Source organism: Aquarana catesbeiana, linkage group LG02 (assembly GCF_042186555.1).
Source record: "Aquarana catesbeiana isolate 2022-GZ linkage group LG02, ASM4218655v1, whole genome shotgun sequence".
NCBI classification, from domain to species: Eukaryota; Metazoa; Chordata; class Amphibia; order Anura; family Ranidae; genus Aquarana; species Aquarana catesbeiana.
The window spans coordinates 161,571,691-161,687,975 of NC_133325.1; the positions used below are offsets into that span (position 1 = coordinate 161,571,691).

Consider the following 116,285-nt stretch of genomic DNA (forward strand, 5'->3'; position numbering starts at 1 on the left):
GACAGGGCGGTCAGCGGTAAGGTGCATATTACCGCTGACTCATGGTCCAGCAGGCATGGACAGGGACGTTACCTAAGTTTCACGGCGCATTGGGTGACTCTGCTGGCAGCTGGGAAGGATGCAGGACAAGGTGCAGTAGTGTTGGAGGTTGTTCCGCCACCACGCCTCCAAAATGCTGATTGTGACACACCTCTCTCCTCCACCCCCTCCTCTTCTTCTTCCTCCATGGCCTCTTCCTCGGAACCAGCGGTGCTCCGTAGTCGTTCAAGGGGCTACGCAAGTACGCAGGCCAAAAGATGCCATGCGGTGCTTGAGCTGGTGTGCTTGGGGGACAGGAGCCACACTGGGCCAGAGGTTTTGTCAGCTCTGCAGGGGCAGGTTCAGAGGTGGTTGACGCCACGCCAACTTAAGGCAGGAATGGTGGTTTGCGACAATGGCACCAACCTCCTCTCTGCCCTCCGACAGGGACAAATGACCCATGTGCCCTGTTTGGCTCACGTCCTTAACTTGGTGGTGCAGCGGTTCTTGGGCAGGTACCCGGGCTTACAGGATGTCCTGAGGCAGGCCAGGAAAGTCTGTGTGCATTTCCGCCGGTCATATAATGCCAGTGCTCGGCTGACGGACCTCCAAAAGGAGTTTAACCTGCCCAAGAACCGCCTAATCTGTGACATGCCCAACAGGTGGAACTCAACGTTGGCCATGCTGCAGCGGCTGCACACGCAGCAGAGGGCCATCAATGAGTACCTGTGCGACTATGGCACCAGGACAGGGTCAGGGGAGCTTGGTTTTTTTTCCCCACGCCAGTGGGCCATGATCAGGGATGCATGCACTGTCCTGTCACCATTCGAGGAGGCCACGAGGATGGTGAGCAGTGACAGTGCATGCATCAGTGACACTGTCCCCCTTGTCCACCTGTTGGAGCACACGCTGCGTGGAATAATGGACAGGGCACTTGAGGCAGAACAGAGGCAGGAAGAGGAGGACTTCCTTAGCTCTCAAGGCCCCCTTTATCCAGACAGTGTTCCTGCGTGCCCGCCGATCACACAGGAAGAGGACGAGGAGGAAGAGGAGGAGGAGGAAGATTGTGTCAGTATGGAGGTGGAGCCTGGCACTCAGCATCAGCAGCAGTCTTTAAGGGATCAGTCCCAAGAAACACATGGACTTGTACGTGGCTGGGAGGAGGTGGCTGCGGACCATGTCGTTCTTAGTGACCCAGAGGACTCCGGACCGAATGCCTCAGCAAACCTACGCTGCATGGCCTCCCTGATCCTGCAAAGCCTGCGTAAGGATCCTCGTATTCGTGGTATCAAGGAGAAGGACCAATACTGGCTGGCAACCCTCCTTGATCCACGTTACAAGGGTAAGGTTGCGGACCTTATCTTGCCATCGCAGAGGGAGCAGAGGATGAAACATCTTCGGGAGGCCTTGCAGAAAGGTCTGTGCAACGCGTTCCCAGAGACTGGGAGGTTACAAACTCCTGTTTCTGGACAACGTGTTGCTGAGGCTTCGGTCAGTCAAAGAAGGAGCGGTGGAGAAGGTGGCCGTCTGACCGATGCGTTCAGACAATTTTTTGGTCCGCAGCCCCAAGGTATGATCGGTTCCAGCAACCATCGCCAGCGTCTGTTTTACATGGTGCAGGAATACCTAGGGGCAAGATCAGACTTGGACACCTTTCCCACCGAAAATCCTCTGGGTTACTGGGTCTTGAGGATGGATCACTGGCCAGAGCTTGCACAGTATGCAATTGAGCTACTGGCCTGTCCTGCATCCAGCGTTCTTTCGGAACGCACATTCAGTGCTGCTGGAGGCGTGGTAACCGATCACAGGGTGCGTCTGTCCACCGACTCGGTCGATCGGCTGACCTTCATAAAAATGAATGAGTCTTGGATCACCACCAGCTACCAAGCACCTGATGCTGATGTAACCGAATAATTTTTTTTGAAATCTCAGATCCCTTCAAAGACTGCCTATGCTGATGCTGAGTGACTATCCCTGAGTAATTATCCTCTTCCTCCTCAATCATCACGCTGATAGCTTGTAAGAACATTTTTGGTTCTGGGCGCCATCACCAGTGCCTAAGGCACAATTTTTCAGCCCCTGTTTAACAGGGGCGTGTAATTACAATTTTTGATGTAATACTTTGCAGCAGGGCTCGTTCCTGCGTTCCAACTAGAGTGTCTGTGAGGGGTTGCAGTGTTGTGGCACCAGCACCAGTGCCTAAGGCCCAATTTTTCTGCCCCTGTCTAACAGGGGCGTGTAATTACAATTTTTGATGCAATACTTTGCAGCAGGGCTCATTCCTGCGTTCCAACTAGAGTGTCTGTGAGGGGTTGCAGTGTTGTGGCACCAGCACCAGTGCCTAAGGCCTAATTTTTCAGCTCCTGTTCAACAGGGGCATGTAATTACAATTCTTGATCTAATATTTCACAGCAGGGCCCTGTGAGGGCTTACAGTGTTGTGGCCACAGCAATACCTAAGGCCCAAATTTCTGCTGAGTATATAGGGCAGGACCCTACTTTCAAACATCTAACTTACAAATGACTCCTACTTGCAAACGGAAGGAGACAACAGGAAGTGAGATGAAATCTACCCCTAGGAAGGGAAATTCTCTCCTGTAAGAGTTAATATGGGAAAACAATTTCTCCTTTCCACTGATGCTTTCCAATCCTTGTTCCACAAAAAAACCCAAATTTTCAAAAAACATTTTTCATTGGGACAAAAAAGTGAGGTGAAATCTTCTGAAGAGGAGGAAAGACAGCAAAACAAATGTCACAGGGGTGATAACCCTTCCCTATGTTTTCCAAAAAGCTTAGAAAAAATTTTGGCTGGAGCTAAACACGTTAAAAATGTTCAAAATTACAAACAGATTCTACTTAACAACAAACCTACAGTCCCTGTCTTGTTTGCACTGCTGTTCAGAGTATATAGGGCCTGGTGGCCCCACTCCTTTCCTTATTTTAATTTGGGTGCGGGGTTCCCCTTAATATCCATACAAGACCCAAAGGGCCTGGTAATGGACTGGGGGGTACCCATGCCGTTTGTCTCACTGATTTTCATCCATATTGCCATGACCCGACATGACATTAAACCCGCAAGCAGTTTTAAATGAGATTTTTTCCTTTAAAAATGACATTTGGTGCAGGGACTGTTCTAAACATGGGAAACACGCGTCACTTTACAGGCATACTATAGACACCCCCCAGGTACGATATTTAAAGGAATATTTCACTTTTTTTTTTTTTACTTTAAGCATCATTAAAATCACTGCTCCCGAAAAAACGTCCGTTTTTAAAAGTTTTTTTTGCATTGATACATGTCCCCTGGGGTAGGACCCGGGTCCCCAAACCCTTTTTAGGACAATACCATGCAAATTAGCCTTTAAAATGAGCACTTTTGATTTCGAACGTTCGAGTCCCATAGACGTCAATGGGGTTCTAACGTTCGTGCGAACTTTCGGTCCGTTCGCGGGTTCTGGTGCGAACCGAACCGGGGGGTGTTCGGCTCATCCCTAATGCCCACATTCAACTGTACCTCCTCTATCTTGGAAGCTAAGGTGGTCTGGCAGGAGGTAACAGCTGACTGGCAGGAGTTAATAGTCGCCATGAGGTCCGGTAGTCCCGGCGGAGCCAAAGCAGGGTCTGCCTCGTGGTCTGTCTGCGACGCCATGTTGCTACGGCGCGCAGGGGAATCCGTGGAGCGAGGTATCGGGCCTTCCTCCTTTGGGATATTCGGGGGGAACTTCAGTTTCTTACCCCTCTTTTGGTAGCCCGGAGTCCTGGAAGGCATCCAGATAGCCCAGGGACCCTCTAGTCAGTGCAATAGAGCAGTTCGGATATATTTAGCAGATTACACTCCAGGAGAGCTCAGAATACACGTCTGCTCAGTCCGCCATCTTGGCCACGCCCCCCTTATTGGGTTTACTTGCCCTTGCTACTCGTGTTATTCCTATTAGCCATGTTTTTTGAAAAGATTATACAAAGCACTTTCTGGTTTTAAATCTCAAAATCATTTTGTTCGTATAACATCCTCTTTAGTTTCTGATTTGTTGGTTTGAAATGAATTCTTGACCTCATTTAATGGTTGTTCCTTTTGGCAAACCCCTTTCCAGGATGCTTCGGTCATTTCTTTGCTCACGGATGCCGCTGGAAATTTGGGCTATGGTGCCTTTTATCAGGGCCATTGGTCAGCTGCATCTTGGCCACATTGTTGGTTTTCCATGGGTTATACGAAGAACATAGTTCTCCTTGAGCTATTTCGGATATTGCTTTCTTTAGAACTTTGGGGAACTCACCTCCGCAATTCACGTTTGTTATTTCATTCCAATAACGAAGGGGTTGCATATGTGATAGTTTGTCATCCAAGTCCTTGCCTGTTTTACGTCGTATTGTTTTTAAATGTTAAGAACTTAATTTGTGGATTAAGGTTAAATTTATCCCGGGTTATAGAGAAAATTGAGTACTGTCCGTGATACTTTTTTTATTTGCACTAACATACAATTTTTCAGGACAAGCTTTCGGGGTATGTCCCCTTCTTCAAGGTCCAAGCAGTACTGATTCACAAATTTTTAAGCAGAATGTTAAAGAAAAAGAAGAAAAAAAAAAAAAGAAGAGAAAACCAAACACATACAAATCAATGGTAATAAAGATAGCAGCAGAGTTAGTGAGATAAGACAGAGGGAGAGCTAGGGGGGAATGCAAGGGGGGGGGATACTAATCACAGAGCGGTTGTAAAACTTTAGCATGTGTTTGGTTTTCTCTTTTTTTTTTTTCTTCTTTTTCTTTAACATTCTGCTTAAAAATTTGTGAATCAGTACTGCTTGGACCTTGAAGAAGGGGACATACCCCGAAAGCTTGTCCTGAAAAATTGTATGTTAGTGCAAATAAAAAAAGTATCACGGACAGTACTCAATTTTCTCTGTCACAATTGCACTAATACGGCTACAACAAATCAAGTGTCCCGGGTTATACTAATGTTATTGCTGATTCTCTGTCTCCATTTTTAGCTAGATCGATTTTTCAAATTGGCCATGGAAGTGGATCTCCTTGGTTTACCTTGCCCGGAGCACTTGTGGTCCGTAGTTTGCACTCTGTGAATGCTGCAGTAGCCAATTCTATAGCACCTTGCACATGGGCAAATTACAACGCTACATTGTCCTTGTGGTGTGTTTTTCTGAGCTCTATGGGTATTCCTACCAATTGTTTCTCTGAAAGTTTGGTGCTTCGATTTTTGGACGATTTAATGCAACGCTCTTATTACCATTCCCAACTAGTAACAATTTTAGCCGGGATTTCATCCTTTTCCAAATTACGAGGTCTTCTTCCCTGTTCCTCTTTTTTTCTTGGTTAAACAGGCCCTCAAAGGTTGCCGCAAGTGTTATTTCCGCAGTGATACTCGAGTTCCAGTAACTTTAAATCTTTTGCAACATTTGATGTCGGCCTCTTCTTTTGTTTGTTATTCACCTAAAGAAGCATTACATTTAAGGTTTCTTTTAGTTTATTCTTTTTCAGGGCTTTCCGCATTTCAGAACTACTGCCTAAATCTTCATCCTCATTAGATGGTTTGTTGTTTTCTGATGTTTCGTTGGGTTCTGATTTTATTAAGATTTTTTTAAGTTTCAGCAAGACTGATCAATTAGGTAAGGGAAGGTGGACTGTAATACAACATTCTCCTGGTTCATTTGTCTGTGCCTTTTCCTGGTTATCTAAATATTTAATGTCACGACCCCTTGGTTCAAAACATTTGTTGCTTCAGAGCTCTGCTATTCCTCTTACTCAACACCAATTTTCAGCTGTGCTTAAGAAATGTCTTACTCATTTGGGTTTAGGCCATTTACATGTTACTAGTCACTCTTTTCGAATTGGCGCAGTGACTGAGGTGGCCAAGCTGGGTTTCCCAGAGCCTGATATAAAAAAATTGGGAGGTTGGAAATCCGATTGTTTTCAATCTTACATTAGGCCTGATTTTAGGTTCTCCACGTGTTATATGGCTTATTGGATATTCGTTCATTTACTGGGTTAACGTTCAGGCCTCTAAAAGAATTTTTGGACCTAATTTGAATTTGGACAGTGCCTCTTTTTCTATTAATTGGCATGGCCGCTGAGGCATGTCATGGTTTGATTTACGTTCTATGTTAACTACTTTACTTTCTTTATGGTCACATCCTGATGTTATTGTTCACTTGGGGGGGTAATGATTTAGGGGTACATAAGACATTAGACTTGGTTTCACACATTAAAATTGACTTCTTGCATTTACATTCTATCCTGCCTACCTCAGTTCTGATCTCATGTATCTTGAAAAGATCAGAAAAAGGGTAAACAGGGTTATAGCTAAATTTATGTCTTCTGTTCAAGGGTTTTCCTACAGACATTTGGATTTAGAAGGAGGTTTGTATGGTTTTTATCGCCCTGATATGGTCCATCTTTCTGACATTGGGCTTGATATTCTAAACTTGGATTTACAATGTTGTGTAGAGTTGGCCGTGGCCCGGGTGGGGTACCAGGCTATGTAAGTTTAGCCTGGCATTTGGGGATAGTTGGTGTATTGGTGTTAAATATAGTTCGAGCTTTAATGGCTGAGCTATTGGTATGTTAAAGGTTTAAATATAGTTCGAGCTTTGATGGCTGAACTATTGATATTTAAAAGATGTTGTAAGTTAATGGTGTCATTTTAGTAATATGGTTATAAATAAACTATTGGTAAATAGTATTTATTATGCCAATAATAAAGGGCCATGGCCATTTTTATCCATGTGTACAGTTTGATTGTATTTATTTATTTACTAAAGTTTATTATGAGTTTTCAGCCTCTGGTCCCATAGCATATCCCCTCAGCTATACTGCCTTCTTTGTTCTGCTAAGGAACTATGGGGTCTCAGTTAAAACCATAATATATTGTGGCATGGGTAAACAAATGACAATAACCTCTGACAATAACATTAGCCCTACGCAGTAAACCCCTTCTAGAGCATTCTGTCTTCATCTAGTGTCAGAACCAATGGCACCAAGGAGAACAGTCCCAGAAAGAAATCATAAATTTGCAGCAAAATTCACAGCAAAAGAGAAGTGCCACTATGGGAAATCACTTGATCCATCATCTCAGATAAGCAAATGTTTCATGTCCGATCTTATTTTCGACTGTAATATTGGATGTTTTCTGAAAACAACAAATATCACAAAAAATCTAAGCAAATTTGAAAGGGGTGACTATATATATATATCTATATATATATATATATAGATATATATATATATATAGATATATATATATAGATATATATATATATCTATATATATAGATATATATATATAGCTATATATATATCTATATAGATATATATAGCTATATATATCTATATAGATATATATATATATATTAGCAAGGCAAACATTATAAAGAGACTCCAAAGCTATTAAGTCCCTTAAATTCCATAGCGCCCTGGCCCAGATGGCTTCACGGCCACCTACTCTAAAAAACTTGCTGAATGACTAGCACCTTTTTTTTTGTCTAACAATTTTAATGACCTTTTAAAACAACACTCATTTGGTCCGAACACATTGGGGTTAATTTACTAAAAGGAAATTAACTGTAAACTTTGCAAAGTGCAGTTGCACTCTGTAAGAGCAGTTGCTCCAGAGCTCAGTAAATGAGTAGAAGCTCTGTTGATTTCCATCATCCAATCATATGCAAGCAAAAAAGCTGTTTTCTTTTAAATTTTCTATGCACGTGATTGGGTATTCTTTGCAAAGTGAAGCTTTACCTCATTTAATAAGTTTTGGAGCAACTGCACTTGCAGAGTGCAACTGCACTTTGCAAAGTACACAGTCTGTTTTCCTTTAGTAAATCAACCCCTTTGACTGCTATTGTCTCGATGCTGCCTAAACCAAGCACCAATAGCACCATTTGGACCAATTTCAGGCCTATTTCTTTGCTAAATCCTGACATAAAAATCTTGGTGAAAATGCTTGCCTTGCTGCTAAACTCTATAATAGCCCAATTGGTCCACAAGGATCAAGTAGGCTTTATCCTTCAATGACAAGCAAGTGATAACATTAGCAGAGTGATTCTGTTACAGCATTTGGAGAACAAAAGGCAGATCCCCTTGCACCCATTGTCTTCAGACATACGCAAAGCCCTTGATACTGTTTTGTGGGCATACTTACAATATGTTTTACAGAAATGGGGTTTTGGTCCCAATTTTCGCCGATTTCCTTATATGACCACACCCCCAAGCCTATATTTAGCTTATATAGTAGAACTATAGGCAACACTTTTCTTTCCATCCCATTGCAGAGATTTCCCTTCTCTTCCTGTCCCATAGCCAAACAGGAAGTGAGAGAAATCGCCATCAAGCCGATAGCACTCTTGCTCCCTGCCAGCCCCGATATCAAAGGTATCAAAGTCGCCACCTGTCTTCATAAGTTGTGTCTCTTTAGTGATGATGTTGTCATGTATATTACCTCCCCTTATTCCACACTACCCAACTTTTTAAAAATGTTAGATTGCTTTGCCTTGGTTTTGGGTTTGGAAGTCAATCAGAATAAATCAAAGGCCCTCAATATGTTCCTAATGATAGCAGAATTAACCTTTGGGAAGCCTTTACATTTTAATAGGCTACCTTACTCCCCTATTTAGAGATTAAATTGACTAGTTGCTCTTCTTTAATATATCAAGCTAACTATCTACCAATGCCATCTCAGTTGACTACCCTAATGACCAGTTGGCAAACCTTTACACAGTATGTTCCCTGGCTGAGACGCATCACGGATGTCAAGATGTCATTGCTACCTAAAATTAATAAATTTTTTCAAAGTCCTCCCCATAACAGTTCCTTATTATTTCCACATCCTTCAATTCCGTACACACAAGTATATATGGGGCTCTGTAAAGCATTTCTCTAGTCTTGCTCGCATGTAATAGGTTGTCTGGGGGTCTAGGGGGCCCGTTTTTTTTTTTGGTGTCCCCCCATTATTCTCTAGTATCCTTTTAGAAACACCCATCTTTTTTATCCTGCCTACTTCGCCCCAGCCTTGTTTCACCAATGGAAGACGCTAGGTCTGATGCGTCTATGTAACTTAGTGTCCGCCACCGCCATTAAAACCTTTCCTACCCTCCAGGAGCAAGCAGATCTCCCAGGAAGAGAGCTTTTTCATTATTTACAAATATCTAATTTTTTTGCCCCTTACATTCAGGCCCAATCAGATCTCATGAACATGTCCCTCTTTGAGGGCATGTGTAACTCAAACCCGCATGATCCAGGCATTATCTCTACATTATATGCCCATCTTACTTCAGTGGCTTCAAATTTACCCTCCTATGCCAGAAAATGGGCTTCTTGGAGTTCAGTTGGAGCAAAAAGACTGGGATGTAATTTGGGCAACAACTAAATCTTCTTCACAGAATATCCTTTCTGTAGAAACCAATTACAAGGTTTTAATCCGGTGATACCTGGTCCCAGAAAGAATTTCTAAAATCCACCTATTCTATGCAGTGTGCAGTATGCAGTGCATACTAGTACAGTACATTAAGGTTAAAACCTGCAAGTGGCATTTTTTTAAACTTTTACCCAAGACTTTACTGCCACTTTAACAAGCAGGCGAATGGTTGCTAGGATGCAGGGCATCCAATCACCAGCTTGCAGCTCCTGCCCTCCATTCAGTTCTGCTGTGCCTCCCGCCCTCTGATCTGCCCGTGTAAGGTGCAGGGGCAATGTAAAAGGGGGGCTGAGGACACCAGTGTGAAGGGGCTGAGGATTATAATGTGGGGGCTGAGGAAACCAGTGTGTGGGGGGGTGCGGATTGTAATGAGGGGGTCCTGAGGACTGCAGTTTGGGGGGGCTGAGGGCTTTAATGTGGAGGTGAATATTCTAATGTGTGGGTAATGTGGGGGGTGAGGACTGCAGTGTGGGGGGATAGGGCTGAGGGGTGTAATCTGGGGGTTTAGGGTTGTAATGTGGGGGCTGAGGGATGCAATGTGGGGGGGTTGCGGATTGTAATCTGGGGATTAGGATTGTAATGTGGGGGCTGAGGACTGCAATGTGGGGGTGAAGATTCTAATGTGTGGGTGCTGATGAGGACAGTAAAGTGGGGGGCTGAGAGCTGCAATGTGGGGGTCTGGAGACTGTAATCTGGGGGGGGGGTTAGGATTGTAAAGAAGGGGACACTGTAATCTTGTAATCTGGAGGGGGCTTAGGATTGTAATGTGCGGGGCTGAGGACTGCAATCTGTGGGCTGAGGACTGAAATGTGGGGTCTGAGAACTGCAGTATGGGGGCTGAAGACTGTAATCTGGGGGGGGTTAGAATTGTAATGCGGGGGGTCTGAGGACTAGAGTGTGGGGGGGGCTGAGGACTGTAATCTAGGAAGGTTTAGGATTGTACTGTGGGGGGCTGAGGAATGCAATGTGGGGGGCTGAGGATTCTAATCTGGTGGTTTAGAATTGTAATGTGGGGGGGGCTGAGGACTGCGATGTGGGGCATATCTTGATGTGCAGTGGAGTGAACTGTTATGTGAAAAAAATACCTGACCTTTTTTTTAAATTGCACTGCACCAAGTCAGATGGTACTGTGGCAGTGGCAACTTGCAGTTTGGCCTGTGCAAAAATGCACCAATGTGTGGGAATGCTATTAAAAATGAATGGCACCCCTGTGTCTCTGCTAAAGTGCAGCGTGTTCCTCTGTGGGTTGGGAATACGTGTGAGTGTGTTCCCCAGCTGCAGAGATGGGAACCTAGCCTAAGAAGAGAGGGTGGCTGTAAAGGGAAGGCTCTTAGTCATTGCGCAAAAATGCTAATCGGACCTCTGCTAGAAGAAAATGTTGTTGATCGGACTTCTGTCAATTTTAATGCAATACCTCTTGTGTACAATATATTACTATTAGCATTAGTAAAATGTATTTACATCACAACACATGCGTTAACATATGCGTTTTTTGTAGAGCGTTGTAATGCGTTGGTGTGGGTTTTAAACATGTTGTGTATTTGTTTTTTGTACTTTATTTAAAGCAGTCTTTGAAGTAGAAGTGCATTGCTGTTGTATTCAGCGCAGGGCAAACGCAAAGAGCTGATATGAACTGCATTTATAGGGAACCATTCTTTTTTAATTCAATGTGTTGGGAATGTGTTCCTAAACGCACCCCAACATATCTGGTGTGAATGTACCCTAGCTATATGAAAGATGTTAATATATATATTAGGGATGTTGTACATCATCTTATGTACCAGGTCAAATTTTGATATTTAGAATACTGTATATTTGTGTTAGCTGCTAGAATAAACCCTGCTGATTCTCCTGCAGGAATTCATAGTATGCCCCTAATTGTACTTTGTGAATGAGGCCCTAATTTGGAAGGAACCCAGCCAGCGACAGGTTGGCTAATGTGACATGGTCCTTAAAACAGGCAGATATGTCGCGCAATAATGCAACATGTTTTAGAATGGAATAAATCTGAGTTGTGGAATGATCATTAATAAGGACATAGTAACGCCACAACAACATAATTCAACATTCATTCATCAGAATATAGTGACATCGCTGTGACATAATGAAACCTATTACTTTGTAAGGACATTGTGACAACACAGCAACATAGTACTGTACTATCCATCTATTAGAACATAGTGGCATCATAAAGCCTATTCCTTTATAAGGACATACACTCATATTTAATTCCTCTGGTCATTGCTTGGTAAAATGAAGCCAAAAAGGGCCAAAACAAAAAAGAAAAACAATTTTGAGGGCAGTGCCCCTTTTAATTTTCATACTTCTGAAAAAAGACTCAGAGATGCAGGTAAGGTGTCGAAATTGGTCTGAAAGTCCCTAAAACGGACACAACAATGCTTAAAATGCAAAAAAAGTCATTGCTTTTGGAAGATTCACTTCTGGTTTCAGGAAACTGAAGTTTCCCAGCCAATTTCTTGGCCTTTTAGGACTGGAATAAACTGATAATAAATTCCTCTGTTTATTCTGTAGTAAAATTAAGCAAAAAAAAACTTCTGAATGAAGGCTCAGAAGTACAGGAAAAGTGTCAAAATGGGCTTAAAAGTCCCCAAAATGGATGCAACAATGCTTAATACAAAAAATAGGCATGGAAGAAGGGGTTTAAAGTGTTACCCCAACATTTCATATTCCTGATATGTACCATATACTTGTATGAAAAACTATCCTGTCCTCTTTGTATTGCTTTCTTTGTGTGAAATCCCTGGTGTTTCTGCCATTACCTCTGCTTTCGTATTAAAAACTGACCACACTAAGCAGAAGAACACACTGTGGTCAGTTCTCTAGCCGTGCTGGGAACACTGCCTGCTTTCCTCCAATGATTAGACTTGTCCTGACACGCCACCCCTGCACAGCCTCTTACTGGCAAGCTCAGTGTGCTGTTGCTTCTCCTCCCCCAGCTCTTATACAGCTGAGAACAGAAGAAATGTGATCACTTATAAAAAAGGGGAAAAAGGGCATTTAAATTTTTTTTTATAACTATACACAGATGTTTTGGCTTGCATTTCTATTTTAAACTGAATAGGTTGTTTTACAAGGTGATCGTTTACAATCACTTTAACCACTTGCCGTCAGTATAATGTAGTTATACTACTACTACTACTACTACTACTACTACTACTACTACTACTACTACTATTACTACCCTAGAGAATCTACCAGCTCTTACTCATGGGGTTCCAGTGTAAAAGCTCTGCAGGAATTTTTCTCTTAAAGAGATAGTAGCTGTTATATACTGTATCCATATGCATGGGGTCAATAATGCAATGTTTTACAGAGTACAAACATTCATTTACACCAGTTCCTGTGTCACAGAAGACTAGTTTCTTATCTTTACCACGGCCATACAGTCACACTAGTTTGGTCAGAGACCACTATGATTGTGGGTATAAACCACAGCATTCAAAGGAAATAAATGCAAGGGAAACCCGCAATGTTCCTGAAATGTCCTCTGTAGAGTCTGTCCCCATAATCCCCGGTACAGTATAACTACCTAACAACAATTCTTTGTAAGTGTACCGTATATGTCAAATGCATTTTATGTGAAAATATATATTTGGTGATGGACTACAAAAAGATTTTCCCAGGATATTTGTGGGTGTCTTAGCATCCATATGAATGTGTGTGCGTGCATCTCTATAAGAATGTGTTTGAATCCTATGTGTCTAAATTAATAAAATGCTTAATTGGTTTCAAGTGAGAATTTAACATTTAGATGTGTCACAGTGGGTTTACAACGCTTGTGCAATGACATGGTCCCTGACTGTATGGTTTTCTAGTTCAAGAAGTGTGAATGCAAATTATACACACTATGCTTCTACAAATAATAAAGTTTAATTCCAGGCTCAGGAACACCACATAGAAATTGTTGTCTCTTTCAATATATTTAATGGACAAATAATAGATTTCCACTCAAACAATACCTACAGAAAAAGGTGATATACTTGAGTTATGACTTTTTTTATATAATTCCTAATATTCGATAAAAAACTCAATGGATATAATGCTGTACTGTGGAAAAAGTAAGTAGACACGACTTCAGAAGCTGGTATTTACTCTTTAGCAGAAATGTGTTTGCATAACTGTCCACTAGTCACTGACATTAACTGGGTGAATTTCCTGACCGCAATCCCATACACAATTCCTTCAATTGCAAGATGTTGGTTGGTTCCTTGCATGAGGGCAGGGGCACTGCTAGGTCTGCAAAAGATCTGGGGCTAGAGTCCATAGCAGCGGTCACCAACCTTTTTGCAGGCCCAGGGAGGGAGGGGGGGCACGCCGGTGGTAAGCAATTTTTTGCGGTCAAAGGCTAGTGTTGGCGTTTCAATCATCATGGTTTCAGGGTAATGGAAGCGCATTGTTTCTATTGTTACATTCTAATGTATAATGAAGTGATTCAACTCACCATAATGCAGAACCAGTGGGAGCCTTGGGCGTATCACTTGCCACATCTCCTGCCACCAGATGCATTATGTCACTTGCCACCGTCACCTGTCACCAGATGCAGCTTCTTAACTTGCCACCGTCACCTGCCACTAGATGTGGATTGTCACTTGCCACATCACCTGCCACCATTTGCAGATTGCCACATCACCTGCCACCATTTGCAGATTGCCATGTCACCTCCCACCCTTTGCAGATTGTCACTTGCCACGTCACCTGCCACCATTTGCAGATTGTCACTTGCCACCCTTTGCAGATTATCACTTGCCACGTCACCTGCCACCATTTGCAGATTGTCACTTGCCACCATTTGCAGATTGTCACTTGCCACGTCACTTGCCACCATTTGCAGATTTTCACTTGCCACGTCACTTGTCATGTCAACTGCCACCATTTGCAGATAGTCACTTGCCATGTCACCTGCCACCATTTGCAGATTGTCACTTGCCACGTCACTTGCCACCATTTGCAGATTGTCACTTGCCACCATTTGCATATTGTCACTTGCCGTGTCACCTGCCACCATTTGCAGATTGTCACTTGCCACGTCATTTGCCACCATTTGCAGATTGTCACTTGCCACGTGACTTGTCACGTCACCTGCCACTATTTGCAGGCTGTCACTTGCCATGTCACCTGCCACCATTTGCAGATTGTCACTTGCCACGTCACTTGCCTCATCATTTACCACCATTTGCAGATTGTCACTTGCCACGTCACCTGCCACCATTTGCAAATTGTGACTTGCCACGTCACCTGCCACTAGATGTGGGTTGTCACTTGCCATGCCAGCCAGTGCCACCAAATGTGCATTGTCGCTGCATTGGTGGCAGGCTGGCAGCACTGGTCCATGGAGAGCAGAGATGTGGGGCGGGCAGTGAGAGATGATGTAATCTCTCGGCTCCCCAACGCACCTCTGACATTTAAGAGGCACGCTGTGAGGGCAGAAGAGTGTGTGTGTGGCGGGCAGTGAGAGTTTATGTCATCTCCATGCTCCCCACCACACATCCCTCCCACATTGAAGTGGGACGGCTGTGAGGGCAGAAGAGTGATGACGTGCGGGCGGAGAGAGATGTTGTCATCTCTGCCCGCTCGTCTCTCTCCTCCACAGCCGCGACCCGCTGGTTAGGCAGGGACGCAAGAGACTTGGGAACGTGGGCTCCAGATTCGGGGATCCAGCCTTGATAGCCACCCCCTGGCGACACCTATACATGAGCAGTTCATTTCTAATACCCCTACCACAAATCAATGGCATTTAAATCAGGGCTTTCACTAGACAGGTTCATAGCCTTCCATTTTTATTGAGCCATTTCTTGACAGATTTGCTATTGTGCTTCAAAACATTGTAATATGTAAAGATCCATTTTCAGTTCAACTTATAAGCAAATGATAATACATTTCTCATCAAGCACACATTGATATGATGCAGAATTCATGGTTGACTCAAGATGCAAGATTCCTAGGCCCTAAAGCAGGAAAGCAACCAAAAACTATAACTTTTTTCACCACCATGCTTCACGGTTATTATTAGGTTCTTCTATTTTCTATAAATGTTGTATTTGGTTTATGCCAAGTATGTATACCTTTACTATGGCTAAACAACTTTATCTTTGTTTCATCAGATTACAGCACATCTTTCAAGAAGGCCCGGTCTTTGTCTAAAGTGTCAAACTAATGTCTTCCTCCTCCATTTGGTGTAAACTGTTTCTGATTATAGATGCATTCACTTTGACACCCTGAATGTTTGGAGACTTTTTTAGCATCAGTCAGATTTCCTGGGCCAGCCAGTCCTTTACAATGTATCATTCATTTAAAATACTTGCAAATAACTGTCCTTATAGTTGAATGATTGGTTTCAAAAAAATTAGAAAACTTTTTACATTTTTGCCAGACTCATATGCATCTGCGGTTTCTTTCTAAGGGCTTGTTTACACCATGTGTGGTGACTTAATCTAAACAGATCAATGCAGTCGACCATGCAGTTCATTTTGTTCAAGTATCATCATATTGTGCTCCTTCAGGCTGCATTCAAACCTGAGCGTATTGTTTTCAGGCGGAAAGTCGCGGAAAATGGGGTGTACTCACTTTAGTTGCCAACGGTTTAGACATTAATGGCTGTGTGTTGAGTTATTTTGAGGGGACAGCAAATTTACACTGTTATACAAGATGTACACTCACTACTTTACATTGTAGCAAAGTGTAATTTCTTCAGTGTTGTCACATGAAAAAATAGAATAAAATATTTACAAAAATGTGAGGGGTGTACTCACTTTTGTCAAATATTATATATACGATTTACAACAGTGACACATCTTTTTACCTATCCATCATCAATATTAGCCATATTAGCAACCACATATATGTCCCAGTATACATGATGAAGAACTGCTCAGTCCCAAATCTAAATGATCCATAATTTCAAACAGTTGTTGATTGAAAAGTTTACAGCTACTGGGCAATGTAATAGTGCTTCATCGCCAATTACTGGGTATGCCCAATCGCAGAACAGCTCAACCTGTAAGATGTTGCAACATGGTATATAGATTCAGTCATGGATATGTCCTTTCACAACACAGTTCCAGAACATAAGCAATCTCCTTGGTGCATTACACGTCATATCCAGTCATTGGGGAACTGTTTTGATCAGACACTTTAAATGACAGTTGATGTCAGTAACAGGCTCAGAGTAAGTAAAGCTAAATAAAGAAGCAAATATTCTGTCAAGTCAGCAGTTATAATAATGTCCTGCATAATGCCACTTGTGTCGGGTTCTCTTTAAAACCACTGCTATCTAGGCTTTATAATTATGGTCTTTCCTTGCTCTTTTAGCTAAAATTCATAATCCATTTGATTAAAGGAAGTTTCTTCTTTGAGAATATCTATTTGCTTTACTAAGTCTTCATTTGTAAAATGCATTTACAAAGATATATACAGTATTAGGTGCAAGCAGACAAGCGTCTAAAAAAGTGAAGTGGTTTTAGAACTCTTACAGCGGAAAAAGCATAGCTTGGGAGGAGCTGACGTTTCTCCTCTGCTGCAGAAGTTCTCATACGTACATTAGAAAACCACATCTGCTAGCAAACAAGAATGGCAGAGGCCAAGCAAGGAGGTGCAGGGATCTTTGCCAAAAATGTCCAGAAAAGATTTTCTCGGGCACAAGAAAAGGTACAGTATTGTGAACAATTGTGGTTTCTAGATCTAGGATATGATTGTGTAAATTATGTGCCAGAGAATACATTAAGTAGTTATAAGTGATAAGGTTAAAGTTCTTGTTAGTTTTTGTTTTTTTGGTCAAAAATTGTTTATTTTTTAAACTGTCATTGAACTGTACAATTATGCAAAAACTCTGGAAAGACTGAGTGGAAAGCAATCAATCAGATACTGCCATTTTACAAGTGCACTTTAGAAAGGACATTTGTAAAATATCTATAATGTTTCTGCAAATTTCTTGCACATTCCCTAGGATTGGCTGCATATCTATCAACATTGTGCAGCAATATTCACACTATATATAGCGGTAATTGTAATGCTAGGGAAAAGTCAATCAATGTGTAGTTAATTTTAAAAAAATGTAGAATGTAGAGGGTCCTAATTAGTATACAGGGGGATTTACTAAAACTGGAGCACTGATAATCTGGAGCGCTGTGCATTGTAGCCAATCAGCTTCTAACTTCAGCTTGTTTAATTAAGTTTTGACAAAAAAAAAAAACTGGAAGCTAATTGGTTTCTATGCAGAGTTGCACCAGATTTTGCATTCTCCAGTTTTAGTAAATATCCAACACAGACTGTTTGTTAGTCTTTGAAAATTGTCTTTGAAAATTGTGTTTGATCTTTTCATCTAAATATATATTAAAGAATAATAAAGGTACATACAGGTTTTCTAAAACTATGAAGCAATATTGACTTTAATCAGCCAATCGTGTGCAAGTTCCTCTAAAAAGGATTCAAAGTGAATACAGCTTCACTTTCATATTCTCTAATGCCTTAGATTTGCTAGTAACCTAGTGTTTTTCTAATGTTTTTTTTTTTTAATAAAATACATTTTATGTTAGTATTATAGAGAAATTTGTTATGCTATTGGAATGTCTTTGCATTGATGCTTCCTTTGACATGAAGTGTTTTGTAGATCAGTGGTCATCAACCCTGTCCTCAGGACCCACTAACAGGCCAGGTTTGCAAGATAACTGAAATACATCACAGGTGATATAATTTGCTGCTCAGTGATTGCAGTATTCTAGTCTGCATCTCCCCAAGGTAATACATAAAACCTGGCCTGTTAGTGGGCCCTGAGGACAGGGTTGATGACCACTGTTGTATATAACATGTGGCAATCAAGAAGTTCTAGTTACCTGGGCCTGTTCACTAAGAATGGGGGGATTTGTACACATAGGAATCATAAAAGTGTTTTTCTTTTCTATTTGGAGTAAGTGCAGTATGAGTGCAATCTATGGCAGTGTTTTTCAACTCCAGTCCTCAAGGCGCCCCAACAGGTCAGGTTTTCAGGCTCTCCATTATTTTGCACAGGTTATTTGATCAGTTTCACTGCCTTAGTAATTACCACAGCTGTTTCATCTGAGGGAAATCCTGAAAACATGACCTGTTGGGGCGCCTTGAGGACTGGAGTTGAGAAACACTGATCTATGGCACCAGCTGATTAGACATGCCTCCAGAATGAATAAGGCCAGCCACCAAATTGGCCGGGAAAGGGATGAAAGTGCCCTTGTGTTCAATAAATGCCTTCAGTTAGAAACTTTGGGGAGCTGGTCTGGCTTATTACAATAAAGTGTACAGCGATAGTCTGTAAAGCAGAATATTGGCCGAAGTGCAAAATGCCTCACATACAAAGGGGCAGTCTAGCAAAATGCTTATGGAATCAATGAGATATTAGTGTAACACCACTAAACAACACCACATTTACATAGATATTGCACATAAATACCCTTAAAGCACACTAGAGAACGCAGAATAAGGCCTGCCATACACAGAGTGCATTTAGTTTCTGCAACCATGGGTTACAGGAAAGAAATTTGCTCGATTCCCCCATCGACACAGATAGTGTTGATGTGGGAATGCCTCCTGCTGGACCACTGTCTTCTCCCGCTGGGGGGAACCAATCTCCGCTGGGAGAAGATAGTGATTATCGCTAGAGGCTATAGCAGCCGCTTGCGATAATCACAAGCAAATCCGGCAGGCTGGTTGTACCCAAGTTCATCGATCGATCAACTTGGTACATTCAGCCTGCCCATTAATGGTTTAAATCTTGGCCGGCACCTGCAGAACCGGCCGAGATTCAAACAGTTTATGGCCTGCCTAAGGGCTCTTTCACACTATGTGTGGTGACCTGCGTTATTCTGCACCTGATCAACGCAGGTTCACCACTAAGGGAAAAAGAAGGAAATGCTGTGTGACTAGCTGTGCAGTAGTGGGGAACCCTGACTTCAGCAGCTATTAGAGGGGTAGTGCTACATAACTATTCCTTGTACACAGAGATGAGCCCTAAGGGACTGTTATGGACAACAGTTCTAAAGCTCAGGGTTTCCTCTATCTATGTTTTCATACAGCAGCCTCAACATGTTCATGGTGCAATATACAAATATGGAAGCAATGCAAAGAAAGTTAATTTGAAAAATGAATAGACATGATAGAATGTGAAAAAAATAATTGAAAATGTAAGTCATAAAAGATTTAATCCACTTACAGATGGGAAAACACACATGCAATATCTAAAGTAAGAGCCCATTTACACTACTACAGTATTTGCATTTCATGAAAAACTTGGTAAAGCACACTGCACTTGTTAGTGTGCTGCAGTGCCATTCATTTGAATAGTACCATGCCATACCTGCAGAATGAAGCTAAGAAACAATGTACTACAATGTTTAATGCAATGTACTGCTAAAAAAATGTAGCGGGACCTATACTTTCATGCATTGAGGAGCGTTACAGACCATTTATTTTGAATGGGCTGACTAATGCAATACACCATTGTGCATTGTGAAGCACTACACGCTTGTGTGAATGGGCCCCAAAGAATGAGATCACCCAGACCGTATATACATTTTTTAATATGTTAAATTGTTAAAACACCTACATGTGGGCAGTGTCCAGATTGAGGATGGGAAGGAGTGCTCGCTGGTGCTCCTGGAGGTTAATTGAGGCCCGTACCTAAACATGGGTATGGTATTAAGGCAATTTGCCACACAGGCAGTGGTTAACTCCTTGTAATCGGTGGCACAGTTCTTTGACTCTTTATACTCTGTACACTATGGAAAACAGTTCCTATTACATTTCTCTCTTTCGTGATGCTTTTCTGAGCTAGTGTGGTAGAGCATGCACTGGACTCCACTAGTTAGCCATCACCTCATCCCTGTGACACATATGTTAAACTTGAATCTTAGGCAGCTTAACTCTGTTCATAACCCGTGCTTATTCTTCTTGAGGCCTCAACCCATCTTTCCTAAAATGCAGACGGGCCCCTAGAATGCCCTTACCATGAATTGGACCCAAGACTGGGGTATTGATCATTAGGTAAGGAGCCTAAACACACAAGCTCCTTCACTACTGGAACCTTTTGTCATCTATTCCAAGCCACCTCAACTTCCCAACTGACTAGCTGCATTATGCACCTAGATGCCAGTACTGTAGTCATTCACAATGGCAATGTAGTCTTTCCTAATTAGCTCCACTGCACATACAGTAAGACATATGTACTGCATCTTCTATTGTAGCAACCTGTCCCCTGGTATGAACCATATACAGTATATGAGATGCCATGCATGCATTCACTTCTAACTAATATCTTTTAAGTAGGGTTGCACCGATACTAGTATCGGTATTGGTGTCGATACCGAGTATTTTCAAGTATCAGTACTCGTGCAAATGCACCGATAACTGAAACTGATACTTTCAGGCTCGGTTCTTTGAGCTGTCAGTGGGTCTCCCCAGTGGTAAAGAAGTCCGGTAATTGGAGCTGTCAAAAAAAAAAACAGCCAGCAATGTTTATTAACAACATTGCTCAGCTCTGAAACACTAAAATAAAAAGAAACGTTGTTTCTTTTTGTATATTTCTGTTTCTTCATCTGCAGATCAAAGGGATAAACAAATGTTCCTCTGTTTAACCCATTAATAACCCTTAATTTACTCTAATCAGCCTTAATTACCTCCCTATTCTCCTCCATTTAATTATTATTTTCCTGCTTTTTTTCTTTTGTTCACGTCTATTTTATAAACGATAAAAAAATTAAAACTTTTTTTTGTTAGTGAATATTTTTACACATATATATTAACATATATTTACACGTTTCACAATGAAAAAGTGCTAAGTTAAAAAAAAATCTATTTATTTCATTTGTAAATAACTTTTCAATGCTTTGTACCATTGCTGACAGCTCAAGTTAAAACAGTTGCAGTAGGTATCGGTAACTGGTATCAGCGAGTACTAAAAAAAAAGTATCGGTACTTGTACTCATTGTAAAAAAAAAACTTCAGACCAGGCAGAAATGTATAAGGTCAAAGTTTCTTTACTTAAGTTGTTGAAGTATAAATAAGCAATTACAGCTTCTTCACATCCATTCTTAACACAAAGTGCCTTCTGAGTGCCCCATTGGCGCCCCTGCCTAATGAGGTAGTCATACCTTGTAAATAGTAGAAAGTCCATAGAATCCTTTAAGTTCTTAATTGAAAGCATAAGTCCATGTCCCTGTAACACCGACTGGGTTCCCATGAAGGGGTGATATCAAGCAAGATGGCATTCGTATACTTAGCACAACTCCTATTCCCTTCCCATACATGGAGCTAACTCCGGCTTAAGGCATTTCCCTCTAGTATACAGTTGCCCCAGCAGAGGGTAGTACCACCCAAAAAGCCTGGGAAAACCTGACCAGCAATGTTAACCCTTAACTCTAAGGAGGCACCAGCTCTGCAGGGCAACATAACCAACAATACAGCAGGCAAAAGAAACAATAGGAAGAAAAGAACAAGAACACATAATACAGTGATCCCCTATAAAGCACCTGCTTGCATACGTTCCTACTGTCTACTCCTTACCTCAATCCTTCAGTCTCCTCTAGCATTACTAACTTACTAACTGACATATCAGCATGGATGTTGCACCACTTCCTTAACCTCCCTGGCGGTATGATTCTGTCTGGAATTTTGTGCTGAAAGCGGTACAATTATTTTGCATGGAAATTTGATGCTATGTATTATAGGCCTGCAATTCTTAGTAATTACTTACTTAAACCTGACCAAACAAGACTCTAGTAGACATCCCAGATGTGATAAAGTTTGAAACACAAAATCATGATTTTAAATTTTTAAATAATATAATTTTATTCAATAATGTAATACAAACTAAAGAAATTTGTCAGACAAAGAAAATTCAGTAAACATCCTGAGTGTGATAAATTTTAAAGCAAGGTACAGCACACAGTCCCACGTCACAATCCGGACAAAAGAACCTGCTTTCTTTTCGGATTTTTTTTCCCTTGTCATCTCTGTGTGAACAGCAAACCACACACATCCTGGTAGGTGCTGCCTTTTTTGCGGTTGGCGGTATGTAGTCCATAAAGTGCCGACCTGTTAGGCGTTCTGGGTTGGCAACACCAACAGCACGTCGTCCAGGTCTGTTCGCATCAACTGATGGCATCTGGTGTTTGGCAAAAATCTGCTCAGCCACCTTCCAGATAAAATCTGAATGAACAAGAGGCCTGTCACTCCCTGCTCGGTACAAGATGTAAGCGTTCCAAAGGCATTGTTCCAGAAGATGCCTGAAAATCTTTTTATAATATTTTTTCTGTTGTTTCCGCATAGTCGGGTAAAAGGTCATTGCCTGATCGGCTCGGTCGACACCTCCCATAGTGCAATTATAGTCTATGACGACTTGCGGCTTCAGCACATCTTTCCCACTTTTTGTGTGGACCGTGGCAGTGGAGGTATTGTGCACAGTGCTCATGAGACACACGTCCTTCTTGTCTCGCCAACGTATTGCCATCATCTTACCCTTCTGCCAGGCAACCATTTCTCCGGGTTTTAGTTTTTTTTTTCCAAACATTGATGGCATGTCACGTCTGTTAGGCCTAACTGTACCATAGGCATCCGTCTTGTTTTGGATCAAAACCTCAAACAGTTCCGGCGACGTATAGAAATTGTCCATGGTGACACAATATCCCTGGTTCAGTAATGGCTCCAGCAGTGTAAGGACAGATGATGTGGCCATCCCATAATTGCTGTACCTGGGGTTGAACTTCGTGCCTTTACCGGTGTAAATGACCGAGTTCCATATGTACCCAGTGGATGACTCGCAGAGCATGTATGATTTGATGCCAAACCGCGCTCTTTTGGATGCAATATACTGGATCCAGCTTAGGCGTCCTTTGTAAGCCATCAAACTCTCATCCACGCTGACGTCCCTTTCTGGCACGTAGGCCCGCTGGAAATTGTTCCCAATAATTTGGCATACCTCCCAGATTTTTTTTAGCTTGGGCGCAGGATGCGTGCCCTCATCAAACTCTTCATTGTTAGTGAAGTGAAAATATTTCATGATGAGGGAAAAACGGTATTCGGACATCACAGTACCAAAAAACGGAGTGGCCAATAACTTGTTGGTGGTCCAGTACCATTTCTGGCGTGGTTTCCCCACCACCCCCTGAAGAATAATGAGTCCGAGAAACAGCCAGATGTCCTCTTTAGTCACCGGTTCCCACCTTCTGCTTCGGGAAAACCTGGCATGCAGCGTAGCGGATTGCTGCTGTTGGTATCGATTTGTCTCTATGACAATTTTTTCAATTACCTCCTCTGTGAGAAATAATTGCAGGTATGCCAGAGGGTTGCCACGCTCAACTTCGACCTTCATCCCAGGTGATCCAGTGAAGGGAAATCTTGGGGGCGCTACCTGGTCCGTATCGCACTCAATAGGGCACCAAGTGCGCACATCGCTGATGTCAGGTGCAGGATCATCACCGCTGTCATCGCTGTCACTTGTCAGCTCAGTGTCAGACGACAAATCTCCCCACGACTCGCTATCGCTGAGTTCTGGGAGCAACTCCATGTCGCTGTCGCTGTCGCTGTCATTCAACTGCTCCAAAGGTGATTTTGTAGCGAAATGGCGCTTTTTGGATTCCATCTTCTCAATATTTTATTGGCAATGGGCACTGGGGCAAGGGGCACTGTATCAGTGAGATCTGAGATGATACAATGTAATCCTCTCAGATTACACTGTATCACCTCTTTTTATATGTGTGTTTTGTGTTTGAACTTTTGAACTTTTGAATTTCCCGCCTAGTTCCGCTCCCGTGTGCCGCTGCTGCTCGCAGGGTACGGAACTAGGAAGTGAGATGCTGTGATCGCGCTGGCGATCACAGCGGAGACAAGCCGAGGACACTGGAGGGCATCGCTGGAACCCAGGAGAAGGTAAGGGCTCCGCTGGATGCTCTGCAATGTTACCCCGAGCGTGACTCGGGGTTACCGCTCCTGACAGAAAAAGTCAGACCCGAGTCACGCTCTGGATTACCGCCAAGGAGGTTAAATGTAATCTCTCTAAAACCAAGCTGATATTGTTCCCTCCTGCCCGTGCCCCCCTCCATGACTTTTCAATCAAAATCAAAAACAATAATGCAACCATTAATCCCTCCTCTCACGCTAGGGTACTAGGTGTAATACTAGACTCTGACCTGTCCTTTCAGCCACAAATCCAATCGTTGTCAAAAGCTTGTAGAATTCACCTCTGTAACATCTCTAAAAATCACCCCTTTTTTACTAATGAAACCACCAAGCTACTCATTCACTCCCTTGTTATCTCTCACCTTGACTATTGCAACTCTCTCCTCATAGGCTTACCTCTCCATAGGCTATCCCCTCTTTTGTCTATCATGAATGCTGCTGCTAGACTCATCTACTTTACCAACTGCTCAGTGTCTGCCACCCCTCTCTGCCAATCCGTACACTGGCTTCCGATCACCCAGCGAATTAATTTCAAAATACTAAATACAACATACAAAGCCATTCACAACTCTGCCCCGAGCTACATCACTAATCTTGTCTCCAAATATCACCCAAACCTTCTCCCAAGACCTCCTGCTCTCAAGCTCCCTTGTCTTCTCCTCCCATGCTTGTCTCCAGCACTTCTCCAGAGCCTCTCCCATCCTCTATAACTCTCTACCTCAATCTGTCTGGCTATCACTATCTCTAGCTGCCTTTAGGTGATCCCTGAAAACTCATCTCTTCAGGGAAGCCCATCACACCTCCAACTAATCTTTTATCACTTCCATCAGCTCATTCCCTACAGTTACAACCTTTTGTACCACTTGTCCCACCCTATTAGATTGTAAGCTCTTTTGAGTTGCCCCTCTTAACCCTTTATTGTATTGTAACTGTATTGTCTCCCTTTTGTATTGCAAAGCACTGTGTAAACTGTTGGCGCTATATAAATACTGTATAATAATAATAATAATACAGCTCTTCAGGAGTTCCCTGGAGAGATCTCCATACTTGAGTGTACAGGGCCACACATTCATCACTGCACTCACAAAAGAGTCCACCCCTGCTGGAATTTTAGAAATATATTGTTTAACCAGTGCAATACTGGGCAGTTATAAACCCTTTCTGCCCAGGCCAATTTTCAGCTTTCAGCGCTCTCACACTTTGAATGACAGCTACTCAGCCATGTAACACTGTAGCGAAACAAAATCTTTTAATTTATTTTCACACAAATATAAATATAAATATAAATTTCTTTTGGTGGTATTTAATCATCACTGGGTTTTTTATTTTTGCGAAATACCGTAAGTAAAACAAGAGCTAAAATTTGAAAAGGTAAAAAAACTTTTTTTAGTTTCTATTATAACATTTTGCAAAAAAGTAATTTTTGTTAATAAATTTGGGGCAAAATTTATACTGCTACATATCTTTGGTAAAAATAACCCAAATTAGTATATATTATTTGGTCTGTGTAAAAGTTATAAAGTCTACAAGCTATGGTGCAAATCATTAAAAATTGATCACACCTGATGTTCAAGTTGTAAAGCGCTACGTAAACTGTTGGCGCTATATAAATACTGTATAATAATAATAATAATGTACTGATGACCTATCTCATTTCTTGAGGCCCTGAAATGTCAAAAGTACAAATACCTCCCAAATGACCCCTTTTTGGAAAGTAGACAGTCCAAGGTATTTAGTAAGAGGCATGGTGAGTTTTTTGAAGTTGTATTTTTCTCCCACAATTCTTTGGAAAATTAAGAAATACATTTTTATTTCTTGTTTTTTACACAAAATTGTCATAATAACAAGTTATTTCTCACACACAGCATATGCACACTTCCAATTATACTCCAAAAAACATTCTGCCACTCCTCCTGAGTATGGCAATACCACATGTCTTTTTCACAGCCTGGCCACATACAGAGGCTCAACATGTAGGGAACACCATCAGGTGTTCTAAGAGCATAAATTACATATCTAATTTCATTCCTACCTATCACACTTTTGAAGGTCCTGGAGCACCGGGACAGTGGAATTACCCACAAAATGATCCCATTGTGGAAAGCAAACACCACAATGTATAATCCATGAGGCATTATGAGTCTTTTGAACATGTCATTTTTTTGGAAAATGTGGAAAGAAAATGAAAATGAATTTTTTCTTACACAAAGTTGTCAATTTATAAGATATTTCCAACACATGGCACGTACATAGCAAAAATTACACCACAAAATACATTCTGCTACTTTTCCTGAGTATGGCGATACCACATGTGTGAGACTTTTACACAGCCTGGCCACATAGAGAGGCCCAACATGCAGGGAGCACCATCAGGCGTTCTAGGAGCATTAATTACACATTTAGTTTCCTGACTACCTATTACACTTTTGAAGGTCCTGGAGCACCAGGACAATGGAAACACCCCAACATATATTCTATGAGCCATGAGCTAGTGACAGGTACTCGGGTACTCTGATGTGCTGCTGATAGGTAATTGGTTACTCTGATGGGCTGGTGAGAGGTACTCGGGTACTCTGATGGGCTGGTGACAGGTACTTGGGTACTCTGATGGGCTGGTGACAGGTACTCGGGTACTCTGATGGGCTGGTGACAGGTACTCGGTTACTCTGATGGGCTGGTGACAGGTACTTGGGTACTCTGATGGGCTGGTGACAGGTACTTGGGTACTCTGATGGGCTGGTGACAGGTACTCGGGTACTCTGATGGGCTGGTGACAGGTACTCGGTTACTCTGATGGGCTGGTGACAGGTACTCGGTTACTCTGATGGGCTGGTGACAGGTACTCGGGTACTCTGATGGGCTGGTGACAGGTACTTGGGTACTCTGATGGGCTGGTGACAGGTACTCGGGTACTCTGATGGGCTGGTGACAGGTACTCAGTTACTCTGATGGGGCTGGTGACAGGTACTCAGGTACTTTGATGGGCTGGTGACAGGTACTCTGATGGGCTGGTAAATGGTACTCAGGTACTCTGATGGGCTGGTGATAGGTACTCAGGTACTTTGATGGGCTGATGACAGGTATTCAGGTACTTTGATGGGCTGGTAACAGGTACTCTGATGGGCTGGTAAAAGGTAATCGGGTACTCTGATGGGCTGGTGACAGGTACTCGGAGGGAGATGTTCCTGCTGCAGTCATTTGTCAATGGCCCGGTATGGAAGTAGTTAATATGGGAAAAACACAATAGGATTTATTTACTAAAGTTAAATAGACTGTTCACTTTGCAGGGGAAGTTGCATTTTGAAAGAGATTTTCCCCCCGTTTTTAGTGAATGTGGTGAAATTTCATTTTGCAAAGAATACTCAATCAAGTGCAAGGAAAATTAAAAAAAACACTAGTTTTGCTTGCACATGACTAGAAGATTGAAGTCAGCAGAGCTTCACCTCATTGTTCACCTTATTCTATAAGCGCTGGGTAAAGTTTGTTTGCAAAGTGCAAATAGTGCACAGTCTATTTGCCTTTAGTAAATGATCCCCATTGTGTTTTTCACATAATAAACAATTCATTTTTCTATTTATTTTATTAATTTCATATTGGCAGGGAGTTTTCACTGCTGGAGTTCCCAAAAGACAAAATAAGTCAGCATGTGACATAGGTTTTTATGATGCAATACATAAGAGGGTTAAGGCAGTGCTTTAAAAATAATGATGACCACAAAAAATCTTGACACTTTGGGCTCAATTTGGACATTTTCACTTAGGGGTGTACTCACTTTTGTTGCCAGCGGTTTAGACATTAATGGCTGTGTGTTGAGTTATTTTGAGGAGACAGCAAATTTACACTGTTATACAAGCTGTACACTCACTGCTTTACATTGTAGCAAAGTGTCATTTCTTCAGTGTTGTCACAAGCTATAAAAAAATTTTTTTACAAAAATGTGAGGGGTGTACTCACTTTTGTGAGATACTGTATATGTTAGTCTTTGGACGCTTACACACACACACATCAATTTGAAAAGTGCTATTATACATATGGTGGTTTTATTTAATCTCATATCTGTTCTATAATTAAAGTTCTGCACTTCTTTTCATGATCAGACCTGATAAACAGAGAGCTTGCATCTGCCTGCTATTATTACATGGTGGTTAGAACTTCCTGTTCATTATATCAGATACAAGCGCAACGAAGCAGGAAGTTTTCATTGTAGCAACATTCTGTAAATGTTGCAACCTGACCTTTATTCTAACCCCGTGCATTCAACAGAACATCAGAAATGACTAAGAATCATTCTGTGCCAGATTGACAATATTTACAGGGTAAAATTTCCAGTTCATGCTCTAGGCACAACTAATTGATTAAGACTTGTTTCACATGGGTGCAAACTAAGGCCTATAGAGCATGAATGAGAGGTTTGTTTACACACTCCACCTGCATTCAGGGCTACACACCTGTGTAAACAGGTGCAGTTAGCTAATCTGCCACTAGGTGGCTCTGTTCCAGAATAGTGTGTGGGAACAGAATAGTGTAATCAGGTGCTAGGCTTCTTTTAGCTACCGCCCTCCCTTAGTAATGTAATGGGTGAGTCAGTGCCCACATAAAAGCCAGGTTGGGAGGAGCATACTGCAGTTGGGGCATGGGAGGCAGAGACCCCACCAGCATGAAGATGTAGTCGGCTAAGTGGAGGCCCTGGATAAGGCTGGAGGACAGTGAGAAGTAGACCTGCACCCAGAAGAGTCAGCTGTTATTATCCTGTATCTTATGGTGATGGAGGCTAGGGCAGAAGAAGAGAAAGAGCACCTGGTTCTAGAAAGCCGGGTAAGGGGTTACTTTAGCAACAAATTTTAATCATGTCAAAAGACTGGAGGCTGGGGCAGGTTGCAAGTGTTCCCTGAAGTGAGGCTAACCTCTGAGGGTATGGAAGAAGAATACTCAAGCCAGAGGTGACTGCAGTGATCCTGTCTCAGGAGATCGCCTGTAAGGCGCAGTGAGCTGAATACAGTCAGTCTAAAGCAAGTCAGAGCCCTCTGAGTGAGTACTAATGACTCCAGAATGGAGAGAGACTGAGTCAGGGAATATGGCTTACTAAGAATATACTGTGTGCTGCATTCACAGATGACTGCTGTGGATCGTCCACTATACAGTATGTGATTGACAAAATTCTGTCAAGTGACCCTGGATAACATGTCTATTTGATGTGACTGTAAATACCATCTTAAATTAACATCGGTAAAGTGCAGCAATTCTATCTTTTTGTGTGGACATTCCTTCCTTGGGAAGGTTAAAAGCCAGGCATGTTGTGAGAAGGCCTCGGGCATGGAGATCGGCAAAAGATGGCAGAGGGTTAAAGCCTCAAGCAGGGGGGTTGTGGTTCTGGTAGAAGCATGAGAGGGTCTTGTGCTCTTGGTGCCAATACACAGCCATTCACAAGCCCCTCTACACCCGCCCCCGGCATTTCTGTCAACTAGGCTGTGTGGGTGAGTCCATACATCCATTGTGTTTGCATTATTTACATATGTTGCCTGCCTGCAGCTCCAGGCTGCACTAGGCACATACATAAATACCTCATCGGTACTGTATGGGCCTCTGTGCTCATGTGAAGAGGCCATAAAGATTTCACCTGGTTAAATAACAACCATGTTATGTTTCTGTAATACCAAAAAAACTGAAAATAAAACAAGAATCAGGTACTGGAGACAGAATAATGATAAGTCCACCATTTGAGGCTTTCCGAGAAAGATGAAATGACTGTACACTGCAGAGTCTTTCCGGTTATTGCAGTCCCTCCCCTCTGAATTTGTATTAAGCAACGTGTCTAGAAATGTTCAGACAAAGCAAACCAAAAACATTCAAAAATAAACTACTAATTTAAGGTTTTGGAGCTGTACCCTCTCAGCATTTTACCCTAAGCACTTGCTCACACTGACTTTATATGAAACATGCCCTGGTTTACTGTTATCTAGGTACAGAAAAAAGAAAACTAGAGCCACTTTAGTCAAAATTGTCTAAATGGTTACATTGAGCCGGACTTACTAAAGTAGTTGAGACTTTTGTTGCCAGTGGTTTAGACATTAATGGCTGTATGTTGAGTTATTTTGAGGGGACAGCAAATTTACACTGTTATACAAGCTGTACACTCACTACTTTACATTGTAGCAAAGTGACATTTCTTCAGTGTTGTCACATGAAAAGATATATTATAATATTTACAAAAATGTGAGGGGTGTACACACTTTTGTGAGATACTATATATATATATATATATATATATATATATGTAGCTGTGTAGTTGCCACTAGTAACAAACATCCACCATATAACCCCGCTGCCAGACCCCATATATATCTTGCAGACACAATGAACAGACTTTTGCTTTGTTTTGTTTTGTTTATTGGGGGGTACAACTTGGTTGGGGGAAAGGGGTATATGGGAGGCCCATAGAATAGTTCACTTTGCCATCATATTTAGAGATTTTTTACAGATTAGCACATAGTTTGAGTCTGAAGGATTGATGTACATGTTTCAACAACTACAGTCTATTCCCTGCATCACCATGCAGACTATTGCTCCTCCTCTGCTTAACTCCTGCAGACTTTTGCTTCCAGAACTTTCACACCCATGACCGTGTAAGGATTAGGACATCACTCTTGACCGTGTAAGGGTGATGTTCCCAGAAATCCTCTCATCCTGCATAAACTTATCCTGTAGTTATTAGTGTAGTGTCACATCTTCTTCTTTAAACAAAAAGGACCCACTCTGAATAGTTGCTTATGCAGACTCTGGTTGCTCACTGTTACTAGGCTAGAGGTCTGCAGTACCTCTCCCCGGAGGCTTAGTAGTTTAAAAGCACATACTGAGTGGTGGACTACTGTTCCCAGCTAGTCCTTCTTGCAAATCCTGTGCCCTCAGGGCACATCGATTTGACACAACTCCTTGCAGTCTCTCCTCTGATCCAGGACTCCTCATCATTGACCGTGTAAGGATAAGGACTTCACTAATGACCGTGTAGAAGTGAAGTTCCCTCACAGACTTTCTGGCACATCCAGCCCTCCACTGTGGTACACTTGCCGACCTTTCTCTGCCCCGAGTCCTTGATGGAGAACTTAACTGGACCATACAATCCGACAGCTTCACCTGCCCCTCTGCTCCAGGAGTTCCTCATCAATGACCGTGTAATGATGAAGACATTGCCAATGACCGTGTAAAGGCAAAGTTCCTTCACAGTTCTCCCCGGGCCTCCTCCTGCGATCGGCGCACCCCCCCTCCCAGGTGGGGGTGCCCTCCTGCTGCTGTCTAGTATTCCATTCTCCACTTCACCCGGCCGACAACTCCCCCCAGTGGTAGGTTACCTCAGCTTATATAGAAGACCCGCCCCCTGCCAATACCAGTTGGGGATTGTTCAGGGCTCCCACATAAGCTGCCTGCCACTCCAGTTCTAGGCCCTGCCCCTCTTCCAGAACATTCTCCCTGGAAGCACGGGAGGCACCTCAGAACTAGAGCACCTGTGCTGACAGACTAACAAGTAAAAATCCTATACTAGCACCTACCTACCTATTGGTAGTGGTATATATATCTATACAGCCCAGGAAGAAGCTGCAGGCTGATAGAGTACCTAAATGCTGCTAGCCACAGCAGACGGCAAAGAAGGCAAAGAAAGTTGTGCTGCACTGGGCCCAGCGGACAAAGTCAAAGGCAGCTCTTGCCGCCAACGAACCGATGGAGCCCTTTCTGGTAGCAGATGACTACATATAGCCTATGGGCTGCCCTGGTCTCAAACAGGGCACTAGCAATATTTTTGGGATGCTATTGCACCCATTTGGTGCCGTCCTGCTTTTCAGTGCTTTATATTACAAAAATTTTGAAAAAATATCCAGCAAAATGTGTTGTGGTGCATTTGCAACATTTTATTGCCAATTAAGAATGTCTAATCATCATATTTTTTTGGCACTATTTTACTTTTAGGTCCTTCAAAAACTTGGACGAACCATAGAAACCAAAGATGAGATGTTTGAGCAATGTTCTTATGAGTTTAACAAGCAGCAGGTAAGGGGTCAAATGCAAAAAGACATAAAAAGCCGACTGTTAATAACACTGAGCGCTGTTTATCATAAAAGGTTGCTTAACCACATGCTGACCAGCCGCCGCGGTTGTACTGCGGCAGAATGGCATGGGCAAAACTACGTTATGTACCGTCGTTTCGTCCTGTGGCCACTAGGGGGCAGGTGCGCGCCGCCGGAGGCGCGCATGCCCCCCGCTCGCCCCCCGAGCAGATGCGAGTGCCCGGCGGTCTCGATCACCACCGGGCTCCCGCGTTCACTCAGGGCACATGGAGAACACACAGTTTCCGGTTCTCTGAGGGGATGAACAGAGTATGAACAGGCGATCTGTTATCTTCCCTGCACAGTCCACATCCCCCTTCAGTTAGAACACAAACTAGGACACACATTAATCCCTTCACTGCCCCCTAGTGTTAACCCCTTCACTGCCAGTAACATTTTTACAGTAATCAATGCATTTTTAATCGCACTGATCGCTGTATTAATGCCAGTGGTCCCAAAAATGTGTCAAAATTGTCCAACGTGTCCGCCATAATGTCGCAGTCATGATAAAATCGCTGATCACCGCCATTACTAGTAAAAAAAATGATTACTAAAAATGCCATAAAACTATCCCCTATTTTGTAGACGCTATAACTTTTGCGCAAACCAATCAATATATATATATGCTTATTGCAATTTTTTTACCAAAAATATGTAGAAGAATACATATTGGCCCAAACTGAGGGAAAAAAATGTTTTTTTATATATTTTTTGGGGATATTTATTATAGCAAAAAGTAAAAATAATGCGTTTTTTTTTTTCAAAATTGTCCAATTTTTTTGTTTATAGCGCAAAAAATAAAAACTGCAGAGGTGATCAAATACCACCAAAAGAAAGCTCTATTTGTGGGGAAAAAAAGACGTTGATTTTGTTTGGGAGCCACGTCGTACAACCGCGCAATTGTCAGTTAAAGCGATGCAGTGCCGAATCGCAAAAAGTGCTCTGGTTTTTGGCCAGCCAAATGGTCCGGGGCTTAAGTGGTTAACTTCAATTTCCAATTTTGAATATAAGTTTAAAAGATCAATACACTCAAAATAGATATTTTAATAATAGGTGGACCCACTAGCGTCATAGGTTTATTAGGGGTTTATTTTTTATTGAATGTGGAAACCAATCAGAATACTTGGAGTTGATTTACTAGGGGCAAATAGACTGTTCACCTTGCACATGCAATTGCAATAATTTTCCCCAGAGTTTAGTGAATGTGGTAAGGATTCACTTTGTAAAGAATAACCAATCAGGTGAAAGGACAATAAAAAAAAACAGCATTTTTGCTTGGATGTGACTGGATGATGGAAATCAGCAGAGCTTCACCACATTCATGAATCTCTGGGTCTGTACTAAATCAACTCCATTGTTTCATTTTCACCTCTGCACAGCTAAAATCATAGTTGGAACGTGACTGGTTGTTACACAAAGCAATACTGTATTTTTCCTTGTTAGGAGACTTGTTATACATAAGCCTCTTAAATGATCTGGTGACTAGCTATCTGTACTTGAGTTGCCAACATCTTACTGCCATAACTATTGTCAGGCATCACTCTCTGTGCTGAAACATTTATTTTACTTACAAAGAATACATTAGCGAGAATAGTGCCTATTACACACAATGAGAAAATCGGACGAAAAATAACGCTTTTGAAGCTATCATCCAATAATCTGATTGTTTGATGCCGGCGGGTGTCAGTAGACACATGTCTGCTGACATCTGCCGCTCCATAGAGAGCAATGGATGGTCCAATCGGGTCCGCCTGAAAAACTGACAGGCAGACCTGATCGCTCCGTCAGTGTAAAAGGGGCCTAATACCAATATGCAAAGATGTGTAACACAATGTTATCTCCAGTATTATTAAGCAATACATAAAGTGTATGGTTGGTTTTGTTTTGTAAAATTTTTATTACACTGCTTTCAAGAGCCGATCAAGACAGTTCATGCAAAATTATCCGAAGGAACAAACATGAAAAATGTTCTAGTATGATACCAGAACGAACTATTTTAGTTTAATCAGTAGAGTATTTGTCCGAAAAAAATCAGAAGACCAAGACCACACATGCTCAGAAAGAAAGAATACATTACAATAGAATACAACACATTACATCACTTCCGAAGTTGTATTGTGTTGTGCAAAAATTTTCCTAACTTTGGTAACCTATTGGTTTGCAATATGAGAATAGCATGCAAAAAAAAAAAAACGGATCGTCGGATTTTCTCACCCTGTGTACGTGGCTTAAGACTTCCTATGTTGCAGTAGGAGAAATGAGACTCCAGGTTTACAGAAAGCAACTGGGTATTTTAGCTTTATGTGGGCTGGTCTGCAGGGCACACATACAGTAGTGGTATTACTAATGCCATGTACACACGACTGGACTTTTCAACGTACTGAACTCCGAAGGACTTTTCGACGGAGTTCCGACGGAGTTCCAACGAAACGGGCTTGCCTACACACGATCACACCAAAGACCGACTGATTTGAATGTGATGACGTACGACCGGACTAGAATAAGGAAGTTCAAAGCCAGTAGCCAATAGCTGCCCTAGCGTCGTTTTTGGTCCGTCGGACTAGCATACAGAGGAACTGATTTTTCGATAGGACTCGAGTCTGTCGGAAAGATTTGAAACATGTTCTATTTCTAAAGTTCGCCAGATTTTTCGACAGAAAAGGTCCGATGAAGCCCCCACACGATCGAATTGTCTGACGGATTCGTTCTGTCAGACCTTTGCTGTTGAAAAGTCTGGTCGTGTGTACGCGCCATTAGTGATGTATCCAGTGCTGTCTGTTCTCTGTAGTACATCTTTTTAGTAGTTCTTTAAATTAAGAAAAGTAACAACAATTCTTATTTCAGAATGAAGGTAACCGATTATACAGAGATTTAAGGGCTGTTTTCAGTGCTGTAAAAGGTAAGACATATTGTAACAAATTTTAAGGTCCTTTTCAGACGGGGTGGACTCTGTTAAGTGGATCCACCTGCTCAGTGAAGAATCTACTGATCCCCGCTGAATAGGCGGTTGACAGGTCCGTGTACGCTCCTCTATGCAGAGCAGACACGGACACAGCCCGCTCTTCTCTATGGGAAGGTCGGATGGAAACGGACCGCCTGTCTGCCCATTCGACTGTCATCTGATCTTTTGGACAAATAGGGAATGGATCCCCATCCATCTGTTTTTAGTGGACAGGATCGGATGCCGGCGGGTGTCAGTGGACACATGTCTGCTGACATCTGCTGCTCCATAGAGAGCAATGGATGGTCCAATCGGGTCCGCCTGAAAAACTGAAAGGCAGACCTGATCGCTTCATCAGTGTAAAAGGGGCCTAATGACAATATGCAGAGATCTGTAACACAATGTTATCTCCAATATTATTAAGAAATACATAGAGTGTATGGTTGATTTTGTTTGGTAAAATTTTATACCACTTAACCCAGGACACACTGGGACTGTGCCAGAAATGTAAGCGGAGCTATGCATGCACAACTATATGTACATTTTGCAGAGGATTGTGAACAGGTAGGTAGGTATATTTTATTGCAGAAGAGAAGTTGTATATTTCTCTTCTGCAATGAAGAGCCAGCCTGTTCTTTTTTAGCCCTTAGTTCCGCTTTTAGGCTGGATTCACATATATGAGAATTGGATGTGTTTTTAACCGTAAATGTGACCAACTTTCAATGGAACTGGTTCACATATGTGTGGGGCGAGCCGCGGTGTGGTTTTGAAACAGGTCCGGTGCATTTTTGGGTCCCATTCAGGTGCGATTTCAGGTAAACATTTGCACCTGAATTGCACCTAATTTGGTGAACAGAAACGCACCAGACTGCCACACTGAAACCGTGGCCACATATATGTGAACTCAGCCTAAGTGGTCATAAACATGGAATTATTCTCTGTTAAGACTTAATGAATACTGTATGTCAGTGTGATAAACTTGAGCAAGTGAGCAATACGTGTTTTCTGTTCTCCTCTTGATGCAGATACTGCAGACTGCACCTTTGTCATTCCTCGCACTTAGATCACCAATAATCCTGTATCATCAGCTCTATTTAAATGAGCCAAAAAAAGTGAAAATGTAGTTGTCAGATCATTTAGATAAGAGGAAACACTATTACAGAGTTGCATTTCTTCTTTGTAATTAATTTATCATTTTTTAGATACTGAAAGCCCATTCATGTCTGTAAAACCAATATTCTCATTTTAAACCACAATGAATAATTGTTGACCTTTAGGATTTATTATCAAACTGATGTAAAAAAAACTGCACACATAGAAACAGATTACACACATATTACAAGTACTCCTGCAAACGTTTGTGAAAGTGGCTGTCTTCCAAACCAGACTTTCCGTACACAGGGTTCTTGTAGAGTGTTAAGCACCATATCTGACCTCTCTACCTCTGCATCAACACTTTACTGGCACCAGGGCAGGACAAAGCAAACGTCCACTCAGCACATATGACATGATGGGTGATATTGGATGAATGTGACAAGTTACAAAGCTCCAGCCCCTTTACTCAAAGTATCTCTCTCCCAGCAGTCTTGTCATGAGGTAGAATGCTGTCCTGTCCTGATATGTATAAGTGGAGAGTAAATGCACTGGTATTCCTACAGGGGGGCAGAAATGCCAATAATGAGCTTCAGTCTTTTTGTCAACTGTACAGCTTATAAAAGGGCCAACAAATAAATCCATTCTTATCAGGGACATTTTTGGAATGCAGTGGGCTTGTGTGCAAGAAAACAAGTTGTACACTACTGTGGACCTGCAACAGGAGAGACATGCCACACAGCAGCCACCTATACATGTACATTTTAAATACCGCCCCCCTCCCACCCCCGCCTGCCCCGCCATTAAAAAAAACAGTATGAAGGTTTTGTGCTCAGTGAGTGGGTCTTAGAGGGGTGTGGTTAAATAAAAATTGAGTCTAACAGAAATGTACAACACTCAAGACAATGCAACTCTTTCCTTACATATGCTTTTCAGCCTGCCTTACAGAAAAACTCTACAGAATAGGCAGTAACTACTTAGCAACAAGGCAGTGAAAACTTACATCAGAATTCCCCTATTCACATCAGGAATCCTCTCTTACATTAGAGTACACCTTCACATCAGAGTCTCCTCTTACATTAGAGATATTCTGAATGAACTGTCTGTACACAGGTTGGACTTGATGGACTTGTGTCTTTTTTCAACTTCACCTACTATGTAACTATATGTAACTATGTACACTGCTATATACTCTTGTTAGCAAACGCTGCAAAAAAAAAAAGAGGGAATTTAGTTCATACATACTGCAATACATGTTTAGGCTGGCCAACTGCGTAAGTAATTCCCCTATGGGCAGTCCCCAACCTGCTCTGCAAAATGCAAATGCTACAGTGGATATAGAGCCAATATGGGGCAAATCGACACAAGTTAGAAGACACAGGTCTGGCCACTGACTTGCAATGCAATAGAAACATTCTCTATAAACATGTATGCAATCCAAATTCTACAGTGGATATAGTGCCAATATGGGGCAAACAGACACAAGCTGTGTGAACTTAAAATCCCCATATTGGCACTATATCCACTGTAACTTTTGAATTTTGCAGAGAAGGCCAACCCAGGTGCACCTTGACTGACAAAGGGGCACTGTGAAACAAGTGGGCTTGTTATTTACACCCCTTATCATGATTCCAGCCAGTCTGGCAACAGTGCCTGAGCAGGGCCCAATCCGAAGCACAGCACGACAGTCACATTCCAGGTGTCTGGGCAAGCCTGGACAAGTTTTAAACAGCCATGGTCTCTTTAGTGGTGATCTTCAGCTGCATGTGGTGGGCATATGCTGCTGACTATGCCAAGTTGTGGAGGTGCAGCGTGGTGCCGTGGCAGTAAACTCTCAGAATCCCATTGCAGGGAACAAAACTTGTACTAATATAGAACCCAATCATTCACAGCAAACCTGGTGGGAAGACACCTGACTGGGAAAACTCACAGAATATATCAGCAGTGTGTAGCGGAGCAGGTCTCATATTTGTCAAAAGCGTCTGTCTTGGGAGGTGGAATGCGGCCTGGTTGGTCCATACCCAAATGGGGAGGTTTCCAGGAAGAATGGCGTGTCCCTATCCTTTCCCTACTCAGGTTAGGGACTGGTCATAGAGGGATTACTTTGATGCAATTGGCCATCCTAAACATGTATTGCAGTATGTGTGAACTAAAAATCGCAGTTGTTTTTAAGTTACTAGGAAGGATATATAGCAGTGTACAGAGGGTTTATCCAGAATTCCTAAAGGTAACATGCTAACATGTGGTCACACCCCTTTAGCACCTGATGGATTGTATACACGTACAAGCTATTGAGATTTGAGCACAGGTATATCTTATTTCTCTTACATCAGAGTACACCTGTATATCAAAGTCTCTTTTTTCAACAGAGTACATCTATACATCAGAGTCTCCTCTTACATCAGAGTGCACCTATACATCAGAGTCACCTCTTTTATCAGAACCCCTTACCTTACAGAATGGCAGCAGGGTGGGAGTCAAGAGACAGAGAAGGTCTAAACAGAGGAAGTTATGTCCTACTATGAATGCTGGGAAAGTGTGAAATTGGTTGCTAGGAAGCTGGCAGTCCTAGCAACCAACAACAGTAATGATGACAGTGGGAATCTGGGCTGGAGGCTCCCTGAAGTGAAATGGAGACCACAGTTTGTGCCATATGTGAATGCACAGTGGGTACCATTCCATGCTGAGGATACGTGACTAATTTCACTTTTTTTTCGCATCTCATTGTCATTTTGTTTTTTGTTTTTTAAAGCAATGCATGACAGCTCTAAGAGATTGGCAGAAACACTTCAAGTCATTTACAGAGCAGACTGGGATGGATACAATGACCTGAAAGCCATTGTAGAGGTAAATACTGTACATAACTGTTTTTGCTCATAGCTATTTACAGAAAGTGAAAGCCAGGTGAACAGACAATTGCCAGGATGAACAATAGAAGTGGTCAGGCAGATGCAAGGGAGCTGTGAGTTTGTTTACATGCCGCTGCAGCTGCTGCTGTAGTAGTTACTGCCATAAAAGAGGCAATTTCATGGTACAGACATACTCCATTCTACTATAGTAAAGCAAATGACATCATGTCAAATAGTTTTGTAGCAACTGCCAAGATTGGCTGAACTACATTAGCATGTTTATATCTGTCTATAAATGCATTAGTTATCCTATCCTGATGTAGCATTCTGCCCTAGGCTGGATAAATGTAGTTTGTGGCTCCGCTGTACTCAGCTGAGTAACACTTTATTTTCTAGGTCTGGTCAGCTATATCCTCAAAACTGAGGCTTAACTGCTCCTGCTTGCCTCTGGAAGAAGCATTCAGAAATAGAATAGGAGTATCAAAGCAGCCATTTTGGGGCCCCTTACACAGCTTTATGCCTGGGCCCCCTGGGCCTGATCACCAACATTCCCAAGGGCCCGCTGGCCATTCCAACGAATCCGCCCACTGGCCATTCCACTGAGTCCCTCTCCACAATGTATCCCCATCCACGCCCAGCATCATCCATCCCTCTCCACAATGTATCCCCCATCCACGCCCAGTGTCTCCTATCCCTCTCCACAATGTATCCCCATCCACGCCCGGCATCACCCATCCCTCCAGTCTCTATCGTTTCCACGCCCAGCTTCCAGGAGAGGGATGTGTGATGCTGGGCGTGGATGGGGATACATTGTGGAGAGGGATTGATGGTGCTGGGTGTGGATGGTGATGCATTGTGGAGACTGGAGGGATAGATGGTGCTGGGCGTGGATGGGGATGCATTGTGGAGACTGGAGCGATGGATGGTGCTGGGCGTGGATGGGGATGCATTGTGGAGACTGGAGACTGGAGGGATGGAGTAGATGCTGGTTGGGGATGAAGATGATTGAGTTACATTGTGAAACGAATATAGATGCACAGCAGCACACACAAAAATGTTGTGACTTACTCTCCACGCTGCTCTCTGGTATCTATCTGCATGCATGCACCCGATAGGGCTGGGTCACCACTGATGAGCTGACCACACCCCCTGCCCGTGTCCCAGCCAATCATGGTGTAAATGAACCTAGCAGCAGCCAGCCAGTTCCACCTCAGCAGGGAAGGAAGAGGAGCTAGCTAGTGCTGGCCACGATCACCTGCTGAGGGGGGTTCCTAGTCAGAAAGGCGGCGGCTGGTGGAGGCTCAAGCTTGATCTATTGCCTTTCTCCCCTTCTGTACAGGCAGCAGGGTGGAGAGTAGTGAAAGGAAGCGAAGGCTTCTTTCTCTATAGCGGCCAGGCGCCACGTAGGCTAGCGGCGGCGCAGGTGATAGATTTTATGTGCTGCTGTAGGTGGAGCGGGCCCTGGCCGGCTAGGCCCCTTGGGACTATCGGGCCCCTTACTTGAGTACTGCCTGTACCCCCCTGATGGCCCTGAGGAGTATCAATCTTTGGGCTAACCCAACCACTGGGAGGGAGGCCCATAAGGTGTGGTTTGAGAATGTTTGGAAAGGCCTGTTCAGGGGCCTCTGGCCTGGAAGGCAGCCTATGTTACTGAAGAACTGTTGCTGTTAGGCTTCAGCATGTACTTGGCTGAGGGCCTTGGAAGGAATCTGGACTCAAGTAAGATGCTGGAAGAAACTGGCCTGTGGCTGGAGAGGTGGGTGCCTTTTGCCTGAAGCTAGGGTTGCCACCTCATCCCTTTAAAACCAAACATATATTAATTACACAGGTTCTGTGGCTGATTAAGGTAATTAAACTCGCTTGGTGCATTAAATGCATTAAATTAGCATCAGCACCTGTGTAATTCATATGTATTCGGGTTTAAAGGGATGAGGTGGCAACCTTACCTGAAGCTCCAGGTGCGGAACTTGTGCTTTGAACATAGGTGCCAGAGGACATCACTCATCCCCCTCATCCCTCATCTAGGGATCCCAAAGACATCCCTAGACCTGAGTTTGTCAGTGTGCTCGGGAACTGGCACCTGGGCTGGCAGCTTCTGAACAGTTAAGGGAGACCTGGGTTATTTCCAGCAGCCCCTTCAGGGGTGAGTGCTAAACTAAATCAATCCAGCAGGCATAGAGCTATAATCTCTTCTCTCTGTGTATTTCTCTCTGTCATTGTAGGTACCATATTAGATGTAGTTGCAACCTTGGCCAGTGTTTCAAAATCTGCACCAGTATCAGCATGACAAGGTGGGGGAATAAAAACTAACTATGTTATAGGGGGGACTGATAAAAACAAACACTGTTGTGTTAATGCTAGTGATAGTTTGTATTTTATAAGACATTTGAAATTTTTGAGTGTGTCTATAGATCCACTTTAATTCCTTTAGTAGATCACTAATTTGTCTACAGCCATAGAGACATTTAGGTAATAATAAACATTTGTTTTGTTGTTATTTGAAGAGTTGTATGCTAAGCAGCCAAGTAAACACTAGATGACTACTGACACACCAAAAACACTTTAATGTTCTCCTAATCACTGCCACCAGCTCCAGGACTATCAGACACATTCACTGAGTCTCATTGTTGCAAGGTAAAGTGCCGCCAATTAGCTTACAGGAAGGATGAGAAGGGGAGTGGCATGCACAGGATCTGTGTTTCTATCAAGGCACATCTATTCAGCTCTAGTCCTGGCTAGAGGTTTGCCTGAAAGCATGGTCTATAAAACCCAGCAAGGGAAAGGAGTACAATTAGCAGGCAATTAAACAAAATTGTAATACCATGTTACAGGACACAGCCTTGTGCAATGGCGTCCCTAGGGTGGGGCAGAGGGGGCAACATTATGCTGTGCCCCACCATGTGCCCCCCCCCAATAAAAAAAATTTATTTTTTTTTTTTACAAAAAATCAATGTCTAAGAGGGAGAGAGTCCCCAGTCAGCTCCTGCGGGTGATTCCTCCCCCCTCCCTCTGCTTGCTGACACTGCATAATGCGAGCGCTCACACAACCACGGCCGCCCGATCTGCTCCTTCCCCTGCACCCTCATTGGCAGGGAGAAGAGCAAGTTGCAGGAAGGACTCCACCAGGACTCTCAGTTACTGAAAAACCAGACTGATTTCTCCCATCCTTAGGACAGGAGAACCAGCCTGTAAGTTCCAAGAGATGCCAGACCAGAGCAGTCAATAGCAGAGGCAGAACAGCAAGAGGAGGCTGGGGAACCCCACAGTGGCAGAACATCAGGGCCCGGAGGCAAGACAACCTTTGCAACCCTGATAGTTCTCCCACTGCTTTGGATCCTTATATTTTCTTGGTATGCTGGTGACATATATCTCTTGTTTTCTGCCACCCTGGGGGACCCCAATACAGTAGGAAGGGAGCTCACTGCAGAACATGTGAAAGGGTCATTGTGGGGTCGTAGTAAAGGGCCCCAGGATATATATATATATATATATATATACGTTTTATAGTTGCCCCCTACTTTTGTCCCTGTCCCCCCATGTGCCCCCCCTAAATATGAAAGCTGGAGACGCCACTGGCCTTGTGTAGAGTTCTAATATTTTTAAAGTAAATATAACAAAGCCTCACAAATAGAAAATCCATTCCTTAGTTTAAGTCTAGAGGTGGTGTAGCATTAACGTATGTTAACAGAAGTATTTTAATACATAAAACTTGCCTATAATTTAAATCTGATTGGGACTAGAAGTAGACTAAAAGCAGAAGTGTACATATAGTGCTGGGAAGGATAAGCAGTTGGTTGGGTGGAAGTGACAGTTTAAATGGGAATTTGGTTATTGTATTGGAATTTTTCGGAAGAAAATACTGTATTGGTACAATGTTAGATAAAGAACTCTGCTGTTTGCATCTTAAATTGCTAATATATAATTATTTTATTTTTTTAGAAGAACAATTTGTAAGACCAATCTAGTTTCTTGGTGCCTCCTTGCCCTTTTAGGTACCTGGGTACAAATGTGAGTCTCTATTCCCTTGTATGGCCACTGCTGAGAATACAATGTTTCCAAAGCTCAAAGACAAATGTGTTAATGAAGATAAGACAGATTTCCACTGTATACCGACCCCTGCTTTAAAAATAGTCAGGGTCAGGTTTCATTGAGCCACAATTGTGACTTTGAAGCAGCCAAAAGAGAAATTTATGACACAGGCTGTAACCATGTAATAAATCTGTCTCCTAACGGAAGCATTGAGATGCATCATGAGACAGATTTATTACAAGGTTACAGCCTGAGTCATAAATTGCGCCTTTGGCTACTCCAAAGTCACAATTGTGACTGGATGAAATCTGACCCTGACCACTTTTTAATTATGAATGTGTATGTAAGGGGGCTTCTAATTAGCTGATGGCTGGTGACAAATCCCTTAAGCTATCGCCCCTTCTTCTTGGATAGGTCAACCGCCATTAAGCCGGCCATAGATTGATCGAAATTTGGCAGGTTCAGATCGGCCGAATTTCAATCCATCTATGAGCATGCTGGTTGTACAGAAGTCAATGGAGAGAGGCTGTACAGAAGGGGCAGTTAACAATGGGGAACAGACAGTAGAGAAGAGAAGGCAGTACACAAAAGCTCCATCACCCCCTCCCCCCAAGTCTCAGTTGTGCCTCATCATTGCTCACCCCCAATCTCCCCTCTCCTGGGCTGAGCTGTAAAATCAAGTAGTGCAAAGAAGAGGAAGGGAGGAGGAGAGCTTTATAGCCTCTTATCAACTATGACCAATCTGGCCAGCAAGGACTGTCCAGTCACCGGTCACCCTACATTAAGATCACTGAGCAGACAGCTTTATCTGCTATATTTCCTAAATTGTAATTCAAATGTTTTTGTATTTTACTGTAGTATACCTTTTATATACTGCATTGCTGTTTAAAAAAGTGTTTGATGTGATCATGATTACTTGCTCCAAGGACTTCTATAAAGACAGTAATAAAGAATGTTATTATGAATTGGTATTATTCAACCTAGTATTTTTCTCTGAGTGTTTATATTACACAGAAATCCTTCAATACACAGAAACAACATTATACAAGTCAGCTGTTTATGTTCCCATGTTATTTTATTATCTGTAAACTCCAAAATAGAACACGTCACCCGTGAATGGTTAATTGTCCTTGGAACAACTGCAAGTTTTACTGTTTTATTCCAGCTGGATAATTTGAATCTGCTGTGTTAGACTTCATTCTACAGAATCATATTATTTTATGTTAAATACCCTACATATGAGAAAAATATTGCTTGTTCTGTATAGTATTAATCAGACAGCTCCCCTAGTGGCTGGCACAATAAACCAAAATGTTAATGCTCCTTGCAGCAGGTTGTTAAACCAGATCCTGCTGGAGGGCTAACTTCATTATCAGGCATTTAAGGGAGGTCAGAAATCAAGTCACTTAACTCGGGGCTCACTTGTACACAGCTTCAGCACTGTTAGAGAGACATTTACTTCGCAAGGCCCCACTTTACACAGGTATCTCTCTCCAGGGTCCTGATGCAAGATCAAGGCCCTTGAGAAATCAGGGCACAAGGTTTATGATATCTTTTAGGAGAAGGGAAACCCATGTAACCAATGCAATGGTGGTGAATCCACTGGCAAGCCAACTACCCCACTCCAAACCAGAGCCCATTATGGTGCCATCTTTTCTCTACCCTGCTTGTTCTCGCTCTTCCCCTCTCAGGTCAGAAAATGAGGAAAAGCTCTCTAAAAGAGCCCACTAAAACCCGTCAGGGGTTCTTCCCCCTTCTACATGCTATACAAAACGAAAAAAAAAGTTTTGATTATAGATATACTTTAACAATCCCCTGGCGGTACTCTTAAAAGTATCCTTTAATTCCTAATACTTAACCTTAACGTTGTCCTTTGAATCCTAAACTTAACCATTGACTCTAATCTAACCTAAAATCTTATCAGCACCACAAATTTAAGACTAAATAAAGTGGAACTACACTGTATCTGAGCACCACAAACCAATTCATTTTTATTTTTTCAAAGCAAACTCCCCTATCCATCCATGTCTCCATACTTTATTTTGCTGAGAAATCACTTTGGAAAACACCCCCTAGCATTACTGGCTATGGCCATCTTGAGTATGGTTCATGTAGTATTTACTTCGTGGGATCCATCTGCCTTTAGCTCAGGCATGCAGACAGGAGGGTGTGCTTAGCTGAAGCCCTTCTACCCTGCTGAAGACTCATGGGGTGTATGTCATCATTTGCCTAGGCCAGGAAATCAGGAAGTAACTGAAGAAATTGAAATAAAAAGTTTAAAACAAGTAAATAGGAAATACTTTCCTATCTATTTACTAATGCTAGCAGCATAAGGATTAAAAATAGTTATGGTTTAAGTTATGAATCTGGCACCTAAAGTATCTGCTTCAAAATAAATTACTTGTGTGCTAAGTTCATGGCAACAAAAACAGTGGGGTTGATTTACTAAAACTGGAGAATGCAAAATTTGGTGCAACTCTGCATAGAAACCAATCAGCTTCCAGTTTTGTTTTGTTTTTTTGTTTTTTGTTAAAGCATAATTGAACAAGCTGAAGTTAGAAGCTAATTGGCTACCTTGTACAGCTGCACCAGATTTTACACTCACACTTTACATTCTCTTTTTGCTAAATGCAATCCCCATTATTAGTAAGGAACAGCTATTTTATTTTTAGGTTATGACTACCTTAGAGAGTTTAATTATAAAGATATACGATACCTAAAAACGTATTGACATTTATGGCACTTCTTTTCATAGAAAATTTACAGTAAAACGCAAAAACACTATTTGCTTAGGCCCCCATACACACTATTAGATTTTCTGCAGATTTTTGTCTTCAAATTTACCAAAACTATGTAGGTTTGATCTCATATTATATGGTTTTGGTAAATCTGAAGACAAAAATCTGCAGAAAATCTAATAGTGTGTATGGGGCTTTCATTTCACAAGGACCAGGCAGAGCTGTCAGGCAGGACTACTTGATGATCACTAGAATGAATGAGCAATATTACTAATCCTTGAAAACTTGTCACAGGTAGGCTGCTATATTGTAGCTGTGCATTTAGCTGTTTGCGTGGAGTTTAGCATCTTTTCAATTGTTATTAGATGGCTATAAAATACATTATCTGCTGGGATACTTATCAGTTGCGGTAAATTATCATTTGTTGTAGCAAATATTTTTATCTAGCTTGTTTCCTTTGCTGCTATCATTTGATTCTTGCAGAGTAATGATCTTCTGTGGAGTGATTATGAGGAGAAGTTATTTGACCAGGCAGTGCATACAATGGAGAATTACATGGCACAGTTCCCTGAAGCGAAGGTATCATAATAATAGTTTATTTTTTTCATTTATTTTTTCAACATATTCCAATTTACCATCTATGCATAATATATAACTCTATTTTGAAAACATTATAGATGTATACCTATATGAAGATGGGATTACAAGGCTTTTTCTTTACTAAACAACCATCACATTTACTAAACCAACAATCCGCAGAAAAGCATGTCTGATACCTGTGCTTATTAAATGCAGTGGTACATGCTATACCTTGCTGCTTCTGTGCAGTTATTTTTCTTTGCAAAATCTAGGCAAATAGTGGAAATGTACCTTAAAGCGGAACTACACTACATCTGAGCACCTCAAACCAAAAATGCTGTTGAATTTGTTTTTATTTTAAAGCAAACTCATCCATCCATCCATGTCTCCATACCTTTTTTTTGCTGAGAAACCACTTTGAAAAACACCCCTAGCATTTTTGGCCGTGGCCATCTTGCATAAGAGCAGATGATTCATGTAGCATTTACCTCCTGCAACCCATCTGCCCTTAGCTCAGGCATGCATGCAGGAGGGTGTGCCTAGCCCAGAGCTTCCCTCCCATGAAGTAACTGAACCAGGAAGTAACTGAAGAAATGTTAAAAAAAAAATAAATAAATAAAAAGTAAATATTATATACTTTCCTATCTACAGTATTTATTATTGCTAGCAGTTTACGGATTAAAATAGTCAATGTTTATTGAGAAGTTCCACTTCCACATTAAGGTGGCCATACATATGTTATTACTATTATTATTTGTTGAAATTAATATTATATATAGAAATGATCATTCATCTTACAAATATCAAGAAGTGTGCAATCTTTCAATCTTATTTTAGCTATCAATTAAATAGTTGCAATTGGAAGAGTTAGGCCTCTTTCACACGGACTGTCCGTTCAGGTCCGCCTGTCAGTTTTTTAGGCGGACCTGAACGGACACTCCATGGAGGTCTATGGAGCGTCGGATGTCAGCGGTGACATGTCCACTGACATCTGACCCGCTCTGATCCGAAAAAGTGTAACGGAGGAAAAACCTACTTTTCCATCCGTTTTCGGATCAGATCGGGTGACGACGGACTCTACGGTCCATCATCACCCAATCCCCCATAGGGGAGAGCGGCGCTCTGAGAGGTCCGTCGCTGCACACTGTGTCATTTTCCTGCTCAGCGGGGAAAGAGCCCTTAAACAGTTTTAGCTATTTTTTTAACCGGTTCTTATTTCTGAAAAATAAAAATAGATTGTTTAATGTTTAGCACTTTAGACTATTGCAAATAAGATCATTCTATTGTATTATTGCAAACATACAGACAATGGTGCACATATCTTTCAAAGAGCAAAAAAAATGGAGATATATGGTGTGCAGCCACCTCACATTGCATTCTTTTTGTGTTAACCGCAGTATTATTATTGCATCAAATTAGTTTTAACTGAGGCACCATACATAGCCAACCTTTGTGGGGACAGAAACATAGACTGGCCTGCGAGTGAAGTAGATGTGAAGTGTATAATGAATAAGCATACCTCAAATATATTATCTGTGGTTATACATACAATAATATGTCTTTTCTCTTTTCTCACTGTGGTCACACTACTAGGGTAACATGTTTGCCTACCTTCCCAAGTGAAGATTAAAGTATATGTGAACCCTTATATGTTAAAACAACGCATTCCGTTTAAAATAGAACTGAAAGGCAAAACATTTGTGTATGTACTGTATATATGTAGATATAGATATATATTTTAAATACCTCGTGTCTCTTTTAAGTGATCACATGACCTATATTCTCAGCTGCATAAGGGGCTTGGAGAAGTGTGGGTGGAGACTACAGGGGGCATGTCAGTAGAGGAAGAGAAACAGCAGTACACTGATCTTCCCATCTAAGAGCTGTGTAGGGGGGGTGTCAGCACAGGTCTTACCATTGAAAAAACAGGCAGGCTAAATTCCCAGCAGAGTTAGAAAACCAACCACACTGGGAAGGATGTGCCTCCATGCCTGGTGTGGTCAGTTTGAAATAGGAAAGCAGAGGGACTGGCAAGATCACCAGAAATTTCACACAAAAGAAGCAATACAAAGAAAACAAAATACTTTTTTTAACACAAGTACATGGTACAGCAGACACATATCAAGAATATGAAGTGTTGATGTAACTGATTCTCTTTAAACTAGGGTTAAATAGGAACTGCAGTCTGCTCACATAATTTGTAATAAAAACATCTTTGTCATTCTGAAGCTTCCCTCCAACCACTTTGCATATTATTTTATATATATTGCGATTCTGTACTTGCCAAATATACTACAGAAATCTCCCTCCACTGAGTCTGGCTGCAACCATTTTAACTGTGGGCAGCTGAAGCCTTCACTTCCTGGATTTACACGGACACACAGAGGAACACCCTTAGCTCTGCAGCCCTGCAGCTCTCATTAGCCCTCTTATGACTCACCCTCCCTGCCTTCCTGGCAAGCTCTCACAAGATGAGAGAGAGAGCTGTGCACGATGTCATAAGCCTAGGCTAATGACCAGACAAGAAACAGGAAGTGGGCTGTATAAGGTATTTACTGGCAGAAAAAAAATGTTTTACTATCCAAAGGTAAAACAACAAGGGCAGAAGATTTAAAAGATGGAAAGTTGAAAAAATGACTGAAGGTCCGCTTTAATATGCTATAGATTCAACATCTATGTTAAAATCATGTGAAGAAAACTTTTTTTTAAGTTCCTCTTCATATTATTGGGTACTTGAAACACACACAGGTTCACTTTTTGCACTTCAGGGACAGTTTAACTTAACTTCACCTAAATTCACACTTTAGTAAATCAGGCATACAGTATGTAGTATTTAAAATATGTATTACCAAAAATGACCCCAATGTTAAAGGGCAAAGTTGGTCTGCCTTTACCTTAAGGCATAGTAGACCCCTGTCTATACGTGTAGTAGAGGCAAAAAACTGACTTTGCTTTGTGCAGATATCAGACACATTTTTTTTTTTTCATCATTAGTAGAAATGCTAAGCCAAGAAACAAAAGCCAAGTAGAACCAGTAAAACAAGAATGTTCTGTGTAAAAGAGATGGCCCTAGTAGAGGGGTGCTGCTTTGGGATTAAACAAAGTATGCCTACAGATTGCTGACCTACAGGTTCCAGAGATAAATATCCAGCTCCTGCTCGCTCAGACCCCATACACACTATTAGATTTTCTGCAGATTTTTGTTTTCAGATTTACGAAAACCATATAATATGAGGTCAAACCTTAATGCCCTGTACACACGATCGGACATTGATCGGACATTCCAACAACAAAATGTTGATGTTGGCTCAAACTTGTCTTGCATACACACGGTCGCACAAAGTTGTCGGAATTTCTGAACATCAAAAACGTGGTGACGTACAACACGTACGATGGGACTATAAAAGGGCAGTTTAATACCAAGCGCGCCACCCTTTGGGCTCCTTTTGCTAATCTTGTGTTAGTAAAAGTTTGGTGAGAGACGATTCGCGCTTTTCAGACTCGTGGTTTTCAGAGCGTTTTTCTGCTGTTCAGTTTGTGCTTGTGGGTCTGTATCTGGTCTTCAGTGCGTGTAGTGAGTTTGCATTGATTTATCATTGTGTTCTTGTCCTCTCGTTGCTGATTTTCAGGTCGCTCTTCACAGGTCTTTGCTGTTCTTCAGTGCGTTCTGTTACTTCGTTCTGACCAGCCGACCGTTTTGAAGCCATGTTGCATGTACATACTCATCGTAGAGTTCGTGCTGTGCGGGGGCTTGGTGTTGGGGTTCTTACTTTGACACAAACCCAGTCCATGAACAGGGTGGGGAGGAGTTCATGGACCAAGAATTGGTTACTCCAGCGTGACCAATTCTGTCACATGCCTTTGCTCCGTGAGATCCGTGAGAATAATCCTGAGGATTTCAGGAACTTTCTCAGGATGACGGACCCCGTTTTTCACCGTTTGTTGGCTTTGCTGACCCCTTATATCAGCAGGTAAGACACCTGCATGCGGCAAGCCATCACTCCGGAGCAGAGGCTAGTTGCCACGTTGCGGTACTTGGCGACGGGGAGAAGCCTGCAGGACCTCAAGTTCTCGACAGGCATCTCCCCTCAGGCTCTGTGGATTATTATCCCAAGACCTGTTCTGCCATCATCCAGGTCCTGCAGAAGGACTATATTAAGGTAAGATTTTTATCCTTTAACATCACATTTTATTGTATTTAATGTTTGATAATATATTGTATTTCTTTCATCATTCCCTAATTACCATGATTGTAATATGCTGTGAATGTCCCCTTTGTCCTCATGCATGCTGGAGTTTTTTAACTTGTTTTTGTCCTTCATACATATTAACCTTCACTTACCTCCCCAGCATGCTCTCTTGGGCCTATATCCACCTCGCCTAGTCACTTAACAATGTATTTTGTCAGGTCCATAGTAGTGCTTTACCCTAAACACCCCCTAAAATGTATACAAATGTTATTTGTGTCCTTAAATTCTGGCAGAGTGCCAGAGGCTTTTTTTTGGGTCATTTGGAACCCTCCTTCCCCCCAACCGCTAAGTCAACCCATAACAATCCTCTATCTGCTGACATTGCCAAACCCATACACACTATACCTACCTCTTTTGTGGTCAGATTTCTGTATGAATTCCCCAAAGCATGTAGTGCAAGGGCCTGCCTGAATACTTTCAAATGGTACTGTTTAAAGTTTTTGTATCCTATTATTATCTTGATAGGCAATTGCAGAATGTTAAAATTGTGCTCCAATTTGGACAGTGTGTATTTATATTTTTGTATTATGACACTTCTTACCTGTCCAGTGGGCTGTCAGTAGTGTAAGTAAGGAGGGGCTGGCCAAAGTAACACACATTATGTATGCATTCATCTCCCAATGAAGTGGAGAGGGTTACCTGTCCAAAACATCTCCCCCCTAAAATTTTAACAATGGGCCATCAGAGGGGGTGAGGAATCTAATAGGTGGACCTCATACTTTTGTCTTTAAATACTCCCTAAAATAAATGTTACACTGATGTTGGCCAAGAATGTTTGTGTTTAATCTGCTTTCAATGTTTATGTGCAAAATGACTAATTTTTATTTTCTGGTTTGACTCCACAGCTTCCTTCCAACCCACAGGAATGGCAGACTGTGCCTCCCACTTTGCCCAGCGTGGGACTTTCCCAATTGCGTAGGGGCAATTGATGGGAAACACATCCACATTTGTCCAACCCCCCCAACTCAGGGTCATACTATTATAATTACAAGGGCTTCAATAGTATTGTGATGTTGGCGGTGGTGTCGGCTACTTATGAGTTCCTATATGTGGACGTGGGGAAGAATGGCCGGATGTCGGATGGTGGAGTCATCGCCCAGACCAAGTTCTACAGGCATCTCCAGAATGGCAGCTTGGGCTTGCCACCTCCAGAAGACAATGTGGAAGGACTCCCATTTGTCTTCGTTTCGGATGAAGCGTTTGTGCTGGGGGACCATCTTATGCGGTCATTCCCTATGAGGACTCTCACCCCGGACCAGAGGGTTTTTAATTGTCGCTGGCCAGAGCCAGAAGAGTGGTGGAGAATATGTTTGGAATAATGGCCAGCCGGTTCCGCCTATTTCTTACATCCATACACATGGCGGAATATAAACTCAATCACATCATTCTGTGTTGCTGTGTTCTCCACAACTTTTTAAGGAGAAATTCTTTAACCTATGGTGCTTCAGTTGGGCCTGAGGTCGGAATTCATATTAATGAACCAACCTTGACGGCGCTTGAAACTGGCCATCCTGGCTTGCCCCTCCAGAGTGCCCGCGAGGTCCGTATAAGATACATGGAATCCTTTGCGGGTAGGGGGACCATTGATATGCCAGACAATGTCTGAGACATTTTTAAAATAAAAATATATTTGAAACTGAAAAAATATTTGCTTTGATTTAATGCTTGGCTTTCTTTTAGCTGTCTCCTTGGTTATCTTTAATTAATGTTATAATTTTTTGGCCTTTTTCTTCAACAGTGCAAATGAAATTTCGTTCACACATGAGTTGACAATCTCTTCTTCGGCTAACTATTATTATTATGTTGTTGGTCTGCTACACAGACACCTTGTTTTTTTTGTTAATGTATGTGATGCATTCCTGACAAAAATATTAATAATTTTCAACACCATGACCGAAATTTGGGGAGTTATGAAAATGGCGTGATTGTGTAAAATTAGAAAGCACTGTTGGGTGTTATTTACTAAAGGAAAATACACTTTGCACTACAAGTGCACTTGAGACTGCACTGAAAATGCACTTGTAGTGCAAAGTGGATTTGCCTTTAGTAAATAACCCACATTGTCACTGAAAACAACAACTTTACTACAAAAAATGCTTTTGAGCATTGAAAGAAGAAGCCACACATTGTTGATTATCAATCTTTTTAATCAAAGCACAACCACAAGTGCGTTTCTAAAAGGGTTTTTGAACAAACCAACATGTTTGTTGTATAACAAGTCACATTAAGTAGAAATTGCCTTTTAAGGTAAAATAGGCATGTTTAAAACCATAAAACAATATACAACTCTGGAACTTACAAAGTTCAACTTTTATAAAGTGAAGGCAATATCAGACATGAGTATGTACAAACTGTGTTTGATATTGCATTCAGCAGATGGGGTGATGTCACCCCTGTAAAAGCCAAATTTAGAAGATGCACACAAATTGACTAATGTCAACCGTGATGGCAGACAGCACATGTTTACACACTGTGTGCATCTTCGAAATTTGGTTTTTAACATACGTAAAAAATTTTGGTCACAAAAAAGAGAAAAAATTTAGGAATTTCTGGGTGTTTTAGATTCTCCCTTCTTCATTTTGTTTTGAACATCATTGATGTTTTGCTTTAGGTTTTATAAATCTCTATTACACGCCATTATCTCCCCGATGAGGATCTGGGCACTTTCACTGGTGAAATGACATTCCTCTTCCACAACATCCCGATCACCTACAAAAAAAAGAAAAAAACACACCATGTATTATAAATATGCAGGCATCCATCTCTTACCTGAGGCTGTGGTCGCAGACACTCACCTGTTGTGGTGACAATTTCTACAACGTCTCCCTCCTCCTCCTCTGGTTGGGTTTGGGGGATTTCCCCTTCTTCCTGAGGTGTGGGGTCCGTGGTCTCCTCTGATGAGTGGTGTCCTCCGAGTCTTTTCTCCCCTATGTGAACAAAAATAGGTATACTTAGCACACAGATATTTGATGGCAGAAATAGGAATATAAAACATTGCTTGGAAGTGGGGTACAATTGTCTGTTTTGGCAGAGTTCCAAGCTGAAGAAATTTTTTTGTCCTTTGTAAAGTTTGAATACTTACCTGTTTTGTGCAGGCTGCACAGATCGAGACACCCCTATAGTATTCACTGGAGCACCTGTGTGGGCCCCCTAATAAAAAGGGTGTTCTTTTGTCCCACGCTAGTGCTCCAGCATCCAGATGTCTAAACAGCTGCTGAGTGTCCTCTCCTTACACAGAATCTAGTAAGCATTTCATTCTAAAACCCATCTAGACAACAAACTTTTATTAATAGAAGTAGGCCCGAAAAACCGTATTGAACTGCATCTGGCCAAAACATCGTATTTTAGTGGCCGAACGAACAATGTTTCCCACGAATGATTAATGTGCCCATGAACATGAAAGTTGCCATTTTAAAATGTACAACAGTAAAGAAAAGCACATAGAGCAGCACGAACGTCATAAAAAGAAAGAATAGGAACACAGCACAACTACTTAATTTTTTGCAGCACTTTCCTGATCCTTCTATACTGATCGTGCTCCCTTAATTTGAGGTCCAGCCACTGTTTCCTCAGTTGATCCTTTGATCGCCATACCCCAAAATTCCTTTGCAGACTCTTCACAACTTTCGCCACGATGTTGGCCTTTCTCACATTTGGGTTTGGGTAAGGTCCATACATCCCGTCATAGTCGGCCCTCTTCAATATGTCCACCATCTCCACCATCTCAACAAAGGCCATATTTGAGGCCTTAAATGTCCTCAGGGATCTTGATGTTTCTGGCTCCGGGCTTTCCTCCTCCTCCTCGTTGCTGCTATTATCATGCACCTGCTGTCTCTCCGCCATGTGCTCTCCCCCACTGTGCCGAAAGAGGAGGAGTGGGGAATAGACTAGAAAAATGTCAGGGGCGGGCGGAACTTCACGCATGCACAGTGTATATAAAGTGTAACACGCGTGCGCCGTATGTACGATCTGTGAGCAGAGAAAAGGGTATTGGAAGCGCCGATCGCAATAACGAAGGTACAAGTTTAACTTGGGCCTATACTGCTTATAGATTGAGGCCTATGTTGGGACAAGATTAGGAGAGTTTAGCCTGACATTAGGGTTTGTCTTGTGTTGTGTCTTGCAGAGAAAATGGATGGCTTCAATGATCACAACTTCCTCCCCCTGTTCATAGACAAGTACAGGGAGCTGCCCTGTCTGTGGCAGGTCAAACACCCGCATTATAATCATAAACAAAAGAGGCAGGCAGCGCTGGAGAAACTGCTGGAGTTGGTGAAGCCGGAGGTCCATCCCCTATTTAAAAGCCAAATTGGTGGCCTGAGGAACACATATCTTAGGGAGCCTAGAGAATGTCCAGGATTCCCAGAGATCAGGAGCTGCAGCAGATGAAGTTTATGTATCCAGGCTGTGGTACTATGAGAGACTGTGATTTCTGTCATACCAGACTGAAGTCGGGGAATCCCTCTCAACCCTTCCTTCCACTCTTCCTTCCACCCTATCTTCCACCTCAGCTGAGGCTTCCGATGTCCAACCTGGGACTTCCAGCCAGGAAGAAGTGGAGGAGCCCAGCTTGAGCCAGGTATAGCATTGTTCTACAGATTTCTTGGCAAAACATAAATGATGTTTACTAGATGTTATTATTGATCACTAATTGCTGATTTAATAAAGGCGTTTACATATCAATAGACAGTAGTGGGCAAAAATCATTGGGACAAGAATGAAAAATGCTGGGCTCAGAATGATAGTCTTTTCTATTTATTAACATTCAATTTGCAACAGTCATGAGATGAAAATTGTGTGTGATTGATGAAGAAAAAAATAAAACTATGTCCCTTTTTCATACACAGGAAGACCTCAGCCAGGAGGAGGCTGTGGAATGTGACCCACAGGAGGAGGCTGTGGAATGTGGCAGCCAGGAGGAGGCAGGGGTTAGTTGCAACCAGGAGGAAGAAGGGGTAAGTGGCAGCCAGGAGGTGGCCGGGCCCAGTAGGACCCTCACACAATCACAGGTTCCTCCCCTCCGCCTTCCAAACAAAAGATCCAGGAAGGGGGAGACATGGAGGAGTCAGCGCTCAGGCTGATTCCAGAGGCTTCTGCGTCCCTCGGAGCCACCCCCACTCGTGAAGAGGCCTTTGCCTCCATTGCTGCCACAAAACTGCAGGACATGCAGGAGGGGCAATGCCTCATGTGTGAGAAAATCATTTATAAAACATTAAATAAAGGGTTGAGGGGCAAAATCACACCCAATACCCACCTGTGTGAGTTGCATCATCCTCCTCCCCTTGCCACACCTCCAACACCACAGCCACAGCCTGGAAGGAAGAGTGGAAGGAAGACAAGAAAGTGATGGCTTGGGTTCAGTCTGGTCTGTCAAAAGATGCAGGCTCTTGTATGACCACAGCCTGGGGACATACATGTCATCGCTGCTGTTCATGATCTCTTGGACTTCTGGACCAGATTGTACTCCCTTAGATAAGACTCCTCAGGCCACCAATTTTGCCTGAAAATAGTTGATGTGTGCCCTGGGGGTCAAAGGCTTCGCCAATTTCTGCTGTTTCTCCAGCGTTGCCTCCCTCTTTATTTGGTTAGGACCCCTTAATAAAGTTTTTTTTTTTTTTTAAGTAATACTTGCCTATGTGTGTTTTCCTTCAAAAAGGACAATTTGTTTGCGAGGAGGCAGGTGCATTTCCAAAATACAATGTTAAATTAACAAGGGACACCAACACCAAACAACCTCCTTCAGATTAAAAAAGACAAGATAATACAACAAATTATACCAAAAAAAATTTTTTTTAAATAATGAAATTTTCGGTAGATGCGACAAATAAAAATATTATATTCATGAAATCACGAGAAATAATAAAGAAATCAGTTTGTGAGAACTCTGTGTGGATATGAGCAGCAAAACAACTTGATTCTTCAAGCATTATAAAGAAGATGAGAGTGCGCTGCATTAAACAATTTAAAACACTGCAGCGTGATGAAAGTGCTATATCCATTACGAACGCTAATTTTACCAGACCGAGCAGTTCCGTCTCGGAATTTATTCTGAGCATGCGTGGCACTTTGTGTGTCAGAATTGTCCACACACGGTCGGAATTTACGCAAACGCATTTTGTTGTCGGAAAATTTTATAGCCTGCTCTCAAACTTTGTATGTCGGAAAGTCCGATGGAGCCCACACATGGTCGGAATTTCCGACAACAAGCTCCAATCGCACATATTCCGTCGGAAAGTCCGACCGTGTGTACAGGGCATAAGAGTTTCAATTTGTATGTGTGACGGACCTGGCCGGGACAGAGGCTGTTGGAGAGGACTGGGTGCGGGCCTGTTGCCTTTTGATTATGGGCCCTAGCATTTGGGGGAATGGTGCTCTCTGTGAGCTGCATGCCTGGGGACCCTGGGGTTGGTGTTACTTTGGATTCAGCTCCATGTCCCCCCAAAAACACACAGACTCTGGGAACCCTTTATATGCCATATTAGAATGGTGACTGATTTATACCGTTGGGACTCGTACTGTTAAATGCTAATGTCATCAATTCTGCTATAATGTGTTTATTGTAAATAAGTCTAGTGTGGCTCTAAGAGTCTTTTCACCCATTGTTGTTTGTGTTAATTAACTGTGTTAAGCTCGGTGACCACAAGTCTGGGCGAAAGGTCATGTCTCAGTCACCTAGGCTGTATAAAGGATTAGATAATTAGCTCATGTTAATTAAGTTACAGTTGTATTGTTAGAGTTAGACTTTGATTCATAATAAACAGTCCATGTTAGCAGTGAAGCAAGTGTCGCCTTGTTTTCTGCTCAGAGAGGTTGGAATATCTGATATCTGTATACAGACTGGCAGGAAGTGGTATATGACGGAAGCACTCAAGCGGAGTGTGGGACGTTCAGTGACAGTATGTAATCAGGCAGGAAAAAAAAATCTGCAGAACATCTAATAGTGTGTATGGGGTCTCCTCGCCCCTCCACCTGTACCGCTGCAATCTCCGGTTCTAAGCCCCGGTATATCTGCGGCAGGAGCCCAGGGCTTAGATATCCTCTCTCCATCCTCACGTCTTCTGCTTAGCTGACAGGACGGACTATGCGGCTGCTGATTGGTCGGCGCCGCCTATGTGACGGCGCTGACCAATTAGAATGCTCCAACACGTCCCCCTGATGAGGGACATTTTGGACATTCAGCTCAGGAGGATTTCTAAGCCCCGGACACCTGGCGTGGATATACCAGTTCAGCGGGACCGGGGGGGGGGGGGGCGAGGAGGGGGACCTGTGTAAGTTCACCTTACAGAGTTTTCTGTAAAGTTGAACTTACCCTTTAAGAATTTCAATTTGTATGCAACCAGGCAGGCCCTTAACTACATGGTTTTGGTAAATCTGAAGACAAAAATCTGCAGAAAATCTAATAGTGCGTATGGGGTCTAAGACTGGGACAACAAGCCCATTGATAAGTCAAAATTAAACAGTGGATAATTCTGTATACATTAGATTCTAACTATATGATGTCACATTCTAGGAGAGAATAGCAAAGAGAGGGAGAAAACTGGTGGATTATGACAGTGCAAGACACCACTTAGAAGCTCTACAAAATGCAAAGAAGAAAGATGAGGCAAAAATTGCAAAGGTAAATGTAAATCCTTCATATATTTTAAAGAAAACCAACATTCTTAGCCAATGCTCACATCTGTGTGATGTGCCAGTGCATGTGCATTGTGGTACATTTTTATGCTTGGTACTATGCATTGCAATAGGGCAGCCTATTCATTTTAAAGGGCTGCCTACCACATCTAAATCACACTAAATAAGTGCATGACCCACGTGTTCTTTATCATGGTCCCTTGGGTGCCATAAACAATTAATGGCACTGCAGCATGCCTGCAAAGAAAAAAAACAATTTTTATGCGTTATGGGAACATTAGCAATTTTGAGTTCCTGCATCTCACAGGTTTGAATGGAGCCTTAGACTCTTCTCTGCTGGCAATAAGTATTTAATCAGCTCAACACATATTAAAATATGTATATGCTTATGTAACCTTCAAGCTACAATTGCAGCTAGTATTTTTTTTCTTATTCTGACAATTTACTACAATTTATTAAAATATTCAAAGAAAAAATAAGGGGTGACTACTTACTACTTGATTTAAATGCGTTGAGTGATATTGCACTAAAGCCAGAAGTGTTAAAACATAAGAAAATCAATTAAAATTATAATACATCATTGAACATTATAATACAAAATGTACACAATATAAACAGATTTACAGCCTGACTACACACTAAAATGTAACAATACTAAATGAAGTACTCTCAGTCAATTAACCACTTCAAGACCAAGAATATTTTTTGAGACTTGTTGCTTACAAGTTAAAATCAGTATTTTTTGCTAGAAAATTACTTAGAACCTCCAAACATTATATATATATATATATATATATATATATATATATATATATATATATACATATATATATAGCAAAGACCCTAGAGCAGTGATGGCGAACCTTGGCACTCCAGATGTTTTGGAACTACATTTCCCATGATGCTCAACTACACTGAAGAGAGCATGAGCATCATGGGAAATGTAGTTCCAAAACATCTGGAGTGCCAAGGTTCGCCATCACTGCCCTAGAGAATAACAAGGCGGTCGTTACAATATTTTATGTCACACAGTGGTCTTTCAAATGCAGTTTTTTGGGAAAAAATAAATTTTTCTTTTAGTAAAGTTAGCCCAATTTTTTTGCATATTGCGAAAGATGATATTATGCTGAGCAAATAGATACCTAAAATGTTACGCTTTAAAATTGCACGCACTTGTGGAATGGCGACAAACTACGGTACTTAAAAATCTCCATAGGCGACTTTAAAAAAATTTTAACGGTTACCTGTTTAAAGTTACAGAGGAGTTCTTTTGCTAGAATTATTGCTCTCACTCTAAAAATCGTGGTGATGCCTCACATTTGTGATTTGAACACCGTTTACATTTGCGGGCATTACATACGTATGCTTTTCTTTGGTGCGTGAGCTCGCGGGGACTGGGGCACTTTAAATTTTATTTTTTTTTATTTAACACTGTCCCTTTATAAAAAAAATCTGATCACTTTTATTGTTGTCACAAGGAATGTAAACATCCCTTGTGACAGTAATAGGGAGTGACAGGTACTCTTTATGGAGGGATCGAGGGTCCCTCCTTTGCACTTCAAAGTATTCAAAACCAAAAATACCAAAATTGGCGTTTTGGGATACTGACATTTTTTTAAAATCTGCACCATTGGCAGCCGAGTAAATCGGAAGTGGCGTTGTGTTTTTACATCAGAGACCCGATCTAAGCCGTTTCCGGCTTCGTTCGGGACTCCACACATCTGGCAGATGTGGCAGATGGTCGCTTCCATCTCCTGGTGGGAAGGGAGACCCAGGCAGAGTGGTGGAAGGCGGAGGGAGAGGGGGGATGTCCCCTCCCGTTCCTTATGATACCAGCCAAGTAGCTCATTAGCCGCATCGTTTGTCACCACGAGAGAGCCGACCGCTAGCTCTAAAGAACTGTACCAGGGTGCAGCTGCAGGCATCATCCCGGTACAAACACTTCAAGCAAATGAAGTACAGATATGTGATTTAGCGTGAAGTGGCTGAAAGAAATTCTAGCTGTAGTTGTGGGTCTGGCTGCAGTGTATCCTTCATTTCTCTTGGACTTTTCTCTTAAATGATTCAATACAGTTACATATATATATAGCAAAAATTCAAAAGCTCAGGGCAATTAAAGGGATTTAAAGTCTCCAGGTTTTTCACCTTAATGCATTCTATGCATTAAAGCAGAGTTCTAACCAAAAAATTGAACTTCCGCTTTAGGTGACGGTGACCCCCCCGACATGCCACATTTGGCATGTCATTTTTTGGGGGGGTGGCGGATACCCTCTTTTTAGAGGCATCCAGCTCCCACTTCCTCCCGTAGCGCTACGGCAATGGACGAAAGTTAACCTCTCCCCCCTCCCTCCCTGCAATCTTCTGGGACACATCACAGCTCCCAGAAGATTGCCCGGCCAATCACAGAGTGCAGTGTGGCTCGTGCATGAGCAGTGCGTGCCCAGCTGTGAAGCCACAACTAGGCACCCACAGTAGTGATACCGGCGCCGTGGAGAGGAGGGGGAGAGGAGCGAGGCTTCGTACGCCCGCATTGCTGGACTGTAGGACAGGTGAGTGTCCTATTATTAATAGATTATTAAAAGTTTATTAAAAAGTTTTTTTTCTTTAAGGTGAAAAACCTTCTGTGCTGCAGCTGCCCCCAGAGGCCCCTTTTTTCTTACCTGAGCCCATCCGTTCCAGTGATGTGCACGAGCACAGTAGCTCCAGCCCCTGTCTCTGTCCTCATTGGATAGATTGATAGCAGCAAGAGCCATTGGCTCCCGCTGCTGTCAATCAAATCCAGTGACACGGGAAAGGGGGGCAGGGCCGAGTCCCGCTGTCTGTGTCAATGGATGCAGCAATGGGACTCCGTGAGGGCACTCCGTGGGGGCACCCGATAAAGGGGAGGAGCCAAGAGTGCTGCCGGTGCCCCCCCAGAAAAGGAGGATCAGGACTGCTCTGTGCAAAACCCTTGCACAAAACAGGTAAGTATAACAGGTTTGTTATTTAAAAAAAAAATCCGAACCTTTACAATCACTTTAATAAAATAAAGTATTTTGTTAAACTTTTCATTCCTTATTCTATTGTCTTCTTTTATCAGGCAGAAGAGGAGTTTAATAAAGCTCAGATGATCTTTGAAGACTTGAACAAAGAATTGAGAGAGGAGTTGCCAGTTTTATATAACAGGTATACAGGGTCCTAAGCATGGATGCCAGTGTCTCTATTACTACTTTTGAAGTTCCTGTCTTTAGCATTTTTAGAGCATAACTGTACATGTGGCTGAACACTATACTTATTTGTTGTTCATACATACACTTTAAGTGTGCGCTTTCGGACAAAATGAACTTATTCTTTTTGCCCCTGTGCCATGACCTAAACCATCCTAACCTCTTTCTCCACAAATCCATACTTACAGTATCAAGCTCTGTTACCCACGGCCTTTTGGAATTGTTTACATCCCCAGCCGCAAGTCTCCTTCTCCTGACTGTGCTCATCCAAGTCTGTGTCCCAACTGGATTGGTGGCCCATAGAAATGTAATTCACAGGTGTGGCTAGCAGATGGAGTTATGTGGCATGGGATGTAAACAATGTTTCCTGACACAAGCATGACAGCATACACGCATGGGTACAGGCTCCACCCCTCGCCCAATCAGGGTCGCTTATACTATATAAATGTGTCGCCTCCCCCAGGGCGGCATTCTCTTTTTGTGCCTCAAATGTTCAGCCGGTTATAGCTGTGAAGCGAAGAAAACTTTTTATTTTTGCCCTCAACTTGCCTGAATTCATCTGGTCAGCCGCACAGGATCAGCCTCTCCTGTGACGAAGCTCCCTCCGTTCGGTTGTAAATCCCCCATAAGAGGGAAGACTCCCCCACGTCCAGGTACTGGGGTGGTAGGATGCTGGTCTCTGGATGCAGGTAAAAAAGTTCTGCCTTGTTGTTTGTTGGGACTGATCCAGTCTCTCCTCCCTGGTGAGTTGTGGCTGGCACTCTGTGTATGTTTTATCTTCTTTGCAAAAATGCTGTCATTGTTGTTAGGGTGGCTTCCCCCTTCCAAGATGGCACCTTGTTTACTTTCTGTGGCTGTACTGCGGGCTGCCCTTTCCAAGATTGTGTCCAGCAGACTTCCGGTCTACAGGGGAGCAGCAAGATGGCGTTGGGGTAACTTCTGGCCCGCAGTAGTAGCAGCTGGGAGTTTTGGGCGGCCGACCAGGGGTGTATTGGTGGCCACCAGTTCAGGAGTAGAGCCTCTCCCTTAGAGCCAGTCAGGGATGTATTCTGCACAAAGCAGGTATGCTAATCCATATCCTGGCATGGTTTGCCACGATCATTATACAAGCTGCCAAAGGAGGCTAAGTTGCTGTATGTAGTTCTGTCTGTTTTATTAATATTTATGTGTTATGATCCCCACGCTATGAAATAAGTGCCAATGTTGTGAATAAACTTATCAGACTGCTGCTGGGATGTAGGATGAAATTCCTATAAAGTATGTTATATGGATGCCCAGTGCTGTCAAACATGTGCCTTTTAAAATTTGTGTAATACTCAAACAAGATGCAACATTACATTTCCTCATGCAAGGTGATTGCTCAAAAAAATATATATTACATTTCCTCATGCAAGATAATAAAAGTTAATGTTTCAAATTCATAAGAACAAATTATAAACATTTAATCCACCCATGTTCTGTGTGTCCATAAATAATCCTTTAAAGTGCTTGGTGTGCTCCAGTGACAAGTGCTGTAAATTAAAATGTGCCGTGCCGTGCTCCCCTCCTTATGTGCTTTCACTCACCGACTTATAGTGGGTTATGCTTCTGTGTTAAAAATGGGGCTTTCAATCCTCCAATGGATAGCTGTGTCTTTTCCTTTTCAGGTATTCCAACAAATGGAAAAATAGACTCCTCGCATAAGTATGGGGAACTAGAACCAGGAGAGATCCATAGTGCAATTCAGGGGAGGCCATGCCATGAACATAAAACAAAAAAAAAAACTATCGAGCTTCGTGGGTCGTAGCTCGCTGACCTGGGGTCACAGAGACCCCAAATTTGTGGGGGAGGTAGCTGAAGTCCTACGCAACCACTGGTCAATGACCTATGGTTCCGGATATATGGGTCTCCTTGCGCAGCCTGTCAGAAGCTACATACAGAGCGGCCAGTTTAAATACAAGCTGGCACACTCTGTTTGCAGCTGTCAGAAACCATGAAATCAGGCCGAGACAGAAGTACAGTTAAATCACACTTGTTTAATAATAAATGTAAAAAGAACAAATGTAATCAAAACATAGCCAAAGTTCAGTAACCGGAACAGATAGTCAGCCAAGCCAGAAGTCAGGGATTAATGTAGTGGAACAGCAAGCAGGATCTGGAGCCAGAAGGGATGTCAGCAAAGCAAGTCTTGAACAGGATCACAGGCGATAATTTCTGTGATGCTGACCAAGGCGAAGGCAGAGAACCTCTGGACTGGACGGCTTAAGTAGGCAGGACTGACGAGCAGGATATCATCAACAGCTGAATAACTGTGGAGAGATAGGAGCTGGCAATTCGCCGACAGCTGAGCGGCCAGTTCAGAGAAGGATGGGTTGAGCCCAACCCTGACAGCAGCAGACTGAGAGGATGAGCTCAAAATGCCTCTCACTTCTTGTCAGGAGCACTAAGCTCAATGGACAGCTTGGAGTCTTGGACCAATGGTAAAGTACCATTGGCCCAAGCTGTCCAATAAAAATGCTGCAGTGAAGGCACGCCTCTCACTGCAGTGTCATAGAAAGGGGCATGGGTCTAAAAGACATATGCTCCCTTCCAGCCCAGTCCTCTTAACTAGAAGAAAAAAACACGGATTTATGGGTATAAGATTTACCCACAATCCCATGTTTTTCTCACACAGTTATGCCCCGTACACACGGTCGGACTTTGTTCGGACATTCCGACAACAAAATCCTAGGATTTTTTCCAACGGATGTTGGCTCAAACTTGTTTTGCATACACACGGTCACACAAAGTTGTCGGAAAATCCGATCGTTCTGAACGCGGTGACGTAAAAAACACGTACGTCGGGACTATAAACGGGGCAGTGGCCAATAGCTTTCATCTCTTTATTTATTCTGAGCATGTGTGGCACTTTGTCCGTCGGATTTGTGTACACACCATCGGAATTTCCGACAACGGATTTTGTTGTCGGAAAATGTTATATCCTGCTCTCAAACTTTGTGTGTCGGAAAATCCGATGGAAAATGTGTGATGGAGCCTACACACGGTCGGAATTTCCGACAACAAGGTCCTATCACACATTTTCCATCGGAAAATCCGACCGTGTGTACGGGGCATTAAGAGGGAGAATGAGAATCTGCTGATGAAAATGTACTGTTATAATAAAGCTGAACCTTATACTTATATGCTATATGTTATAACATAGTAATTTATTATTTATCTATTTACTGTGAAATTACTGGTTGGAAATTATAACTTCAAATTTCTGTAATTTGTCTGTTAAGCCACCTGCTTGAGTACAGTTTTTGAAAATATAGTAAATTACTTTAAAAACAATATATAATAATTATTTGTATATTACTTACTTATGGTAATTAACCCCTTGCCACCCAGGCAAATTCTGACACTTCTCTCCTGCATGTAAAAATCTTAATTTTTTTGCTAGAAAATTACCCAGAACCCCCAAACATTATATATATATATATATATATATATATATATATATATGTATATATATATATATATATATATATATATATGTATATATATATATATATATATATATTTAGCAGACACCCTAGGGAATAAAATGGTGGTCGTTGCAGCTTTTTATGTTATATGGTATCTGCGCAGCAATTTTTCATGAATAAAAAAAAAAACATTAGCACAATTTTTTTGTATAATGTGAAATATGATGTTATACCTAGTAAATAGATACCTAACATGTTACACTTTAAAATTGTGCACACTTGTGGAATGGTGCCAAGCTTCAGTACTTAAAAATCTCCATAGGCAACGCTGTAAAATGTTTTACAGATTACATGTTTAGAGTTACAAAGGAGGTCTAGTGCTAGAATTATGTTTCTCTTTCGTGGCATATGTAATCTGTGTGTATCTGGCTCTTATACTAACCAGTGCCTCACCAGCCACTGACCTCACCGCACTTCCATGGTAATAAAGCATGTAAAAAGCCAACTTTACACCTACAAAATTCACCTCTTGTGTGAAAGCATGCTGCTTTGTAACTCAAAACCACGATCTGCGTTCAAATAAGTGGACGTGACGTCACCGGAAGTATTCACTCGCTTGATGCATTTCACTCTGCCCAGGAAGCGTCCTCAGAAGCTGTGGATCTGCTGTGATTAGTTTAATATTTATGTGACTAACTCCTCCTACCATACCCGTTTCGGTGCTTCCTCTTTGCTTAGTACACCCAAACTGATTAGCGTAATTAACGTCCTCCTATCTTCAGTGCACTCCCGCCCCTCGCTATGTTACTACTGCTTCGGAATTTAAGTCCGTGTCACTAGTTGTTATGTTCTGGGGTTCACATACATTTTTTAGCTTTGTATATATGCTGGTAGCTTTTTCAGTTTTTTCAGTTACAGGGTGGCATCACACATCCCCACATTTACATAAAACATAGTATTGTTATAGTATTTTTTTTCTGAAAATGCATACATAATGTTTACAAAATGTTTTTAAATAAATTCATAAGCAAATCCATTATAAATTCATTAAACATTACTAAAAACATATTGTTTATTAAAAATTGCTATTATTCAAAAAAATAAATACCGTAATTTAAAAATGTGTAAATGAAATGTGTAAAAAAACTTTAAAATAGTATGTACCTCTATTTAGTGGAACCATTCTCAACCCTTTTAACCCTAGTTTACTCTTTAATAGTTATATAAAAAAACAATTTATGTCCTTTTCAACGTTTAAGCCCACAGGCATCATAGTATTAAGCCTGTGGATCCAAAAAGTTTCATTTTGCAAAATCGCCTGTCTTTTATGAACCGCTCTGCAAGCAAAGTTCAATTCTATTTATTGTACTAATTTTCAAATCTTTTTGGTCTCTATTATGGTATTTTCTGATATGTTCTGACACACTATGATGATTGAAACCATTTTTAATATAGTTTATGTGTTCTCTCAGTCTTACTCTGAGTTCACATGTGGTTCTACCCATATTGTAAACCGCACGTACATTCCAGCAAGTAGGTGACATGTGTAGTATAGCAAGTGATAAACTTTTTGATTTTAAATGTTTCCCCTGCCTCCTGCCCTCCTCTGCCAGATGCAGGGCAGGAAGCCCTCGGCTAGAAGACGCCACCCCTCTCCCTTCTGCCGTCGAGGCTGGATCCTGGGAAAAAAAAGAATCCCTCCTCCAAACCTGGGCGGTAGTAGAGAGAGGGTCACGAACGCCTCCAGTTCAGCAGCACAGAAACTATCCCCGCTGAACTGGAGGGTGTGTGAGATGAAGCGAGCCTGGGGAAGAGCCTGGAGCCGAGGAGACCAGGGGGAGGAGCCTGGAGCCGAGGAGACCAGGGGGAGGGGCCAATGCCAGCAGAGGTCCCAGGAGGATTGCAAGTGGCGCTGGTACCAGCACAGATGAAGATTTTTCTCTCCTATCACTTTGGTCTTTCCTATTAACTCAGCAATGTCTGGCTCTACACATCTATCGATAACTGCTTCTGTCTGATGGGTTAATCCTCACTCACACTAGCATATAGGTCCGTTTGCTGCTCCAATGTTTGCAGAGGGATGTGTGGATGGCCACTGATAGTGTATTAGTGTATTAGTACTAATGTCCTAGCCAGTACTTCCAGGTATTTATTATAACCACAGACCTGCAGCTCATATCTTGAGCCATGAGCTTACCCAGAGACCAGCCGTGATCATTAAGGTGGGGGTCAGGTAGGTATACTATCCTAAAAAAAAAAAAAGAAAGTGTGTGGGCAGTATGGATGGTATAACTCTCCAGCCCTTAATACCAGCACCACTCCCCAAAGGAAGAGAGGCAACTTGTTCCTTCAACAGTAACAAGTCCTCTTTGGCTCTGAAGAAAACCTCTATGCATTCAAGGTGCTGTCAGGAGGGGCAGACTAAAGAAAATCACAATAAGGACCATCCTGGGTGGTATGGGGAGTGTGGTAAGCTGACGTGCCCGCCAAGATAAGTTGCATGTCAGGCAGCAGACTGGGTGGATCTCTAGTCACTAACGCTCAGATACGCTAATTAAACAGCTAAGTTCGTTTAAAGGGTACCTCTGCCTCAGAAGCAGCGGGCCAAGGAGCTTTCATCAGATTGGCCAAATGTGTCTTCATGCTAGCAGGGGATGCAAGATCCCCTCTGTAAAGCCCAACTACTTCAGAGGCATTTGGCCAAGGAATCTTTATCAGACTAGCCAGAAGTGCCAGTCTGCCAGCAGATGATGCAATATCCTTCGCAGAGGCATGGGAACAGCAATGTGGATTTGGAAATGAAGAAGGATTATACTACCATTAGGAAGTGTTGTGTGGCCTGTGTTGGTGTTCACTTCAGTAGCCATGGCTATTTGGTTCTCAGCAGACGAGTTGAAGGCAAACTTGGCCAGTAATAAGTCTCTGTAGTGTTTGATCCCTGAGTGAAATTAAAGTGCCCAGTGATGCAGTACAGCCACTATATATGCAGTATGCTGTTACTCTTCTGTGTGGTTAGTCAAGCCCTATGGCTTAACTCACGGACTGCATATACCTCTTCTAAGTCGAATTGACTGCTATTTAAGATAAAATCAGTGATGTCTAGATTTGGGACTAATCCCTTAGGTTAGTCACCTAGGCCCAGAACAAAGAGTTGGTGACAGGGCATGAGAAGCACTGTAGAAAAGAATGAAAGATCCATAATCGATATATCTTTGGTTGCCTAAATCCAAGCCTGCTCCTCCCTAGGAGCAGCAAAGTTCCTTTTCACTCAAATTTGCACAGTAGGTATTGGATTGCAGGAATTATTGCAGATTTGGGCAGAAGAGGCCCAGGATCCATGGTGTCTGTGCAATTAGTAAGTCATTGGAATTTTCTTTCCACTCCTCCAACTCATCTAGATCCCACTATGGTTCTTTAGAGCAATCAAAGCTTTAAGCAAATGTTACCAAATCCTGTTCCAACAGTGAGCCATCTGTCTATTCTTAGTCTAAAAGCAGATTTAAGCAGGAAGTGGAAAAAAGGATCAAGATCCAAAACTTTATATGGAGTCATTGAGAGCAATCACTCAAACCATCATATAAGGCAGCTGTGGGGTTGTCTCTAGATCTAGCTGATGTGTACATACGCTTTTTGGTACACCCATGCTGCTGAGAGTTTCACTTCAAGTTCATTCAACAACCTGGCCTTTTCACATACCCAAGACATTTTCCAGAACAATACTTCCTCTTTCAACATAAATAGAAACCTGGTTGTGTCTTGGGAAAGTACCTCCTAGCAAAGACCCACATCAGACAGTGCTCAATACCTCTTTTAACCACTTAAGGACCAGCCTCGTTTTGTATTTTAGGTGTTTACATGTTTAAAACATTTTTTTTTTAGAAAATTACTTAGAACCCCCAAACATTATATACAGTACCTGACCGCGAGATTGTGTTTCCAGCGCGATACCATCGCGCTGGTTCTCGGCGACAGGGTACTGTGAATGTCGCGCTGGCTCGCTCATCGGGAAAGGAAAACGTTGTTTTCCTCCCGCGATGGGTGACAGGCAGCGCTGACAGCTGTCTAGTATGAATCCTGAGGCGGGAACACCGCGCCAAATTTTAAATGAAAAAACCGGCGTGGGTTCCCCCCCTCGGGGGCATACCAGGCCCTTAGGTCTGGCATGGATTGTAAGGGGAACCCCCTATGCCGAAAAATCGGCGTGGGGGTCCCCCCCAAATCCATACCAGACCCTTATCCGAGCACGCAGCCCGGCCGGCCAGGAAGGGGGGTGGGGACGAGCGAGCGCCCCCCCCCCTCCTGAGCCGTACCAGGCCGCACGCCCTCAACATGGGGGGGTGGGTGCCTTGGGGGAGGGGGGCGCCCTGCGGCCCCCCCACCCCAAAGCACCTTGTCCCCATGTTGATGAGGACAAGGGCCTCTTCCCGACAACCCTGGCCATTGGTTGTCGGGGTCTGCGGGCGGGGGGCTTATCGGAATCCGGGAGCCCCCCCTTAATAAGGGGGCCCCCCACCCTGTGTGAATGAGTTTGGGGTACATGGTACCCCTACCCATTCACCTAGGCAAAAGTGTCAATATAAAAAAAAACACACTACACAGGTTTTAAGAATAATTTATTAGTCAGCTCCGGGGTCTTCTTCCGACTTCGGGGGGTCTCCTTCCGACTTCTCCCGGTGTTCGGCCTCTTCTCTCGGGCCCCGCCGCTATCTTCTTCCAGCTCTATTGCCAGCGAGGGGCCCGGTCTGCTGCCGCTGTCTTGTCGCCGCTGTCTTGTCGCCGCTGTCTCGCCGCCGCTGTCTCGCCGCCGCCGCCGCTGTCTCTCCGCTTCTTCTCTTCTTTTCTTCTTCCCCGATGTTGACACGACGCTCTCTCCGGCTCGAATGCTGTGTGCGAACTGCGGAGCCATTTATATAGGCGGTAACCCCGCCCCCTTACGACGTCATGGTCCCAGCATGCGCAGGGTCTCTGGCGTCATAAGGGGGCGTGGCCCCAGAGTCCCTGCGCATGCTGGGACCATGACGTCGTAAGGCGGCGGCGAGACAGCGGCGGCGGCGGCGGCGAGACAGCGGCGACAAGACAGCGGCGACAAGACAGCGGCGACAAGACAGCGGCAGCAGACCGGGCCCCTCGCTGGCAATAGAGCTGGAAGAAGATAGCGGCGGGGCCCGGGAGAAGAGGCCGAACACCGGGAGAAGTCGGAAGGAGACCCCCCGAAGTCGGAAGAAGACCCCGGAGCTGACTAATAAATTATTCTTAAAACCTGTGTAGTGTGTTTTTTTTTATATTGACACTTTTGCCTAGGTGAATGGGTAGGGGTACCATGTACCCCAAACTCATTCACACAGGGTGGGGGGCCGGGATCTGGGGGCCCCCTTATTAAGGGGGGGCTCCCGGATTCCGATAAGCCCCCCGCCCGCAGACCCCGACAACCAACGGCCAGGGTTGTCGGGAAGAGGCCCTTGTCCTCATCAACATGGGGACAAGGTGCTTTGGGGTGGGGGGGCCGCAGGGCGCCCCCCTCCCCCAAGGCACCCACCCCCCCATGTTGAGGGCGTGCGGCCCGGTACGGCTCAGGAGGGGGGGGGCCGCTTGCTCGTCCCCACCCCCCTTCCTGGCCGGCCGGGCTGCGTGCTCGGATAAGGGTCTGGTATGGATTTGGGGGGGACCCCCATGCCGATTTTTCGGCATAGGGGGTTCCCCTTACAATCCATGCCAGACCTAAGGGCCTGGTATGCCCCCGAGGGGGGGAACCCACGCCGGTTTTTTCATTTAAAATTTGGCGCGGTGTTCCCGCCTCAGGATTCATACTAGACAGCTGTCAGCGCTGCCTGTCACCCATCGCGGGAGGAAAACAACGTTTTCCTTTCCCGATGAGCGAGCCAGCGCGACATTCACAGTACCCTGTCGCCGAGAACCAGCGCGATGGTATCGCGCTGGAAACACAATCTCGCGGTCAGGTACTGTAGGCCAAAATGTATTCGGCCACATGTCTTTGGTAAAAAAAATGTCAATAAGTGTATATTTATTGGTTTGCGCAAAAGTTATAGCGCCTACAAACTAGGGTACATTTTCTGGAATTTACACAGCCTTTAATTTATGACTGCCTATGTCGTTTCTTGAGGTGCTAAAATGGCAGGGCAGTACAAAACCCCCACAAATGACCCCATTTTGGAAAGTAGACACCCCAAGGAAATTGTTGAGCCCATTGAGTATTAATTTTTTTTGTCCCAAGTGATTGAATAATGACAAAAAAAAAAAACATATGTGGAATTGCACCCCAAAATACATTTAACTGCTTCTCCTGAGTATGGGGATACCACATGTGTGGGACTTTTTGGGAGCCTAGCCGCGTACGGGGCCCCGAAAACCAATCACTGCCTTCAGGATTTCTAAGGGCGTACATTTTTGATTTTACTCCTCACTACCTATCACAGTTTTGAATGCCATAAAATGCCCAGATGGCATAACCCCCCCCCCAAATGACCCCATTTTGGAAAGTAGACACCCCAAGCTATTTGTTGAGAGGCATGTTGAGTCCATGGAATGTTTTATATTTTGACACAAGTGACAAATTTTTTTTTTTTTGCACAAAGTTGTCACTAAATGGTATATTGCTCACACAGGCCATGGGCATATGTGGAATTGCACCCCAAAATACATTTAGCTGCTTCTCCTGAGTATGGGGATACCACATGTGTGGGACTTTTTAGGAGCCTAGCCGCGTACGGGGCCCCGAAAACCAATCACCGCCTTCAGGATTTCTAAGGGCCTGAATTTTTGATTTCACTCTTCACTGCCTATCACAGTTTCGGAGGCCATGGAATGCCCAGGTGGCACAAACCCCCCCCAAATGACCCCATTTTGGAAAGTAGACACCCCAAGCTATTTGCTGAGAGGCATGGTGAGTATTTTGCAGCTCTCATTTGTTTTTGAAAATAAAGAAAGAAAAGAAAAAAAATTTTTTTTTTTCTTTTTTCAATTTTCAAAACTTTGTGACAAAAAGTGAGGTCTGCAAAATACTCACTATACCTCTCAGCAAATAGCTTGGGATGTCTACTTTCCAAAATGGGGTCATTTGGGGGGGGGGGGTTTGCCACCTGGGCATTCCATGGCCTCCGAAACTGTGATAGGCAGTGAAGAGTGAAATCAAAAATTTACGCCCTTAGAAAGCCTGAAGGCGGTGCTTGGTTTTCGGGTCCCGTGCGCGGCTAGGCTCCCAAAAAGTCCCACACATGTGGTATCCCCGTACTCAGGAGAAGCAGCAGAATGTATTTTGGGGTGTAATTTCACATATTCCCATGGCATATTTGAGCAATATATCATTTAGTGACAACTTTGTGCAAAAAAAAAAAAAAATTGTCTCTTTCCCGCAACTTGTGTCACAATATAAAATATTCCATGGACTCGACATGCCTTTCAGCAAATAGCTTGGGGTGTCTACTTTCCAAAATGGGGTCATTTGGGGGGGTTTTGAACTGTCCTGGCATTTTATGCACAACATTTAGAAGCTTATGTCACACATAACCCACTCTTCTAACCACTTGAATACAAAGCCCTTTCTGACACTTTTTGATTACATGAAAAAATTATTTTTTTTTGCAAGAAAATTACTTTGAACCCCCACACATTATATATTTTTTTAAAGCAAATGCCCTACAGATTAAAATGGTGGGTGTTTCATTTTTTTTTTCACACAGTATTTGCACAGCGATTTTTCAAACGCATTTTTTGGGGAAAAAACACACTTTTTAAAATTTTAATGCACTAAAACACACTATATTGCCCAAATGTTTGATGAAATAAAAAAGATGATCTTAGGCTGAGTACATGGATACCAAACATGACATGCTTTAAAATTGCGCACAAACGTGCAGTGGCGACAAACTAAATACATTTTTAAAAGCTTTTAAAAGCCTTTACAGGTTACCACTTTAGATTTACAGAGGAGGTCTACTGCTAAAATTACTGCCCTCGATCTGACCTTCGCGGTGATACCTCACATGCATGGTGCAATTGCTGTTTACATTTGACGCCAGACCGACGCTTGCGTTCGCCTTAACGCGAGAGCAGGGGGGGACAGGGGTGCTTTTTTTTTTTTTTTTTTTTCTTTATTATTTTTTTGCTTTTTTATCTTATTTTTAAACTGTTCCTTTCATATTTTTTTTTTTAAATCATTTTTATTGTTATCTCAGGGAATGTAAATATCCCCTATCATAGCAATAGGTGGTGACAGGTACTCTTTTTTGAAAAAATTGGGGTCTATTAGACCCTAGATTTCTCCTCTGCCCTAAAAGCATCTGACCACACCAAGATCGGTGTGATAAAATGCTTTCCCAATTTCCCAATGGCGCTGTTTACATCCGGCAAAATCTAAGTCATAAAATGCTCGTAGCTTCCGGTTTCTTAGGCCATAGAGATGTTTGGAGACACTCTGGTCTCTGATCAGCTCTATGGTCAGCTGGCTGAATCACCGGCTGCATTCTCAGGTTTCCTGTTGAGACAGGAGAGCCAGAGAAAAACACGGAAGACGGGGGGGGGCATTCCCTCCCACTGCTTGTAAAAGCAGTCTAGAGGCTAATTAGCCGCTAGGATTGCTTTTACATGAAAGCCGACCGCTGGCTGAAAAGAATGATACCAAGATGATACCTAAACCTGCAGGCATCATTCTGGTATAACCACTCAAACTCGAGAATGGCGTACCTGAAGACAAAAAAATGGTTAACAATAAAGCACAGTAAACGGTAAAGTATAAAAAATTGCAGACCTGAAAAACAAACATGATAAAACATAATAACAATAAAACATTGCAGAATAGAATACAGTAAAAAAGAGCAGAACAATATGAGAGAATAGAGAGAGAGAGAACAATAAAACGACAACTATTTTTTTTTATTTTATATTTTTGTATGTGTTTTTTTTTTTTTGTTTTTTGTTTTTTTTACACTTTTTTTTGTAACTAACTTTTATAACTGTAACCGGTTCCAGGTTCGGGTCTCTCAAAATGTGATGGCATCTTGGGAGACCCTGTGAAAGTGTGTCTAGTCTGTGCAGTGCTGTACCCTACGCTAATACTCAACTAGTGAATGGTAGCGTTCAAAACATTCACCAATGCAAAGACCAGGATTGTCAGGACAGGAGGGACAATAATAGCGGGTGTCACGCCTATATCTGCGCTTGCTGCAGACACAACATCTTTTTTGGGAGGGTTCGCTGGGTAGGGGTACTCGGGAGGACATAAAGAAAATGCCTCTCATGCAGCCGACTGTATTTGGTTGGGGATGTGAATGGGGGAAGTACGGGCGCTGCAGAAGTGGTGGGTTCCCAATTAGGATTGGCGAATGCAGCAGGAAGGGCATTATGGGCACGACGGCCTGTGTTTGTCTTTTTGGTGGCAGCGGGACACTACTTGTGCTTGCCACCTCACCAGCTTGAACTGCATTTATGGGACTCGCCACGTCACCAAGTGTTACTGCAGTGCTGGTTTGACTATGACCGGGGTGTACTAGGCCGCTGGTGCTTGCCAGTTCCCAAAACGCTACCAAAAAAACTGTTAGCGATCGCAGGGATCAGGCCTGACTCTGCGAACGCTGCAGTTATGCGTTTAGTGTTTTGTAAGTGACAGTGATCGATCGATACTGCACTTGGGTGGGCTGGGCCGGGCTGGGTGGAGGGGCAAAACGCAGGTGCTAGCAGGTATCTGGGCTGATCCCACTAACACTGCGTTTTTGGGAACCCTAAACTGCTGGGGACGCCAGTATAGATCTGATCAGATCAGATATTGATCTGATCAGATACTATACCACTAAGGGAGGTGTACGGTGCGTGCGTGGGTGTTAGCGCGACTGGTGCTAACCTGATGCTGCCTGGGGCTGGTGTTTGCCAGTTCACCAAAACGCTACCAAAAAAACTGTTAGCGATCGCAGGGATCAGGCCTGACTCTGCGAATGCTGCAGTTATGTGTTTAGTGTTTTGTAAGTGACAGTGATCGATCGATACTGCACTTGGGTGGGCTGGGCTGGGCGGAGGGGCAAAACGCAGGTGCTAGCAGGTATCTGGGCTGATCCCGCTAACACTGCGTTATTGGGAACCCTAAACTGCTGGGGACGCTAGTATAGATCTGATCGGATCAGATATTGATGCGTTCAGATACTATACCACTAAGGGAGGTGTACGGTGCGTGCGTGGGTGTTAGCGCGACTGGAGCTAACCTGATGCTGCCTGGGGCTGGTGCTTGCCAGTTCACCAAAACGCTACCAAAAAAACTGTTAGCGATCGCAGGGATCAGGCCTGACTCTGCGAACGCTGCAGTTATGCGTTTAGCGTTTTGTAAGTGACAGTGATCGATCAATACTGCACTTGGGTGGGCTGGGCTGGGCCGGGCAGAGGGGCAAAACGCAGGTGCTAGCGGGTATCTGGGCTGATCCCGCTAACACTGCGTTTTTGGGAACCCTAAACTGCTGGGGACGCCAGTATAGATCTGATCGGATCAGATATTGATGCGTTCAGATACTATACCACTAAGGGAGGCGTATGCTGCGTGCGTGGGTGTTAGCGGTACTGGCGCTAATCTGACGCTGCCTGGGGCGACGCATATCACCGCCGGGCGATCAGGGGGCTAAACCTTTATTCGGTAATAAACGGCGGGTGCCCTGACACTATGAAAAATAAACAAACTAACCAGCATCACCCGTAACGGTTATATGGTGATCAGTGGTGAAAGGGTTAACTAGGGGGCAATCAAGGGGTTAAAACATTTATTAGATAGTATATGGGGGTCCCTGTCGCTATAAAATGCTGACGGCGAACCTAAATATTTACGTTCCTAACTAGCGTCACCAGCGACACTAATACAGTGACCAGAAAAATGATCGCTTAGTGACACTGGTGACAGGGGGTGATCAAGGGGTTAAAACTTTATTAGGGGGGGTTAGGGGGGTACCCTAGACCTAAAGGGGGGTAACACTCACTGTCCTACCACAGTAACTGTCACTAACTGACACCCTGCAGTAATCAGAAAAAAAAAAAAAAATACTGCTTGGTGTCAGTGTTACAGGGAGGGGGGAGGGGTGATTGGGGGGGGATCGGGGGGCGATCGGGGGGGGATCGGGGGTGTTTTGTGTGCCTGGCATGTTCTACTGTGTGTGTGTGTGTGTGTGTGTGTGTGTGTGTTGGTGCACTTACATGTCTTCTAGAACGGAAACTGCCGAGCCGAGGAGAGATGACATCACATCCTCTGCCTGTGTGTACTATACACAGGCAGGAGATGTTCCTCATTGGCTGGGAGCGATCGCGAGGGGGGGGGCCACGATCGGATGGTCTCCCCCTCGTCTCTCATCGCTCCTAGCCAAATGCCGACCGCCGCTGGCACCGGGGGGGGGTCCGATCGGACCCCCCGCCCGCGGGAAGGCAATCACGTATGGGTACGAGATTTTGCCTGCCCGATCCATTCTGCTCACGTATATATGCGTGAGGCGGTCGGCAAGTGGTTAAAAAATTCTGCAGTTAGCATGTTTTGCATTACAGAGGAGGTCTAGGGCTAGAATTATTGCTCTCGCTCTACCGGACTCGACGATACCTGACATGTTTGGTTTGCCCAATGTTTTCATATGCGGGCGCTACTCGCGTATGCATTCGCTTCTGCGCGCGAGCTCGTCGGGATGGGGTTTTTTTTTTTTTTTTTTTTTTTATTATTATTTATTTTAGACTATTTTATTTTTTATTTTTACACTGTTTAAAAAAAAAAATTGTGTCACTTTTATTCCTATTACAAGGAATGTAAACATCCCTTGTAATAGAAAAAAGCATGACAGGACCTCTTAAATATGAGATCTGGGGCCAAAAAGACCTCAGATCTCATATTTACACTAAAATGCAATAACAAAAAAGTCATTTAAAAAAATGACATTTAAAAAAATATGCCTTTAAGAGGCGTGGGTGGAAGTGACGTTTTGACGTCGCTTCCGCCCAGCAGTGTCATGGAGACGAGTGGGCGCCATCTTAGCCTCACTCGTCTCCATCTCCAGGCACAGGACGGAGATGGATGCGATCACCTCCGCCGCTACGATGGCTGCGGTAGGCGGCGGAGGGCATCGGATCGCGGTGGGAGGGGGGCCCCTCTCCCGCCACCGATAAAAGTGATTGCACGGTGAATCCACCGCAGGGACCACTTTTATCGGAAAGCCGGCCACCGCACGAAAATGGGGATACCGGGGTTATGGCAGCTAGCTGCTGCCATAACAACGAAATATCCCTTCAAAGTTTGGACGTACATCGTCGTGCGGCGGTCCGGAAGTGGTTAAATAGAGTGGGAATGACACCAAAATTATCTTCCTATGACACCAGCACTCAGCTGAATCAGCTGTGGAGCTGGCGCTGCCGAATTTGCTACCGCGAATGTGCCAAATTTTCACACATGCGCGCTAAGGGCGGGACACATAGCCAAAGTCAAACTGTGTACCAAGACAAATCCCCATTACACCAACCATTTGGAAGGCGAACGGAGGGATCTGGTCACCGGGCATATTGTGCCACAACATGCCCCACGAGCCCAAGTATAAATCGAATAGATCTATTCACAATTAAAGAATGCCAGTGTCACAGAAGTCCTATGTATATAGATGGAAATACTGCCATCTACTGGTGCAATACAGTATCTCATAAAAATGAGTACACCCCTGACATTTTTGTAAATATTTTATATTCATGTGACAACACTGAAGAAATTACAGTTTGCTACAATGTAAAGTAGTGAGTGTACAGACTGTTCTGAGTGGGACCTGTCCTGTTAAATCACTGTGTGGTCTTGGTCACTGTGCTGCAGCTCAGATTGGTCTTGGCAATCTTCTCATAGCTTAGGCCATCTTTATGTAGAGCAACAATTCTTTTTTTCAGATCCTCAGAGAGTTCTTTGCCATGAGGTGCCATGTTGAACTTCCAGTGACCAGTATGAGAGATTGAGAGCGATAACTCCAAATAAAATTAAAACACCTGCTCCCCATTCACACCTAAAACCTCGTAACACTGAGTCACATGACACCGGGGAGGGAAAATGGCTAATTGGGCTCAATTTGGACATTTTCACTTAGGGGGTGTACTCACTTTTGTTGCCAGCAGTTTAGACATTAATGGCTGTGTGTTGAGTTATTTTGAGGGGACAGCAAATTGATACTGTTATACAAGCTGTACACTCACTACTTTATATTGTAGTAAAGTGTAATTTCTTCAGTGTTGTCACATGAAAAGATACAATAAAATATTTACAAAAATGTGAGGTGGTGTACTCACTTTTGTGAGATACTGTATATAATCCCCCTATTCATCATGTCCGCATATAAATTACTCAAGATCGCCATCTTATGTCTCCATTCATGTCTACATTGTTATATCTGTTTAGTTACTGCAGGGTATACACCTTTTGGAGACAGGGGAATGTATGGGGCCTAGTAGTATGATGCTGGTATATTATGTTTTTATGTTGTGTCTTATGTTTTGAGACACTTTTTAATTAATCTAATAAAAGTACGTTATAATTTTAAATGGTATACGACTAGTTATTCCAGGGGGAGGTTTTCAGCATCTTCAAAGTCCCAACCTTTTTCCTTTTTGTGCATACTTTACTTCAGGATGTAGTGCTGATGTTCAACTGAATAAATTTCTATTTAGAAAACTGGTTGATTACTTATGTTGAGAGTCATACTTATCACAGAACTTTGCACTTTTTATGGACTCTTTCATGGGACTTTTCATTGCTAAACAATGGTGTTAGAGCGCTTTTGCGCTTTATATTTTTTCTTATGTTAATATTTAATCAGCACTGAAATTGATACACTGTAATTGATTTAATTTTCAATGTATTTATTTTGCACTAGAATTGATTCACTTTAATTAATTTAATCATCAATGTATTTATTTTAATTTTCTGTATGAGTTACACATGCACTGCACACTTTTTAGTGTATTATAGAAACGTTTGCTTTTAAACTAAACTACTGCTGACATCTAGTGGTTAAAAAAGTCAAACCATTTAGTTTAATATTTTTGAATTGAGTTTTGTCAGCTGTTAATATTTATATGTTTCCGTATTAATATCCTTGCCAGACTATGCATACTTTAATAATTACTGCATGCATAGGTTTATTTAATTACATAATTGAATAATGATATATAAATGTATATGAATTATGTTTTTGGTAAATCATTTATTTTTACTGTGATGTCAACCACAACTGTACATAAATACACTATAGTTTTGACAGTTTGCTCATTGTAATATGGACACCATTCAGTTCTAAATCACAGGAACCACTGTGACCGAGAACACAATATAAACATTTTTGTGCATTAGGTTTAAATTGATTATTTGCAATTGGTTACAGCATATATCCATATGTTAAAGTGGATGTAAACCCTCACATATACCCAGTGAAGAGATGAAACACATCTCCCTATATAAGTTTTACATGTATATATGCTGTCTTCACCTTTACCTACTGTTTAGAAAGTGCACACCCATTTGTTGAGGCTGAAAAAAGACACAAGTCCATCAAGTGCATGTCCTGTTAGATTTTTCACTTCCTCATTCATCTGTAGGAGGAGATCATTGCTAGACACTGTGAGAAAGCTGATTGGAGGAAAGGTACACAACCCCTCCCCACACATGCAGAGCATGCCTGTGAATTGTTTAGGCTGGCTGCTAATCTATTTATAGCAACCTCCTCCGACACACAGGTCTATCTCCGGGCCTCGGAGAGCTTGTCAAAAGTTATTAGGCTGATAACAGAGGAACAGAGGAACGGGGCAGGACAAAGCTGTGAGACTAAGTGCTTTGAAGAGAGATAACAAAACACTGCAGATAGATGTGCCCAGCTCAAATTTCATGAATCGGGTTTACATCCACTTTAATCTTTACAACTAAGGCTCCTTTCACACAGGCCGTCTGATCGGGTCCACCTGTCTGTTTTCCAGGCGGACCCTCAATGGGCAGTCGATGTAAATGGACTTGTGGGAGGGCAATGGAGTGTAAACCAGTGGTGGCTGGTGGGTTTTTCTTTTGGGGGGGCGGCAAACAACCACCCCACCCCCCCGGGCGGCTGGCGATGGTACTGCCCCCCCCCCCCATCCTCCTGCTCGCTGTCTGCTGGTCGGTCCAGCACTTACCCCACCTAGGTGGCGGAAGGCAGGCTCTGGTGTCCTCTCCTCCAGCACAGCGGCTTCAGCTGAACTCGCACGATTTCAACCCGGCAATGCAGTCCAACTTTGAGAGGCAATTTGACAGACATCTGTGCGGGTTCCTGCACAGATGTCTATACAAATCCTACCTGAAGTCGCCAAAAGTAGTACAGAAACTACTTTTGGGAATCGGTGCGGTGCCGCAAAGTCAGCGTTGCACCGATTCGGATGGTGCCATTGATGGCAATAGCCACTGATTTGGCATGCGATTTGACACCTTAAATCGCATGCCAAATCGCATCAATGTGAACCTAGGCTTCGTAAGTAATATACAAATAATTATTATATATTGTTTTTAAGGTAATTTACTATATTTTCAAAAACTACTCAAGCAGGTGGCTTAACGGACAAATTACTGAAGTTTGAAGTTATAACTTCAAACCAGTAATTTCATAGTAAATTGATAAATAATAAATTAATATGTTATAACATATAGCATAATAATATATTATTTAGCTTGAAACCTTATACCTTATACTCATAAACCCATGTTTTTTCCTTGTAGTTAAGAGGGCTGGGCTGGAAGGGAGCATTTGTCTTCTACGACACTGCAGTGAGAGGAGAGCCTCCACTGCAACATTTTTATTGTACAGCTTTGACCAATGGTGCTTTACCATTGGTCCAAGGCTCCAAGGTGTCTATTGAGCTCAGTGCCTTTGACAAGAAGTCTGCTGCAAACAGCATGTGACAGCTTGTATTTAAACTGGCCGCGCTGTATGTAGCTTCTGACAGGCTGCACAAAGAGCCCTGTATCTCCGGAACCATAGGTGCTAGGAGCCGCAAATTTTGACCAGTGGTGGGGTAGGACTTTGGCTACCTACTTCAGGTTGCTGAGCTACGACTCTCGAAGTTCGATAATTTTTTTTTATGTTCATGGCTCTGCCTCACCTGCCTCCCCTGACTGCATGTCCCTGGCATACACAGCCTTCAGGAGAGCAACAATGCTACCACACAATTACAGGAAGCTGAATTAGGTGGATTTACAGGTATTTGTGTGACATTCCAGGGGGACTAAGAAAAAAAATGTGTGTGCAGATGACCTTATGTTAAAATGCTGCAGCACATATTTTGTGGCAGGCCATAGTTCTACTTTAATGCCTCCTTTTGTTTTTATTGCAGTCGAATTGGATGCTATGTGACCATTTTCCAGAACATATCTAACTTAAGGGATGTCTTCTATAAAGAGATGAGTAAGGTATTGGTTCCAGAGATTTTTGTATCTGAATCCAGAGCAGTGTTTGGTATAGAATAGTTTTATTTTAATGCATAAAGGTCACTACAAGCAGAAATAGCTGACAATCTCTATCTAGACCCAATAACATTAGCAAAGTCGTAAGTAGTATGTCAAACTCTTCCTATTTTTTACTTTCATACTTAGTTACTGTCATTTTGTTGTTCATTGCTTGCAGGCAACTTGTTTTAGTTACCATATATTTAAAGCTCAAAAAGTTTTAGTTTTGGATAGAGTAGCAAAAGCCCCTGGTGGTTAAAATCCCTGTTAGGTTTTTCCCCATCTAGTTCCCGTGGGGAGCTATCCCCTCACTTTCTGTCCCAGAGTCACAACATAAAGTCATTTAAAATCTCTCCAAGGAATGTAATAAGTTACTCCAAAGGAAGATTTTCCCAGTTGCAATGATAACTATAAAAGTTTGTATCCCATAATGCAATGACAATGGTCAGAAATAGAAAAGGTGGGGAATCCTCATAGTGGGCACAGAGACGATGATAATGGTTCTAACACTTTCACAGCCCATTCAAAACTAAAAAAAAAATGCTTCAAGAATAAAACTCTATTGAAAAAGGCCAGATAAGAATGGAAATACGACATGCCAGAAACTGATATGAAGTAGAAGTTGTTGCCAGTAAGGTTCAGTCTGGCTGATCAAGACAGAAAGGGGTTGATGTACTAAAACTGGAGAGTGCAAAATCTGGTGCAGCTTTTCAGCTTCAGGTGTTTTTGTCAAAGCGTCATTGATCAAGCTGAAGTTAGAAACTGATTGGCTACCATGCCCAGCTGCACCAAATTTTTCAGTCTCCAGTTATAGTAAATGATCCCCAATGTGAGGGTGAAAATGGAATGTATTAAGCTCGTCTGTGACTGGATGTTATGGCTTGTTGTTATTTAATGCATTTTGCATGGTTATAAATGATTAGTGTTTTTAATCAATACACTGATATTATCATCTTACCTGCAGCTAAACCATGAGCTATATGATGTGATGAGCAAACTGGAGAAGCAGCATTCCAACAAAGTCTTTGTCATTAAAGGTGTTAAAAGGTATATTTTGATTACAGTAAACGATATGGAAATGTGATAGATGTTTATGCAGAATATGTTTTGTATAGCTGGTATACATTAGTATAGACCTAGTTTATGGCTAGTGTACATGGGTGTTTGCTATCAAATGGACCTCTATGGAACATAGTGGAAGGTCCACTTTCCCACAGGGTCAGGACTGACAGTCACACTCCCAGTGACTTCAGGTCTCTTCTGACTTACACAGACATCTCAAGTCTCCCGCAAATCGCGGGAGACTCCCACATTTGGCTGCAGGCTCACGGACACCGCGAGTGCCAGACGATCTCCTGGATAGGCGTGCCCACGAGGTGTGCTGAGTGTGCCTAGGCACACCCTAATCATCTGCCCATGTTGATTTGTCTCAGCCTGTATCCCAATTTTCCAGCAGGGTGAACAGCTGCAGAATTCTGTCCCACCCCCAGCTCCACCCCCTCCATACTAAGTGAACTGTAAAGTCCCGTGGCTGCTGCAGAAGGATTACTACTGCGGGAGGGGGTGAGTGTGCGGGGCGGAGGCATGGTGGAATGTGAACCTGCAGAATGTTTAGGAGAGGGGATGAATGTGTGTGTAATCAGCCTGGAGCCCTGCTGTGTTCCATTGCAGAGAGCTGCAATTACTACCACTGTATATATCACTGCATTGCTAGAGCTGAGGGGGCCAGTGAGACCACCTCTACCTCCACCTGACATTTTATACTCCACCCTCTACCTCTAACAAGCGAATAGTGGGGCGGCTGACCTGTGCTTTTTACTGTTCCCTGCTTATGCACCCGAATCCTACCCATCCAGCCTCAGCTGTGGCATTTTTTACCCGAGTCAGCCGAGTTTGATTGGCAGAACTGCCTGTCAAACTCACCCATTGATTTTAATGAGTTCACTCTGCAACTGTGAGCAAAAACACTTGGCTCACCATTGTGGTGCGGTCTCACAATGTCAAATTGCTTTTCAGCAATTTAACCAGAAAATAAAAACACGCGCCAGGAGGCAGGAGTAGTACCTCCTGATAGCCTGTTAGCTGCTGCTATACCACTCTCTGAAAAGCAATCCACCACAGCTTTTCAGAGGGTGGTACGCATCACTGAGAGACCTAAACGCTGACACTTCACTTCGCTGCCCATTTCACACTCACCATTACCCAGAACATTACTTCCCATATAACCCCCCCCCCCCCCAACTTATATCAATGGCCAACTATTTCCCAACCTACAGATGACATATTATCATTCATCAACCAATTCCCACCCACGGCATACATACACACCACAGGCCTCCATACCTTCTGCTGACAGGCATCACTCCCAGCTTCTTCCTACCCCCTAATTGAGAAACGTTATTCCATAGTCACTTTTTATCCCCCACCTCCCAGCATCCCTCCCTGGTAATTCCACAGACACCACCACTGAACGTCATCCTTTCCCAACTGACTCACCTCCACCCACAGATTCCCCACACTGTCATACCCTCCACACTCCTCTTCTGTACATACTACCCATGGTCATATCCTCTACACTCCTCTCCTGTACATACTACCCACTGTCATATCCTCCACACTCCTCTCCTGTACATACTACCCACTATCATACCCTCCACACTCCTCTCCTGTACATACTACCCACTGTCATATCCTCCACACTCCTCTCCTGTACATACTACCCACTGTCATACCCTCCACACTCCTCTCCTGTACATACTACCCACTGTCATATCCTCCAAACTCCTCTCCTGTACATACTGCCCACTGTCATACCCTCCACACTTCTCTCCTGTACATACTACCCATTGTAGAGATAAAGGAAATAATGTGAGAATTGGAAATGTATGGGGTACTGCCAACATCCCTAATTAAATGGAATGGGAGGAAGTATGCAACCAGTGCATAAAAGGTCGCCCCTTGGGACTTTTAAGGCAGAAAAGTATGGAGAGTAACAATGTATAAAAGAATGCACATAAGTGCCAACTATTAATTATAGATAGAAGTAGTAATAGACATATATGAATACCAAATTTACTTTAAAATACATCAATAAATCAATTGTATACAAGATAATTATATCAATCCAAAGCTCACAATCCACTGCCTGAATCAAGTTGAGGTCAGACAGATAGTTTTACAGCATACATCCCGACATGTTTCGTAAATTCACATTGATATATAATATTCCTTCATCAGGGGATTTACAATTGGGTGATTTGATCCTTATCTGTAATATAAATTTAATTATATAATAGTAAAAGAAAGGCAGTAACATAATTTGTGTAGTAATATATGAAAGTGCCGATAATTACACCTTACACGGTATTCTATATCAAGGCTTATGGTACTTACATAGATGGGATTCATTACAAATCATAACAAGATAAAAACGATAACCAGGGAGGAACAGGCTGGCTGGGAGGTCCACATAGATATAGGATGGGCAGTCATGGATCCAAAACCGATCGCTGCAGCGCATCCACAAGAGATGCCTGATTGGAGTCTAGCATTCAAGGTATGCTGTTTTGAAGATCATAAGGAGAGGACGAATTAAATTGGTCCTACATATAGCATAGAGGAATGTAAAAGGTTGCAACATAAAAGCAAGGGAATATTTATCCCTGGTTAGTCTATGTAGATAATGTATTTACCTTTAGCTATACACATCTGAGATGCAGACCTCTGTGCGGCAGTCCAACGACTGACAAATGCCCACTGAGTGTCTGTATCCTAAGTAGTACATCTAATGTGAGTTTGACCAATCAATTTGACTCTAAGCTGTGTGGGCTTGCCCCGCTTAATCAGCTGTATGTAGGACAGCTGAGTGTGGAGCCCAGACCCAGAGGCACGTGGCATGTCCAGGTCCTATGAGGCGTGATGACGTCACACGTCACCACGTCACCGGCGTGTAGGAAGCCCCCATCTGTCAGGTAAGCCGACAGTGGGGACACAGAGGAGCTCCTCTCTGCGCATGCGGCTTAGGCGGGCAGCAGATATACCATCATCCCCCAGCCAAGTGCGGGTGGAGCCTACTCGCCGGGTGTCTGCCAGCAGGCAGGATGGTCTATGCGATCCACATTGCACCACCTAATGGACAGATGATAATTGTCAGCTGGCCTGTTGTACAAAACACATAATGGGAAACACATTATACAATGTAATACCAGAATGAGAATACATAGTAAAGGAAAAAGAAAAGAAAAGGAAAAAGAAAAAGGAAAAGAAAAAGAAAGGACAATGGGTATATAGAATATATTTACATCAAATATAGAGAAAGAGAAAAATATGAAAATGAAAGGTGAATAAATAATACATGATAAATAATAGCGTTACAAAAATCGGATCACTAGGATACATAAAAAGAGAAAAAAATATACAAAAATACTGCAATACTAGAGAAAATTATATGCATATAGCAAGACATTGGCCACACCATATATAGACAAGTATAGTTCAACATCTGTTTAGGTGCATTAAGACAATTGGGAATAGTAGTGCAGTGATAGGCCCTTCCTTTAAATAAACTCTAGGTATATATCATACTCTATGCGTGATGGTGACAAAGAGAAAGGAAGGGAGAGAAAAACCTCTACAGATTCAATTCACAACCCCCCGAGGTGAATCCGGGGAGAAAGCGTCTGAAATGAAACGCCTCATTGAGGCCAGGTGGAAAAGTTGCCTGTAAATTGAATATCCACCTCAACTTACATTGGAGGAGGCGTTTATTAAAGTCGCCACCTCTGGAGTTGAAGTGGATAAGGTCAAGGGCAAGAAAATGGACTTTAGGAATCGATTATGGAAGAACCAAGGCCATATGGCAGCCAATGGGTACATCTGGGTCACGTTTTCTTTTATAAATTCTTTATTTTTTCATAGATTTCACAATTCATCACAGTCTTACAATGTCTTTTTATAACATCCTAAATACTTCCATCCAACTGTGTATCTTGCATTACCATTAATTAGTTCTTTAACTCAGTGTGAATCCTCTTTTTCTCCTTTTACCTCCACCCCCGGTCTAATTGTTATCCACCCCCCCAACACAACCAAAAGGAAAAGACAAAAAAAAGCGAAGGTAAAGGACTTATAACTTCTCTTCCCTACATCTCCCTCTTCCTCTCCTCTCTGACGAATACTCTACCCTTCCACTCTCAGACATGGACCACTTAGCAAATTTTACATGTCATCCTGATCCCTCTCTATACGCCAGATAAGGGGCCCATGTCTTCCGGTATCTCTCATCTTTATCTTTCATCGCCAAAGTAAGATTTTCCATTTGTTGGTTTTCTGCAATTCTAGCAAACCACTGTGCTCTAGTTGGAGGGATGTCCCTTTTCCACAGGACAGGAATATACGCCCTAGCTGCCGTAAGAAGATGTCTCAGCAAAGAGTTTTTATATCTTTCCGCTGATATAGGAATGTCCAGTAATAGAAAATCTGCCGGTCTATCTCCTAGGGAAATTTCTGTTATTGTTCGAATGGTTTCAGCAACCATTTCCCAGAACTCCTTGATTTTTGCACATTCCCAAAAAATGTGCAATATTGTACCCTCTGCTTCATGACATCTCCAGCAGAGATCTGACATTTGGGGGTATATCCGGTGTAATACAGTCAATGTTCTATACCACCTAGTGAGAATTTTATATCCCCCCTTCTGATAGCTGCTTGCTATTGATGCCTTTTGATTAAATAACAAAATTCTGTCCCTCTGCACTTGGGAAAATCTCTCTCCCATGCCTGCAGGAAAGTAAGTTCTTGTGGTGCTTCTAATCCAGTTAGTATGGTATAGAAATGGGACAGCGGGTGTCTCATTGACTCCCCCTTCAAGCATGTCTCCACAAACCCAGTCAGTGCCCTCACTTCTGCATATGTGTTTGACTTAGACCGAATAAAGGCATCTAGCTGCATTATCCTAAAAAAAATCGAATTCAGGTGTTATCTCCTGTTCGATCTCTCTTTTTGTCATTAAACGGTTATCCACTGAAAAATGAATGATCCTGCTGATACCTCTATGTCGTATTGCTCCAAACCTAGGGTCCATCAGTCCCGGCTGGAACGCCGGCATAACTAGGATCGGAATCATTGGGCTAGGATGTATCGAGAGGTGTTTTTTTAAATACCTTTTTGGTCGTTCGCAAAGTGGCGCCTATCGTTGGGTGTTTTCTAACTTCCAATGGCACCTCAGCTTCTGGTATCCATACCAGACCTTCCAATGGAATATCTATCGTCGCCTGTTCCATTTGTATACAAGGTTTCTTACTTTTAAGCCCGCACCACTCCATCACTCTGGCTAAATGTGAAGCTTCCTGATATCTTATTGGGTCCGGAAACCCAATCCCTCCTTTTCCTTTAGGAAGTGATAATATAGTTCTGCGTACTCTTGCTGGCTTCCTGGCCCAAATAAACCTCAAAAATCTTGATCTGAGATCTCTTAGAAAGCTTGGGGGGGTCTTAATTGGCAGGGTCTGTATTATATACAAAAGTCTTGGCATCACATTCATCTTGATAATATTTGTTCTCCCGAACCATGAAAAAGTTTCTTTATCCAATCTCAAGAAATCAAGTTTGATCTGTCTTGCTATTGGTACATAATTAAAGTGGTGCTCCGGCCGAAATTATACTTTTTAAATAAAAATACCCCTATAATACACAAGGTTAATGTATTCTAGTAAAGTTAGTCTGTAGACGAAGGTCTGTTTTGTTAGTTTATAGCAGTAGTTTGTTATTTTATAAACTTACAGCAGGCCATGGCCATCTTAAGTGTGGGCATTTGAAGCCAGACTGTATTTCTTCCTGGATCTTGCACATGCTCAGTGCAGCACAAGTAGTGTAATAGGTTTCAGGTCAGGTTTCCATAGCAACGGCAGTTTCAGAGGAAGTTGCCGCTCCTTCCCAGAATGCATTGCAAACAGGAAATGATGCGATGGGCCGCGGCCAGGGAGGAGGAAGTGGAAAATGAATACAGCAGATATACAGTAGGTGCTGAGAAAATTTTTTTTTAAATATCCAATTTGTTTACAGTGCACAGTTTAGTGAGGGATGCTGAAGAGTTGTAAAAGTGGGTGGAACTCCACTTTAAGCTTGAATAGTTTATTTAAGTTTTTCGATATTTTAGTCCCTAAATAGCTTATATGAGAATCAGTCCAATTAAAATCAAACTGTGTAGTTATCAAGTGTAGAAGGGGCGTATTTATTTATATCCCCATCGCTTCCGATTTCCCGTAGTTTACTTAATTAGATATTTCCCCATATTCATGTAACTCCGACAGTAGGGACGGAAGGGATATAACTAGGGAGGTTATAAAGAAAATCGTCGGCATATGCCGCAAGTTTCTGTTCTTCTCCCTTTGTTTTTATCCCCTTAATATTCAAATTCACCCATATTTTTCTTAAAAAGGGTTCTCAAAAAGGGTTCTATTGTCAAGATGAAAATCAGGGGTGAAAGTGGGCATCCCTGTCATGTTCCATTGCGAATGAGAAAAGGCTCCGAGATTCTATCACCTATCTTTACCCTAGCACTAGGTGTTGAGTATAGATTGGAGAACCAGCTCAACATCCCATCATCTGGGTCACGTTTTCGTATGGTACTGAGATGTTGGTATATTCTTTTCCAGAACTCGTTTTTTGTCTTACCAACATAGTAGCACCCACATTCGCATGTGAGCAAATATACTATGCCAGGGGTTCTGCAGTTAACAAGTGTTTGGGATAAAATAGTTGCCCATTAGGTAGATTTATATCCCTGCGTCTGTCCATGTACTGGCAATATGGGCATCCCCCACATGGTAGAGTCCCCAGAGTTTTACATGCATTACCTCTATGAGATTTATACTCACTGCTGACTACTTTGTCACCCACAGAGGGTGCTCTCCTATAGGTGACAGCTGGAGAGCTGGGAACGAAAGGGGCCAAAGTCTGGTCCATAGTTAATAAATGCCAGTATTTGTTTAAAATACGTTTGACTTGCTTGTGTTAATAATTCTTGTTGTCATCATTAGAGGGTTGTTTCTGTGTATTTAGGACCCACTGTAATACCCTCTACACTCCTCTCCTGTACATACTACCCACTGTCATACCCTCCACACTCCTCTCCTTTACATACTGCCCACTGTCATACCCTCCACACTCCTCTCCTGTACATACTACCCACTGTCATACCCTCCACACTCCTCTCCTGTACATACTGCCCGTGTCATACCCTCCACACTCCTCTCCTTTACATACTGCCCACTGTCATACCCTCCACACTCCTCTCCTGTACATACTGCCCACTGTCATACCTTCCACACTCCTCTCCTGTACATACTACCCACTGTCATACCCTCCACACTCCTCTCCTGTCAGAGGCGTAACTAGAACCTTCAGGGCTCCGGTGCAAGAAACCATGATGGGCCCCCCTTCCATCCGAGCCCCGGGCTTCCAATTTTGGGTGGGTGCCCATGGACATCCTCCCAAAACCGTGCTTCCCGCATGACCCCTGGGACGTGCATCCAGCGCAATCACAGCGGCCCTTTACCATGTGATCAGCTGATCACATGTAAACAGACTTGCCGGTTATCCACAGCCCTTTCCTCACACGCTGTGTCTGTTTTAGGAAAGGACTGCCATTAACTGTCAAGAATGTCAGTAAATTGTTTACACTGATAATCAGTGCCGAATCATCAGTGCCATCTATCAGTGCCCATCAGTGCTGCTTATCAGTGCTCATCAATGCCGCCTATCAGTGCCTTTCACTTCCACCTACAAGTGTTACCTATCAGTGCTCATTAATGCCGCCTATTAGTGCCCATCAATTCTGCCTATCAGCACCACCTATCAGTGCTCATTAATGCTGCCTAACAGCGTCCATCAGTGCCATCTATCAGTACTCCTCAATTCTGCCCATCAAAGCCCATCAATACTGCCTGAGTTCTGCCTATCAGTGTTCCTCAGTGCCCATCAGTACCACCTATCAGTGCCCATCAATGCCACCTATCAGTGCAGCCTATCAGTGGACATTAGTGCCTCCTATCAGTGCTGCCTATCAGTGCTCATCAATGTGGCCTATCAGTGCTCATCAGTGCCCATCAGTGCCTCCTATCAGTGCCCATAAATGCCTCCTATCAGTGCCCATCAGTGCCTTCTGTCAGTGACCATTAGTGCCTCCTATCAGTGCCCATTAGTGCCTTCTATCAGTGCCCATCAGTGCCCATCAGTGCCTTTTATCAGTGCCTCCTATCAGTGCCCATAAATGCCTCCTATCAGTGCCCATCAGTGCCTCTTTCAGTGCCCACCAGTGCCTTCTATCAGTGCTCATCAGTGCCGTCTATCAGTGCTCATCAGTGCCTTCTATCAGTGCTCATCAGTGCCTTCTATCAGTGCCCATCAGTGCCTTCTATCAGTGCTCATCATTGCTGTCTATCAGTGCTCATCAGTGCCCATCAGTGCCTTCTATCAGTGCTCATCAGTGCCCATCAGTGCCTTCTATCAGTGCTCATCAGTGCCTTCTATCAGTGCTCATCAGTGCCTTCTATCAGTGCCCATCAGTGCCTTCTATCAGTGCTCATCAGTGCCGTCTATCAGTGCTCATCAGTGCCCATCAGTGCCTTCTATCAGTGCTCATCAGTGCCTTCTATCAGTGCTCACCAGTGCCTTCTATCAGTACCCATCAGTGCCTTCTATCAGTGTCCATCGGTGCCTTCTATCAGTGCTCATCAGTGCCCATCAGTGCCTTCTATCAGTGCTCATTAGTGCCCATCAGTGCCTTCTATCAGTGCCCATCAGTGCCTTCTATCAGTGCCCATCAGTGCCTTCTATCAGTGCCCATCAGTGCCTTCTATCAGTGCTCATCAGTGCCCATCAGTGCCTTCTATCAGTGCTCATCAGTGCCTTCTATCAGTGCTCATCAGTGCCCATCAGTGCCTTCTATCAGTGCCCATCAGTGCCTTCTATCAGTGCTCATCAGTGCCCACCAGTGCCTTCTATCAGTGCCCATCAGTGCCTTCTATTAGTGCTCATCAGTGAATGCTATTCATTTCCATCAGTGCCGTCTGCCTTCTCAGGACAGCATGGCTCTGAGCGGAGATCGTGTGTCATGGAACAGTAGCACAGAGACACCGGCGGCATTAATGTTCTATTTGCCCGTTTGTCCTCTCTGGCAGGGGATGAGAGAGGACACACAGCTGATCTCATGGCTCCCCCCCCCCCTCTCCTGTGTGCTCCGCGGGCAGTCAAGTGTGAAGCTAAGGAGCTCACATTTCCCGCAGAGCACACAGGAGAGAGGAGGGGGGGAGGGGGAGCCGTGAGATCAGCTGTGTGTCCTCTCTCATCCCCTGCCAGAGAGGACGAACGGGCAAATAGAACATTAATGCCGCCGGTGTCTCTGTGCTACTGTTCCATGACACACAATCTCCGCTCAGAGCCATGTGTGAAGAGCAACGCCGCTGGGCCCCCCCCCCACAGTGGCGGAATGCTGGGCCCAATCGCAAGTGCGACTGTTGCGACCCTGGTAATTCCGCCACTGTCTCCTGTACATACTGCCCCATTATACCTTCCACACTCCTCTCCTGTACATACTGCCCACTGTCATACCCTCCACACTCCTCTCCTGTACATACTACCCACTGTCATACCCTCTACACTCCTCTCCTGTACATACTACCCACTGTCATACCCTCCACACTCCTCTCCTGTACATACTGCCCCATTATACCCTCCACACTCCTCTCCTGTACATACTGCCCCATTATACCCTCCACACTCCTCTCCTGTACATAGTGCCCACTGTCATACCCTCCACACTCCTCTCCTGTACATACTATCCACTGCCACACCCTCCACACTCCTCTCCTGTACATACTCCCCACTATCATACACTCTTCCTCTCCTGCATACACGTGTGTTTGAACTTCGGGGTGCAAAGTCCTAATGTAATAGGCTGCGCACACCTATGGCCTGTCACTCAGCCACAGACAGAGCAGCCTGAGTGGCCGAATTGAGCACGGCCGCAGCGGCCACTCGGGCTGCTCTGTCTTCTGTCTGTGGCTGAGTGACAGGCTGATGTGATGACGCCCTTGCCAGGGAATGCCAGTCTGTGCGAGGTGGAGGACTGTAACAAAGACCCACCTCCTAGATAGGTGGAACACTGATCCAATTATACCATAAATCAGTGTGGCGTGCATCATAGGAGGCGGGAATTTGTTACAGTTGCTGCCGGGATATTCAAAGCGAATTTCATGGGCACTGGTAAGGCTGCATTTTATGGGCACTGGAAAGGCTGTATTCCATGGGCACTGGTAAGGCTGCATTTGGGGAGTTGGCGCCGGCGCGAAGCGTCACCTCCCTGAAATTAGTTTTTGCAGGTCTGAATGTCTTCTTACAAGTGGTCGGAGCCTTCAACTTGTGACATCAACATTCTCTAAGCACAGTCTCTAGAGAGGAGTTCCTACCGCCAAAACAAGCCAACACACTTTATAGGCTGAGTTCTTCTGGTCCGCCCCCCCACACACACACACACACACACACACACATTATTATAAAGTTTTATGACAAAAAAAGTAAACAGTATGATGTGCCAGGCACACCAGCCACCATGTGTTTATCACAGCTTGCTGCTGTGAACGGGCCCTTCATAAAACGCTTGAAATATCCTTTTAATCTGCTTGTGTATGTGCTCAAAAACGCTCAAATAAAAATTCCTGAAAATCGCTCTGTTTAGGTGTGAATGCAGCCTTAAACAGAAACTTATTCACAGTGGTGTAAGATGGCTCATCCAGCATGGCAAATATTTTCCTTCTTCCAGGGTGACGCAAGGACCCACTGAGGCTCTCTTACAGGGGTTACTCCTAAACTATTTTCCCTAGGTAACTTTAGCTTCCCTTTGGAAGCCCATTATCTCCAAGATCAAAATTGGGAGAAAAACCCAAATGTAAAGTTATCGCCAGAACTGGAATGGAGGAGAAATATCTCAATGAGGATATTCACTCCAGTGACAAATGTTTTGGAGGAGATTTCCTTCACTTTCTCACATTCTCAGAAGAGAATGTATACTCACCTTTGTCAGTTCCCACAGTGCCTACATCTCTCCATTCAAATGTCAGTGTCCTGTAGTGAAGGTCAGCAGAAGGAACCAGCGAAGGATGCAGGGGACCCAGGAGATCAACATGGAGATAATTTTGGTTTCCCAGCAGACTTGTGGGGATCATTTCTACTGAATGGAACTGAACTCAGCAATGCATACAGCATGAAAAGTTGGTATGCAGGCTTTTCTTTTAGGTTAGGTTCACATATATACATTTTTTAGTGCATTTGCAGATCTGCAGAAATGCACTACAATCCATTTAACATTATTCCCTATAGGCCCCATTCACATCTTTGAAGGTTATTGCAATTCATGCTTTAGAAAGGTGTAGGGACTTTTTTACATGCAGAACAGTAGAATTGTGCATTTTGGGCTCCATGGACTTCAATGGAACTGCATAAAAAATGGAACCACATCAAAAAAATGCATGTATATGTGTTTTTGGTAGGGTTTTGTGCTTAACAACCAGTCTTCTCCTCCCACCCAAAAAAATGTAGGAAACATAAAAACATACCAAAAACACGAGAAAATTGCATGAAAAAAGCACCCCAAATCGCATCAACTGCACATGCATAGATGTGAACCTAGACTTTCAGCAGGTGTTATATTTCTTTTTTCATGCCAGGGTCACAATTAGCAACTTCTTGCTTACATTTTTTGTTTGCAGGGGTTATTGCAAAAGTTATCATTCTCCTCTTTCTAGAAATCATATTAATAAGTGCATACAACATTGAATTAACTGGTGATATAAGTATTTCCTCTAGGTGGTAAAATATAAACAATACCGTTAAATTTGGACAGGTAAGTAGACTGGCAATTACATACAGAGGCTTAATGGTTTGCATTTCTGCCTTGCAGCACTTGGGTCCTTGATTTGAATTCCAGTCAAGACAATCTGCATGGAGTTTGTGTGCATGGGTGTCCTCCCACACTATAAAAACACGCCAATAGGTTGATTGACAGCTGCCTAAACTGGCCTCTATGTATGCATGTAAGATAGGTACCTCAGATTGTAAGCTTCTTGAGGACAGGGGTTTATGTACAGTGCTGTATAAATTGTTGGCGCTAAATAAATGCCTGTAATAAATAAGTAATTGAACTGTATGTATTATAATTAAAAATCAATTAACCACTAGAGGACAGGCCTCCGCAGTTATATTGCGGCAGGTTGGCTCTCCTGCGCAAATCGCCGTAGCTGTACTTTGGCCGCTTTAAGACCACTAGGGGGTGTGCCCGCAGAACAACGATGGAGTTGATGTGCGTGCCCGGCAGCCGCAATGTCCACCAGGCACCCGCGATCGCTCCTGAGAGAGACAGAATGGAGATCTGTCAATGTAAACAGACAGATCTCCGTTCTGTCAGGGGAGAGGAGACAGATCTGTTGTTCAAACTAAGTATGAACAGCGATCGGTCTCCATCTCCAGGCAGTCCCATCCCCCCACAGTTAGAATCACTCCCTAGGACACACATTTAACCCCTTGATCGCCCCCTAGTGTTAACTCCTTCCCTGCCAGTGACATTTATACAGTAATCAGTGGCTTTTTTTTAGCTCTGATCGCTGTATAAATGTCAGTGGTCCCAAAAAAGTGTCAAAAGTGTCCGATCTGTCCGGCACACTGTCGCAGTCCCAGTAAAAATTGCAGATCACTGCCATTACTGGTAAAAAAACATAAATTTTTTTTTTTAAAATAATAATAATAATAATGCTATAAATATATCCCCTATTTTGTAAACGCTATAACTTTTGCGCAAAACAATCAATATGTGCTTATTGCTTATTTTTTTACCAAAAATAGGTAGAAGCATACATATCGGCCTAAACTGAGGAAGAAATATTTTTTTTTATATTTTTTGGGGGGGGGGGATATTTTCATAGCAAAAGTAAAACATATTGTTTTTTTTTTTTTAATTGTTGCTATTTTTTTGCTTATAGCGCAAAAAATAAAAATTGCAGGCGTGATCAAATACCACCAAAAGAAAGCTCTATTTGTGGGAAAAAAAAGGACGTCAATTTTGTTTCGTTACAGTGTTGTACGACCACGCAATTGTCAGTTAAAAATCCTTCTGGGGCTTAAAACCCTATATTGAAAACATATATAGCCTGCTAGTGCCAACTTCTTCTGAAAAACTAGCTGTCTGGCTGTTATGCTGATCCAGTGGCGTCAATACTTTCTGAGTCACTGACCTAAAACAAGTATGTTATTCACTATTCACTTACAATTCAATGTATATTCCAGGTTAAAGGCTCAAAGTATTAAATCCAGATACAGATAAGTAACTAATATTTTGGCATTCCTTGTATTTTTCCCAGCAAAGGTTTTCTTTAAGAATACAAAATCAATACCTGAATTAATTTTTGAAATAATTTTTGAAATACCAATGATTTGTAATTAAAATGTTATTTTCTATGTACCGTAATCTAATATTAAGTATTCAATTCTCAATTTCAGTAACAGGAACTCTCTGATGATCTCATCTCCTATAAGTTCTACAAATTCTTTTTTCATGGCTTCAGTAGACCCAGGAGTGAGTATTTCCCCACTAGGAAAAGAGAAGAGTAAGAATGGCTCTCAGTCTTCTATGACAAGTGACACCCAGGATTCCTCCACAGATGGCAACTCATGTGCTTCATCTGAGGAGGTGCAAACTGACCCGTCTCAAAGTGTTCATGATGAAGAACATGACAAACAACCCAAAAGATCAGCAAATGACATTATGGAAAGCACAACAAAGAAAGATTCACTAGAGTCAACAGAACATAAGGATGTGGAAAACACAACAGAAAGCAATTTTAAAGAAAATAGTTCAGACAACTTAGCTGAGAATGTCCCTGAAAAATCTCCAAGGCAAAGTTCTGAGGCTGTAGATGATAAGAGGTCAGAAGCCATAATACTGGGTAACAATGATACTCCAACACAAAGGGAAACAACAGAAATTCCACCAAGTGATTTTGAACACGGTACTGAGATGATCACAGATGAAGAAGCATGCACAGGAGCAGGCGATATAAGTCAGCCAGACTATGTAGACACAATAGATGGAGAATCCAGGATTACAAACAATTTAAAAGATGTGGCTCGAGAGAATCCAGAGACAGTTGATAAGAAGCACTTATCAGAAGTTTGTACAGAGAGTGCCACAACCCAACAAAAATCAGGCGAGGTGATGACAGAGAATTTAGAGAATTCCAAAGAAAATTCCCCCATTGACAATATCCAAGGGTGCTTGGGGAACATAACAAAGAATGAGTCAGATGATAAGATGCAGGATCCATCCACTGAAATAATAGTGGCTGACACTGAAAGCAAAGAATATAATGTACAGGATTCGGACTCTGGAGCACAGAACATCAATAAAGATTTTCCATCAGAAGATAAAAGAACATCTCAAGTCCTTACCTCTGACATTGTGAGTGAAAAGAGTAACACAGGGAAGCAGTCAGATGCCTGTGATGAAGAACATCGGTTCTGATACTGGAAATGTCACATTACCTGAAAGTTCACAATCTGATACAGGTATATTACAAGTATTCAGATAAATTGGCCAGTTGATATACAATTTAGATGTCAGTCATGTATAAACAGTTAAAATTGAAACACATGAGTATCAGGTGATTTTTTTTTATCATTGGCCCACATATTGATGCTCTTGAAGATGGATTCCAATTAGGGCAATTTTTACATTCAGGGTGGACCAATGCACTGGTACGTATGTATGTTCCACACGTATGGAAAAAAATGAGCCTCAACAACACTGTAGCCCATGCTAATTTCTGAACATTGTGCACATGGATTCCAAAACATCTTTGAGTGTTTATGTGTATTGAGCTTTTTGGGGTGTAAAGTAGGCTATGTAATCATTAGAAACCTATGCTTGGTACATGAGTGGAAGATTTGTGTGTGTGTGTCCACTGTCCAGGTCTCAAAATAGATGTCCTGTTTTATACTTACTGCTCTACGCTGTGTATGCTCTGTGCTTTGTGCTGTAAACGATCACGACCCCACCCCTTTCATTATCTGGGAGGACCATCACTTCAGTCATTGAATGTACTTTGTCTTATCGGTTTGAAAAGTGCAAAAAAATACCGGTTGACCCTACCTGAAATTCACTTAGTTTGTAGCTTCATGTGCACACTGCCACACTGAAATCTCAGTTCTTCCCACTTCTGCAACCTACAGAACCCCCCCCCCCCCCCCCCCCATGCTAGATGGAGAGAGAGGAAGGTGTTCTGTATTTCTAAACACACTTTCTGTCCAAGGATGGTAATGCTGCTCCTCCTTAGGTATAGTACAGCAGGTGAGCATTGCCACCCTAGTAAAGGAAGTGTGTTACTGGCAAGATGCTAGCTGAAGGATATGTAGAAAAAAGCACATACTGTGGAGACATTAGAGTTGATTTACTAAAGGCAAATAGGCTGTTCACTTTGCGAGAGATGTTGCACATTGGGAATTTGCCCCAAAGCTTAGTGAATGCGGTGAAGCTTTGCTGACTTCCATCATCCAGTCATGTGCTGTTGTTGATTTTTTTTTCGGGCATGTGATTGGATACTCTTTGCAAAGTGATACTTCACCTAATTCACTAAGCTCTGAGACAAATGCCTTTGCAATGTGAAACCTCTCCTGCAAAGAAAACAGCCTATTTGCCTTTAGTAAATCAAAATAAAACTGAATGGGACAAAAAAAGAGAAATTGTCCCGGGAACGCCAGATAAGGGAAGGGTCAACCACAGCTTTATGATGAAATTAATTAGACTTTATTGATGAAAAAGATGCACACCCAATGATAGGGAAATATAAAAGGCAACATTATGTTCTATATAGAACTGCACCTCTCACTATACCCAATCACAATGATAAAAACATACTGCAGTTAGCAATAATGTTACTATAAAAAACAGACACAGAGCACTGTAAATACCACCACCCCAAACCATCAGTCTCCCTTCTCCAGATGAAAGTAGCGCATGTAACTCCCAATAAAGATATCTTATTGGTATTGGAACCTACAAATTGCCTTATTGTTAAAGTATCATGTAGCCATGTAGAGATAGTAGCAAAGTTCTCTCCATAACGGGAAATAAGTTGATACAATAAGGAGGAAATAACATAGCTTATTTTCTTGATCGTGGGAGCAAACAGCCACACCAGCCCCTTTTTGAAATGTCAGTCATTAAAGATAAATAGTGCTGTAAGTTCAGAAGACTCAGAATATTGCAGTCCCCTTTGATTAAGCATATATTTTATATAAATTGCCACATAATGGATCCAGTATATTAGCCAGGGATCTCCGTTTGAGAGTGTGACTAGGCAGTAATCAGGGCCAACAGCATGCATAAAGAGTTATATGTGCCTCACAAATCTCACAAATCACATAGACCTCCACAGTCCACAAAAGGAACAGATGAATAAGGACAGGAGGGGTTCGGTAGCTACCCATCAGGGCTCTTACTGCTCGTATCGATCACCACCTCAGCAAAAGTACGTTTCTGTTTCTCTCCACATGGAGGCCGTTTGGAATGAACTGTGATAGCTCTAAATTGCACATTGGTAATGGCCGCCGGCTGTTCAAGTCTCAGGTGTATAATCCAGAGATGCTTCCTGGGGATATTCAGTCACATGACTTGTCAGATGTCTGGAACACAGCTTTAGTTGTTGCAAGCTAGGCTATTTCATGCGCCACTCTTTAGATGTTGAAGATTGTAACGGAAAAACCCTTACATTTCTGGATAAGGAGACATGTTTGAGCTCGGTGTCCTGCTCTACATCGAGTATGTTGATGCGTTTCGTGCACGTCAGTGCACTTTGTCAGTGCACTTCCTGACGAAGTGCACTGACGTGCAAAGAACGAAACAGCTGATGGTTAATTTAGTAAATTTTTCGGGCTGGAGGATTCATTGATTTTTTATTTATTTATTTGCTTTAGTAAATCAACCCCATTGTCTCCTGTTGCCTAACCATGACATTGGCTCAGTATTATTAATCACTTCAACCCCGGAAGGATTTTCCCCCTTCCTGACAAAACCAATTTTTGCGATACGGCACGGCGTCACTCTAACTGACAATTGCGCTGTCGTGCGACGCTGTACCCAAACAAAATGTTGTCCTTTTCTCCCCACAAATAGAGCTTTCTTTTGGTGGTAATTGATCACCTCTGCGGTTTTTATTTTTTGCGCTATAAACAAAAAAATAGCAATTTATAAAAAAAAACAATATTTTTAACTTTTTACTATGAAAATATCCCCCCCAAAAAATATTTAAAAAATAATTATTTTTTGCGCTATAAACAAAGAAAGAGCTACAGCGTCTTAAAGAGCCGATGTACAGCTACGACGGCTCGCACAGCTGTGCCAACCTGCCACAGTAGTGCGGCGGTTGGTCAGGAAGGGGTTAAAGGTACATACACCAACTTATCCATAAGTTTTATATATATTAGCACAATCAACATCGACCATTCACCTTGCTTGGTGGGACATTCGATGAGATGGGAGAGTAGGACGAATTTCAGATACTAGGACTGTCCCACGGTAACTTGATAAACTTGGCAACCATTGAAAAGGGCAATTAGGGCCTGCTTTATTATACCTGTAAAAACTCTTCACATCATCTAAGACTATGGGTAAAGACACCCCAGCTAAACTGATGGCGGCACACTCGGAAGCCTCTGTGGATCCCCCTGCTGAGGCAGAGAATGACCCTGCATGGCTGGATGATCCCGCTGAGCTGCTATGGGACACAGTGAGTACCCCTGCTATCCTGGCTTCAGACAGTGCACCTGGCGCTCAAAGTAATTAGGATCCCGAGCCTACATTAAGAGAGATCTTTGCTGAAATCACCTCCTGCAATACTAACCTGTCTAATCTTACTACTGAGTTTAAACGAGTAAAAATTGAAGTGGCATTGATCAGGCAGGATATGCAAAAATGGAGGGATCGCACAGTTGCATTAGAAGGTCGTGTCAGTACTAATGAGGGTGATGTTGCCCCATTACAGCATGAAGTGAGAAAGGTGCAGGCCGCAACTGCTAGCCACACTGCGCGCTTGGAGGACATGGAAAATAGGCTTAGAAGGAACAATGTGAGAGCTGTGGGAATCCTGGAAAAAACAGAGGGAAAGAATCCCGTGGCGTTCATAGAACATCGGGATGCTATCCTTTACCAAGCCAGAACCAAGGGTGAGGCGATGAAAGTGGATAATGTCCAGATTTCTTTCTACCCAGATTTCTCTGCTGAATTACAACACAAGCGGGGAAAGTTTACAGATGTTAAAAGGTGACTGCAATGCTACGATGTTTCCTATTTGATTCTTTACCCTGCAAAACTGAGGATAATGGCGCTCGATCGTACCCATTTCTTTGAAAATCCTGTTGCAGCATCCGAATGGCTTGATCGGGAAGAACATACCCTGCGGAAACCTACGAATACCTGAGCCACTGATATTGGCCCCTTTTTCCTGTTTGTTTTTTCTTTTCTCACTCTACAGGTGGACTGTAAGTTGAGAACAATGCTGCTATTACCTATACCCCTTTAAGGCGGTAAGTTTAAATCCAGTTGCTGTAATTGACATAAGTTACCCTCGCCAGGAACTGGCAAGTCCCTTCGGATCTGTGTTACGAAGTGACGTAGGGGCCCCTCCCTAAGTGACTGTCCCATGTGGACATGCTGTTCATGTTTGACCCCACCTGTTTTTGGGGACTATATGTTTACCTTTTCTTTGCTCACCGCCACTTGCTGAATGCTGTGCAGGCCTCCACAGGGTGCCTGCAAGGTTGGTTGAAGTGTGTACCAGCTATAGCCTCACAGTGACTAACTCCCACATTGCTACCTTAACTGTGTACCTCCCTACTCTTGTGATCTATAGAGTCCTACTCTGCCTCCCTTCTTTCTTTTGTTTTTTGGAGTCTCCCCCACCTACCTGGCCTCTCTACTTCAGTCATGTCTATGCCTGTAAATGGCCCAGTTCGAATTACTGTTTTGTGAATTTCAATGCAAGTACATTATGCTTATTTTCTATGCCTAACCGTTCTTATGGTGATCAAATATAATTTTCTCTCATGGAATGTGAGGGGACTGAGTGATGTGGTGAAACGCCAGGCACTTTTTTCCGTATTTAAATCATACCGCACTGCGGTTGCATGCCTGCAGGAAACACAGTTACAGTCTACTACTCTCTCTATGCTGAAAAACTCTGGCTACCAAGTGCAGTTTCACTCCACTCACACCGCATATTCCAGAGGAGTTAGTATTCTATTCTCTAATAATGTCTCCTTTGAATTACTGCATTCTAGGGTAGATGACCAAGGTCGCTATATCTTTCTATTGTGCAAGCTAGCTGGCATGATGTGTATTGTAGCTAATCTTTATGTCCCTCCACCCTTCTCTGTAGACGGGTTAAATTGCTTGGCGCAATTTATGGCTCCATATTCTGACATACCCATATGGGTTATGGGAGATTTTAATAACCTACTTGACAAAAAATTAGACAAAATTTCACCACCTGATGGACACCCCAGGGGCTTATGGGGAACCACTTAATTTGTGTGACTGATTTGTGAGCTTGGCTTTGGAGACATGTGGAGGGACAGGTATCCAGACAGGAGATGTTACTCATGCTACTCTGCCACACACAGAGCGTTATCTCGCATTGACCTTCGTTTGTGCAACTCCTTAGCTATTCCCAAGGTTACCCTAATCGAATATGTCCCTCAAAGCATTTCTGACCATTCTCTCCTACGATCACTAGTTTCTGTTCCGTGCGTTCCTGGGGAGAGATTATGGAAAGTAAATCCCTTCTGGCTAAAATTGTTCCCTGCTGAGGATCCCCTGCCTAGGGCAATCACTACCTTTCTTAGGTGTAATAGGGGTACAGCGGCTTCGGGCATTGTCTGGGACGCCCTTAAGGAGCATCTTCGGGGCCTTATTATAAAACACATATCTGCTATCAAATCTCATATTAGGGAATGGGAGACTCTGGCGTCTGCTGAGGCTAGAAAGGCAGAGAAACATTACATTACTCAGCCCTTCCCAGAATCTGAACGTAGCTGGCTGGCGGCCCAGTCCCTATATCAACAAGTCGTTACCACGGCTGCAGAAAAGAAATGATTTTTTATGCAACAGCGATATTTTGAGGAGGGACATATAAATACTGGACATCTATTGGCAGTGATCTCTCGGGTACAATGGGTGAAGTTACAGATTGATTCCATTCAGACCCCAGCTGGGGCAATTGTTCACAGTTCGGATCAGGTGGCATCAGTGTTTGGGGAATATTTTGAGGATGTGTATACCTCCAAGGTCTCTCCCACAGAAATGGACTTAACAACCTTCTTAGATCAGTGTCCTCTCCCAGCTCTGTCTACGGGTGGTCGTAAGAAATTAAACACTCCTATTACACTGGAGGAACTCACTGAAGCAGTTGCCTCTATGGTCAATAGTAAATCCCCGGGCACGGATGGTCTCCCAGCTGAGATCTACAAGCAGTATAGTGAATCATTCCTTCCTCCCCTGTCAGATACCTTAAATGCTGCTGTGCGCTCTGGAAATCTCCCACAATCCATGAATGAGGTTGTCATAGTGGTCATACCCAAGCCGGGCAAGAATCCATTTTAACCCGACTCGTATAGGACCATTTCATTTATAAACTCGGACATTAAGCTACTGGCTAGGGTTCTAGCCACGAAATTAGCGGAGGTTGTCTCAGGTTTGGTGCATTTGGATCAATTTAGTTTAATACCGGCCAGGTCTACTGTGCTCAACATACGTCGCTTATTCCTGAATATCCAGCTGGCGGTGGATAATCCTGGAAATAGGGCAGTGTTCTCCCTCGACGCTCCCAAAACTTTTGACATCGTAGAGTGGAAGTACCTGTGGGCGGTGTTGAAAAAATTTTGAGTTGGAGAATCTTTTCTTGCCTGGGTGCAGCTACTGTATGCGGCTCCTCAGGCCAGAATACAAGCCAATGGGATGCTGTTGGAGGTGTTTCCTTTGCATAGGAGCACTAGGCAGGGGTGCTCACTTTCACCCTTGCTTTTTGCCCTGGCACTGGAACCAGTGGCAGCTATGGTTAGGTCCTCTCCGGACATTGTGGGGTTTCGTCGGGGGAAGAGGGAGGACAAAATCTCCCTCTACGCCGATGACACGTTGATATACCTGGGGGACACGGTCGGTTCACTAGAGGCAGTTATGCGACTTATAGAGAGGTTTGGGTGCTACTCTGGATTTACCATCAACTGGCATAAATCTTCCCTCCTATTATTAGACCCCCTAGAATCTCCCTTACCAGACTCTGCAGCCCAGGTAGAGATAGTTCATTCCTTTAGATACCTGGGAATTGAAGTGACTGGGAACCCTAGTGACTATATTCCCTTAAATCTGAAACCTATTCTTCAAAAACTGAAGCTTAAATGTGCCAGTTGGTGCAAACTTCCACTATCGGTGACTGGCAGGGCCAATCTTATTAAAATGGTGTGGTCACCGCAACTGTTATATGTCCTTAATAATGCGCCCATCTGGATACCTGCCTATTGGTTTGTCCGTATAGGGTCCCAATATAGAGCTTTAATATGGAAGAATGGAGTGTTCAGAATTAAATTAACTACATTGCAATACCTTAAAGATCAGGGGGGAATGGCTATTCTGCACTCCTTCACATGCTTTCTAACGGAACAGCTGCAACAACTTGCAGGATGGGATCTATCTTCCAAGACCCTGCTGATTCACTCCCTTGGGGAGTATTCTGCAATGTCTCAGCTGGAAATGGGCCTACCCAAGGCTCCATTGGAGTGCCCGACTGTCCACATGCTTAGAAGACTCTGGAAAGAGTTGAGGAAGCGTCTGGGCATTGAGGGCTTCCTTGACTGTACACCCATTTGGTGTAATAGATCCTATCCTGAATTGGGGAAATTGCTTAACTACTCTGTATGGATTAAGTATATGTTCCAGCTGTTTGATGGCATAGTAGTGAAACCCTTTTCTCGGCTGAGAGTGGAGTTCCCTTTGTTACCAAACCACTACTTTATGTACCTGCAGTTGCGCAATGCCCTGAGAATACAGTGTAGATGCTCTGTCTTGCACCTTGATAACTCTGACTTCCTCCCCTCTATCTTTGATACTAGGGATAAGAAAGGAATTATTTCTTGTTTATATACTTGTCCGCTAGCCCATATCCAAGCCCCAGATCTGCTACCCTGTAGGGAGAAGTGGGAAACTGATGTCGGCCCTATAGATGGGGATAGCTGGGATCAGATTTTGGCGAATGGCCCCCTAGTATCCATCTCTGCGGCTCAAAAGTTGTCACATTTATTTATCCTCCACAGGGTGTACAGGACCCCAGTACAACTACATAAATGGGGAAGGAGAGATTTCCCCTTGTGCCCGAAGTGTCAGCTACATCAGGGCACTCTGATCCATCTGCTCTGAAAATGCCCCAAATTGGTAAGGTATTGGCATGATGTTGTCAAGCTTATTAATAATGTTTATCATCTTCAACTACCGGTGGACCCTCCCTCTATTTATATCACTTTAATTAGGTAGCTTTATCTGGCCAGGAAAAGATTTTGGCTCTCACCCAGAGCCCCCACATCTGCTCAGTGGGTACAACAGGTGAATACAATACTTGTCAGGGAAAAGATTGCTTATCAACATAGGAATGTACCGGGTAAATTTACCAAAGTCTGGCAGGAGTGGTTGGAGAACCCTGAGATAGCTCCTCCTCAACTTGTTCTTACTAAATTACTCCAGGTATAGGTAAGGAAAATGGGACTGCACTAGCTTCAGCTATATGGACGAGTATGGGATCTTTTTTTTTTCTTCTATCCCCCTTTTTTTTTCTTTTTTTTTTTTGTACACTAATAAATGGTAAACACTTCAGGAGCTGTATGTTTTCAGTTCTCTGAGTTACGGTTAGTTTAACATTGATTACTATGTCTGATAGTACACTTATTGTGCAGTTGAGTTACCCTATTTCAATGTATAACTTGTACTTGATTCTTGAGTATGCTCTACCCGTTATAACTGTTTGTATCTTATTTCACTTTATGCACAATAAAAATGTATTTTCTGATTAAAAAAAATGAATGACACTCCAGTGCTCCACAATGCCGTATGCATTCTTTCAAGCATTACAGTAACATGGCAAAATGGGCATCTTATCTATTGTTTCTGGAGCACATAAGTGTAAATGAGCCTACAATCAGTGATTTATAAAAACCAAGCCAAGAAATGCCGGGGTTGTTTTGCGGGACAATCAGTTATTCCAAATGAGAAAATGAAAAATGAAAAAAATACTTTAAAAGTAGCATTAAACCCTCCAAATTTTTTAGTTCAACACATTGCGCATACTAAAATAAGCATTACCAAGTAAACTATTTGTTAAAATTCTTACCCTAGCACTTGCAGGTTGCAACATTTAATGCTGCTGGATCCTGCTCTCTCAGTGCTGCTTCCCTGAACGTTCGGTTTTCACAGGCAAGAGTTAACAGTGGACAGTGCAGTCTCCAGTCAGTCTGTTAACTCTGAGAAGGGAGGGGGAGGAGGAGGGACGAACGGGGGCTTTGCCATCCTAGGATACAGGGATGTGTGCTTCTGTTGATGCACAAATTGTAGAGAGACACAACTCTAGCCCGCATGCAAGGGTGACTCCATAGGATGCAGCAAGAGAAAGAAGTCATCTTGAAACAGGAAACCTTGGGCAGTGGTCATGGCACCAGCTTAAACTGGAACATAGGCCTACTCAGTGATTAAATCAGCTGCTGAAAATACTTTAATAAACTGAGGGTTTAATATCACTCTAATGAAAGTTATAGCTGTATAAATGCTCTGTATGTGTCTAAATCATTGTTCTAAAATAAAATCTCTTTTTCAGCAGGTATGCAAGAACAATTATGGACTCCAGCACCAGCAGAGAGCCAGAATATAAAGCACTAGCTAAACTATGGAACTGCATTTGCTCTATTCAGATAAATCTTCAGTATCAACTGCATTAGAGGGAAATGATGCTGCAAACATGGATGCAACCTTAGTGGAAAACTTTCACCACTGACCCTATAAAAAGATTAAACGGGAATGTATAGTATTAATAATTATTAGTTATCCATACAAAGTAAATCAGCTCGATGAAAAATAATCTTATTATTATGTTTTACTAGCATAGAAGCTTTCTTTCTGCAACGTACAATATGTAATTTATTATGTACAATAAATGGGGTCTGCTAAATTTGCTAATAAGGAATGTAGAATCTGCTTCATGCTTTGCAGTTCTACGCAATAGCTGTGCTTTACTGCTCCTTCTTACCTTTTAATCTATGAGTCAGTTAGTACTTTGAAAGTAATGGCACTACCAGCGTAGCATGAAAGTGATTGTAAATGTTTAAAGCTGACTTTTAATCTGCTTATATTTTGCCTTCCTTGGCTCCTCCTTTCACCCCTCATCAACATGCTAATGACATTTTTAAATAAAAACATTTTCATTTTCATCACATACCTTATTTTAGATCCAATGATGTCATCACTGAGCCTCTGTGCTTGTCTATGCAATGCAGGTAGAGGATTGGTGGTGGGAGAAAGGGTCACAAGGTTCTGAACATAGGTTTGCAGCTCTCATTGGCCCTCTTATGACTCATCCCCGTCACTTCCTGGTAAACTCTCACAAGAGTGAGAGAGAGAGCTGTGCATGATGTCATAAGCCTAGGCTAATGACCAGACAAGAAAGAGGAAGTGGGCTGTATAAAGTATTTACTGGCAGAAAAAATGTTTTACTATCCAAAGTTTAAACAACAAGGGCAGAAGATTTAATAGATGGAAAGATAAAATCCGCTTTATTTAAATGAGCTGCCTAAACTCACCAGAACACACAAAAAAATGTTCCCCCATTTTTAGCAATGCAGTGCACCCCAAGGCACAGTAGTGCATTACCATTCAATGTAGTGTGTTGCAGCACTGGTATATTTGCTTGTTATTCAGAATGAATGAATATCCATCAAGTGCATCTACACACATAACCATGCATTGCCACAACTAACTCAGGGAGGAAGTGCAAATATTTAACATTTACAGACACAGAATGCCATTAACACATACAGCCAGACTATGTCATATAAGAAGTTTTATTTGTCAACATATTTACAAAGCAAGAATTACATACATTTAAACAAACCTTCAGGGGTGGACTGACAGCACTCAGGGCCCCTCATGACCAAATAAAGCAAGGCCCCTGTCAGGCCCCCCCCATGACCCACCCCTGACCCAGCCCATGACTCCCCCCTGACCCCGCCCCTACATTTTGCACAAAGTACAACTTCTGCCTTTTTTATGGGACCTGGAGGGGGGTCTCTCTCTAACAGTGTCCATTAGACAGTCTGTTAGAAAGCACCCCCTCCATGCCCCATTAGAGTCTACAACAGAGTCTAATGGGACCTGGAGGGGGGGAGTCTCTCTCTAACAGTGTCCATTAGAGAGTCTCTGTTAGAGAGAGACCCCCCTCCAAGACCCATTAGAGAGTCTAAGGTGTCTAATGGGACCTGGAGGGGGTCACTCTAACAGAGGCCCTTTCAGTGTCCATTATAGAGTCTGTTAGAAAGAGTCCCCCCCAGGTCCCATTAGAGACTACAAAGGAGTATAATGAGACCTGGATGGGGGGCCTCTTTCTAACAGAGTATACAGTGAACACCTTCATTCACTCTGGTCCTCACGGGACTCCCTCCTTGTGCCATGATTCTCACCCCTGCCCCAACCTCTCACAAAGTAGAAATAAAATTGGCACAGTTCTCTGACCTTAACTATAGGTACTGTATCTGTGGCTGGCTGACTGCCACATCCTCTGTGGCTGGCTCCTGTGGGTGGCTGGCTGGCACCCTGGTGTGGGTGGGTCACCATGGATGACTGGCTGGTACCCTGGCCCTGCTGTGGGTGGGTCACCATGGGTGGCTGGCTGGCACCCTGGCCGTGCAGTGGGTGGGTCACCATGCGTGGTTGGCTGGCACCCTGGCCCTGTTGTGGGTGGGTCACTGGCTTGGGTGGCTGGCTGGCACTCTGGCCCTACTGTGGCTGGCTGGTGTGTCCTCTCCTCTTCCGCCATTCCGGGCACTGTTTGCCAAGGCGAGGGAGGGACTTGGAAGAAGGCGATGGCCTTTGCCCTATCTGGGACGGTAGAACTAGAAGGTTTGCAGCAGGCCCACTGCTGACGTTACATGGGTCCTCTCTGTGTCTATTTGAGAGTCTAGGTTAGAAAGGGCTCCCAGGGGTGTGGCTTAGCAATGGCCGAGTGAGGACGTCTTCTCTGTGTGCTCCTGGCTTCCCCCGGCTTACCTTGGCAATTAGACGACTAAAGGGCACAGATATAATGGCATGATAACTAACAAAACATCCAGAACCAGGTCATCATCCCGCAGAAACCGCTCGATCACCTTGAGAAGTGAAATCCAGAGATTCTTTCGGGACCCGCAGCGCGCCTCTCTGGGCGCCATTACAGAGCCCCACGTGTCCATTACATGGAGAACAGCAACGGTTCCTCTTTACTCACCTCTTTACCACCGTCCACTGACCAGGACTTATCTCAAGGGACTCCGGACGCCTTCCGATCAGACATGGCAGGCCCATCCCAACAGACGAGCAGCCTACCAGAGGACCTCCGTTCCATGCTGCAGGCCCTCCCTACAAAAGCAGACTCTGTGCGAGTGGAGACTGGAGAGGCCACCGTTACCTCCCTGGAGCACCGAGTGACGGCCCTGGAGCATACCCAGGCAACTCAAGCTGCCACGGCTGCGGACCTACAGCTCTATTTAGAAGACATGGAGGATCGCATCCCCCGCAATAATCTGCGGCTACGAGGACTCCCAGAACCCACTGGTGCGGAAGATCTGGCGGAGACGGTGGTGGCCATCTTCAGTGATATTCTGGGGGCAGCATCCCCCTCTCTGGAGCTGGACCGGGTCCACAGAACCCTTGGTCCCAAACCCTCAGATCCAGATCGTCCTCGGGATGTACTTTGCTGACTCCACCAATATACCCATAAGGAACTCATTCTCCATAAAGCATGGGAACATGGGGATGTCAACTTTGATGGAGCTACAATTAAAATACTTCCAGACCTGTCCAGAGCCACTCTATAGTGGAGAGCCCTTCTGAGACCGGTTCTGGATCTAGCCAGATGAAAAAGGATATTCCTACCGCTGGGGATACCCTCTGGCGGTAACCTTCTGCAAAGCAATGGCTTCTTTTACTTTGCGCACCCCCGCAGACCTACCAGCTCTTTTTACCTTTATGGAGTCGGACCTGGTGTGTGTCCCGGATTGGCTTGCCATTCTCCCTCGTCAGACGAGTCGATCAGGAACCATGATTCACCGGAGTACCCAGCTTCCCTGCCTGCAGAGACTCAGCGGGCGCCATCCGCAGACGGGAACACGTGAGTCTTAACCGACAGGTTACTGCCCTCACTCACCTTACTGGATCATATTGCTTGATGTTAACCCCCCCCAGTTTTAAGTCCTAGATGCTCCCCCTAGCTGTGTTGCTGGTGGTTGCGATAACCTCCTTCCTCTCATAGAGTTGAACACCCCAAGGCATACTGACTACCCTTGCCTACCCCCGTGTGGATGCAGGTCGCGCCCGGAACACTACCTACTGCCCGAGGGGATCACTGAATTGGTCCACTATGTCCACGATAACCGTGGATGCTGCCTGATACTTGCCTAACAAGATGACTCTGGGGTCGGGCATAATGTGCATAGTGACTACTTGAGCACGGGGGGAGACTGTGCGCGGCCCCCCTGTGCCCCCCCCCCCCCCCCCCCGTGGTGTGCCAGCGGAGTAGTTATACGTCAGGATCCCCCCACCTCATGCAGAGTTATCTATACAGGTGACAAACATTTTCATTGATCCATGCATTCAGGGATTTATTTTTCTGTGATGCTGCTGGCATCTTTGGGGAGGGTGGGGACTTTTAAAATACCTCCACATTGTTTGCCTCTGAAACACACGTGGCTGTGGATCTAGTGCAAGTAACAATGAGAGACACCTTTGCGATATACACGGGGTGGATGAGAGGTTTATTATTTGGGGGTGCTCTGGAGTGGTTTATGTTGCTCCCCTAGATGGGACCTAACCTTATCGCCTCCATAACGAGGTTCTGACGGCATCCCTACATAGATGCAGATCTCCCTGGGGGTGGGCATTAGGACACTGAAGCGCCAGCTACTATCGGTGTCCCTCAGGGTCTATCCCCCCCAGAGTGCAATCAGTAAGACATATCCTAACACTGACGTGCCTGAAAAGGTCGTGGGATGCAACACACACTCACGCTAAACTAGAAGTGAGAGAGTGCTCTTGGGGACAGTCGGACCCCCCTTTAAATTGGGGTCTCCGATGCCCCCAATACCCATCATACCTCAGGGGAATCAGCATCATCTACCCAGGCTCCAGTCACGGAGTAGAACGAACACCTCTACCCACACATAGCTGGCAGTTTACCTTATCTAATTATTATGTTCCATAGCTGTTGAAGCCAGTATATTCTAATTTTGGCAGATGCCCAGTTGTTTACTGTGTTTCATGTGTGCTTTAAACTTTAACATGTACATGGTTATTAATGTCAAAAGTCGTCAGTATATATATGTTGTTCACTTGCACGCCAAAAGTCGGGGTGGTCGGGGGCGACAGGTGGGCCCCTCACCGGCTGTTCCTTCCCACTCTCCCACATAGGCCAGCGCTCTATTGCTAGTTTTGAACTGGTGATCGTACCAGCACTTTTGTGCCCTAATCCTTAGTTTACCTTACTGCACCCTCTATAGGGTTACCTACTTTATTGTTCTATTACTGAGCGGTACTCCACAGTTAAGGAGTACTGTGACGGGAGTCAATAATAGGGGCACAGGGTGAATGAGAACCCCACTATGATCTGTGCTAGTCAGACTCAATGCTGTATATATATGTATATATAATGTGTGCTGTCTCATCCTGTTGTGGACTCTTTGCTGTGATGGTTGGGGTGTGACTGTATTCTATTGTCTATTGTGGCTGTCTGCCTCAACTACTATGGTCTTGCTGTGAGGAAAGAGGGAGGGGGGATTCCTCCAGCAGCCCCCCTGTTAAGACTGTTTACTGACGAGAAGTTAAGCACACCTGGCTTGTGTGTCTATTGTTATTGGACAGTTTAACCCGCCCTGTTTTCCAAGGGTGGGGGGGGGGGGGATGTTTCGAGGTGGAATCTGTATAACATGTGTTTGAATAAAGATTCATTCCTGCTTGAACCTGAAGGCAGAGCATCTTGTTTTGTATTTGGGGGAGAATTATTTGTATGGGTTCCTTGTTCGGCTGATTGAAGTGTTCGGTAGCTGCCTTTGTGTTTGGGTATGGAATGCCCTAAACGACTTTAACCCTTTAATACTCGGGGTGTCGTTACAACTGGTGGCAAGCTGCGGGATCATTCCCACAGCCCAGAAGAAAAGCTACAAGAGGGCACAGGCCAATGGAAGCACAGTATGAACGGCTAAAATGCTCTACCCTCAAGGACTTACTGGAGAACCGGGGCCGACCGGCCAACAACCGTAAGATGAAGGACATTATTGCAGAACTAGTCGAAATGGATAGAGCCGAAAGACCTAACATAACCGAAAGGCCCAGCGTAACAGACAGGACACCCGAAGAGGCAAAGTTTGGTCGGGCTGTTAACATAAGACTGGCACATTATGGCCCTAACCCTACAGCGGAGATCATAGACTGAGTTATAGCGGCTGTGGATGCAAATTGGCTACAGCAAAGAGGTGCTGCAGCAGCAGGAGTCACAACAGCACCAACTGAAAGGAGAAAGGTACATTTTACTGCTTTTAAAAATTTCATTGAAGCAGAAGGGGAGATTGATGGGTACCTTGCAGATTTAGAACGTCAATGTGCCCTACACCAGGTGCCCACAGAGGAATGGGTTACCATTTTGTCTGGGAAATTGTCCGGCTGGGCCAGTGAAGCGTTCAGGGCCATCCCAGACGAGGATAGTATGAACTATGGGCTGGTAAAAGTAGCACTTTTGGCCAGGTATGCCGTCACACCGGAGGCATACCGGAGGCGGTTCCAAGAGACGAGCAAGCAGACTGGAGACTCATATACCGAGTGGGCATGTCGCCTACACCGCACAGCATCCCATTGGGTCACAGGATGCCAAGCAGTATCCGGGGAAGAGGTGCTGCAGCTGTTCCTGCTGGAGCTCTTCTTTGACAAGCTATCCCCGGAAGTCAGAGAGTGGGTCCGGGACCGAAAACCTTTCACCTTGCCTGAAGCAGCTCACCTGGCGGAACAATACATAGACGCCCGCAAACTGGATAACCCTGTGGTCAAGACAACAGCTCGGGGGGATTATCGATCAGTGGCACCCCCTCCAGCTGGCGCCTACCAACCACAGTCATACCGCCCTACAGCACCACCTCCAGCGGCCACTTATTCTCAGCAGCCCAGGTTCAACTCCCAGGACTACTCACAACCCCTCAGGTGTTTTGGGTGTAAACAGCTAGGGCACAAAAAGCCAGACTGTCCGTTGAATCAGGAAGGCAGTCCCAGGCATAGAGAAAGCCAGCAGGGGGGAATCCCCGCACATCCATGCCTGCAGCTCACTGCATTGAGGAGGAAGAACATTGGGACGTCCTGCACAAGGCTGATACAGTACAAGCAGCTAACCAGGACAACAGGCAGCAACACAGGCAGACTGTCCAGGTTAATGGAAAGGTAGCCAATGGCCTACGTGATACTGGCGCCACCATGACCCTACTACGGAAGAACCTCATCCCAGAGAGCCAACACACCGGGGGCACTGTAGCCTTAAGGGTAGCAGGAGGCACCATTTTCCCGCTACCCATTGCCCGTGTTCACCTGGATTGGGGGGTTGGTTCGGGATACGTGAATATGGGAGTGATGAAGGATTTGCCAGCGGATGTACTACTGGGGAATGATTTGGCCCCCCTCATTTCTGCTTAGGCCCCGATGGGCCCTGCTGAAGTCAACCCAGTGACTACCCGTGCCCAGACCCGTGCTGTTGGAACTGGCCTGCTTGCTGCTGAGACCCAGGTAAGACTATCTTCCCCGACATGTACCTTAGATCAGGCTCCCCTAGGCTGGGATACCCCAGAGGCATTCGGGAGGGAAACCCGGGAGGACCCGACCTTACACAAGTATAGGGCTAAGGCAGATACTCAGAAAAGGGGAATAGATGGGGAGATTTATGAATGGGTGGGGGATAGACTGTATAGGATCCCTAAGCTATCCCCGGGAAATAAATTCCCTTCGTGGAAACGACAGCTGGTGGTACCTAAGAAATACCAGCTGGAGATTCTGCGAATCGGGCATGATGTACCACTAGCAGGACATCTAGGGTCCCGTTGCACAGCCCATAGAATTACGCAGAATTTCTTCTGGCCCAATTTTAACCAGGATGTGCGACAGTACTGCAAAACGTGTGACACATGTCAACGGGTGGGTAAGCGGGGGGGCCACCCTAAGGCCAGACTTATGTCCATGCCTATTATTGGGGAGCCCTTTTACCGCATAGCCGTTGACATTATGGGTCCCTTGGCCAGGCCTAGTCCATCTGGGAAGAAGTATATTCTCACCGTGGAAACGACAGCTGGTGGTACCTAAGAAATACCAGTTGGAGATTCTGCGAATTGGGCATGATGTACCACTAGCAGGACATCTAGGGTCCCGTCGCACAGCCCATAGAATTACGCAGAATTTCTTCTGGCCCAATTTTAACCAGGATGTGCGAAAGTACTGCAAAACGTGTGACACATGTCAACGGGTGGGTAAGTGGGGGGACCACCCTAAGGCCAGACTTATGTCCATGCCTATTATTGGGGAGCCCTTTTACCGCATAGCCGTTGACATTGTGGGTCCCTTGGCCAGGCCTAGTCCATCCGGGAAGAAGTATATTCTCACCGTGGTGGACTACGCCACCCGTTACCCAGAGGCAGTAGCTATGTCCAACATTGAAGCAGAGACAGTAGCTGATGCCCTGGTTAAAATATTCACTAGAGTGGGGTTCCCTAAGGAGATTCTCTCTGACCAGGGAACCTAGTGTACCGCTGTGCTCACCCAGCAGTTGTGGAAGGTGTGCAATATTAAGCCCTTGCTGAGCTCACCTTACCACCCCCAGACTAATGGTCTCTGTGAGCGCTTTAACAGGACCCTCAAGCAAATGATGAGGACCTTTTAGGACGCTTGCAGAGACTGGGAGAAATTCCTGCCTCACCTGTTATTTGCGTACAGAGAGGTACCCCAGGAATCTACTGGGTTCTCTCCCTTCGAGTTACTCTATGGGAGAAGGGTCCGCGGACCCCTCGATCTCATTAGAGGACACTGGGAGGGAGAGACAGAGCGGGAGGGGACCCCCATAGTGCCCTATGTTGTGGAACTCAGGGACCGCATGGAGCAACTGTCTCTGATGGTAAGGGAGAATCTCCAGGCGGCCCAGGGGAGACAGAAGAGATGGTATGATTGGGGGCCTAACAGCGTATCTTCCAGGTTGGGCAGAAGGTCTTAGTGCTCAAGCCTGTGAAGACCGACAAGATGCAGGCATCTTGGCAGGGGCCCATATAAAGTAGTAGCCCAGGTATGTGATACTACCTATGTTATTGCCAGCTGTGCAGATGAAAGAATCCAGCGAACCTTTCATGTGAACATGCTGAAGGAGTACCAGGAACATCAGGAGGATGTTGCTGCAGTATGTGCCCCTGCTGCGGACGACTGCGAAAGTTTACCCCTCCCTGATTTACTAGAGAGAGACCCCCAGACTGACCTCATTAGCCTTGTACAGCTAGGGGACCGGTTAAGCCCCACAAAGAAGGAACAGGCTAAGTGGCTTCTGTGGAAGAAACAGGCGACTTTCCCCCAAAAACCGGGCTACACGACCCTGGCTGTTCATAAGGTAGAGACCCCTGGACAAGCACCCCTTCGACAGCCCCCCTACGGTATCCCTGAAGCAGTCCGAGAAGGAATGCGGAAGGAGATACGGGAAATGATTCAGTTAGGAGTCATTGAGCCTCCTGACAGCTCTTGGGCCTCTCCTGTAGTCCTGGTGCCTAAGAAAGACGGAACTACCTGGTTCTGCGTGGACTACAGGCGACTCAATGAGAAGACCACCACTGACGCCTACCCGATGCCCAGGGTAGACAAACTGCTAAATCGTATAGCCAGGGGACGTTATTTAACTACAACAGACCTGTGTAAGGGCTATTGGCAGATTCCCCTGGCCGAGGATGCTATCCCCAAATCAGCATTTGTTACCCCGTTTGGCCTGTACCAGTCTAAGGTCATGCCATTCGGGATGAAAAATGCCCCGGCTACCTTCCAACGTATGGTGGATAGGCTCCTCAATGGCTTTCAGGATTTTGCATGTGCAAACCTGGATGACATTGCGATCTATAGTGGGTCTTGGGAGGAGCACCTGGTTCATGTAGGGGTGGTTCTGGACAAGAATCGGGCCACAGGCCTGACCTTGAAACCAGACAAGTGCCATCTAGGTAT

The 116,285-nt window shown here is 43.6% G+C and overlaps 1 protein-coding gene across 2 annotated transcripts; it reads left to right on the forward strand.

The window, feature by feature from the left end:
• The first annotated feature begins 16,951 nt into the window (after positions 1 to 16,951).
• On the forward strand, positions 16,952 to 107,262 carry BIN2 (bridging integrator 2). Of its 2 annotated transcripts, none has more exons than XM_073613706.1 (11): positions 16,952 to 17,099; positions 32,334 to 32,414; positions 35,315 to 35,369; positions 39,256 to 39,350; positions 46,603 to 46,698; positions 58,459 to 58,566; positions 61,660 to 61,745; positions 81,580 to 81,655; positions 82,656 to 82,738; positions 96,242 to 97,306; positions 106,648 to 107,262. In XM_073613706.1, exons 1-10 carry the CDS (start codon positions 17,022 to 17,024, stop codon positions 97,260 to 97,262), a joined length of 1,779 nt encoding a protein of 592 aa, XP_073469807.1. In that variant the 5' UTR covers positions 16,952 to 17,021; the 3' UTR covers positions 97,263 to 97,306; positions 106,648 to 107,262. The 2 variants fall into 2 exon arrangements, with proteins under 2 accessions (XP_073469807.1, XP_073469808.1); XM_073613707.1 differs by having other exon boundaries at positions 106,651 to 107,262.
• The last annotated feature ends 9,023 nt before the right edge of the window (positions 107,263 to 116,285 follow it).

Excerpts from the sequence above, each read along its gene's own strand:
- BIN2 (XM_073613706.1), top strand. The coding sequence starts at position 17,022 with ATGGCAGAGGCCAAGCAAGGAGGTGCAGGGATCTTTGCCAAAAATGTC. Across the intron at positions 58,567-61,659 it reads ATGAGGCAAAAATTGCAAAG|GCAGAAGAGGAGTTTAATAA; the intron begins GTAAATGTAAAT and ends TTCTTTTATCAG. Across the intron at positions 81,656-82,655 it reads TCTATAAAGAGATGAGTAAG|CTAAACCATGAGCTATATGA; the intron begins GTATTGGTTCCA and ends TCTTACCTGCAG.